The sequence below is a fragment of the Asterias rubens genome, chromosome 16 (genome assembly GCF_902459465.1).
Source record: "Asterias rubens chromosome 16, eAstRub1.3, whole genome shotgun sequence".
NCBI lineage: Eukaryota > Metazoa > Echinodermata > Asteroidea > Forcipulatida > Asteriidae > Asterias > Asterias rubens.
The window spans coordinates 9,391,765-9,496,997 of NC_047077.1; the positions used below are offsets into that span (position 1 = coordinate 9,391,765).

The 105,233-nt window shown below is 39.1% G+C and overlaps 7 protein-coding genes and 1 non-coding gene across 11 annotated transcripts; 4 read left to right on the forward strand and 4 right to left on the reverse strand.

Annotated features, from left to right (window-relative positions):
* Window positions 1–4,520: 4,520 nt before the first annotated feature.
* LOC117301095 (protein TsetseEP-like) lies at window positions 4,521–8,060 on the forward strand (the record flags this gene model as incomplete). Its single annotated transcript, XM_033784979.1, has 1 exon — window positions 4,521–8,060. A coding segment is annotated over one exon (504 nt), but the record flags the coding sequence as incomplete, so codon positions are not given.
* A 271-nt stretch (window positions 8,061–8,331) lies between these two features.
* On the reverse strand, window positions 8,332–25,463 carry LOC117300710 (transmembrane 9 superfamily member 1-like). The gene is made up of 14 exons (XM_033784463.1): window positions 25,368–25,463; window positions 23,709–23,798; window positions 23,175–23,256; window positions 21,340–21,444; window positions 20,449–20,567; window positions 18,760–18,936; window positions 17,447–17,518; window positions 16,143–16,290; window positions 15,577–15,702; window positions 15,321–15,413; window positions 12,629–12,739; window positions 11,115–11,277; window positions 9,794–9,985; window positions 8,332–9,086 (listed from the first exon to the last, which is right to left on the reverse strand). Exons 1-14 carry the CDS (start codon window positions 25,461–25,463, stop codon window positions 8,885–8,887), a joined length of 1,776 nt encoding a protein of 591 aa, XP_033640354.1. The 3' UTR covers window positions 8,332–8,884.
* Window positions 25,464–29,358: 3,895 nt separating this feature from the next.
* Window positions 29,359–41,216, forward strand: LOC117300995 (transcription elongation factor B polypeptide 3-like). Its single transcript, XM_033784868.1, has 12 exons — window positions 29,359–29,527; window positions 30,778–30,965; window positions 32,217–32,273; window positions 32,383–34,092; window positions 34,393–34,498; window positions 35,494–35,586; window positions 36,718–36,771; window positions 37,401–37,498; window positions 38,006–38,107; window positions 38,714–38,792; window positions 39,579–39,788; window positions 40,339–41,216. Exons 2-12 carry the CDS (start codon window positions 30,882–30,884, stop codon window positions 40,401–40,403), a joined length of 2,658 nt encoding a protein of 885 aa, XP_033640759.1. The 5' UTR covers window positions 29,359–29,527; window positions 30,778–30,881; the 3' UTR covers window positions 40,404–41,216.
* Trnan-auu lies at window positions 35,220–35,292 on the reverse strand. The gene has a single exon. It is a non-coding gene; the product is annotated as a tRNA-Asn (tRNA).
* Window positions 41,217–45,126: 3,910 nt separating the features above from the next.
* Window positions 45,127–81,612, reverse strand: LOC117301000 (trafficking protein particle complex subunit 9-like). 3 transcript variants are annotated; one of them, XM_033784874.1, is made up of 26 exons: window positions 81,455–81,612; window positions 79,570–79,674; window positions 71,994–72,226; window positions 69,912–70,288; window positions 69,436–69,581; window positions 68,129–68,260; window positions 67,098–67,216; window positions 66,570–66,638; window positions 64,718–64,738; window positions 62,396–62,596; window positions 61,642–61,711; window positions 60,579–60,672; window positions 59,400–59,576; window positions 57,864–58,018; window positions 57,325–57,410; window positions 56,016–56,142; window positions 55,147–55,360; window positions 53,690–53,769; window positions 53,067–53,210; window positions 52,127–52,269; window positions 50,186–50,328; window positions 49,341–49,451; window positions 48,619–48,880; window positions 47,857–48,049; window positions 46,306–46,430; window positions 45,127–45,445 (listed from the first exon to the last, which is right to left on the reverse strand). In XM_033784874.1, the coding sequence occupies exons 2-26, from the start codon at window positions 79,619–79,621 to the stop codon at window positions 45,221–45,223; spliced, it is 3,699 nt and encodes a 1,232-aa protein (XP_033640765.1). In that variant the 5' UTR covers window positions 79,622–79,674; window positions 81,455–81,612; the 3' UTR covers window positions 45,127–45,220. The 3 variants fall into 3 exon arrangements, with proteins under 3 accessions (XP_033640765.1, XP_033640767.1, XP_033640766.1); XM_033784876.1 differs by lacking the exon at window positions 79,570–79,674; XM_033784875.1 differs by lacking the exon at window positions 64,718–64,738.
* A 397-nt stretch (window positions 81,613–82,009) lies between these two features.
* Window positions 82,010–86,477, forward strand: LOC117300968 (chromatin accessibility complex protein 1-like). Its single transcript, XM_033784838.1, has 3 exons — window positions 82,010–82,139; window positions 85,046–85,166; window positions 85,700–86,477. The coding sequence occupies exons 1-3, from the start codon at window positions 82,017–82,019 to the stop codon at window positions 85,765–85,767; spliced, it is 312 nt and encodes a 103-aa protein (XP_033640729.1). The 5' UTR covers window positions 82,010–82,016; the 3' UTR covers window positions 85,768–86,477.
* Window positions 86,478–87,256: 779 nt separating this feature from the next.
* LOC117300969 (pyrroline-5-carboxylate reductase 3-like) lies at window positions 87,257–96,684 on the reverse strand. Of its 2 annotated transcripts, none has more exons than XM_033784840.1 (7): window positions 96,441–96,684; window positions 96,125–96,250; window positions 93,692–93,756; window positions 91,373–91,552; window positions 90,398–90,607; window positions 89,588–89,680; window positions 87,257–87,841 (listed from the first exon to the last, which is right to left on the reverse strand). In XM_033784840.1, the coding sequence occupies exons 2-7, from the start codon at window positions 96,219–96,221 to the stop codon at window positions 87,656–87,658; spliced, it is 831 nt and encodes a 276-aa protein (XP_033640731.1). In that variant the 5' UTR covers window positions 96,222–96,250; window positions 96,441–96,684; the 3' UTR covers window positions 87,257–87,655. The 2 variants fall into 2 exon arrangements, with proteins under 2 accessions (XP_033640731.1, XP_033640730.1); XM_033784839.1 differs by having other exon boundaries at window positions 96,125–96,237; window positions 96,441–96,681.
* A 2,985-nt stretch (window positions 96,685–99,669) lies between these two features.
* Window positions 99,670–103,053, forward strand: LOC117300586 (reactive oxygen species modulator 1-like). The gene is made up of 3 exons (XM_033784249.1): window positions 99,670–99,848; window positions 101,326–101,455; window positions 102,936–103,053. The coding sequence occupies exons 2-3, from the start codon at window positions 101,331–101,333 to the stop codon at window positions 103,042–103,044; spliced, it is 234 nt and encodes a 77-aa protein (XP_033640140.1). The 5' UTR covers window positions 99,670–99,848; window positions 101,326–101,330; the 3' UTR covers window positions 103,045–103,053.
* Window positions 103,054–105,233: the final 2,180 nt, after the last annotated feature.

A 105,233-nucleotide genomic window follows, 5' to 3' on the forward strand; every position in this document is an offset into this window, starting at 1 on the left:
GTCAAAAAGACAAATAAATGAAGCAAGTGACGTAGAATCTGGGTCAAAAGCCCATTATTTTTTTGTGCAATTTATGGGTCTACCCTGACCCAGATATGGGTCAAGTCTCCGGAATCCGGTCCAAGTCTCAGCCGTGAGTTTTAACTTAAAATTTCACGTGAAAAGATACAAGAAGATACATTAAACCAACATCAACCGCCCAGGCGGTCGGGTACACAAATTTACTGGTTGCCCAATTTTTTGACGGATGAGAACCTAAGAAAGAATTCAAGAGTGTGTGATATTATGAAGACCATTAAATCGAAGAAATTGAGACGGGCAGATCACCTTGCAAGGAGTTATGACAACAGGTGGGCATGCAAGACAACCAACTGGACTCCAACCAAACTGAACAAGAAAAAGAGGGCGACAAAACAGAAGATGGAGAGATGAACTAATATAAGTACGTATTGCTTGGCTACAGACAGCGCACACAGGATAGAGGGAGAATTTTGTGAGGAGACAGTGGAGAATAGGCTAGGGAGAAGAAGGTGCAAGAAGTGGCAAGTGCCGGGTTGGTCGGGTTATGGTGGATTGGGCAGGGTGGGCGAAATTGTTGTGTGGATTTGATGGGAGGGCTTTGTGGTGTGCATAAAGGTGGCTGGGGTGCGCATGTTGGTTGGGATGGGGTTTGGTGGCATGGGTTTTGGGTGAGTGCGGTGCATGGTGGTTGGCGTTGTGGTGTGGACAGGGTACGGGGCGTGGATGGGGGGGGTCAGTGATGGGGTGGTGAGGTGGGTTGTTTTGTAGGTGGCTACGGTGTAGGTGGCAGGCTGGTGGTGATCGGGGTGAAGGGAAGTGTAGGTTGGGTGATAAATAGTCAACTTTAATTCTATAAAACCTTTTTAAGGCACTACGCCCACTACGCCCATAGACTCAGTTCTTAACTGTGATTTCCTGTGCGAACAAAATTGTAACCATGCAGCAAAGTTGTATTTTGCCAACTCATCGCCGCCTCAGTCATACAAAACAATTTTTGTAAACACAAAAAGGGCCCATAAATATATTTATAAACGATAATTAAATAAGACCCGGCAAAGAAACGGAAGCAACAAAAGGAGGGGCGAAATAGAGAAAGGGGAAAGATTAAGAGTTGAAAACAGGAAACGCAATATGTTTGTACTGCAGCTTACAACGTTGAAATAAGAGATTTATTCATTGTGTGGATGGCACACACAGTGAAATGTGATCCACAGACTCTCTTGTCAGAAATAAATACTCAGACCATTGATGGCCAGCTAGGATTTCTGTTTAGTCTCTCTTCAAGGAACTAGTCTTCTTTCAAGATCTCTGCTCTGTATGGGCACTATTGGGGGCGCCCTTTATTAAACATAGTGAAATGTGATCCAGCAACTCTCCTGTCAGAAATAAATACTCTGACCATTGCGACTGCCAACTAGAGTTTCTGTTTAGTCTTTCTCAACTGAACGAGTATTCTTACGTGCTCTCTGCTCTGTGCGTGCCCAACTGGGGGCGCCCTTTAATAAACTTGTTAACTCGTGTCATGCCGATCGGTTTGGAAATTTTGTTTCTGCACTCCGAAATTGCCAACGGGGGATGATCCTTTAAAAAAAAAAACAGATGTTGTTGATGGCAATTCTAAACTGAAAGGGCAAAAAGCAAACGGTTTGGGGCATCGGATTCGAGTTATTGTGGTTGAGATATATCGGACTATCGATTCTCCAGAGTCCCGTTCATGACACTAATGTTGAAATGTGAAAGCACCCTCAGTATAACTGAGAATGATCTTGTAAAAAACAAAAAATATATATATTATTTTTTCGAGTTCAGATGTTTTGCTATTGAAGGGTTGTATACTGTCACCCGACGGAGAATATTCCGGATAGAGGTCGGGGTCCTACTGGGGGTCCTCAAATAATAGTAAAACAACGACATCAAGTCATCTTTAAGTCATTCCTAATATCGAGGTCTGAATTCATTGAAGGAAACGAGATTACTATTAGTTTCCTTTGAATTCGAAGTTTTCACATCGTCTGGTAAAACTGTCAACCTTTCTAGAAAAAATCGTATCACGTTAAAAAGTAACAAACAAGCACCCAACAGAGAAAGGCATGGGATAAAATACTCACTTGGAAAAAATTCCAAAACTTCTGGTTTAGGTTATTCAAATAAATCGTTGTTTTACAATGACTGATTCGCAAATCGTTTTTGTCAATTTCAAATCGCTGGAAAAGCTCCAAAAAGCACTGTTTTCACGTTAACCTGTGAGTGGTGTGTTTGTATTTCTGTGAGTGGGATGGTAGTTAGCATTAAGACCGCATGCACCATAGCAACAGTAGTCAACATTCTCACCGATGTGACGTCACAAACAACTGATTTCACTTTAGAACGCTCTGAATGAGCAGCCGCCATCGCTGATTGCCAATGACAATGCGTCCGTCTGATTGCGCGTCACAACCTATCAACCAATGGGAGTTCTTCTTCCACAGCGTCGCCTATGAAGCTACTGACGTCACAATCAGACGAGTATTATTTGTTGCTGAAGTTACTCTGAGTTCTCAGGACTTTCACGCTGATTAAATTTCTGGGTTTTCTAATAGGAGACTTTACAACGCTAGGCGGCAGCAGACATACCGGGTAAATTTCCATTGTTTACGTAGTTCTGAACATGCGCATAATTCTGAGAACAATGGATTTACCCGGTAAGTCTGCTGCCCTCTATCGTCCCAGAAAGTCTCCCATTGAGTTCCCAAAATATACATTGATACAATTTGAGAAAGAAAATGTTAAATCATGTAGACAAATGAAGGCATTGCAACTCTTTTGGCAGAAACGAGTGTTATTTTGTGACCCTATTATGGTGTAAAATAATGTTGATTTTTTTATTATTTTTTTTTGTAAAATCTAGGCCCTCATAATTTTTATGTGGCAACACCCATGCTGTCAATTTGAACACCCCCGTTTTTGCAGGTACATCCTAAAAGACGCAAATATCAGAAAAGATGTGGGAGGAAAACCCACACTCAAGGCTCCGGGTTCGAAAGGGGGATTTGAACCGGGTTCCACACAAGTGAAAGTTAGGTTAAAGTAAATTTTAACACCCCTGTTTTGCAGGTACAAGTAAAGAGAGGAAAAACTCTCAGATACAGATGCGGGGGGGGGGGAACCCACACACTCAAGGCTCCGGGTTCCTAAGGGGGATGTGAACCGGGTTCCGGACAAGTGAAAAATAGGGGAAGAAACCACTATTTAAAAACAATCCCCTGAGCATTTTGACACACATCAGACCTCAACACTCAAATATCCTCCACTCCTATGTCACTTCTAAACATCATAATTGAACTTGGCCGGATCTTTTAGAACGAACACTCCTGAAGACAATCAGATTATACCGATCGAAACGTTGGGTTGTTAATCACCGGTTCTTTTCAGAACTACTCAAAAGAGATTTACACATATGGTTCTACCGCAAACCACACCTAATTACCAACACACGATGCAAAGTTTCACATCCTTCTTAGCAAAGATCGGAATGCATTGGACTTCACTCCTTCTGAATCCTTCATTAATTTGGTAAAGACTCGAGCCAGGGATTTGAGATGGATTGGTAAGTGTAGTGTAGTCACTTTAAGTCGCGCCTGCCACTATAAGACTTGCGCACCCACTATTTCTGTCACGTCTGCCACTTTAAGACTTGCGCACACGCTACTCAGTTGTTACAACTTAGTCGCGTCTGCCACTCTAAGATTTGCACATGTGGTATTCAGTTGTTGTAACAACATGTAAGTCGCGTCTGCCACTTTAAGGATTGCGCAAGCGCTACTCAGTTGTTGTAACTTGTAACCAGTTTGGAGCAAAGAAGAAACGTACTATGATGCATGCGATGTCATTATTTAGGGATAGACCATTACAGTTACCAATCAGCTAACAAAGGTGCCTTAATTAGACAAGGTATTACTGACAGTTTCACTAAAAAAATACACAAACTTTTCCAAGAAAAGCAATAAAGATACCAAAGACTAGAGGTCTTAAACATGTTACTTTATTTCAAGCAAGGTTTTGTCTCCGTGTGCTTTTGTTTTAGCATGCAGGTCTCCTTCTCAAAAGTGTTACGAAGACTGTAGATGTGAAAGGAAAATATCCAATAAATACCTATTATTTAAAACACAGATTTTGTTACTATCTTGAGAAACATGATTGTTCACACATACTGCGAGAAGCAAGCTATGATGAAATCGCTTGATCAAAAAAAAAGCACAATGACATATCAATGTATCATAAACAAAAATTAAATAATTATAGTGCATCACACACAGGCATGTACCTGCACCATAGAATCGAATTCTGCTGTGGAAAGCAGTGTAGCACCCTAACTATGGCTCCTGCTCTTGCTCTGGGCTACCTGCGAAATTCACCCTGTTCCAAAGCTAAAGCCAGAGCCTTAGCTGGAGCCAGAGCCCAACCCAAAGTTGAAGCCAGAGCCAAAGCCCAAGACGAACCCAAGCCAGAGCCAAGCCTGACCCCCAAATCAGAGCCCAATCAGAGTCCAAGCCAAAGGCCAAGCCGAACCCAAGCCAGAGCCTGAGCTCAAGCCAGAGCCAAGCCCGACCCAAATCAGAGCCCAATCAGATTCCAAGCCCAAGCCAAAGCCCGACCCGAAACCAGAGCCCAGCCCAGAGTCGAAGCCCAAACCAGAGCCCAAGTTGGAGCCAGAGCCCAAGCTAGAGCCAGAGCCCAAACCAGAGCCAAAGCTGGAGCCAGAACCCAAGTTTGAGCCGGAGCCGGAGTCCAAGCCGGAGCCAGAGCAGAAGCCAGAGCCCAAGCTTAGTCAGAGCCAGAGTCCAAACCAGAGCACAAGCAGAAGCCAGAACCCAACCCAGAGCATGAGCCAGAGCCCAAGCCAGAGCATAAGCCAGAGCCCAAGCCAGAGCATAAGCCAGAACAAAAGCCAGAGCCCAAGCCAGGGCCCAATCATGATTTCAAGCCAGAGTCCAAGCTGGAGTCTGACCCAGAGCCCAGGCTGAAGCCAGAGCCAGAGCCTAAGCCAGAGCCTAAGCCAGAGCCCAAGCCGGAGCCTAGGTTTGGGAAAAAGCCCCTTGTGACGAACATTGAATGGCAAACTGGTGCAAGTAGTACAGCGATATTAGTAAAATAGGCCTACATGTGTGCAAAAAAAACATTTTTGTTATTACACTGTCGCATGTTGTATACCATGTGCCCTCCATGCACTTCGCATAATGCGCCATCCTTACACATCCGACAGATAACTCAGTACGTCATGTGCTTACAGGTCGTGTCCGAATTGGCGACTTCGGCTACAGCTACGCCTAGGGCGCACGCGTCTGCTATTCTTCAACACTGACAGACGCGCTGATCTAGCCGTAGCTGTAGCCAAAATCGCAAATTGGGACAAGGCCTTACATTTTAATGCATTGCACATCACCCATTACACAAACAGCATGTACACAAACATTTCTTCAAGAGTGCTTGAAGATCCAAGCCAGTAGACGAAGCCCTATACTTATTAAGTAGAAAAGCACATAGCTATAGCCCCATAAGAACACAGTATTATCATTTCTATAACGCCTACATTTTAATACCCTTAGATTGGTCACTGCTTTTCTGTACATTTTGTAATATTATAAATTGCTATTTGAATTAGATTTTTTATTTGTATCCCGGTGAAGCGCCTTGAGCCTCTTTTTAAGCAGACTTTGGCGCTTTGTAAGATTCAGCCATTTTTTTATACTAATTATTAACAATCATTTACAAAAATCACTGCGTCAGAACATAGAGTGTCCTTACTCTATGGTCAGAATTAACGCAAACACAAACGCAAACAAAATCAGACCACGAATTGTGTGTAGAAATATAATGTCACAATAAACCGAAACAGCACCTCTCATTGGCTGAGAGCAGAGCCATACATGTATATGGGGAGAGTAATGCGACTTGCGATTAGAAGCATAGAACGCACAGAAGCCAAAATTTACTGCTAACCCGTGAAATATGCTTGCTGTAAGCACATAATTCCCTGCTTTCAGAAGCGCCGATTCTGTTCTTACAGTAAGCACAGCCATGAAATTGGGCCAATGTAATTCCAGTAAAACCAGTCTGGTATATAATATTAACTTAAAAAATTAAAATCAGATTAACTAATACGAGAGAACAGATTTTGCCTTTAAAAATAAAAACAAATAAATACAACAGGTTAAACAAAATCAAAAATACATCTACTGTATGTATCTACATTAATCAGACCAGAGCGAAAAAAGAGAATAAAATAATGCTCTATATTTAATAGTTATCTAAATTGAGACACAATTTTTACACATCGTCGAGAACAAACAAAAAAGGAGGCTTCATCATTTTGACTTTGATAAATTTAAACATGATGAAAGAGGAATTTCATATTTCTTGTCGACTTCAAAATAAAGAGCTGTTAATTACCGGGGGAAAATTCCATAAAAATGATAAAATAAAATACATAAAGATTTTAATCTCTATTCCTCACTGATTATAAATTCACTACCAGTACCAGCTTTCCACAGAAATATTTACAATGTGATGTCTGAAAACAGTCAAAGTTGAGGAAATCGCAATTGAAGACTTGACAACAAACATTATGTAATAAAGAACATACTCATTTTGGGGGGCCAGTTTGAACACACGAGGACCAGTCAAAATTCATTTAGAGTGATCCGGCTGCCTAGCTCAGTGTAAAAAAAGATCCCCATTAAATATGAATTCAGTTAGTAATTGTCAGTCCTGCTTTCTTTGGACCTCTTTCTTGTAAAATTTATTTTTTAAATTTATTTCTTGTTTATATCTGAGGAATGGGTGTTTTTTTTTTTAAACTGAGGGGTGGGTGGTTTTTAAATTGAGAGGTGGTTATTAAGGGACATTCTTCGTTGTACGACAGCTTTGTAGAGGTGCTGGTCACCTGTTCCTCCTTGCCACTCACTGGCTTGGTATTTTAATCTATTTTGTTTCTTTGTATCGTTATTTATCTAGTTATTTACTTGTATGCCAGTGTAAAGCGTAATCAAACTAAGTACAGGTACAGTTGCCGACACGACGGAACAGTAAACTGACATATTTCTTGATCCTAAAAAAAAATTATGGGCAAACCCTGCCTCAATTTATGCAAACAAACTATTAAAAACTAAACCAAGAACCACAGCTGCATCTTTAAACAACTATCAATTCAGTTAACATTAACTCATAACACTATCTTAAATCAGGCATGTTTTAAAGTAAAAAATAACAAAATTAAACAAATTCTGCGGGAAATAAACTAACCAAAGAACTGCCACCCCCCCCCCAGGCCTACTACTTATAGGTGGCAATTGCAGTTATTGCTTCCATTGCCTATGTGCCCTTGAAAAGTTCCAATAGAAATTTACAATTTCCTCTAAAAGGTCCAATTACATGTACCAAGGAGAAAAGGCTTTGGTGCCCTTAATCTTTCAAAAACTGGGCATCAAGCCTGCCACAAAGTGTTAATTTGTGACCTACAATGTAGTAACAGTACATCATTCTTGCTAAAAAAAAGGTGGCTGAAATGTACCAACAATTTTGGCACAAGTTTGGAGTAAAAAAAACAATATTGTGTAAAAAAAGGCGAATTTCTGCAAGATCATCAATGAAGGTCAACACCCCCCCCCCTAAAAAAAATATAAAAAAAATAAAACAACAACAATAAAATAACAAAAATGAAAAATTTAAAAAAGATTAATAATCCATGCTGCCAATATCGCTAAATTGAGCCTCTACAGTTTAGCAAAATATCTCTGCCTACCTGATGCAGGACATTTTCAACAAAAGGAAAACAAAATAAAAATGGGTTTGTTTCATCTGCGTGAGCCACTGACCATGTCTGTAACTAAATCAGACGCGGCCCACAACTCCCACTTCTGTTTCCCAGATTCTTCATAATGCTAACAATAAACACATACAGAGGATATTTAATCCAGACACTTATAAAACTTTCACATGTGGCGTGTCATGGCCGAGCTGTTAAAAGCACCGGATTCAAGCTCTGCTCTTTGATCAGCAGAGTGTGGGTTCAAATCCCGGTCGTGACACTTGCTACATAAAATTGGGGAGGTAGTGCTTTCTGCTCTACCGGCCAGGCTTCGGACTGATGATACCCAAGCCTACATGTACATCCAAATGGACTGTAAAAGGGGGGAACCCTGTTTCAGCCCTAGGAGTAGGTGGCAATGGCCTCTGGACAAAAATAATTCCAGCCCACACCTTGAAGTGGCCTTCAGGCCTTGTGTGTCTGTCGACTTGCATAACAAAATAAATTTAAAAATAATAATAATAATAAAACAATAAAAAAATGAAAGCTCAATACATGTACTTATACATGTTCGAGTGATGTACATGTATGTACTTCAAACAAAGTACACAACTCACAGCATAATCCCATAAGAAAATATCTACATATGTGTACCACCACAAGAAACTGACACCATCTTTTGTTTGAAGTTTTTGATCTTGTTGCAGCCTGTTATAACACATCTGAAACTTCCAGTTTGATCTGAACCTTTAGCAGATCCATCATATAACTCTCACCAATAAACCTACCTTGAGGAATCCATAAGATTTCTTCATAAGTAAATCTTCAAAAAGCAATGTAAGTCTACAAAAAGCAATGGATTCCCGATTCAGATCAGTTATGCCTATAATTGCAAAACATGGTCGCTTCACCTATGGAGTACTGAATCCATCTTGATAAAGGCAAAACCAATATTTTAAACAGTTTTTTTAAATATTATTATCAGTTAATAAGTAAGGATTAATATCAGCTGGATTTACGTTCCCTTTTTCCACGGACGGAAGACACACCACGTGAGTCGTCCGTAGACGCAGAGTCCTAATCCATCTTAAGATTTCTGTAGATGTAGCGGATGAATTTCAGCGACGCGAAAAATGAGACCGTGCCAAGCATGAGAAAGAACACGTAGCACGCGAGAAACGTGAAGCCGAAAAACTCCACAGTCTGCAGAATGCCGGTCATGCTAGAGCGCTTCACAAAGTAGAAAATTGCGTAGATAAAGACAAATAAGCCCGTCGATCTACGGAACCGGAATAAAAACCAAAAATATAGATGGAAACGGATTAGTGATGAAGTCATGGATGATGTTGAACAAAAAATTAATAATGTTTTTAACCCCCTCCCCCACTTTAGCGAGTTGACCAACAAATGTTCAAAACCTTAAATCACACGCATTGTGTTTGGACAGGACTATCACTATGCATTCGTGTACTCAGTGTGTAGTATGCATTGACCACATGATATGCCTGCAGGCTGGCATGTTTTAGTGCATCAATTATTCAAAGACAATGAGACAAACATCAACTGGTCAAACAGAGAGAGGGTTAACATAGACGAGCAGAGTATACTGTTCGCAATGTCGTGACCAAACCGGCTCTTCTCAGAGCCAACACTCACACAAAAGAGATTTACACATGGTTGTACCCGCAAGTTTACTATTTATGTATAGTTTCTTCTTATTTCTCAACACCATGCAAAGCTTCAAACAATACTCAAGGTTGTCTATGTTTTGTACATAAATTGTTCAAACACCATGTGGAGAATATTGACTGGTCAAACAGTGGGAGGGTTCAGATGAGCAAAGGTACTTTTTGAGATAATGTTGTTTTTGCTGATATGATGAGTTCTTTCTTAAAGAGGTCAACACTATCCTCCAAATTCCAGAGGGTAGCTTGAACAACTTCTTGATGAAAAAAGGGGGGGGGGGGAGACAAACAAAAAACTCACCCAGCACTGAAGATAGATCGCCACCACCACCGATAGTCCTCATTGGACAACTGGAAGTATGTGAGGGCGACAGAGATGCACGCCGTCACACTGAGTAGGATGCCGAACACTACAAAGAGGATACCGTAGAGCGTGTACATCTCACGACCCCAGATGGTGGCAAAGATGTAGTAGAGCTCCACCGAGATGGCACTGTGGTAAAACCAGAGAGTAATCAATGATATGGTTTTACCCTGATATGTGTGTGAGCACTGTATAATCATTTATTTCTTTGTGTCCTTTGTGGTTGAGAAAATTACAATCCATTTTGTTAAGTGTTCTCATACCCTCACAATGACCCCTGTATGTGTTGACCATAGAGTTATATATAAGAACTAGAGGGCGCACTGATGATGCTGCTTGAACAAACGCGACGGGACTGCAAGGAGACAAGCGCCATTCCAAACGCGCATTGAATATGAAGTACACGTTGGAGTTTGTTTTTAATGAAAGCTACGCGATGCTGTTTTGTCAACTTACAAAATGGGCGCGCACACACACGCTGTGTGATTCTGTTTTGTCAACTTAGAAAATGGCCGCATGCGTGCCTGCCGGGCCGCGTACATAGGCCAGTGCACCCTCTAGTTCTTATATATAACTCGTGGTGTTGATTTACTACCAGTGTTTGAAAATCATGTTGTGTCGGGTCCGTTTGTAGCACGCTCATCCCATTCAAAGACAGACCCTCCTCATTATGGGAAATTAACTGACTAGGGTCACATTACAGACATTGTTCGGCCAAACTTATCCGTTCTTTCAAAAAAAGCCAGACCAAACTGTTCTGCGATTTTTTTTTTAAGATGGGTTCGGATGTTTTGAGAACTAGTTTAGGCAATGTTTGAGTGACCCAGCCTTTAGATAGATCTGTGGGTTTTTAAATCGGCCGTGGCATGGTTGGCTTGTGCGTAAAGCGCTCACTTCTCACCAAGGTGACCCTGATTCGATACCCGGCCAGGGCCATATGTGAGTTGAGTTGTGCATTGGTTCTCTGCTGTGCCACGAGGGTTTTCCAGACCATCCGGTTTTCCAGTCCATCCGGTTTTCCTCCCTCGGGAAAAATCAAACACTTTCGATATTTGGCTGTGCTCCGTGGTCCTAATGGGTTGATGTGGCTGGCAGCCAAAGGCGCCCTTGCTTGCCAACTTCTCAAACACGTTGTAGCCGCGTTTTGTCGCAATTCAGCTCTTAGCTGCGAGTAAGAAGGATTAGCCCCCAAATTATTACTATTATTATTAGTTAAGCAGTTTTATAAAATTCAGCCCTAGGGGCTTTTGAATCTTACCTGAAGGGAAGGAAGCCACCCACCATGCAGTGAATGAAGCCAGAGCGGAACCAAGGAACTGATGGGATCTCTCTGGAGATATTCTTGGTCCTGCAGGGGGCGTCGAAAGAGTCGGACATGTTTTTGCCCATAATGCCGCCGATCACCGTCAAAGGGTATCCAACTACAGATGAAAACAACAGATGGTAGATTTTGGTCATACTTTTTCTCCTTTGTCTAGTCATTTTTTTTATTTTACATTTAGACTTTTTTGCTTTTCAATGTTAATATGAAAGCCATTGGACACTTTCGGTACAGAAAAAAAAAAAACAAGTTCACAGATTTACAAACATTTTACAGGGTTTAGAGAAGGTAATGGTGAAAGACTTCTCTTGAAATATTATTCCATGAAATGCTTTACTTTTTGAGAAAACATTAAAACAATATCAATTCTCGATAGCGAGAATTACGGATTTATTTCTAACACATGTCATGACACGGCGAAACGTGCGGAAACAAGGGTGGGTTTTCCTGTTATTTTCTCCCGACTCCGATGACCGATGAGCCTAAATTTTCACAGGTTTGTTATTTGATATAGAAGTTGTGATACACGAAGTGTGGCCCTTGGACAACACTGTTTACCGAAAGTTTCCACTGGCTCTAATATAAAGCTCATCTCAAAAGCTTGAATTAGACAGTTGGCACACTAAGAGGGCGCACTTGGGTTCCCTACAGTAAGGGAACAAGAAGTTGACTTGATTTACATGCAGGGAACGATTTCGTCCAGCAATTTTGCATAGCAAAGAATTTAGACTGAACATATTTTGTGCACACTGAATGCCAATATTGAGTAGCATTAGCAAATGAAATGTTTGAGTAGCAAGTAATACATCATCAGACAGCATTTTGCTATGCTATTATATACAAGGCAAATCGTTCACCGTTTTGCTTCATTCAGCCATTTGCTTTAAAGGAACACGTTGCCTTGGATCGATCGAGTTGGTCGTTGAAAAGCGTTTGTAACCGTTTGTTATAAAATGCATATGGGTAGAAAGATGTTGTAAAAGTAGAATACAATGATCTACACAAGTATGCCTCGAAATTGCGTGGTTTTCTTTTCACCTCGTCGACTAACACAGTCGGCCATTTATGGGAGTCAAGTTTTTGACTCCCATAAATTAATATGCATTTTATAACAATTGGTTTCAAACGCTTTTTATAGACCAACTCGTCCGATCCAAGGTAAGTGCACTGGGTTCTTTTACATGCGTTTACACAACACATGGGACCAACGGCTTTACGTCCCATCCGAAGGATGAAGCAATGGTTAAGTGTCTTGCTTAAGGACACGAGTGTCACGGCTGGGGATTCGAACCCACACTCTGCTGCTCAGAAACACCAGAGTTTGAATTCGGTGCTCTTAACCGCTCGGCCACGACACTCTCAAGAGTGGGAAACCACCAAGACGAAAGAAGAGTTGAACTGTAGTATAACTTGAAATACATAGAACTATCTAAAGACGGACTGATACTTACTGAGTATCCAGATACACATGAGTAGGAGTATGGTGGTGAAGGGGAGAGCCTGGGTTGACTCATTGTACCAAGCCACTGAGTTCACCACGCTCCACACCAAAAAGAACGGCACTGTAAGAAAATAAAAGTAATAATAATAATAATAATAATGGATTTATAAAGTGCCTTAAATGTACGTACTGTAGGCCTCAAAGCGATTTAAGCATTACATTATGTAATTACATGAACTGAGTGAGTTTCCCACTCTTGTAAACAATCCTATTTCATTCATTCATTTATTTATTAATTTTATAACCTTATTATTTGAAAACTGCTACCTCTTAAACTGCCCAGTCAAAGCGCTTCACAGTAAGTGAAAGTATCATGTAATTACTGAGTGAGTTTCCCACTCTTGAAAACAATCTTATTTCATTTGTTAATTATTATTTATTAATTTATAATCTTGTCATTTGAAAACTGCCCTATTTTTTAAGTCAAAGCGCTTAATAAAATAGACATTATGTAATTACTGAGGGAATTTCCCACTCTTAAAAGAAATCTTATTTCATTCATTTATTTTTATAACCTTATTATTTGAAAACTGCTACCTTTAAAACTGCCCTGTTTTTAAAGTCAAAGCGCTTAACAGTAATTGAAAATATAATATAAAATAGACACTATGTAATTACTGAGTAGGTTTCTCACTCATGAGAAAATCTTATTTCATTAATTTATTTATTTGTAAATTTATAACCTTCTGTTTTGAAAACTACCCTTTTAAAAACTCCCCTATTTTTAAGTTTCAGAAAAGTGTTTACAAGAATTCCTAAGGATAAGCATAACATCAGTAAGGATGAAAATATAAAGATTCACAAGTTTGTACAGAACTTGTTTATAGATGGTATAAAGATACATGTAGTCATGGTGGAAGATTAACAATTGCTGTCTAAGAACATACAAAAATACATGCATCAACAAAATGGAGTAACAATTCATTGTTCAAATATCAAAATAAATTACATTAACAAATAATATGATAGCATTTTACAAACACAATTATGAGGAACAACTGAATGATATAAGTTAAGCCAAGTTAAATGATTTGGGTACTTTTTCAAAATTTCCATAGATTTACATTAAACTTACAGGGTTTGAAGATAATGATAGTGGAAAGCTTCCCTTCAAATATTACTTACTGAGGTGCTGTAGTTTTTGAGAAATGAGTAAAACAATGTCATGAAAATACGTTTGTAAAAGATTAAAATAATTTTCATCTCATGAGACGAAAATTATTTTCATGACATTGTTTTACTCATTCCCAAAAACTACAGCACCTCAGCACGTAGTATTTTCAGGGAAGCTTTCTACTATCATTATCTTCAAACTGTGTAAGTTTAGTGTCAATCTGTGGACATTGTGTTTTTTGTCCTACAAAAGTTACATACACCCTTTAACATAAGTACTGCAGTGAAGACATTTACATGAAACAATGGCAATGACAAGTTGAGCAATAGAAGTACATTTCATTGTAAATGGCACACAGGCAATCCAGAGAAGACAACAGGAAGAAATGCAAAACACAAAAAGCAAAACATGTTTTGTTAAAGGCAGTGGACACTATTGGTAATTACTCAAAATAATTATTAGCATAAAACTTTTATTGGTGACGAGTAATGGGGAGAGGTTGATGGTATAAAACATTGTGAGAAACGGCACCCTCTGAAATGCCATAGTTTTGGAGAAAGAAGTAATTTTCCACGAATTTGATTTCAAGACCTCAGATTTAGAACTTGAGGTCTCGAAATTAACCATCTAAACGCACACAACTTCGAGTGACAAGGGTGTTTTCTTCTTTCATTATTATCTCGTAAGTTTGTTGATCAATTGAGCTCAAATTTTCACAGGTTTGTTATTTTATGCATATGTTGAGATACACCAACTGTGAAGGCTAGTCTTTGACAATTACCAATAGTGTCCACTGCCTTTAATACATAATTGAACAATATTGATCAATTCAAATATAGAGCCAGACAAAAGATAAAAAGCACACAAATAAACAAATTACAATTTTGCAAACTCATTCAACCAGGTACATGTAATAATAAAATAAAATCATTTTTTATTTTATTTATACTTTGCCAATTCCAGGCAAACCTGTTTTAAAGGCGCATGACAATGAACAATAAAAATATTCAACCATTAAACCATCTAGGAAGTAAACAATAAAACATAACAAATACACAGCGGTTCAAATGCAGATAACCATAAAAATTAGAAAAAGAGACAACCAAAATTCAAGGCTCAAAAGTGAGGGAATGCAACACAGATCAAAGGCGCAATAAAAAGTAAACCATGTAGGGACTGCACAACTCAATCCTCATACAAGGCTCTAAGGTTCAAGGTGGGGTTTGAACCAGAGTCCACCGAGGGAAAGGCGGGGAAAGAAACCAAAGAGCCAACCTGATAATTGAGCCAAAAACAATATCCCCCAAGTCCTAAGACTCGCCCAGAATCCTATGAGCGCTGGCGGATCATTTCTTGGGGGCGTTTTGGCGGTCATAACCGATAACTGTTTCAGTTGAATTGCCCATTGGTTAATCACTGACCAATGACACCAAAACAGTTATTGGCTACGACTGCCTAAACCCCGGGTCAAGGGCATTGGGAAATGCATTTGGGCTGTTATAATTTGAATGAACTACTTTTATTTTACCTGAAAACATGCACGATGTCAGGATAATGTTCCAGACCCAGTTCTCTCCTCCTAGTTTCTTGTAGAAACTACTGGACACGTATCCCGACACACCTGTAGAGACAAGCAGAAACCGAATGATTGATTTTCAGTTAAAGACAGTATTTCAAACTTTGAATGATGGATAAAGTTTTCATGCAAGACCGAATTACTTGGAAAAGCCATACTCAAGCTGCCTGTGTGCGACCAGGTGAGTGGGCGAGTGAGCGATACTTACATGAGGTGAGAGCATAGAGTAAGATGGCAGCAGTATTCATGGAGCCGTGTCTGTGGACGTTGAACATACCCAGCAGGGCCATGATGATGATAGATGTAGCTAGGGCCAGGAACTGAGAACCAACACCTGCAATGGTAAAAACCATCAATTCACTTTAATTCAATTTGCTGAAAACATTAATTCCATTTCACAAATGTAGCCAGCCATGAAAAGCCCTGTACTGTGGTTACACAGCGCCACTCTTTTTGCTACAGTAATGGTTTGTGCTTGCGTGAAAACTTAATCACACGCCAAAATGCGTCCAGACAAAATTAACCTCTGTGGTAAACTACAATCTCAGGTTATCAGGTTATACTTTATCAGGGTTTTTTTAGGTTAAAAGTAATTTGTGTAGTAACTTTTGGCTAACTTTTGGATTTGGTAACTTTTGGATTTCACAAAGAGTTAAGACTAGTCTTATCCAGCGTTAGACGAGTTACTCGTCCTAACTTAGGACTAGCCATACGTCTAGGACACTTTTTTTGAAATCGACCCCAGGTCAATTGACAGACAGACAGCAATCTTACCAAGCATGGAGCATAGAAGACTTCTCTGTGGTGGAAAGCGGAAGACGTCGGTGTGGACAATCTTCCAGCCGTTCTCCTCTTGGTCTAGTTCATCAGACTCCTCATCGTCCAGATTGTAACGGGCAAAGTCATTCTTCAGAATGCGCATCTACGTAAAAAAAAAAAAAAATTAAACTCCCCAAGATAAAACCTTTTAGTATTTTAAAGGAGTAAAAAAACTTGGAACTCTCTGAAAGTCAAACCCATGAAGTAAAACTCCCTAGAGGTAAAATATTGAGGGACTCAAACCCACACTCTAATGATCAGAAACACCAGAGCTTGAGTCTGGTTGTCTTAGCCACTGGAATGATATTGATTAAACCAAAAAAGAATCAAGTTCAGCGCGGTTCAAACTGCAAATGCGATGCAAATGTTGACGTCACAAATTTGCAACAAACAACCCTCGAAAAGTTCAGCTGTGCTAAACTTCTAAGAAACATTTTCAGCGAAAACAAGAGCTGTGAAGTCAGAATCGCTTCACACAAAGCATTCACCAGGCTTCAAACCAAGATGATGAGACTGTAGTCGAGTGTCTTGAATACTAACAAACATTATAACACCCCTTACCAATATTCTGCCTTTTCATTGGTTTAGAGCGCGTCACATGATATGTCTTAGTTTTGCTAGACGACGGCCGTGTGATAGTGCATCGGTTTGCCGTGCGCTAGTCCGAAAGACTAGCACACGGCGTGCAGTACCCAGACGTCCGCTGCGTGTACGATGATGATAAATTAATAGGCTGTAACCATTTCGGATTACATGACACTACATGCAGAGCACTGTAAAAGTTTTCGCAATCTGTATTCGCGTCGTCCGTGGATTGTTGCATTCAGGTCTGTAACTTAATAATACAGTATTTATAAATTTTTGGGGTGTTATAAAACAAATAATTATTGACTCCTTTTACTCGTGCAATGGTTTAAACTATGACTGCAGTCAATATTTGTATACAAGAGTCTGGTGAACTGGGCCCAAATTCATAGATCTGCTAAGCACCAAAATTTGCTTCTAGCATGAAATTTTTGCCTTGATAAAAACAGGATTACCAACCAAGTTTCAACGTGATTTTCAGGATAAGCAAACAACAGCTGAATACCAGTAACCAGCAATATGCAATAAATGGAAATTTGGTTGGTAATCCTGTTTTTATCAGGGATGAAATTTCATGCTTAGCCAATTTGTTTGCTTAGCAGCTCTATGAAATTGGGCCATGGATAGCTTGGCACAACATGCTGATTATAATTAAAGAATTTGTTGGTACTAACCAAGATGATAAGGACAAAACCAAGTAGCAGGAACACCAGCACCATGGAGTTGATGATCGACAACCAGTGAACCTAGAAATTAAAATGTAACAACGAACATAATAAAACTCATTGCTTAGGAACTGTAAATTATTATTCAGGTTGTCTAATCATGGACGGTTTGCACGTTCAAATTTTATCATTAAACCAGGTAAGATTAATGTCAATCTGTGGACCCGTTGTATGAAAGATAAGTGCTGGCTCACAATTTTTGCATATTTTTAATATATAAATTATTCTTTCTACTTGTTTCTTGTTGTATACATGTTACATGCAGTCCTGCATTATACATTATGTTCCTTCAAGACCTAACCTACGGTCTAGCACCAACCCATTCCAGCTGACTGTCCCACGCACCCGTAACAAGGCTGGTGATAGAACATTTACAGTCACTGCAGCAAAGGAGTGGAACAGTCTAACATGGTTTATCCAAAATGTTAAATCAACTTACAAATTCAAGCAAATGATCAAAACATACCTATTTCAACATTAATTAACTTATTGCATTCAGTTGGCTTTCATTCAATTTAATTCAATTGATTTTTTATTTATTTATTTATTTTCCTGTACTAAATATATTTGTAAGCGCTGTGATTTAGTTTTCTAAGTAGAGCGTATTTTAAATGCCGTTTATTATTATAATTATTATTATTATTATTATTATTATTATATACATGTACATGGCCTGTCAGGGTACCCTTGTGCATTGTATCTTGTGCTATTTTTGTATTTGCCTGTTGTTACTTATTTATATTTGTAGTGCTTTTTAAAACCTGTGTGAGCAACGCAATTTCTCCTTTTGGAGATCAATAAAGTTTTATTATGTCTTCTTATGTCTTTTGTGTCATATAAAAAGTACCCAAACCCTTTGAAGGAACACGTTGCCTTAGATCGGACGAGTTGGTCTATAAAAAGCGTTTGTAACCGTTTTTTAATAAAATGCATTGGTTGGAAAGATGTTTTCAAAGTAGAACACCACTCGAAATTGCGTGGTTTTCATTTTACTGTGCGAACTAACACGGTCGGCCATTTACGGGAATCAAAAATTTGACTCCCATAAATGGCCGACTGTGTTAGTCGAAGAGGTAAAAGGAATACCGTGCAATTTCGAGGCATGTTTGTGTGGATCATTGTATTCTACTTTTACAACATCTTTCTACCATATGCATTTTACAACAAACGGTTACAAACGCTTTTCAAAAACCAACTCGACCAATCCAAGGCAACGTGTTCCTTTAACATAAACACAAGTGATTTTAAACAGGTCTCCTCACCTCCAGAGTTCTTGGGAAGAAGCTGCTACTCTTCAGGATCTTGACGTTGCGTTGATCATGGGTCATCTTGGTCTCCTTCCACACTACCGAGTAAGAGAACTGAACCTCAAGGGGTGCCACAACATCTTCCAGATTCAACGGCATCCTCTCCCTGGTCGTAATATTGGAATAGATAATCTGAAAACAAAAGAAGTAGATCACAATCAATTTCACGGAATGTTTTTATTAAGTACTTTATTTAAAGGCTTTGGCGATATTGGTAATTACTCAAAGCTGTTTCTATTATAAAACATTGCAAGAAACGGCTCCCTCTGAAGTAACATACATGTAGTTTTTTAAGAAAGAAATTATTTTCCACGAATTTGATTTTGAGACCTCAGAATTAGATTTTTAAGTGTTGAAACAAGGGTGTTTTTTCTTAGATTATTTTCTCTGATGACCAATTGAGCTCAAATTTTCACAGGTTTGTTATTTTGTGCATTTATATGTTGAGATACACCAAGTGAGAAGACTGGTCTTTGACAACTACCATAGGTGTCCAGTGTCTTTTTTGTACTTAAAAGTACAAAAATATGAACCAAAGATGCAAGAGTAAAATAAGTAAAGTCAAATAATTTCTTGTTGGTATTTAAGTCAGTGTCACAGGCACAAAGGCATCCGAAAGCCTGTGCCGAATTTTATAGAGCTGCTTAGACAGTAAATAGTGCTTTCAAATATCATGCTAATAATCCTTCAGATGGGACGTTAAGCCGTTGGTCCCATGTGTTATGTAACACATGTAAAAGAACCCAGTGCACTTATCGAGAAGAGAAGGAGTTCGCCCCTCCGATCGGCAGCAAATTGAGCCACAGCACCTTGTAAAACATTACATGGTGCTATCAGAATTAGGTCTCATAATTCAAACGTAGTCCCATATCTTGCAGGACCTACTGTATGTTACAGCTCCAGGAGTGTCACTGAGTGACTGACATGTGCGCCACATAAGAAGCCACAATTATTATTATTATTATTATTATTATATGGAATGCTACTATGGCTGGTAACCTTCATCTGGCTGTAGAATGTTGTAGTGCTTAACTTTTTTTTGTGCTCAGGAAAGTGTTGTGCTACACCAGAAAAAAAAATCCCTGCTAACCAACGAAATTGCTTGACCAAAGTGCAGACTTCCCTGCTTCCGTAAGCGCTGACTTTTGCTTTTAATAAGCAGAGACATGAAACTGGGCCATGATAGTTTAGCTGGTGAACTTATTCTGGTAAGGATAACTTTGTTATGCTTAGCTACTTTGGGGCGTAAGCAGCTCTATGAAACTTGGCCCAGACCTTGCTTTCTTGAACTTAAAAGATTTAATGTACTTTCTGTAACACAACACACTTTGTCCACAGCTTGACATTAAACTTAAAGAGTTTAAAGATAACGATAGTAGAAAGCTTCCCTTAACAAAAATTACTTCCTGAGGTGCTGTAGTTTTTGAGAGATAGGTAAAACAATGTCTTTGTTTTACATAGTAAAATAAAGCGATTAAACCTTAGTAAGAAATATTTTAAGGGAAGCTCTCTACCATCATTATCTTCAATCTGTGTAAGTTAATGTAAATCTGTGGATATTGTGTTTTGTGTCCTACAAAAAGTACCAAGACCCTTTCACAGTAAGTTCTGCAGACTATCTGTCTGCGGTGAATAGTTCAATACCTGATCGCCGTTGTACTCTATATGGAAGGTATGATGATGCCACAGGAAGAGCTTGTGGGTGTGAGGGATAAAGGCACCCTCCTCAAAATGGCCGACAAATCCTCTCAGGGGAATGTCATCTGCATTCAAGACAAAAATAAGTGATTAATGTAGGTGTCACTGTGGACGTTATTTGTGGGTAGGAATTGCAAGTTGGATTCGGGTTCAACTCATTAGACCTCCCACGCAATATTCAATTGGAATGTCAAAGTATTAATTATGCACATTGGATTGGACTCCACCAATCACTTTATCAGTGTATAAACAATAAAAAAAATCAATTATTTGAAACATTGAGTAATCTGGTGAACAGGACCGTTTTAAAAATAACTTGAGGTGAAAGAGTATTCATTGACGACCCGGGTTGATCTTAGGCTCATAGAGTGGGTGGGAACTATTACATAGTTTCAGGGGAAAATTATCTGAATCTACCCGAATTGCAAGTTGACACTTGTGTCCTTAAGCAAGACACTTAAACACGGCTTCGTCCTACGGATGGGACGTTAAACAGTTGGTCCCATGTGTTGTGTAGGGCATGTAAAAGAACCCAGTGCAATTATCGAAAAGAGAAGGGGTTTGCCCCGGTGTTCATGGCTAAGGCTGCTGTATGCGCCGTAGAACCTTGTTAACCCTTAAAAGGTGCTAAAAAATTGAGTCTCAGAATTCATCGCTGCAATAACCTTTCTTTCTAAAAGTTTGTATATACTCAGCGCCTTGATTACCTTGTTTGGTAGATACGTGCGCTATATAAGACTTGATATATTCATCATAATTGGTCTGGGGTGATAAGATGCAGTTACATACAGTTTCTGCTCTGCTTTGTACACTAAGGAACTAAACAGTTCACCTTACCCAGAACAAACTCAAAGTAGTACAGGTCCTCTATGGCTTCCTTCAATTGGTAGATGTCTTTCTCTTTTAACGTCACGATACAAAGTTGTTTATTCATTTCATTTTCTGGTGTTAAAGAGGAGAGAAAAACATTGGTTAAACCAATTTCTTTTTAGCAGCTGAAGCTTTACATTCTTAATCATGCTAATAAAGAATTACATTATTTTTTACCATTGAGAAAGTTAGCAGAGTTGCACACAACTTACATCAAGTACATGTTCCTAGTATAAAGATGGTCGTGGTGGAAAATTTTCCTTAAAATGCTATGCTACGTATTTTCTGAGAAATGAGTAAAACAATAAGTCGTCCCTTTGAGTTCAAAACTTGATGATTGAAAACGGTGAAAACATGAGTTTTTTCCCCACTACTTTCTCTGGACTTCAATGACTGATTGAGATTTTAGACTAACATGTAATTCCTCTAGATATTCTCAATGTAGTCCATTGTTAAATGAGTTACACTGGATACTGGTTCGACAAAGAATAGCATTTAAAGTTCTTTTATTAACTTATAAAGCCATTCATGGTTTAGCACCAACCCATTCATGGTTTAGCACCAACATACATCCAAGAACTGATAACCATGAAATCCCTCTCTCAGTCTCAATTGACCTACCGGCTCAGGAGTTCTCAAGATCCCACACTGTTATCTCACCCATCTAGGAAATCTAGGCCTACATTAGGTGATTGGGCATTTATATACGCCGCTCCAAATCTTTGGAACAATCTCCCACCTTGCATTAGACAGTCTTCTTCACTTAATTTATTCAAATCTACATGTAAGTTAAAAACCCATTTGTTTACTTCACCCATTTAATTCATTCTTGCTCTGTTTGTGTATTTGATTTTTCATTTTTTTCCCTGCATTTTTTGTATACCTTGTAATGCGCAGTAGAGTATATTTATATAGGTAACTGGGCAATATAAATGTCCGCTTTATTATTAATATTTTGCAGCATTTGTTATCTCATGTGCTGGCTTATAATATTAATCTATTAAGTTTGGATACTTGGCCCAATTTTGAAGCGCTAGTTAACGGCTAATGTTGCCATTTCACAGCTAAGCTAACCATAAGCACATGACAGGTCACGCTTAGCTAACTATGCGTACTGTATGAAAATGAATTAGTTTACAATGCAAATAGTGTAAGCTGGCTGCCTAAGTTTCTTGCGACCTGTGAAAAACTAACACGCTTAACGCTAATGAAAGTTTGTCTGCTACTGTTAAGCAGCACTAGGAAATTGGCCTCTGGAGTTGGACAACACCAATGGGAGACTTTTGAGACACTGGCGGCAGCAGACAAAGCGGCCCTTTTTTGTGGCTCCGAGTGTGCTAGCACATGCTCAGTGTTACGCGCACTACTGATGAGAACTGAAAAAGGACTGTCCGAAAGTCTCCCATTGTTGTCCATGAAGTTTTAAGAAAGTAATGTGTGTTCAGCACAAAAATCACACCCAAGTCAGCATTTGTATATGATTTTGAGAAAGACATTAAGCTTGGGCGGTTCCTTCGGTTCTACCCGGTTCCAAATTGAAAACCGGACCAGCGGTTCCACTCTTCTGTGGAACCGGGTACCCGCTTTTGTCGGTTCCGATTTCAAAAGACCGAAAACTTGGTTATTTTTAGTTAAAATAGATCGGCTCAATTGTGTGTGTGTAAGCTCGGTACGGGCGGCTTATGTTTTATATTGAATTGGAACCGGGTATGTCTCAGAACCGAGCTTTTTTTTCGAACCGGAACCGAGCCCAAAATTTCTGGAACCGCCCAAGCTTAAAAGACATGGACATATAACCATACCTTTAAATTTAATATCATACATTGAGATGGCCATGCGGTCTCCATCTAGAATCTCCCCCAGTGTTAGACTGCGTGTCTCCACCTGTGGATTGACAAGAAGTGAAAAGAAACGTCAAATGTGAAGTACAGAATTTGTCAGAGGAAGCCATTGAGGATAATCATGTTGGCAAGTCATTGTGTCACAGAGCACTTAACATAAAGAGAAAGGGTACAACTGGTGTTCCTGGTTTGATTGGCTTTATATTGTGCAAAGCACCTTGTAAACGATTACATGGTGCTATGTAAAAGGTTTCACCGTTTAAAAATGTGTAGTTCCACATACATGTACCTTGCAGGAAAAATACTACTCTAAAGGCCCGGTCACACAGGCCCCGATAACGAGAAACGAGAACGTTAAAAACACACGCACTCGATTGGTTTAATTGCTCCACGCAGAATATGCCCACGCTTATTCAACCAATCGAGGGCGTGCATTTTTTTCGTTCTCATTATCGTGGGCCTGTGTGACCGGACCTTAAGGTTTTGGGCACTTACCTTCTCTGGTCGACACACAGGGAGCTGATAATAATGGTACGTCTCATGTGGATTGAAGTACGGTCCGACTTTGTTCACAAATACTGTGACCTGTTATCGACACAAACATAAAAATACAGTTGGCTTGAAAAATGTTCTTTGAAAATTTGATGAACTAGTTCAACAATAAGAAAAATGCAATTTTAAGTTATCATAAATCACATACCAAAAAGACACAGGAGGCGTAGGCCAGAGAAAACGGCTTTAGAAGGTGCAAAGTGTCATGTAAGGGGGGGGGTATTCATTAAATTTTGGTGGCGTGACCCTGTACTGAATAGGTACGAAGTGTCTTGTAAGAAGGAACAGCGTGGAAACGGTGGGTACAAAAAGCCCCGAGGACACCGGTTATTTTGGAGAACACTGGTCATCTGGCCCCCTAGCAAGTCCCCCCCCCCCCCAACAAAATATCAATGATTCGAACCCACAATACACTGCACATCCGTGTACAGCAAAAAAACTGTTCTAGCTACATGACATGAAGAGGCTAGTTGGCAGTTTTGAAGGTAATTCATTTGGGTATTTCCGTCATTTTGGGGCATTTTTGGTGTGAAAATGTTCCCTTACCTCAGACTCAAAATATGATTTCGCTGGGGTGCTAGTAAGACAGCTTTTTATAATGTCAAAATTTCGAAAAAAGGAATACAGCGCCCCAGTTATGAGGTCTACAAAAAGGGATATATCTCACTGAGTGAATTAAATTTAGTATTTGATATCGAATGAAGTGGTGGGGTGTCAGGAAACTTGTCCATGCTTGGTTTAGTTGCCCTAACGTAACTCTCCTCCAGGTTTATATTTTGAACCTGTCGCATCGCTTTGCAAACGCTTGATTTTTTTAGTTGGACTAAACCATTCTGTGAAAGGGGTGTACAAGACAGTGCGTGCGCGCTGTCCGTACATGCATTGCCCGCCATTCACTCATCATAATCATATGAAGCGAGTCTGTCAAAATGGCAGTTATGTAGAAACGCATCTGTTTGTGTGTAAAAAGTAGCTGTAAATAACTTTTTATTTGTCAACGTTAACCTTGTCCAAATCAAACAAGGATTCAGTTTTCCAGAAGAATAAAGATTAATAAATCCATAGAAAACAAAATCTTGGAAAAAGCTGCAGCAAAATTGTGAAAAATTAAGTTTACTTTTGCGTTTTCGGGACCAGATAATGTCTTGTAATGACGTGTCTAAATTTCTTACAGCCATTTTGTCGACTGCCACAAGAACTTAAGAAGTATATTTTCAAGGACAAGAGTACTCAGTACTGGACTTGGAGGGAGCTCCTTCTTAAAGTTCTTTCATCAAAGAGAAACCAAAAAAGTACATGAATGTCAGCTTTCCAATTTTGAAATAATTCACGTAAATAAAAACGTAATTTTTGCACAGTTTTTCGAAAGGTAAGTTTTTGTCCTTTTTTCAAAAATATTTTCTCAAGCTGGCTAGGGGCGAGATGACCAGCCCCCATTTTGGATAGTGACTGCAGCAACATTGTGCAAAAAACAACACCGGCAGCCACCGTCACACGCAACGCAAGAAAAAAAGTCAACACTTTCACTACAAAAAAAACCCAGCTAACTTAAATCACAACTTCCTCAAAAATTGTACAAGATAAACAGATAAAGCGCACTACCTTGTCTCCGTCTTTATAATGGTTGCCAGAAGCTTTGCAAACTGCAATAAGTGCAAATGCAAAGACAAGATGAAATGCCAACTGTACCGTCGCCATCTTGATTATTAATAGACTGACACCCTTGTTCCCGAGTTCCAACTTCGATTATCAACCTGTGTTGTGTCACTGCGTATAGTTTTGCAAGCAGGCTCTATCACTGCGTGGGGACGAATGCATCGAGTAAATGTACCAAGGACGAGGTTGCAATCACTCGGCTGTGCTGCGCGCACAATCTTTACAAGTTTGTTCAATTTTGTCATTTTGCGCATTGTCGGCTGTGTAAACTGTGACCTTGCAAAATTAATGCAAAATGATGCAAATTCAGGAGCTAAGTCCACTGACAAGGCCTATAGCTAGAGCTTTACAGACAACCGCCATGGGTGTCGATCTAATCTTAGATAGAGATGACAACAAACGTGTGATCATTTTGTTTCAAAAGGTGATGGCCACTTAGTTAGCCGAACTTGTTTATCACAGGCGCCCAAAATGCCGGCGGCAGCCTTCAAGGCGCTCTGACTTTTGGCATTTCTCAAAAACGCGACCGTGAAGTTCAGTTAATAACACGTAATAGAAGTATATCTAAAAATAGTAGACTCTTTCAGAAACGTTTCTCTAATTAAAATCTTAGCTGCAAGCGCGCTGCTCGGCGAAGGTAAAGTTGCCTCGACGGTGTAATAGGTCGCCACAGGCTCCTATCCATCACATGTCAAAGAATTACAGGTCTCGAAGGTTAGTAAATAAATACTAATACTCTGAGACTTGGTAATTTTTATTTTTATTTTTTTTCCCCTGGAGGAGGAAATTTATTCAAGTTTCTTCAATGTACAAAGCTACACAAACTACTGGTAAAACCAACTACTTATAGAACGATACTAAAAGAGAAATGGCAAATTTAAAAAAAAACCAGGAAATTTGATTATTATGCAAGGCATTTAGTTGGTACATAGCAATACAAAATGCCCCATTTGGTATTGAACTTATCTAAGTTGTTATTCTTAACAAAGATCATTTTTTCCATTACAAAATAATGATTTAGTTCCTTTTTTATAAGAACAAACGAGGGCTTTCTGTCATTCATCTTCATCCCAAATATGAAAACGGCAAAGAATGAGAATTAAATTAAAGGCAGTGGACACTATTGGTAATTGTCAAAGACAAGTCTTCTCACTTGGTGGTTCTCAACATATACATAAAATAACCAACCTGTGAATATTTGAGCTCAATCGGTCGTCGAAGGTGCGAGATAATAATGAAAGAAAAAACTTCCTTGTCACACAAAGTTGTGTGCTTTCAGATGCTTGATTTCGAGACCTCAAATTCTAAACTTGAGGTCTCGAAATCAAATTCGTAGAAAATTACTTCTTTCTTGAAAACTACGTCACTTGAGAGGGGGCCGTTTCTCACAATGTTTTATACCATCAACCTCTCCCCATTACTCGTTACCAAGTAAGGTTTTATGCTAATAATTATCTTGAGTAATTACCAATAGTGTCCACTGCCTTTAAGAGCAGACCATTTTCTAATAAGGACACCAAACAGCTTGGTCGTGTTGTCAAAAATAATATCAATGTTCAGTGAATTAGTCAACCAGTGTTTTATCTGACGCCAAAAATACAGAGTCACCTTACAAAAATTAATGTCTAATAGAGTTCTGTTTTAAAGCATTATCACCATTGAAAAGCGCTACGACAGTGGCAATTTTGGTGTACAGAATTTTGTTGATGATGTTTTTAACCCCACCCCCCCCCAAAAAAAAAAAAAAACCTCAGAAAAAACAACAAAATCATTCCTTGAGTTATACATGTATATCCACAATCCATCACATTGTCAAAACTTAATTAACATGAAATCACACATGATTAATGTTTGTTCATGATTGAAAACGAATCTTCCGCTAAACAACGAGACTTTTAGACTCAAACAGTAATCAAACGTATGCGACAGAAAAAATGACGTCAAAGTATACATAACCAAATAATAATATGAAGTCGGATATGCAGGATCAATACAGTTTTATTGTATTGTTTTATGCACTGGACTTATTTCTGAACTTTTAAAACAAAATCAGAACGGGTAAAAATATAATGCAATGTTAATAGCCTTTTCGACAAGAAAACCCAAACAATTGTGGGCAACCTTTCTTATGAGATTGTACACATGCAGCCCTTCCATAAAACCCAATAATAACACAATCTCCGAACTTCTGAAGGCCCTGCAATAAATGCATTTTTTATGAAGAGCGATTGAATTTATTTTTTGTCAGTGCACAAAATGTAAACATTGGAAAGGTTTAGTGTCGATTGTTTTGGTCGACCAACACGCTGTCTTATAGTTGTATTTATAAAATAAATTAGATTTTGATGTTTTAAACATACTGTGCGTTTAGTATCTTCAATTTATCGTACAAAAAGAAAAATCAAGTAATCGATAAAGCTATAAACTTTGCAGCAATTAAAAGGTGTTGTGTGCACAAGGGATAGAGCCTAATATAAACAGCACCAGTATAAACCCCAAAAAGGTTAATTTTGTACAACCTACACATCAGCATTCCTGTGACAACGAAATGGTTATGGGATGCATTTCATGGCATCCAAAGTGAATGTCTTCAGTAAAATTGAAGAAAAGAAGGGTACACCAATTTGATGATCGTAAATTAATTTCTCGTGAACTGTTTTAATTTCTCAATGAATATCGCTCGTGACTGGTTCCCTGCTCAATTTTGCTTAGCAAATAAAATAGTTAAGAAGAATTCTGGTGTCTCCTTACCAGATACCATCAATAATTATTTCTTCAGCATTAACAACGTCGGTGTTTTTTTATTTATTTATCTTTCATCAAGTTCAACATTGTTGAGAAACGTTAATACGAAATTATAATATTCTGGCAAAATTTAACGGTTTGTGTCAATGTCAAGTTACTGTTGAGATAACTTCTTGTTTGCTTCTGCCGTGTTTCTCCTGAAAAGTTCCTTCAATCTTGCCACATCCTTCTGCAGCGAAGACGCTTCATGATGTAGCTGGATGTTCTGCTGCTCCCAGTAAGCCAAACGAGCCGCTCTGTAATCGATCAAGAGTCTCTTCGCATCTCGGCATTTCTTGGCAGCCTGGTTGTTGCGTCTTCACTTGTCCCAGTATTTCGTAAATGGTTGTTTACTGTGATCACGTGGTAAGCCTACCCAACTTTCGGCTCCCGAAAAGTATAAAGCTGCTCATTTTTTACAAGTTTAGGCTTATAGGTCAACCACGTGTGAAATTATCCTTATTCAAAGTCTAGTAATAGACGATGTGACCTTTGAGGTCACATATTTACAAAAAGGCCAACAGAGCCGGGTAAGTTCCTGCAGACACGATTTGTACACAGCTCAATGGAAGAAAACATAAAAACTTATATTTTATGGAGATTGCACTGTCTAATTCTGATCAACTTTTGAGATGATGAATCAGAGGGGCACATCTCAAAACTTGTCCAGCTTTTACTTTCATAACTCTTGGATTTATGTGGAAGTTGTGACACAAAATGTCAATGACCACAGTATCTTGCCTGCCACAATACCCAAATAATGTACAAGGGCACATGGTAGTGCATGTTGTGCAGACTACGTACTAGTCGTTGAGCTGGGCTCAATTTCATAGAGCTGCCAAGCACGAAAATTTGCTTAGCATGAAATTTCTTCCTCGATCAGGATTACCAACAAAATTTACATTTGTTGATTATTGCTTGGTACTTGTATTCAGCTGTTGTTTGATTATCCTGAAAATCACGTGAAAATTTGGTTGAGAAATCCTGTTTTTATTAAGACAAAATTTCATGCTAAGCAATTTTTTGTGCTTAGCAGCTCTATGAAATTGGGCCCTGGTTGAGGAAAATCAATCTCTAGATTGCGCAACACTTGATCGCGCAGCTCAAATCTGGAGATGTGTTGCACATTTTCGGTAGATCCATACTACACACACACCGCGGTCATTGGAGGAAAAGGACTGGGCTGTGAATATTGCACTGTGTCTTCAGTTGTTATTTTCCTCGTCGAGTAAATGCTGTGTAAACAAGAATAACCCAATGGCTTTTACAGGTATTTGATTGATCAAGGGATTGTGGATTATGTGTACACATCAAATGCGATGGTAAGTTAATAGTAATAAGACCATGGTAAGACTGAAGTGAGGCCGATCACACAATTTCCCCACAATTTGATTCACATTTTGACTAACCCAACGCAATGAGTGACGTTCGTTACGGAAGACTGCACCACACTGCACACAGCGTAAAGACCACAGTGAACAGCTGTTTTTATTAATCCATGTGTCGTGATATATCATAATTATATCATTATCATATCATGGAGGAAGGAATCATCGGTCACGGATCCATGATCATACTATGAATATCTTGCTGACCAGGGCTTTTCTTATTTTATATTTAGTAAATTGTTATGAACTTCACCTCACTTTCTATTTTTATTTGTTTATTGTTTTACTGTCTATCATGGAGGAATGGTGTTATAGTATTTCTCTATTATAGTCTGATATAATATTGTTGCTGTATGGTTTAGCTTTTTTTGCAATATATTTTGTATGTCTCATAAAACTAAAGGATAACTTTCCGTATGGCGCCACCACTTTTTCACTCATTTTTATAAAAAGGGATATATCAATCAGGTAAATTAGATACTATATTATTTTATTTCGAATGAAAAAGTGATGACGCCATACGGAAACTTTTCCAAACTAAAATATAGTCTCATTTTTAGTTGTGGTGATATTTTTTTTAAAGTAAAACCGTCCATATGGAATGATGTTAAAGTAATTGAAAGATAACATTTTAAAAAAGTGATTGAATTGTCTCACTCTTCCTTATGCTACAGACAGTCCCTTTTAGCTTTAGGGAGAATGGAGTGTTAGTGTTACGGTAAATCACAACTAAAACTAACATTCCAACAATCTTTATACAATTATACAGTGTTACTGTAATTCAATTGCAGTTCTAGGTATTCAATTGCTGTTGGTAACCCCCATCATGGTGCCAAATACTCCCTGAAGAAGAAGTAGAGAGGCACTATTTATTGGGCTACTTGTATCCATCAATTGGTACCTTTTGAACACCCATGTTTCCTCATGATTTTCCTGCCGGATAAACAATAAATAAATAAATAAATAGATAAATAAGCATATAAATAATACTCCTAGAATTATGATGAGGTTCGTTCGGCTATTGTGGAGACGATGGCCAAACAAACCTCATAGTTCTAGGAGTACGTTGTACAGTGCCCTCATTGACAAGTCTGAGTAACCTACAATTATGTTTTATGTACAAACCATTTTAACGATTTAATTTACTGTTTTTGTTATTACTTTTTTTTAATGATTTAATACAGAAATGACAGGTCTCTGCAGAAACTCTGTGATTCTTTCGAGATTACCTATGACCTTTGAACTGTAAGCACCATATCGTTGCATTCAACCCCTGATTGACCTCATCATGGCAGTGAATATAAGTACGCTGTCTCTAGTACGAACTCTTCGTAATAAGCTGACTGTGGACCCTCCTCCCCCACAAGAAAAGGTAAACTTTCCTTCAGGCCTGATACTTCACGGAGGCACTGGAGGCGATTGCCTCCATGCCCCCTGGTCATAGCCTTGGTGCCCTTGAAAATGAAATGTTCACAGTAGAAATTTACAATTTCCTCATACAGTCATAGGTCGCCTTTAAAGGCAGTGGACACTATTGGTAATTGTCAAAGACTAGCCTTCACAGTTGGTGTATCTCAACACATGCATAAAATAACAAACCTGTGAAAAATTGAGCTCAATCGGTCATCAAAGTTGCGAGATAATAATGAAAGAAAAATAACCCTTGTCACACGAAGTTGTGTGCATTTAGATGATTGATTTCGAGACCTCAAGTTCTAAATCTGAGGTCTCAAAATCAAATTCGTGGAAAATTACTTCTATCTCGAAAACTATGGCACTTCAGAGGGAGCCGTTTCTCACAATGTTTTATACCATCAACCTCTCCCCATTACTTGTCACCAAGAAAGGTTTTATGCCAATAATTATTTTGAGTAATTACCAATAGTGTCCACTGGCTTTAACTAAGGAGCCTTATAAAGTGCCCTTGCCCTTTTGAAAACGAAGCATACAGGGTAGGCCTACAGACCTGTTTCTTTGCTTTGAAAACATTTTTTTAAATCTATGTTTTTTGGTGTGTTTTCTTAAGTACCACCACTTAGTAACTTTTGCATGAAGCAATGGCATTATGCTAATTAAGTAAAAGGTCAACAAACTTTTTTATGTTCAGAACGCAAATCTAAATCATTGACTTTGATTGGTCAATTCTTAGCAACAAAACATGTAGGTGTTATAAATTTTCACTAGGCCCATAATACGCTGCTGATGCCCTGTTGTTGTTGTTCTAACTCTACGAATTGCACTATTTTTGCAAAACGTGCAGGTTTTCTAACTCTACAGTTGCGTTAATCAGCGCTTTAAGTTTGCTTGTTTGAAGATAAATTTGACATCACATTTGTGCTCAAGGAATACAGAAGAAACAGTGTGTCTGCATCTCTACGTGTGTATATCCAACCCGGCATTCGGCCTTGTTTGATAGGACCTTATGGAATGCAGAGAGGGCTACTTTTTACCTATCCCAGTTGTGCCTGTGTGATTGATAACTCATAAATTCCAGCAAATTTACAATTTTTAGAACCTGCCTTTACCATTTTTAAGCAGTTAAAGGGGGTTGTAACATGACTTTTAGAGATCCCACTTTTTTTATTATTGGAATCACGCTAATTTCTCTTTTGTTGTTTCACAGGTTCTGAGGATCCTTCAAAAACTGACTAGATTGCCCATCTCAATAGAGGTTCTCACTGTAAGTGATAATAATAATAATACTTGGGTTTTACATAATAGGGCTCTGAGAAGTAAAGAGTAAAAACCAAATAACATCTTAAATTTATCCTTTTTTCCCTTAATCTCAGGAGACAGGAATCGGCAAAGTCGTGAATGGATTCCGCAAACATGACGGCGAGATAGCACAAGCTGCCCGGGGTCTGGTACGCCACTGGAAATCCATGGTCCATGAAGCTATGGATGAAGAAGCCATGAAACACGAAGGTGCTCAAGAGCAACAGCGACAAGCCAGCAGCAGCGACTCGACGATACATCACAAGGCTGTGCAACGGGTTGAAGCCACAACATCGAGTCCATCCAGGAGCGTGACTAAGGCAAGGTCTTCGGAGAGTCTGCCAAAACCAAAACCACTTGGATCACCAGAGACTCAAGTACTCAAGTCACCGAAGCAATCGGCCAAATCCAGAGTTGAGCCAAAGTTGCTGGATGCCTCGCCGGGAAGCACGTCAACAAGGTTGGTTGATTCTCCCAAGCACAAGAAGCAACCCAGGGATGACAGCTTGAATGATGATAAATACACAAGCCTCAAAGAAAAACAGTCTTCTCCTTCCAGGGGGAGCCCAGTTAAAAAACTGAAAAGCCATCATCAACACCCTGAAAATGGAATGGCCAGTGGTCACTCTAAGCGAGAGAATGACATCTCGGCAAAGCCGACTGAGTCTCGTAGCTCACACGGGCAGAAGAAACCTGTTAAGGAGTCTGAATTGCACGTGAGATTGCATGACAAGTCACATGCTAAATCACATGACAAGTCACATGATGATAGATCACCCGACAAGTCAAATGCTAGATCACATGACAAGTCACGTGATAGATCAAACGACAAGTCACGTGATAGATCACATGAATCAAAAGCAACCACCAAAACATCTCAGGCCAAACCGCACTCAAGTGCTAGTTCCGCACCTCACGAACAACATTTGCCATCCAAGGTCTCAAAACCATCTCATCCAGACAAAGGTCTTCCTTCGCAGAGAACTGAACGGGAGAGCAAAAGTCTCAAACATGAAGGTTTGACAAGTATCTCCAAGGACAAATCTCCTAATAAGACAGCGTTGCCTAAACCAAAGTCCGAAGTTTCTCCTGAGAAAGCTGCAAAACAAGCCTCTGTAGAAAAGACAATTGGTAAAGACTCTCACAGCAAATCAGTTCAGCAAAGAGGCAAAACAGACTCGAAGAGTAAAAGTGTCAAAGTAACTTCTTCCCACGGGGCATCCTCTGATAACCCGTCGCCAAAAACGTCCAACCTGAAAAAGGGACATAGTTCCAAGTCTAAAGGCAGTAGTAGCGGAAAGAGGGAGAAGCCAGTTGACAACCATCTATCAGAGGAGCTCCAAGATGTCGTCGAACATGAAGACCTGGAGGGGCAGGACTTCAGGTCTACTGGTATGTCGTTTGGCGATTGCCTTCTAGTTCCTCCTGTTGTTTCAAAGGTGAAGAAAGTCGCCAAGAATAAACCGTCCACCTCTGTGAAACTGGGATCTTCAGCAGCCAAACCGAAGGACAAGTCTAAAACCACTCGCACAACGACTTTGGACAGCCAGTCCAAGGTCAAACGAAGCAGTGCCGACACGGTCAAAGGTGAAAGTTCAAGGTCAAGCCATAAAGAAACCGATCGAGTGAAGGATCGGAATAATGTTAAACCCAAGGAGAGGAAAGCTACAAGTTCATCTGAGGGTCAGAGTTCAGATGGAGGTCATGGGTCGGATGTTGGTAGGCGAAACAGGAAGAAGCGAAGTATCAGTCAAGAGGACGAGGAGGCTATGGCTGCCAAGAGGGTAAGAAGCTTGGTTGCTTGATTTTCTTCCAAGGCCTTTAAACCTAGCAGCATGTTTTGGGCAGAGTACAGTGTTTGGAGTTCATTAAATCTGTCCTATTATTTATAATGCATTTATATATTTATATAACGGAAAAAAACAAAACCCCCACTAGAACACTGTTATAACTCCTACCAGTTCAGGCAAATCTTAGCAACATTTATTTCATGGTGGAGGCTTTACTCAACTAATTTGGGTTGTCAAACCAAATCAATAAAAGAATTTAAAACTAATGCAACAATGATTTTATTTCGTTCACAGTTGAGACGAGAGTCTGCCGATGTAGCAATTAGCCTACCAGAAATCCAGCCGGACTACAAACCAATGCGTCTACCGGAGGTGGGAGGATCTCCTCTCAAGAAAAGAGGTTTGAAAAGTTTTACAAATCAACCCCTAAAAAGAAAAGGCTGCCACTTTCAAGCATGATCTGTCAGTGGTTTGAATAGGGTCTGGTACAATGACTTGCTTAATTCGCAAGTTACAACTTTTGCAAGTTACAACAGTTGCTAAACATGTCACTTAATTTTGCGCAAGATTTTGCGCAGTCTACATGTAATTGGGGGGGGGGGGGTCGTGTTGGCTAAGTGGTTTCTTTCCTCGCCTTCCAGACCCTAGTTTTGAATCACGCCGTTGGCTCCATGCGGACAAGGTTTGCAGTCCCTACCTGACTGCATGGGTTTCCCCCAGGAATATTTCTCTGGGGTTTTCCTCCCAGATCATGCTGCATACATGTAGTCGGTGATTTAGTTTAGTGTTTTTTCTGAGACTCTGTGGCTTCACAACCAGAATTATGAAATGAATACAGTTTTTGTATGATGTATGGATGTTGGTCAACAAAATTAGTACAGATCCCTCATTACATTGATTTCACACACAGTTACATGTACCGTCAACCCATGGTAATGCTATTTATTTTGAAGACAAATTGCATGTGAAGATATTTTCGTGCTGCAAAAACTGGCATAAACCAGGTTTTATTCTGGGTGTTGACATCGCATAAATTAGGTCAATTCCTTTAAACAAACATGTCCTTGATGATTTATTTTTTCTTTATTTTTTTTCCTTCGTTTTGGGGTTGAACAAAGAATTGACTAGAGTGGGATTCGAACCAACGACCTCCGGTTTAATGTGCCGGCGCTCTACCAACTGAGCTATCTTGCCCTATGTTGGTGGTGTCCCTATTTTGTCAATAACTTTGTTCGGGGGTGCCAGTCAGAAGCCATACAACCGTTAACTGCCGTGTAGCCAGGGATCACACCCAAATTACGATACAACCTGGGAAGCGGCAGCCAGATGATCACCTTAAGGGGATGCGACTTTTTGTTTCAGATATCAATATATTGATTTTTTTTTTCTTTGCAGTTATGACGTCTGAAGAGGAGAGGGCCTTTCTTGGCTCCAAGCAGGGAAAAACCAAAGTCTTCTCAGGGCGTGCCAGAGTTAATCGCCTCACAAGTAAGACTGAAAATGTCATTTGTGTTTCCAACTTCTTGTGGTCAAACCGGCCATACATTCTTGTATGCCACAGCATTAATACAAAAAGGGTAAAGGGACTTTAAAAGCATTATTTCCAGTACCCTTTGTCCCTCTTTGAGCGGTTGAAAAGAAGCATAGCATGGTAGGTGCATGCCTTTGAGCTTTACAGACTGGTATGTTTGGGTGACATGTGAGCCGTCTGACTGACTGCAAAATTGAGGGGGCTCTGAAGTTGTTTCAGTCATTAAAAAATGTCCACCGTAAGCCAGTCCAGAAAAATTTGGCTTGAAACACATCACCCAACAAGAATAGGTTGTAAAGATAGAGAGAGAATTTGTGAACAAATACATCAAACTCCTTTTTCAGCAGGAGTTTAGTACGTTTAAAGGAACGTTACAGAATTGGTAAGAAAAAAAAATCGTGAAAATCACAGATTTACATAAAACTTACACGGTCTACAGGCATGCAACTCTTCCGCGTTTCCGTGGAATTCCGTTTTTTGGGGTTTTTTTTTCTGATTTTTGTTTATAGCCTAATATATGCCTGGCATTAACAGTGTACAACTACAATCATGTAAAATAAGCCTAGCACATGCTAAAAATGCACCTTAGAGCATAATAAACCTCAACGTTTTCTAGGGTACCATTGTGGGTATCATGTCCTGTGGCGTTTCGGCTGTCTCGCTCCGCACTTGCGTTGTGCCTTTGAAAATTTTCCTCTTTTTTTTTCAACAGGCAGTTGCATGCCTGGGTCTAATGATGATGATAGTTGAAAACATCCCTTGAAATATATCTGTCTGAAATGTCATATTTGATGAGAATTTAATAATCTAAGTTCTTACTTTGCGTTTGGAGTTTATCGCTCGATGAACGTTTTATTCATTTCTATTTTGGCATCGATGCAATGCAAAAATTTTAATTGGTTTTTCACTATTCTCTCGTGACCCAGATGGACGAACGATCTCAAACTTCTACAGGTTTGTCAGTTTATGTATATGGTGGATTACATAAAGTGCTTACACTGCCAGCAACCAATTCTGTAATGTTCCTTTAAGGGCCTTCTGAAAATGTGTGTACAATTTGTTTTAATATTTTTATACTTCTTCCATAGGTGTGCCGAAACTCTACGACATGTGCATGGATATATTATGCAAAAACATTGACGGTGAGTGAAATATTTATAGCCCTAAGCACTAAACAAAATTAATGTCATACTTGCATCCTCCTGAATTGTCAAGGGAAAGCCAACAAAGTTTCTTATAATAAGCAATAGTATTTGATGTTTTTTAGAGAAACATCCATCTTTAAAACTAGCCATCTTTTGATTGCGAAGTAATTGATTTTATCTTTTGGGTAATTGCCAATCCTGTACTTAAAGACAGTGGACACTATTGGTAATTGTCAAAGACCAGTCTTCTCGCTTGGTGTATATCAACACATGCATAAAATAACAAACCTGTGAATGTTTGAGCTCGATTGGTCGTCGATGTTGCCAGATAACTATGAAAGAAAAAATACCCTTGTCACATGAAGTTGTGTGCTTTAAGATGCTTGATTTCGAGACCTCAAATTCTAAACTTGAGGTCTCGAAATCAAACTCATGGAAAATTACTTCTTTCTCGAAAACTACGTCACTTCAGAGAGAGCTGTTTCTCACAATGTTTTATACTATCAACCTCTCCCCATTCCTCTTTAACTAGTGTGGTTTTATGCTGATAATTATTTTGAGTAATTACCATTAGTGTCCACTGCCTTTAACATCGGAAACAAAATATTTTTGTTTAACTTCATCAGCTCTGGATGAGGTTGGTGGGGTGCCCTTTGACATACTGCATCCCGTCCTAGCAAGGTGTTCCCCTGCGCAGTTATTCCATCTTGAAGATTGCAACCCGGTAAGTATGTGGACATTATTTGTTATGCGTATAACATTCAAGCCATCATGCATTTTTTTTTTTAGATGATCTTCCCATCAAGGTAAAGCCCGAATGCGATACGAATGTTGACGTCACAAACTCGCAGCGAACAATTTGCAGCAGTTGAACACGACTCACTTGCGAATATCTCTGCGAAAGGAGGGTTGTGACGTTAAATTCGCTTCGCATTCGCATTCGCATGAAGTATGAACCGGGCTTAACTCTGCAAAGCTCGACAAGGGGATATGAACGCCAAGCTGGCAACAGCCAATCTCACTTACATTATACAAACATTGGTTTAAAATCTTGTGCCATGGTGGTACGCGGAGCCCTTTGTGGTGCCCTTTGTAAAGTTCCAATAAAAATTCCATTTATTCATAGAATGCCCTACCTCTTTACTAGAGGAAAATTGCTGTGCCTCTTAAAAAAATTGAAGTTCAAGGCCTGTTAAATTATTGTTACTAAACGTTTTTTAATTTTTAAAAGCATTTTCTGGAGGATAGTGATCCGCTTTGGCAGAAGCATGCTCAGCGAGACTTCAAGGGAGATTGGCCCAGTGAAATGGAATCCTGGAGGGAGCTCTACGTAGTAAGTTACTAGGATACCCGATTATAAGCAGAGAATTCTGCTTAGCAGGTGTGACTTGCTAAGCAATAATAGTAACAATATTAATTTTGGTTTTTACCCATACACCGATGTGTGTTAGCACTGTATAGGCCTACTCAGTATTAATAATAATAATAAAAAGATATCTATAAATGACAAATTGCCATAATGGCCTTAAAGCGCTTAATACAAAGATACAAAGCAATTACAGCATTACATTACAGGGAGCCACTCGCAATCAGTGCACTTTTTATGGCATTTTGACTGGTAATTTTATTCTGCTAAGCAATAATGTTGTTGTTATTGAATGGTCAGACAGTAGGAGGGGTGTCTGTGTACTGTGTAGATGCATTCATCACATGACATAATATTGATAACCACAGTGGGTGATATTGAATGGTCAGACAGTAGGAGGGTTGACTGTGTACTGTGTAGATGCATTCATCACATGACATAATATTGAGAACCACAGTGGGTGATATTGAATGGTCAGACAGTAGGAGGGTTGACTGTGTAGATGCATACACCACATGATATGATAATGCAGGCTTGCATAGTTTACCAATCATTCTATCCACCACTCAACAGAGGAAACACGATGAGCGAGAAGCCAGACTCAAGTCCATCACAGCCAATATCTCGAGACAAATGGCGGAAAAGGATCCAGGTAGGCAAAACATCAGTAAATCCATTATCCGTGTGAGGGCACTCTTAAAACACTGTTATCTTTTCCGGGGTATGTTCATTCAAATCCACACTAACTGTTAAATACTGGAACACATTACCACCACAGATAGATATCATGTTAAAGACAATAGACACTGTTGGTAATTGCATCTAACAACAAACCTGTGCAAATTTGAGCTCAATCGGTCGTCGAAGTTGCGAGATAATAATGAAAGAAAAAAACACCCTTGTCACACGAAGGTGTGTGCTTTCAGATGCTTGATTTCGAGACCTCAAGTTCTAAATATGAGGTCTCGAAATCAAATTCGTGGAAAATTACTCCTTTCTCGAAAAGTGCTCCACTTCAGAGGGAGCCGTTTCTCACAATGTTTTATACTACCAACCTCTCCCCATTACTCATTACCAAGTAAGGTTTTATTATAATAATTATTTTGAGTAATTACCAGTAGTGTCCACTGCCTTTAATCACAGACAAAGGACATTTTAAAGGAGCCGTTATAACCCACCTCAAATCAACTTAAACTACGGTGCACAGAAGTAAAAGAACGCCAATGATAAAACTGTGCAAACGAATCGCGTATACCCCGGAAGTCATACAAACCATTTAGTAAGGCAAGTCCGTTAAAGTCAACTGAAACAACCAACATTGCTTTGTTCTAGCATAAAGGTTCATGGAAGTGTCGTGGTCAAGCAGTTAAGAGCACCAAAGTTAATATGCACGAAAAAAAAAAAAACAATAAAATTAAACTGTGTTCTTTCTCCTAAGGTCGCCTCACAAAAATGGCATTCGTCGATCGACCGGCGAAACCTCCGCGGAGCGTGATGCGTCAGCAGCTTCGGCATGGTACGGCGTCCGGAGCGTTCATGCCGGAGAAGCGTACCCACAGCACCGTGCAACCAAACAAACTGTCCAGGGTTCTAATCAACTCTAGCGGGGCTGATGTTTCTTCGGTTCAGCATCAACGGCAGGCAAGAAGTAAGAAAGCAATAGTTTGGGTTTGAAGAGAGTAAAATTTACTGGAGCAGGATTTGAACCAATGCTCTCTGTATTGACATACACGTACTATGCACAGATGCTCTACCAATTGTAGGGGGCTCCCTTTGTTGGAGGTGCCAGTCGTAGTCATATCACCTTGAGCTGCCGTCAAGATATGACATGAACATTTTAAATGTTAACAGAAATTCACTCATCAATGAAACTACCAAATATATGTCACTTAGTATTCCATACACATAAGGGTATTAGTAAGTACCTTAGCTCAAAAAAAATGTTCACTTCAGGGGCCCTTTAAATTGTATCAAAACTATTATTACCCCCGTTAGTTGAGCCTTTAGCATTACAGAAACCATCTCATGTTCGGAGTACGCAGCAGTCAAGGACCCTTACTGTACACCAAATTGTTGTGTCTAAAAAGTAATACTTTTTTTTCTCTCTCCCTTTTGTTTTACCAAACCTGTATCAGTTCTTCAATTGGAATTTGATTATTTATATAATCTTTCTTTTTATTGTATTTTTTTTCTTATAGCAACAAAGATTGTGGCACCCATGATGATGAAGACACTGAGAATGATCAAGAAGCTTCGTAGATGATGAAAGACCTTTGAACTTTGACCTGAACTTTAACCCTCGACCTGTTGCACCAAACAGGGCTCAAATTTGGGAGGAATATCGACTCAAGATGACAGGGCTAGTAGCGCAAGTTTACTGGACCAGAATTAATTTTTCAAGATCAGAATTGAAATCAGGAAAATAAAAGCGCCTCTACTGGTACAGAGTTTCATATTTTACTGTTTTGATTTGAAAAGAACTAAGACGAGATTGATCTCATTTGTATTATATGGGTACGTAGTTCAATACTCAACAGAATTGAGGGAATTCATAATTATAGATTCACGATTTGAAGAAAAAAATGACCGGCTGCTGAATTTGTCTTGTCTTGAGTTTACTGGCCCGGAGTAATTTTGAGCCCTACTGAATGCTTTGTTAGATCGCTACTTCAGTTACATGAATGTGGGTCGTTGTTTAAATTACCTGTTGTGGCTTATATTGTACTGTGTACATGAATTGAGTCAATATATGGATGAATAATTCTCGGTATAACATCTTCCCATTTTCATACTTGCTTTTTGAATAGAATTTATAATATTATTAAAAAGAAATAACGTATTTATAAAATTAGACTTGATATTATTTGCAGAGACAGTTGAGCTTGTCTTTGATGTATTGAGGTTGTGGAACTTCTTGCAATCTTTACTCCCGCCTGAAATCAATTCTGTTGCAATTGAATGTGAGTGCAAAGAAACAGAGATATTTCATTATTTATGAAAGACTTTTAAAGACACTGGACACTATTGGTAATTGTCAAAGACCATTCTTCTCACTTGGTGTATCTCACATGCACAAAATAACAATCCAGCTACTGGGCAATCTTGGTAGTCTAGTTGGTAAGACACTGCTCTAGAATTGCAAGGGTCGTGGGTTCAAATCCCACCCGAGAAATATGCCTGTGATATTTTTTCACAGGATTTGGGGGAAAGTACTGAGTATACAGTGCTAACACACATCGGTGTATGGGTAAAAACCCAAATTAATAATCAGCATCACGTTGACAAACATTACTTTATGATTTGATCAGCAGCTTAAACAAATTGGGCCCCTCTGACCTCTTAGTTTGATGGAATCAGTACTGCTCAGAAAAAAACACTTACACGTACCATTACAAATTTGTCCTCAAAGTGATTGGTAATCATTACAAATAATATGGACTTTTATAAAGACTCCTTTTACATGTTTTAAGATTTAGAAATTGGGTTTCTCGTAATGATTATAAGTATTATGCAATCAATGTGGGATTTAAAGCTCTGTACAGTGAGGTATCAATGTATATTTGGTTTCAAAAGCACCATGTGTATGTATAACTACGCCACAAGTTGAATTATTACTGTATTTTGTGGGTATTTCTGACCCTCCATATTTTGTTTTTAGCTTTCAGCTTGCCCGGGGAAGTGTCCAATTACTTATTTGTTGAGTTTTATGAAATGCTTAATGAATTTCAAAGCTTATTTTCTTGGGTTTTTATTTGGCTCCTTTCAGTTTTATTCACAATAACGCCAAATTTGATTTTGATTGACGTGTTGCCTTGCATTGATTAAGTAAATTTCAGAAACGTCTGTCCAATAAAGCAAAACTGCCCTGTACTATATAAACACAATTGAATTAATTAAAACTGTAACATTTGTTACTTAATTTGCAACTGTGCTGCCTACATTCCTTTTCATATTTCTGTTATAATTGGTGTAGTGAAAGACAGTGGACACTATTGGTAATTGTCAAAAGACCAGTCTTCTCACTTGGTGTATCTCAACATATGCACAAAATAACAAACCTGTGGAAATTTAAGCTCAATTGGTTGTCAAAGTTGCGAGATAATAATGAAGATAAATGAGACCCAATTATTTAGCACATTAAAAGGGTTTACAAGGTGCTACGGCGCATACAGCAGCCACAGCGAGGAACACCGAGGTGAACCTCTTCTCTTTAAGAAAAGTGCACTGGGTTCTTTTACATGCGTTACACAACACATGGGACCAACGGCTTTATGTCCCATCCGAAGGACGAAGCAATGGTTGGACTGTCACGGCTGGGGATTCGAACCCACTCTGCTGATCAGACACACCAGAGTTTGAATTTGGTGCTCTTAACCACTCGGCCACGACACTTCCGCTAGACTAGAGCTACCTAATGTGCATGTAAAGGGATAATGGTGCCATGGAACAAAAAACACACTATAATTGCGATTGTACATTTATGGGATAAACCCATCAAATTTTATTCTTCAATCAGTTATATAATGATTTCTCAGCTTGTCCTGGGAAAACAACTTTGAAATGATTGAATTCGTCGTCATGATTTTAAATACTAAGCAGTTCCTTTTGGATCTGGACTGATTTGTTAACGATATTCTATTCATACTTCTTGCCAATGTGATACAAATTTTTACTTTAAAAAAAACGCAACAAATAATTCACATCATTTGAAATGTGCTCAACTCCTGCGAAACATTTGCAGCAAAGACAGGGCGTATTGCATTCACAGGAAGTACGAATCAAGCTTAATAAAAGGTTTAACACGTAACTGAACAAGTTGATAACTGAGTTAAAACTTTAAATGGTAGGGGAAAATAAAAGAGAAAGTAATAAATTGAAAGTTCTTGATATAACCGAAAATGCCATACCCTCTTCCTAAAATGTATCTGCAACATGCTGCATTCATTTTGGAGTATATCATTACAATTTCAATATTGAACTTGGACTAATTAAGTCATAATTTGGGGTTGAACAAAGTAAGTTTCATCAATATCTTCTTATTAAGTCATGTCAGTATAAAACAAAGATGGTTTAAAACATAACAGAAAACAACTTAGAAAATCACTATTTCATAAAAGGTTTGGCTTATCATCCACATGTATACAAATAAAAACAACTGGAATTGTTTATAAATATAATATTCACTAATCATGCAAAACAGTAATGAACCTGTTTCAATATAAATTAGATGTATATTTTGATTTAATTGTGCTGAGCTCCTGTTTTTGCCGTTTTGAACATGTTGAATATAGTCTTCTCACTTGGTGTATCTCAACATATGTATAAAATAACAAACCTGTGAAAATTTGAGCTCAATCGGTCCTCAAAGTTGGGAGATAATAATGAAAGAAAAAACATCCTTGTCACACGAAGGTGTGTGCTTTCAGATGCTTGATTTTAAGACCTCAAATTCTAAATCTGAGATCTCGAAATCAAATTCGTGGAATTTTACTTCTTTTCCAAAACAACTCAGCTTCAGAGGGAGCCGTTTCTCACAATGTTTTATACTGCCAACCTCTCCCCATTACTTGTACCAAGTAAGGTTTTATGTTAATAAATATTTTGAGTAAATACCAATGGTGTCCACTGCCTTTAAACCATCTCAGCTCCCTGGGGAGTAACAAGTGTACAAGCTGAAATCATTTCATACTGGAAAGTCTCTCAGATTGAAATGTTTTTCAATCCCTCCCTCTAAAGACATGTCCTTTAGACATGTTAGAAGGAATCGCTCTAACGTTACAACAGCTGCAGGGCTTGTTACCAATGTTTTTTGTGGTCATTCATTTTTAGAATAATTACCTTCAAGTTGCTGTCATAAAGACGCCATGATAGCAATTAGAAGGACAAAGCATTTTCTCTGACAACACATTTCATTAAATAATGATAATAATAACAATAGTTGTGGCTTCATATATATAGCGCACATGTCCGTCACTCAGTGACGCTCCTGGCGCTGTGAAATAATTTGATATAAATTAAAAAAATGGAACGGGGTGGGTGGGGTGAAAAAGACAAATTAAATTAATTATTATTACCCAGGGCATGCGCATACAGTACATGTATATTTCTTATAATATGAAAAAACCTCTTACATGTACATGTAGGAACAAAAAAAACACTTGAACCCCAAAATGATTGTATTTTAATTTAATATAATAACAACTACGACCTTTGATGCCGTAAATATAAATATGACACAATTGTATATCATCTGCAATACTTTTTACAATTCCGAGATAAAACTGTCAAATACGCCGACTTTAAGAATGAAAGTTTTCAAAAAATGTCCAAAGTGGTAAGACTCGACGCTATCAGTATTTATTTACTTGTTTATTAAGTATAATCGTTTATTTATTTGTTTTCTTTTTAATTTTCCTTTTTACAACATACATACATTTCAATGTTTTTTTTTTTTACACTCAATCAAATATTATTATATGGACGTGGTGAATATTAGGCCGGATCAGCACATAATTTTATACATTTCATTTTTTGGCTGGTTTTTTTTTCTTCACGTGGTTCGTTTTCTGTTTTCTTCATTTTAACCACTTCACATCGAGCAACAAACTAACACCACGCACAGGCATGGATAAAACAATTTTTTAACATCGATGTGAAGTGGTTAAAGGCACTGGACACTATTGCTAATTGTCAAAGACCAGTCTTCTCACTAATTGTATCTCAACATTTAAGCATAAATAACAAACCTGTAAAAATTTGAACTCAATTGGTAGTCGAGATTGCGAGATAACAATGAAAGAAAGAAAACACCCTGGTTGCAAAAATTGTGGGCTTTCAGATGCTAGATTTTGAGACCTCAAAATCTAATTGAGGTATTGAAAGCAAATTCAAATATTTTAGTGAGAAATTACTTCTTGCTCAAAAACTACGTTACACTCAGAGGGAGCTGTTTCTCACAATGTTTTATCCTATCAACAGCTCTCCATTGCTCATTACCAAGTAAGGTTTTATGATTAGAATTATTTTGAGTAACTACCAATAGTGTCCACTGCCTTTAAAACTCAATCCAGATATTTCAGATTATGTGATCATCACCTCCAGGGCTGGACGGTACTTCCACGACTGGCCTACCCTCTTGGTGAAAATGTTATCTTCCTGGATGACAATGGGTCCTATAGCTGGACCCTGATCTACATGATCTAGCTGGGAAGGTTCCATTTCTGTGCAGGTGATGTTGAACTTGACTAGGCCGGGGTAGAGGAAGATAAACGTAGACGTGTGCTGAAGACACTGCTCAGCTTCCAGCTGCAATTTTTTAATTTCAGATGAAAAGATAACATTATCAAAATTGTTTTCTTTTCTGAATCGTCAAAATTACAGAATTATGGTTTTACACTAGGGCTAGACTGGTCTCCCTTATCTGCAAGGATACAGACAGGCACTTCTCAATACAGGCCCAAAAATAACCAGAGTCGAACTACAAAGCCCAGAGGCACTCTACCATGACCAAGTTTGCACTAAAGTTAACATGATCCTGTCTGACCCATCCCATCCCATGTACCCTAAATTTTGGTTAAGTCGTCGACGGGAGGATCGCCTTTTACACCGTCGAATTAGGACACAACTCTACAACTCCTCCTCTGTCCCTACTGCAATTTGTTTTTACAATGGCTCTTAAGTCTGCTTCGTTTTATACGTTGTAGGTTTTAAGGACCTCTTTTGTGTACATTTTACCTTGTTTATAAATCTTGCTGTGCATAATTTTTAATCCATGCAAGATACATATTTTTATACCTGATATTCTTAATTAATATTTGTATCTCTCTGTTTATTGTTATACAATTTTTAGTGTTTTTGTCTGTACTGTTTGAATCATGGCCAGTTTTAATTTACCCAGTGTGTGATGATAAAGTTCTTATCTTATCTTATCTTATCTTATCTTATGAGTTCCTGAAATAAACATAATGTGATGTAAGCTTTCCATATCTGTGCTATGATTGCTAAGAGGTGATGTAGTGTCGACTTATACTTTCAACAGTCTGCATTCAGCATACTTGTCAAAATGCTGTGTACATTATGTAGTGTTGTTTTATTCACTATGTTTTAATTCATTATGTCAAAGGAAGTCTGAGTCAGCATCACCCTTGAGATGGAATGGAACGTACCTTGTCACTGTTAATACTGCAGCTACCGGAACAGACCACTTTATCCATGGGGTTGATATCGCGATTTCCATTTTGATGGTCGATGTACGGCTCTACTAACAACTGTATTCTACCAAGAGTTTCATCTGAAAACAAAAATAAAAAGAGTGGGAAAAAAGAAAGGAAAAAAAAAAAAAAAAATATTATTAAATAAACGTTTTAAAAAGTCTCTTGAAAGATTTCACGATAACTGCACAGTTCAATTTTGATTTATATTAACAACAACATCATTTATAAAGAGCATTTTGAATTACATATTCCTCAATGCGCTTAACAAAAGGAAAACAAACCTGAAACATGAACACAGATAATAAATTAATAGGCCTACATTACATTAACATATTACAAATTATCCTACAAAAATGTCAGTTTTTTTTGGTGCAAAATATCCTTCAGTTAAGCTTCTACAATAAACACACAAACAGAATAGAATAGCAATTTATTTGCAACCTTAGTAAACAAATGGTTGGATTAAAATACACTTGAAAACAATGGTAAAAATTACTTAAAACTATAATACAAAAAATTAAAGAGTACAAATTTTAGAAGCATTGAAAAAAGAAACCAGGCAGGGCAAAAAGCAACAAGACAAATAAAATGTTAAAAAAACATCAAAAAGCGACTCAAAAATTGTTTAAAAAAACATAAAGTCAATGGGCACGGAATTAACAACAAGACATATAATAATAAACAAGTGAAAATGGAAAAAATAATCTCTAAATAATATTAATTTATTGACATTAGACATCAGACGAGCTACGACCGTTCAAAAGGCTAATAAAAATCACAGGAACAGGTGCCCTGTAAACTGGAAATACAAAGAAAAAAGTACATCCAAATGATTACGTACACAAAGCCACATGCAAGGATAGAGGGAGGTTTGCCGTAGCACCATGTGTAAACAGTTCTAAGGCTATAGACCATGTGACCTCTGACGTCACTCGAAAACAATAACATGATTCGCGCACACACCGTCGACGCGCATACAGCCAGCTAGACAGTGTATGCAGTCTTACCACAACTACGTGACGTAACATGACGTAAACAGTGTTTGGTCAACAGAGGGCGGTTTGAATGTAAACATAGGTCACATCGTCTGTATACAATTACAAGAAAAACCACTAAAAACCACTAAAAGTATCTGATGTACAAAAAGAAAATACCTGGTGACAGGCTGATTCAATTTATAATTAAGGGAATAAAAGGGTAGAGAAGAGTTCTTAAAGACAGGGTCGTTGCCATGTGATAAAGGCCCGAGCCGTTAGAAGGTGAGATTGTGGTGTGTTATTGCACAAGGGATAAATGAGGATGGGTAGAGGTTTGTCGCACAATATGGCACTCGCATACGACCAGACCTTGGGAACAGCTGGCTGGCAAGCACATCATGAAGCCGAAGTCCTTGGCTAAAGAAAACTCACCTATGAGATTGGTTACTGCTAAAGAAACTCACCCATGAGATTGCGACTGCTAAAGAAACTCACACATGAGATTGCGACTGCTAAAGAAACTCACCCATGAGATTGGTGACCGATACCTGGATGCAGAGTGGCTCTCCAACAGGGAATGTGGCCGGTCCATCATTGTGTATCGATCTCTCGTTCAGCTGCACCTCCCACTGGATAGGGCAGATCTTAATGTGATCCAACATGGCCGACGTCAGCTCCAGATGGTCCAACATTGCTACGCCCGACTTCTTCAACGCTGGGTGTGGAAGGTTAAGGGAAGCTTTTCTGTTTCAGATTGGTAAACAAACTCATTTGGTGGCAACAGCTACGGCTATGGCTAGAATTACGCATCATCGTGCGTTGTAGTATACCCTTAGCAACAGTCTAAGTGGCCAACAAATCGGATGCAGCCTGACAATCCCAAAGTAGGATTTACACTACAGACTCTGTTTTCAATATCCTATTATTGTTTTATTCTTGTAAAACTAACGACCTGTCTGTACCCTAACATGCCTAATGAAGCACTGAAGAGTGGGTAGGTACATGTATCTGTATATATCTTTAACGGTAGCGTAAACTACATAATCATCATTCGGCAAAGACCTGCGTCCGTGGCCCCCTCGTCCTCAAATATTAACTAAGCGGATAAGAGCACCAGACTCAAACTCTTGTATTTCTGATCAGCAGAACCCAGGTTTGAGTCCCGGTCATGGCACTTGTGTTCGTGTTATAATTATACTCTTTATTCCCAAAGCAAAATCTGTGAAAAATATTTTGAAATGAGCAATAAAAATCCTGCCCAACGAACCCGGTGTATTTGAAAGGATATGCAGGTCCATCTGATGTCAACCATGGTGGCAAGTTGCTCTGCATACAGTATCTCCAGACTCCTTCCACTGACGGGCTGGAGACCCACGCTGAGGAGATCGCTGCTATGCGAGGAGTGCACCTCACCGTTCCTCCACGTCGGATTGCCGATGTTGCTGTTGCTGTTGTAGAGGTTGATGCCTTGCATGGTGCTGTCTATAGAACTGCTCTGCGTGGGTGGCCGGGGTTGGGCGACGGTGTAACGGTTCACCATCACTGCTAACCTGGGGAATTGGGTTCGAAAATAAGGGTGTATTGGTGTTAAATGAGTATGGGTACTCTTTGTACGACACACAACAGAAATGTCCACAGATTTACAAATAGAGTGTCTTTTATTTTATTTATTTTTATTTAGTATAATTGTTTAGATTAACCAAACACAAGGAATAACAGACATGTGAAAAGTTGGGCTTAACCCGTCTTGTGAGTGAGTAAAATTAGTGAACATTTTTTGGTCAGTGTTAAGACACTGTCCTAAGTTTTGGTTGTAACAACGGAAGTGAGCTGTTGCATTTTCCTAGGTTTTCAGATGCAGTTTATGACTTCATTTCAGACAGAAGTATTCCACACAAAAAATGTTACAGTATGAACTCCATAGTTCAGTGAAAAAATTGGACCAAAGATTATTTTCAACATTACTACCTTTGTACAATACCTTTAAGTCAGAGACGCTCAAATATTTACCGTTTGCTCTGTTGACTGCCGAGTATTAGCGAGGTCTGGTCTCCATATTGCACTGCTAATTCCTGACTCGTTGCATTCAACGTATCAAGCACCAGGTGGAACTCCTTGGGACTGGTAAACAAAATACGCAACAAGGTTTTACAAATTTGCAACAACACAGAAACTGAATCCTTACATTTGTTTTTGATAGAATTTCAGTATTCACTTTTAAAAGCCATTGGACACTTTCGGTACAGAAAAAAAATTCACAGATTTACAAATAAGTTACAGGGTTTACAGAAGGTAATGGTGAAAGACTTCTCTTGAAATATTATTCCATGAAATGCTTTACTTTGCCGACTCCGATGACCAATTGAGCCTAAATTTTCATAGGTTTGTTTTTTTTGTATACAAATTGTGATACACATAGTGTGGGCCTTGGACAATACTGTTTACTGAAAGTGTCCAATGGCTTTAAATTCAAGTGTTATTCTTAATTATTTTGTCACTCTGTCCTGTCAGGAAAACTGTGTAAATCATTGAGGAAGACACTTTACTTTGCATCAAAAGTAAAACATTTTTCCTTGGTACAAAAACTTGTGCTGTCCGCTTCAAAGCAATAGCCCTTTATCATGGTGCAGCCATCTTGAATTTCTCCCATAGGTATCAATGTTACCAAACCGAGGCTTGAAGAACAAACTAGTCTGGTTCCTATTTGCAAAACGATTATTAGCATTCACTATTGTTATTCGATACGAGGAACATGACCAAGATGTAGGCAGCACGATAAACGTCTAAAGCGGCGCAGCCAGCAGACCCTGAGTGTGCGACCCAAAATAGAACGGTCGATAGTAGTAAGCACTTACTCAGTGGCAGGTATAGCACTCCACTGGGTGAATATAATGGATGGTTTAATACCAATCCTTAGCAAGATACTGGCTTCTCTATGGTAGTCTTCCTCCATGCCTGGACCACCAGAGTACGATAACTTCAACATGGCTTCAATCGTCTGTACAAATCAACAACAATTATTCATCAATTCATCTTAATCATCTTAAGTGCTCATGGCGCTAAATAAAAAACAATAACAAACCCAGTAGTACTGTACAATAACAAAAAAATGGAAAAGTAAGCCTAAGCTAAAATGGTACAGAAATACAATACACATGCAATATCTTCCAAAACATTAACGTTAAAAAAAATATCAATTCATCAACAATAATAAATGAAATGAAAACTTATAAAAGCGCACAAATTCATAAAAGTTGTCATGGCGCTAAATACAAACAATACCATACACAGTAGGCCCTAGTCCTGTACAATAACAACAGAATTGAAATGTAAGCCTAAGCTAAAATGGTAAAGAAATACAACACAAATGCAATAAGGTAACAAAACGTCAACGGTAAAAAAAAAATACTTGAATTATATTTAGCAACCTGATATACAGTAGGTAATAATATATAAAAAACATGATTTATACAAATAATCTTTTGAAACTATAGCATTTTTATAAAATACATACAATTCAAACATGTTTAACAGGTAAGGCCTAAGAAAGTAAAAGAATACAACATGATGATGAAAAGTTACAGTTGAAGTTAAAGAGCATATAAATATCGAAATGATCAATCTTATTGTGCACAGAACAAAAGAAGAAAATGGGGGTTGAACCTTCAGCTAAAAACTTCAGGCACACACATTTTAAATGTTAAAATTAACAACAGAAATAATAATCCAGAGGCCTAAACAAGTCAATACAGCTTGATATGGGAGTAAATATATTCAAAGTTAGCGTGGTTCTGTGGTTAGACTGTGGAGCCCAATTTCATGGCTCTGCTTACCGTCGAATTCTGCGCTTACGATCACGATTCCCCGCTTACGTGCAAGCGCCACATTTCTGCGCTAGCCTTGTAAGCCTAGAATGCCTAGTAACGGGGAGTACGCACGCGCTGAAGCCCAAATTCGCCGCTAACCCGTGAAATACGCTTGCCGTAAGCACAGAATTCCCTGCTTCCGTAAGCACCGGTTCTGTGCTTACGGTAAGCAGAGCCATGAAATTGGGCCCAGGTCTTGCAATCACAAGGCTGTGGGTTCAAATTCTTCCAAGGTAGCCGCTGATTTCACATCTGACTAGAATAAGTATTGTCATTTATTTACTGAATCACAATTTCTTGATTTGTGCAAGGTCATACAGTTGAAACATGTAGTCACGTTAATAAAGTAAAAGCAAAAAATATGAAGATGAAAAAGAGGTACTATTAATATAAATATGAATATTAAACTTGCGGGTACAACCATACTGTGTGTAAAATCTCTTTTGAGGGAGTGTTGAGCCGCTGTGGTCTTGACGTTGCAAACAGTATACACTGCTCGTTACTCCTGAAGACGAGTAGAGTATACTGTTCGAAACGTTGAGACCCAACCGGCTCTTTTTAGAGCCAACACTCACCCTAAGAGATTTACACATGGTTGTACCGGCAAGTTTACTATTCATATTTATATTTAGAGTTACTACCATGCAAAGCTTCAAACACCATCTATGAAGATGAAAAGTTATAGTTGAAGTTACAGAGCACATACAAATAACAAAACGAACAAATAGTACTGTGCACACAAAAATCGAAAATCAAAATCATAAAAAGAAAATGGATTTATTGAGGGTGACACCAATGTCTGTATGAGCCAAATTGGCTGCTGCTGCCAGCTTGGTGTTTATATCCCGTTGAGGGGGTTTGTCAAGCTCCCTTGATAGAAAGATCATCTAATTAAACAAACAGGCAGATACAAAATGGGTGCCACCTTACCCTTTGTAAACTGTCTAGTTCCACCGCCTCCCCGCTGTCTGTTTTACATGTCTCTAGAAAGGAAGAGGATGCTGACCGTTTGGGTGTACTTTTAGGAGTACTGTAATCCATCGCTCTGCTTGGGGTGGGTGTGACTGGAATGTCTGGGGCAAAAAAACAAAAACGGGTTATGGATGTCAATAACAATAATATAAATAACTAATTCTTATATAGCGCATTTTACAATTATATCAAAATTCTTATAAAGCGCACGTATCTACCAACAAGGTACTCAAGGCGCAGAGTATATTACAAACATTAAAAAGATAGGTTATTGAAGTGATGGATTCTGAGAACCAATTATTTAGCACCTTGTACGGGTTTACAAGTTGAAAACCGAAGGAGGAAGCAATGGTTAAGTGTCTTGCTTAAGGACACAAGCATGACAAGTGTCACGGCTGGGGATTCGAACCCACATCCTGCCCTCCGATCATCTTGCCCTCTGATCAAGCTGATCAGAAACACAAGAGTTATAGTGCCCTAGTCATTGGGCCAATAACATCTCTTTAATCTTTCTCAGCTCCCTGGGGAGTATATAGCCATGAGCTACCGTTATCTAAAGGTTTTTTTATACACAATATCAACCTCTTCCCTAAAAGGTACCCATTTTTACCCCTGGATGAAAAAAAGCAAATTTTGACACCCTTTTCAATACAAAATCATTGCTAACACCTTGGCTACAACATAGCCAAACCTAATCCCCTCGACAGATCGTTAACAAATCAGGCCTGGAATTTTATCTTGGTGGGGGCAAGGCCATTATAACTTTGAATAGGGCATTTCCATTGGAAATTCTTGAAGTCTATGGGAACTTTTTGAAGGGGCACCAAGGCCAATACAAGGGGCAATGGAGAGCATGGCCTCCATCTAATTCCAGGCCTGAGAAATGCCTATGACTCACCGTTGAGGTTGTTTTTCTGTTTGTTAATGAATGTCCCTATTGCCTTGATGTAGAGAGTGAACATCATTTGGCTTCCTGGCTGTAGAGGGAGCTGTGTCTGAATGTTCTCTTCACTCCAACTGAACACTTTATCCGTTAGCACACCTGTAGACATTGGAAGGCAAACAGGTTCATCGACAGCTGCACATTTATTAATAATAATAATAATACATGTACATAGTATGGATTTATAATGCGCACTTCTCCAGAAAACTGATCAAGGCGCCTACACAAAAAGAAAACATTATACAAAAGGAAATGAAGAATAAACATAATTGAACTCAATGGAACCCAATGGAAGTCTAAGTGAACAAGTGTGTTTTTAGTTCCCTCTTGAAGTTGTTGAGTGATGTGGTTTGGCCAAGTGAGACAGGGAGCTTATTCCAAAGGGCAGGAGCAGCTTTGGCGAAAGCACGGTCTCCCTAACAAATTGTTCTAGACCTTGGCTCTACGACTAGCTTGCTCTAGTCATCGTCAGGAGACTGAAGAGGTAAGAGATAAGTGGGCTTAGTGGGCTACAGTATGTGTAACATTACTGCTGTTTAGTGGAGCCACAATATTATTGATAAATAAGAGATGCTTACCTGATTCTGATGTCAGTTTTAATGAGAGTGATTCAACAGGAATTTTCCCGCCATTTGTTAACGTCACAGCACATTCAAAACTGCAAACAAAACAAAAACATAAATTGGGTAAAATATCATATCTCAGGAAAACAGCTTCTTCCTATGAATTTGCCCCCCCAAAAAACAGTTCGTGGCGTGATGTTTACGACCCTAGTGGAAGCTAGCAGAGACTTAATAGCAAGACAAGTTTGCAATGAACAAAATCTAAACAGCAAAATAGATCTACACATGGTTTTGCCACCTCACTATGCAATGCCTAAAAACTTAATAATAATATCGAAGTCTTACATGTACACGTACACAGCGCACGTGTCTACAATGTACCAACAAGGTACTGAAGGCGCTGAGTATATACAAACTTTCAGAAAGATACATAGGTTGTTGAAGTGAAGAAATTTAAAACCCAATTATGTAGCACCGTATAAAGGGTTTACAAGGTGCTAAGGCGCATTTAGCAGCCACAAACAGGAACACCGGGGCGAACTTCTTCTCTTTTCGATAAGTGCACTGGGTTCTTTAACATGCGTTACGCAACACATGGGACCAACGGCTTTACGTCCCATCCGAAGGACAAAGCAATGGTTTAAAAGTGTCTTGCTTAAGGACACAAGTCAAATCCACACTCTGCTGATCAGAAACACCAGAGTTTGAACTTACGTATCCACAATGATTTACCCTGGACAGTATTATAGGCAAAGATTATGCTCTTTTCAAATAAATAACTTTTTTTATAAATGACCTGGGTTAACCAGGACATTTAGCTTAATCGCATCATTTCGCTTAATCGCATCACAAAATGATGTTCTTGCATTTTGCCAATGAACCAGTGAGTTTCTTAATCTTTAATTCCTCAAATGTAATATTTTGTATATACATGTAGCAGTTTTTAAATTTTGTACGTGTTACACTTTATTGCCTTTTAATACACATGTATGTGATTGTTCATATTTTTAGATTTACTTTGACCCTTTCAGCTTCTGCTGCTGGTCATTTTGTTTGTATACAGATGATGTGACCTGTGACATCACATGTTTACAAAAGAGCAACCATCCTGGACTTCCTGCAGGCACAATTTGTACACAGCCTAATAGAAGAAAACATAAAATCCTATATTTTATGGAGATTGCACTGTCCAATTCTTATCGGCTTTTGATATGATGAAAGGGGGCACATCTCAAAACTTCTACATAACTCTCGGATTTATGTAGAAATTATGACACAAAATGTCAACTTCCTCATATGACCAGTGCAGTATCTTGCCTGCCAGACTAGCCAAAGAATGTACAAGGTCACACTTATTGTAAACAAAGTTCACATGGTCTATAGGCCTACTGATAATCCCTGGCGCCTCGCTGTCAATGCGAATAGCCTACGTCAACAAGTACCATTAAATAAAATAAAAATCAACAACTCACCTTTCACCTGTATATAAACTAAGAGCTGCGCTGGTGTTGGTCTTACTGTCCGAGGGGTCCAAGCTGAGGGTACTCACAGCCTGCGGGAGGGAGGTCTTCACCCTTAGGAGGGGTAGGGCGGGGACCACTTCCACCTCGTAGAAGTTCTGCGGGATTGTTTTGATGTGTTTGAAGCGGCAGTGGCTTTCCACTCCAAGGACGTTTGTGGTGTAACCTGCCGCAGAAATAGTGATTAGCTCGTTTAGATATCGACACTATTTTGTAGTATACATGTGTAGCCCATCATGTCAGTGAAAAAAAGCTGTTTGTATGTTGATTTTGCGAAAAAGCTGTATCTCTCATGAAAGAAATCTTTAAAAAACCTTATATCTCGGCGTGTACTTGCTGCGTGTGTACCAAACCAAACGCTTCATGCAACAATGTTGTATTTCTGCATGTATTTGTTTATGTGCACACTCAAGCTATTTTAGGTGAGATATAACATTTTCACATTTTCAAACTCGCGTGTAAAGTGACATTTTCGGAGATACGCTTTGACATGAGGAGTTGACTGTGGTACAGTCATGGACAAAGTGTTACTGAACAGTGTTCAAAATGTAAAAAGACTTGCTTGCAAGAATGAGAGTTGACGGATTTGAAAATGGCTCAGAGGCCTAAGTTCCACCATATTCTAGACCCAGAACCCTAAACATGCTAAAGAGGTTATTTTGTTTGGATTCCACTTTGAGCCACTCCAATTCTACACTTGATTACAAGAAACCCGTACAAAATGCACTAAAAGACGGGTTTCTTTGAGAATATGGACTTGCCTTCCACTAATTTTTTGCAGGTAAACATTCAAATTGCACAGCTTCATTCCAATCTCTTACCTACTATAGTCAGGACCCCCGTCCCCTTGGGTGTTCCCATAATGGAGACACTGTGGGGACCAGACTCTGCTGGTAAGGTCACTGTGGCTGGGATGGGGTCAAAGTTCAACCCTTCAGTTAGAAAGCCCTGCAGTGAAAAATCAAAATACAAAAAAAATAAAAATTTGTACAAATCCATAAACTTTCTCAGCCCAACAAATACAACACTGTCTCACAGCTCCAATATCACATTCATAAATACCTCAGACAGTTTCGCTATTCCTATTGGTGGAGAGCGCGTCACGTGGGGTGTATAAACCTCTGATAATGACCAGTAAAAGTGTTGAAACATGGGCCTGACACGCGAGCTTGCACCTGTGATAATAAGATAGTTTCTTCATTCCTATTGGTCGAGAGCAACGGCTGAAACAGTTGTGCCACATCACGCGATACGCGCGACGCGCACAGCATCTCTTTATAAGAGGGCCTTACCATTTCATAGCTGGAGGGGTGTTGTGTTGAAAGAAATTATTAAACAATTATAATTTTTGCATTTGTTTTACCTTTTGACCAAAAAGTTCTGATGTTTTTTGACCGAAAAGGTATTTATGAATGGGAATCAAAGTGTGTTGAATCGGTTTTCAACAAGTGGTTTAAACCCGCCAAGGCTTGATTCTTGATAATTTCACTCAACTTCGTCTCGGTAAAATTATCAAGTCCAGGCCTCGTCGCGGGTTTAAACCACTTGTTGAAAACCTCTTCACCACACATTGATTCCCTTATTTATGCACCTGGTGCCTGAGTGGAACCCACATTCTGCTAATTTAGCCATCCATCAAACCATCCAAGACCATAGAGTTACATATCAGAACTAAAGGGCGCACTGGCCTATACACGCGCACCCAGCATGCGCGCAGGCGGCCATTTCTAAGTTGAACAAACAGGCATTGCTTAGCGTGTGTTTGTGCGGCCATTTTGTAAGTTGACAAAACAGCATCGCGTCAGCGTTCAATAAACCCAAACTCCAACGTGTACTTCGCATTCAACTAGCGTACATAATGGCGCACGTGTCTCATCGCGTGTCTAGAGTGCGTCCTCTAGTTCTCAAATATAACTCTATGTCCAAGACCAACATGCTATATGTACATCTCTCGGCCACAACATGCCAAGAAACACTTCAATCAATAGTGAGAAATTACTAAACAAGTGAAATAATTGTCAGAAAATTGCCTCAACATACGTGTCAAAGGGTCAAAACATTTTGTAAAAGTAAACGTGTAAAAAAAAAAAACTTCATTCTTCCACACACAGATTCTGGTTTGGTTCTTACCAAGTTTGAGACTCTGAGTTCAAACTGTAAAGGGTTGTAAAAGCTGAGAGACATCTCACAAACGTCTTCTGCCACCCACTTGAAATCTGCAAATAAAAAAAAAAAACAACCATGAACCATTACTTATTGAACATAATGCTGAAAAGGCTTTGACAAGTAGCTGGATAAATGAAGATGTAGATGAACCAGTGCTTTATCAACTGAGCTACATGTATCTCGCCATAATGTTGGCAGACTCCTAGCCTGAACATCTGACGCTGCACTTCAAGGCTCGTGAATTATGCTAGAGATTTGCCTCAAGTCTACATGTAGGTCTATTCCTATCCATAATCATCTTTCTTCACCTACATCCATTTCACATTAGTTAGAAAATTTGTTTGATTTATTTCTTATAAAATATAACATTTCAGACAGAAATATTTCAAGGGATGTTTTCTACTATGATCGTCATTGGACCATGTAGGTTTTATGTACATCTATGATCTTAGACAAGTTTTTTCTTATCAATTCTGTAATGTTAAGACAAATTTTAGACTTACCAACTCTTGGCTTGAGTTTCTTCTCTTTGCCAATGCGGTTCTGTATCGGTGAGTAGATGAACGGACCGAGCGATTCACTCGACGGACTTGTGCTAAGACTGGATTTGTGAATAAGCGGCATCAGTTGCCGTGACAACGCTATCAGCTTGAAGGCTCTGTGTCAGGTAGATGAGAGAAGATTGGGTGAAAATCGAATAATGTGTTATCTTTTTACATAATCACATTACTTTGAAGTGAAATAGTTTTTTACATGTATTTTATACTATCAAAAGCTGCTGTAGACTTCTTACCAAAACTATTTAATTTAAATTAATTTTAAGAGTGATTACCAAATGTACATGTATACCTTCCCTAAAAGGTGATACTTTTGCTTTGTGAAGTGAGCCCTGTGCCCGATATCGTAGTGCTGCTTACGTAAGTAAAATAATTGCTAACTGTAACAGACAAATTTGCTTAAAGGGTCTATGTACTTTTTCCTAACACAAAACCCAATGTCCACAGATTTACATTAAACTTACACAGTTTGAAGATTATGATAGTAGAAAGCTTCCCTTGAAATTTTACTTACTGAGGTGCTGTAGTTTTTGAGAAATGAGTAAAACAAATATATTTCGTCTCAGTTTTAGCATGTAAAAACGTATTAACCAGTTATGCTCTGGTTTTGGTATAATATCATAACTGGTTAATCGGAATTTTACATGCTAAACTAATTTTCGTCTTCCTGAGACGAAAATTATTTGTGACTTGTTTTACTCATTTCTAAAAAAAAAAACACAACCTCAGTTAGTAATATTTGAAGGAAAGCTTTCCACTATCATTATCTTCAAACTCTGTAAGTTTAATGTAAATCTGTGGACATTTTGAAAAAGTACCCGAAACCTTTAAGCAGAAACGTATTTCACAAGTAAGCAAGAAATATGTAGGCGGCCATCTTGCGTGTTCATCATTGATTTGTATTGATACGTCATTCATTTTCATACAGTAAGCACTGGAAGGTTAGCATGGACCTTTTAATGTAATTACAGTTAGCAGCGCTGTGAAATGGAAACCGGACATCAGTAAGCACAACATTGGTTGTTAAAGCCAGTGGACACTATTGGTAATAATTGTCAAAGACCAGTCTTCTCACTTGCTGTGTCTCAACATATGCATAAAATAACAAACCTATGAAAATTTGGACTCAATTGGTCATCGAAGTTGCAAGATAATAATGGAATAAAAATAAACATTGTCAAAAATCACACAAAGTTGTGTGCTTTCAGATGCTTTGATTTCATCCAGGACCTCAAAATCTAATTTTTAGGTCTCAAAACCAAATTTATATATTTAGGTGAAAAGTTACTTCTTTCTCAAAAACTACGCTACTTCAGAGGGAGCCGTTTCTCATGATGTTTTATACTATCAAAAGCTCTCCATTGATCATTAACAAGTAAGTTTTTATGCTAAAACTTTTTTGAGTGATTACCAATGGTCCCCAGTGCCTTTAAGCATATCTATGAAATTGGGCCCAAATAAATAAACATACATGTAACTTACTTTACTGTTGGGAATCTTGTGAATGGAACAGCAGGGATGATGGCACCATTGTCTCTGGCTATGGGGTGCGGCACACCGGCCACCTTGGTGGTCAGTGTACCCAGTGAGATGGCTATCTCTCTCTTCTCAGGGCCGGACAGCATGTCATGCAGAACGTGCATCATGAAAGATAAAACCCTGAGGAAATAGACACACACAAATAATATCACTAATACACAGAAAAGATCCGTGAACGCCGCCTCAAGCTTGCTGGGCATTGTGTCTGCCACTCGGAGCTTGCCGCTTGCCCAACCGTCCTATGGGAGCCCACCGAAGGTACGGCTTCGCATGGGAGAAGATGTCTCTCCTTCCTAGACACCCTGAAACAAGACAGCGGCTTGCCCAGCGTTGAGAAACTACACTCCTGCATGCTGGACCGAAACATCTGGAGAAAAATCACTGGGCAGGCTTGAGCTTCTAGATGGCGCTCGACTTGATGATGGTACACAATACCGTTCCAGGACCCTAAATATCTATTGGAAAATGAATGCATCACAGACTCGTGCCGGACAGCATGTCATGCAGAATGTGCATCATGAAAGATAACACCCCGAGGAAAAATACGCACAAATCATAATCAATAATACAAAGAATTTATTTAGCCGGTGGTTTCCTGTACATAAAAAAAATTCTTTGTTCAACCCCAAAAATCATTTCAAAATTTACCCAGTCAGTTTCCCTTGAGGTTTATATTGATATCTGAAAAAAAGTTGCATCCCTTAAGGTGATCCCCTGGCTGCCGCTTCCCAGGTTGTATCGTAATTTGGGTGTGATCCCTGGCTTTACGGCAGTTAATGGTTGTATGGCTTCTGACTGGCACCCCCGAACAAAGATATTGACAAAATAGGGACACCACCCACATAGGGCTAGATAGCTGTTGGTAGAGCGCCGGCACGTTAATCCGAAGGTCGTTGGTTCGAATCCCACTCAAGTCAATTCTTTGTTCAACCCCAAAAATCATTTCAAAATTTACCCATTTCAAAATTTACCCAGTTTCCCTTGTGGTTTATATTGATAAAAAAAAAGCTTTCAAAACTGGTTAGTTAAGTTTGCTCTTATGAGAGACTTGGCTTCACAACCAGAATAATTTGAATTGGTGCAGGGCTAACCCCTAACACAGAGTATAGTTTACTACATTACCTTATAGCCAGTCCGTACTCTCCCATCCTCCTTGCGGAGAAAACTAACTCATGTAGTATTCTTGTCTGTAGAATCGGCCATCCACACGGACGATCTACAACAGCAAATCATGCAGTCAGTGGATATACATAATTAAGTCTAGTTTAGACTTTACCCCTTTAGGGACCAAAGTCGCTTCAAGCGGCTGGTACCAAAATGCCCATAGCGACCACAAACCACCCCAAAGTTTGACACTCTTACGTTGCGTAAGGAGGTCAAAGTAAAGGTCAATTCTAGATGTCTTTCCAATGAAGTTTTTTAACATTATACAATTGTTGCACGCTGTGACGGGGTCCATGGCGATTTGTACACCCGAGGGGGGAAATAGCACCCGAGGAGAAGCCGAGGGTGCCATTTTCCCCCCGAGGGTGTACAAAACCCATGGACCCCAATCACAGCGTGCAACAATTGTTTTGTTATACCTTGGTAATATTAATATTCCTCTTCTCGAAATTCTGTTGTTATCTTTAAACATTAATACGACAGAGTTTTCATTGTTTAATAAGCAGACGAACAAGAAACAATTCCTGACTGTTCCCTCGAACCCACGAGTGTTTCGTACGCAGCGCTGGAAATCGACCAACACTGGGAACGATCAAGGTGATGCAAACGTACATCACTTTTCATGTTACCCAACGCCCGAGCCATGTACTGCAACATGCGTGTTTGTTGCACATCACGTAATTGGTTCTCGACCGATCAAACTTCACAGTTTGTTACCGAGGTATAACAAACGTGTATGTAGTATCACAATTTTGAAGCACAAAAATAAATTTAGTTTGCATGTTATTTCTGTTGACATTAATACTGACAAAATTTGGTTAAATATCAGCAATGTCTGGGTGTTTTGTGAACATTATACAGAAATGAATGGTCTCTAAAGGATTAACACGCGTCTACCTATCTACTGAGTTTCCTGTAAAACACACAAACGCTGTTAGCGCCCGACTACAGGAAAACCTGTACAACAAGCAGTTAGTGTCTTTGTTTATGCTCTCACTACCACAAATAAAGGTGTCCTTACCTGTAGGATAATCCCTAGGGTCAAGGGTCAGCTTGTAACCATTCAATGCCTCCATCAGTAACTGGTTGCACTAAAGTGGGGAAAAGATATTAAGGATTATGGAAAAATGCAGAATGATACCGTCAGATACTCGGAAATTCCCCCTAAAAATAACACTCGGCAGTGGATAATATGAGGGGGAATACTGACTCCAAGTGACCACTATCAGTGGTTAGAAGGGCACCACGGCAAAGACTAATCGCTTCTATTGTCGTCATTCAAGGGTTTCAATACGTTTTGTAGATAACGTTTTTGGCCATGACATGCATCTTGACTCACTGTAACTGAAAATTATGTGCATTTAATATAATTTAGAAGTTTAAGCTTCATAAGAGGTCACGTTTTTGAGAAAAAAAAAATGAAAATCACAGACCAATGTTTTCAGGAGAGATGCATAAATACATTGTACATGCTAAGATCATTTTCATCTCCGAGACAGAAATTTTGTTTAAAAAAATACATCACCTCAGCCTGCAATATTTTAAGGGAAGCTTATTTTATAGGGAAGCATCATTATCTTCAAACCGAGTAAGTTTAATGTAAGCCTCTGGACATTGAGTTTTGTGTCGTACAAAAAGTAGCCAGACCCTTCAAGTGTCAGTTTAGATCAAAACCTGTCTTTATCCTTGATGTAGTCAGACAGGGTACCGATTTTTTGGAGTGGTTCCCATTTCCAAGCCCCACACCCGTTTGATGTCACAAACCAGGCACTCACCATTGTCCACGCAGGGTGTTGGTTCTGTGGGGTGACACACTGCATAGCTGCTACCCTCTTGAAGAAGGCAGCCTTGCGGTGGAAGCCGATGAGTGAAAACAACCTAGAGAGGGCGCTGTAGCGTTCCACTTTCTCCTGATCGCTCAGATTCACGTTGATGTAGATCACGTTTTGAAGAAATTCTGCAGCCTCCAGAGTTTTCTTTAGAAAATAACATGAAAGAAAAAGTCATCGATTCGTTCGCTTATAGATGCCTCTTGACATCACCAAAATGGAAAACTAGTGGTTTTAAAGCCAATGGACACTTTCTGAACAGAACAAAAGTTAAAAGATTTACACATAACTTACAGGGTTTACAGAAGTTAATGGTGAAAGACTTCCCTTAAAATATTATTCCATGAAATGCTTTACTTTTTGAGAAAACATTAAAACAATTATCAATTCTCGATATCGAGAATAACAGATTTATTTTCAACACATGTCATGACACGGCTAAACATGCGGATTCAAGGGTTGGTTTTCACGTTTATTTTCTCCCGACTCCGATGACCGATTGAGCTTAAATTTTCACAGGTTTGTTATTTTACATATACATTAAGTTGTGATACACGGAGTGTGGGCCTTTGGACAATACTGTTTACCGATGTTGTGCGATTGCTTTAAAACAATACACAATTCAAAGAAATTCTGCAGCCTCCAAAGTCACCCAGGGGTAAATGCCTGTGAGGGCAGAGATGGCTCTAGTGATTAATTTAGCTTGGTGCTTTACAAATGTGTGTGTGTCTACATGAAATTGGTAGCACAGGCTGCACACACCCCAGGGAGCTGAGATGGTTTGAAGACTACAATGAAATTCCCATTGACCAGGGTAATGTTCATACACGCATCAAAATTTGCTGATACCAGTGCTTTAGCCAAGTGCATTATTATTATTATGACTATCAATGTTCACGAAACAACATCACTTTGATATCAAGTTTTGATTGATTTAAAAAATTAATATCATTAAAAATGAAATACCACAAAGGTGAAAATGACCCCAAAAGAAAGCCAGACAACTATGCACAGTCCTCGCAGAACCATCTAAAAATAAAACATCATTCACAAATTAAACACCACTGCTGTGACTGAGATTGCATCAAAGACCATCTAAGACAACAGAAAAAAAAACCCAATGAAAACCATGCCATACACGCTGAACTGAAAACCTACAGCTACAAACATTGCACATAAGTAATTGGGGTGGGGGGGGGGGGGGGGGTCGAAGGGGCCGGAGGATAGAGGTTAAGATTGGGATCAGGAGAGTTGGGGAACAACCCATCCCTTCCTTAAATACATGTAAACCCACAACTCTGATGCCCTGGGCCTGATTGCATCAAAGATCATCTAAGACAACACAAGAAAATAATAATGAAAACATGCCATACATCAACTTTAAAACCTAATAGCTTACAGACTTATTTTGCGTTTGGGATTAGGGGTTGGGGTCAGGGGATAGGGGTAAAGATTGGGGGCAGGGATCGGGATGGTTGGGGAAGCGACCCCTCCAATGTAAATCCACAACTCTGAAGCCCCCTTTAACCACAACCACATCGTCGGGGTGTATCGGCCTGATACCAATGTATGTGGATACGCTAGCACGGACATGGGTTGAACCCTACCTCGTGTTTAACTAGACAGCAATTTGACATGTTTGAAGGCAATGGGGTACATGTAATAGGGACACGAATCCTAACTGTATCATAGCCCTGCAATAGCTACATGTACAAATACTTGCATCGTTCACGGCCACATTGAACACAACGACCATTGAAAATAAAAACAGACAATTTTTTTTCCTTTTTTTTTTCGAGTAATTTAAAGAGTTTTTTTTATTACTCAATAGAACTGAAAAGTATGTATTAGACTTAAGACAACATTTGAGCATAATTTGTTTCTGCAGTCTGCAGTGACAGTGAGTTATTATTCTTGAATGGGAGACTTTTGGGACGCTTAGTGGCAGCAGACTTACCAGGTAATATCCATTGTTCTCGGTTATGTGCGCACGCTCAGAACTATGTAAACAGTGGAAATTTACCTGGTTAGTCTGCTGCCACCTGGCGTCCCAAAGTCTCCCATTGAAAAAAAAAACAAGACTGCAAGACTTTAGGCATCACAAATTTACCGGCTCGATGTTCCAATGTAAAAAGTGCGCTCCAATTTAAAAACTCAAGCCAAATTCAAATTCAAGACACTACTATGTAAAATAAAAATCTACACAATGCAGACATGCTCACACATCATTCATAGTTCATTATAAGAAGAGATTCTGATTATGTATACCTTGTGATTGCAGTAACAAGCCTGTGGGGGTTTGGGTATAATGGACCAAGTGGTTAGTAAAACATAAACGATTATCAAACAATACAGGGAGCCCGCCGACATCAGGGCTACAATCTCGGCCAAAATGCTTAGGCCACACCATAGAGTTGTATTAAAGAACTAGAGGGCGCACTGGCCTATGTATATACGCGACTCTGCATGCGCCCAGGCAGCCATTTTGTAAGTTGACAAAACTGGCATCGCACAGCGTGTGTTTGTGCGGCCATTTTGTAAGTTAACAAAACAGCATCGCGTAGCATTCAATAAACACAAACTCAAACATGTGTTTCATATTCAACGCGCGTACAGAATGGCGCGCGCGTGTCTCCTTGCCGTCCCGTCGTGTTTGTGCAAGAAGCATCACCAGTCACCCTTTAGTTCTTATATATAACTCTATGGGCCACACATGGTCCATGTGACACTTAAACATACCCTCCCCTGCTCAATGTTGATAACCCAAGCTGGAGCGCACATCGCACAATAAGAGCCAACATTGAACGGGGGCCAGAGCCGGGGCCCAACAAGATATGGTTAGGATTGTAGATAGATCAGTTTACATGGTTGATTGAACCGGTGTCTTCAGGAAATATTTCCTCCAGAGATTATGTCCCCAAATATGGGAAATTAACATGGGCTGAATGAGGTCGATTCAAAAGAGGGTGCTATCATAAGAAACTAGTACACAGTTTGCTGTATGGGGGGGGGCACAACATATCTGAGGGGAACAGAATCTCCTGCCACACCGGCACATAAAGCTGTAGGTCGCAGGTTCATGTCCCGCGCTAGTCAATTTTTCTTTTTCTTTGTTCAACCCGAAATTATTACATGATTTATTTAAAAACATCAACGCATGAGATAAATGTACAGAATCAAAAAATCGTCTCCTGGGATGTTTCAAAATAATTTAAAATTTCCAATGAAGGCCTCGTAAAGGCCCGGTCCCACTGCAGCGATAACGAGAACGATACAGAGAACGATGCAAAGAGAACGCATTCTATTGGTTGAATGAGCGTGAGCGTATTATGCGTGGAGCAATTCAACCAAAAGAATGCGTTCTCTTTTCGTCGTGATCGTTATCGTTTTCGTTATCGCTGCAGTGTGACTCGGCCTTAAAGGAAAGGTACACGTTTGGTAATTACTCAAAACAAATATTGACTTAAAAACTGACTCGGTAACGAGCATTGGAGAGCTGTTGATAATATAAAACAATGTGGGAAACGTAGTTTTTGAGATAGATGTAATTTCTCACAAAAATATTAAAAGACTTCTTTCATCATTTTCTCGCAACCAATTGAGCCCAAATTTTCACAGGTTTGTTATTTTATGCTTATGATGGGATACACCAAGTGTGAACACTGGTCTTTGACAATTACCAAACGTGTACAGTGCCTATAACAGGCAGTCACAGACTTACAGTACTGTACCTATCTAGCTGTAGGAAAAAAAGTAGGAAAAAATAGTGCAAAGGATAGCCTGTACATATGATACAGGCTTCCATGTATTTTATTGGTTTTTTTAATAACCCCTTTGCTGACCTTTCTGAGGGTACACCAGAAAGAGAAAAAAAAGTGAGAACAATTATCATGCCTGTATAAGTTAATGGCACTGGACACTATTGGTAATTACTCAAAATAGTTGATAGCATAAAAACTCACTTGGTAATGTGCAATGGAGAGCTGTTGATATAGTATAAAGCATTGTGAGAAACGGGTCCCTCTGTTATAAGTTATACATGACAGCCCATCACATAAAAAAGTATGATTGCTTTTCACATCCCCCAGAGACAGATTTGAGATAAGAGAGACGTACTGACCTTTTGTTGGACGAGCACCTGAGTTGCCTTGATGCAAGCTTCCATCTCCACAATACCCGCATTGGTGTACTGTAAATAAACACAAAACAAAACTCAATGTTTATCATGTCCGTTGAGTAAGCCTGGGCAACTAGTGCGACCAGTGTTGAAGTCGCGACTATTGATTGCTTGGTTGAGTCGCAACTACCGTTTTTTAATTACTCAGTCAATCATGTTGCAATGACTACTATAAAAATAGTTGCGACTACCTGTTTGGTGAACCAATTGTGTCGTTCACGACTATTCACAAAAACATAATTTGTTTACAAAACACAATCAGACATGGCTGACACAATCCTTCAATCCTTTCAGCAAGAATATTACTATATTGCGCCTGCACAAAACAATATGTTGCAATGCATCCTGTGAATTAAAAATTAGTCGCGACTAGTGTCGAAGCTACGACTACTGTCGAAGTCGGGACTATTTGAGGCGCGACTAGTCGAGTGCTAAAATTCAGCGGTCACTTCATCTCTCTGTGAATCTCACCTTACTGTAGTGACTGATGGCCTCTTTGTATTTATCGATGATGTCATCTGAGGACAGGCAATTCCGGGGTCGCTCCTCCGAGACAAAGTCAGGGAGACCGTTGGCAACATCAAAGGAGTCTGATGAGAGACAAAATCAACTTGTAATACTGGACATTAAGACTGCAGGGAACAAGAATGCCATCCCTAAACCCTAGACTTTAAACTTTTAATCTGTCCAACTTTTCCTGTGTTGAACTTGATTAGCCATTTAAGCTATAAAGAAATCAACTAAGCTTGGGCGATATCACGATATTATCGAATATCGCGATATTAATTTGGAAACGATTTCGATATCGGATGAATTTGGTTTTAATCGAAATATCGATATATCGCGATAATCGCGATATATCGCGATATCGAATAAATATTGCGATGTATTTGCTAGCTGAGACATCTTGCACCCCATAGGTTTGGAGTAAAACCAGAAGAATAGGTCATTAGAACACCTCTCTTATGTTATGACTGTCTCTTCTACAACTTTCACTTGGAGTTTGAAGACTGATGATGTCAAATTTAATTAATCACGATTATATCGAATATCGCGATATATTGTCGGCGATATATCGTGAATAAAATAAATCGATATCGCCCAAGCTTAAAATCAACATTTATAATTACCTTGTGCACACGATGTGACTGAGTGCATTGTGCCCAAGTAAGTAATACAATCAATAGACTCTTCCAATCAAATATGTAAATTACACATAGCATGTGCACACTAACAATTTGGAAGGCAAAATGAGGGAACATCGTGCTGGCTAACGGTTGATAACGCAGACGCGATTGAGGTTCTGCTTAGTGCACATCTCTATGGCGTTTGCCAACCAACAGGGTCTGAATGCATGTGTGAATGTAATAAGCATATTTGATGGGAAGGGTCTATTTAACCATAATGCATCACTACATCCTGAGCAAGAAATGGGCCGAGCTCATCAGCCCATACCAGGGGCCTTGGATGAGACAGGAGGGGGTGGCAGCAACTATTCTTACCTGATCTGTGTTTCCTCTCTCCACCAATGAGGGCGTTGCCACCGCTGAACGAAGCATTCCGGGGGATGCCACTCTTAGGTTTGGGCGGGTACATTTGAATGATAGATGCAGCACACATACCCTCCCAACATGCTGAGGGTAGGATACAAAAATAGCAAAGAGTTTTCAGTTAAAAAGTATTAAAATCTTAAGTTGTAAAGTTGTATACAGTATTAACACCAAGTAATAACCACACTTGGAAAATGACTGTGTGAATTGTTAAGAATTTGTAGCCGAACCCTAAAAAACTTACAAGAATACAATAAAAGTCATAAGTCTGCCCTTAAAGTTTCTGCTGAATACAGTACTTGATGAGACAAAGGGAAAAACTGTCATTTCATTTTCATCAAGAACGTCGACTCCATCCGTCCTGTCTAGCGATAGGACAATAATAACACAATAATAACACAGCATTTGTAAAGGCGCGCTAAATCTGGTGAAAAACCATTCAAAGGTGCCGGTCAAGATGGAAAGAGGGAAAATTCTCAAGTGTTGGGGAAAGCAAGTGTGAACAGGTGTGTCTTAAGTTGATGCTGAAAGATGGAGATGTCATGGATTTCCCTGAGGTTTTCAGAGAGTGAATTCCAGAGCCTGGGTGCTGTAATGGAAAACCCTCTAGGGATAGAGGGTACCAACCGCATCTTAGGCCGCAGCACTCACAAATGAACACCAGGAATATTTGAATCTCCAAAAGTCGCCTTTTAGGGATCTTTGGAGACCCAAATTTATTGACCCACATATAGGCCTACTTTTCTTGATTTCTAATCAACAGGGTCACTATACAGACAAAAGAAACTCCAGACCTATCAGCTTGTGGTTAACATTTCACAATCTTTTTTCAGAGCTGTCACAAAAGTACAGTGTTTGACCCCGCAACTTTAAAGGCACTGTACACTATTGGTAATTACTCAAAATAATTGTAAGCATAAAACCTTACTTGGTAACAAGCAATGGAGAGCTGTTGTTAGTATAAAACTTTGTGAGAAACGGCTCCCTCTAACGTAGTTTTTGAGAAAGAACTAATTTTCTACTTAAATATTTGAATTAAATTTTGAGGTCCCGAAATTAAGCTTCATGTGACAAGGGTGTTTTTCTTCCATTATTATCTCGCACATTTGACAACCAACTGAGTTCAAGTTTTCACAGGTTTATTATTTTGTGCATATATGTTGAGATACACGTGGGAAGACTGATCTATGACAATTACCCAAGGTGTCCAGTGTCTTTAAGGACAATATAAAAAGAGTAGAGTTTTACATTGTACGTACCTCCCATCCACAGCCAGTCATTTGCGCCTCGTAATATTTCCAGCGCCGACTGGTAGTGACCGTAGGCCTCCTGGGTCAGCCCAGCCAAGAGGTGCAGGTCAGCCAAGTGTTTGCGCATTCTTCCCTGGACTTTACGTTTGAAAGTTCTGGCCAATCAAAACAGATTTGAAGAGTGATTTAAAACGAGATGCAAGATATTATAGAGGACTGTTAAATTTTGGCGGGTGTGATATTGTACAAGGTAGTACATAAAAACTGTACGAAAATGTGTCAACAAAATGGCTCAAAGCTTGTAAATTTGTTTACAGCTTTGAATGTGCCAAGCAGTATTTTCTGCTCTAACAGCTTTATGAAATTGGGACCAGGTGTTTTTGTTAATGACCTGTATGTCCTACTCATCCTGTTGGTTGCGCTTTTGTGCTGTTGAATGTGAACGAAATAAATGAAATAAATAAATAAATGAATGTTCTACCTACCGTGTTTCTGTATCGATTCCAACCATGTCTTTCCTCTCAAAGGGTGCCATCAGTAACGGCAACTTGTCGCTCTTGTCGTTTTTCCGATCGAGCCTCTTAGATTCCAGCACCCAGAACAGCGATGAAGCAAAGTCCTTCACATGATCCTCCAACTGCTCGCAGTTGTCGAACCCCGAGTAGTAGATGACGTCGGGCCGGCTACCAGAGGCGGTCTTCTCCGCGTCTGCTTGGGTCATCCCGAAAAGGAAGCAGCGAGCGTCAAAGAGCGTGTAGCGGTACGTCTGTTTAAGGGTTTCAAAGTTGGAATATATGGTGGCGAGCTCAATGTCGCATGATGCCTTGCCGAGGCAGATGACCCCTGCCACTCTCCTATGGGCCTAATGAGGGAAAACAAATTTCCTTAGTCCAGTAATAATAATAGTAATAATATGGAATTCTTGTATAGCGCATGTATCTACCAAACAAGGTACTTAAGGCGCTGAGTATTATATACATGTACAAACTTTCAGAAAGATATGTTTATTGCAGTGATGAATTTTGAGACCCAATTATTTAGCACCTTCTAAGGGTTTACAAGATCCTATGGCGCATACAGCAGCCAAAGCAAGGGACACCGGACTCCACAGCATTTCAAGGGAAACTTTTGAAGGGGCACTAAGGTCGAGACCAACGGGCATCAGAGGCCCTAGCCTCCATGTTACTCCAGGCTAACTTTAGGGATAACATGCTCCTTCATCGGTAGTATTTGTCCGAGACATCACTATCTCATACGTAACGTAACATGATATCCCGACAGAGAACACACTTTTCTTCTTACTTTTGAAAACTGTCTGTAGTAAGCTGGAAATCGAACCACGAACCAAGAATACCAAAAGCTAGCGGGCGATACTGCGCCCTGCCCATGGTAGCGAGAATATACTTACAAAAAGCTGTAGCAGGCGATAAACATGATAAAGCGCGGTGCACATGGCAACAAGAAAAGACTTTTTCAAATCTAACGGGCGATACTGCGCACTGCCCATGGTAAACGTAAAGCTAGCGGGCGATTCTGCGCAATGCTCATGGTAACTAGAATAGACTTACACAACGCTAGCGGGCAATACTGCGCAATGCTCATGGTAACTAGAATAGACTTACACAACGCTAGCGGGCAATACTGCGCAATGCTCATGGTAACTAGAATAGACTTACACAACGCTAGCGGGCAATACTGCGCAATGCTCATGGTAACTATAATAGACTTACACAACGCTAGCGGGCAATACTGCGCAATGCTCATGGTAACTAGAATAGACTTACACAACGCTAGCGGGCAATACTGCGCACTGCCCATGGTAAACATAAAGCTAGCGGGCAATACTGCGCAATGCTCATGGTAACTAGAATAGACTTACACAACGCTAGCGGGCAATACTGCGCAATGCTCATGGTAACTAGAATAGACTTACACAACGCTAGCGGGCAATACTGCGCAATGCTCATGGTAACTAGAATAGACTTACACAACGCTAGCGGGCAATACTACGCAATGCTCATGGTAACTAGAATAGACTTACACAACGCTAGCGGGCAATACTGCGCAATGCTCATGGTAACTAGAATAGACTTACACAACGCTAGCGGGCAATACTGCGCAATGCTCATGGTAACTAGAATAGACTTGCACAACGCTAGCGGGCAATACTGCGCAATGCTCATGGTAACTAAAATAGACTTACACAACGCTAGCGGGCAATACTGCTCCCTGCCCAGGGTTATAAGAGAACAGACTCGATCCCGGTTCATACTCCCTGCGAATGCGAATGCGATGCAAATTTGACGTGAATTTGACGTCACAACCCTCCTTTCGCACCAATATTCGCAAGTGAGTTGAACAGAGTCGAACTGCTGCAAATTAATCGTTGCGAATTTGTGACGTCAACATTCGTATCGCATAGCATTCGCAGGAAGTATGAACCCGCTTAACGCAAAGCTAGCGGGCGTTTTGGCGCGCTGCCCATGGTTATTGAGGCTGGACAATAATCCGTGCATATGCCTTGATTCCAAGATTACTTCGTCGGGGGAGGAGCTACATGTACCTACCTGAAACTCTCCCCAATCATTATTCTCCAGGTGCATGTGTTGCTTGTATCTGAGCCACAGACTTCGCTTGGAGTCCGGTAGCTGGATGTACGTCACACTCGTTGCGCGGTCGATGATGCGCGAGTATAACTTTGTCTTGAGTTGGATGATCGGCTTGACGAGTACCAGCAGGCATTGGTGGTCCTCAGCCCTCTGGTTGTAGTCGGCGATACTCATGGCTTTACTGGATATTCCTGGAGGGTGATGTGGAAAATAGACTTTGTTAAGATGACTCAAGAATATAGCACGATCATCACAACAAACCCTCGACTATAGTTTTCATTGCATTCAACTGGCTTAAAGACAGTGGACACTATTGGTAATTGTCAAAGACCAGTCTTCTCACTTGGCGTATCTCAACATATATACATAAAATAACAAACCTGTGAACATTTGAGCTCAATCGGTCGTCGAAGTTGCGAGATAATGATGAAAGAAAAAACACCCTTGTCACACGAAGTTCTGTGCTTTCAGATGCTTGATTTTGAGACTTCAAATTCTAAACTTGAGGTCTTGAAATCAAATTCGTGGAAAATTACTTCTTTCTCGAAAACTACGTCACTTCAGAGGGAGCCGTTTCTCACAATGTTTTTTACCATCAACCCTCTCCCCAATGTAAGGTTTCATGCTAATAATTGTTCTGAGTAATTAAAAATAGTGTCCACTGCCTTTTCGCCGGGTTTCCCCCAGCGTGTAGATTCAAAAACACGTCCTACAAAGTTGCAAACAATGTTTGTACCACAATCAAAATATCATGCCTGATGCCATGCAATTTACTAATACTATTAGTAGTGTTGCTGACCTTTGAGGGGACTAACTCCTAACTTGGAAATCTTCAGTCAACTAGACAAGCGGTTTGTCAACGGACAAAAACACAGTGAGGCTTTGGCCGAATAGAGAGCTACAGCTTTGGCTACGGCTAGATTTCTGCATCATCATGTGTTGTCCGAGTATACATGTGTGACATCCTTAACAACCCTGAGCAACAGTCCGTAGCTGTACATGTAGCTGTAATGTACATGTAGCTGCCAATTCGGATACGACCTGGCATGCAGGAGGAACGATTGTTATTGAAAAGACAACAACAAAGTGTCCAATAATTATCCATCAAATTATAAACCACAAGGGAAACTGACTGGATAAATTGGTTCACGCTACCTCACTAGAGAAAAGTTTACTAAGAGCAGGACTTCAACTTGTAGAGTGCCGGCACTGAAATCCAGAGGTTGCAGGTTAAAGCCCCACTCTAGTCTGGTTTTTCTGTGTTCTGTGTTCAAAATCATTGTATATCAACAGCATCAGTTGCTTTGAAACATTACAGAAGCGTACCATGAAAAAAGCTAAATGGATATAAATGCCTTGATTGCAACTTTCAAAAGAGTATCAATGTATGCTGCGGCAAATGGCTTATTTATGATGGAATGGTAGGTCCAAAGAAAAATTCCTCAGATCAGTGCTATAGGCCTACATTGTATTTAAGGTTATTAGGTGAAATTTCATAGGGGCCTACTCATTTTAAAGAGAGTGTATCAATTTGAGAACAAAACGAATCAAAATCAACAAATAACCGTTTTAATAAGTAAATGAATGTTTCTTTTTGCCAAACAAATGCTTCGAAGACCACACTTGTTTCAATAAATTCCATTTTAGCAGGTGCTCAAAAATATGCACATTTTCTTGTAAGCAATTTGATGAAATTCATACAAATTGCACAATAACCCCATGCAGTTCTGAGCAGACAGGTTGCCAGAGTGAACATACACGCCTATACACAATGTAATCATGTATTGTCATCATGGACATTTTGTGAATTACCGTACATGTACAACTACTTACATTGTAATCTTACATTGTAATCATGAACATTGTGTTCACACACATAGTGCATAGTGTATGTGAACTTCAGACGCTTACAACATACAAGTGTACGTATACTATAGGTATGTTTGTGTGCGCACTTTAAATGCTGATGACACTCAGCTGTGTTGTATCTTTTAGACCTGACCTGATATGAATTGTAAATGTAATGGAAAATTGCATCGGGTAAACCCGGCAATGGATGTTGCAAACGACAAGCATGATTTATGATTACAGACATGACCAGATAACAGAGAATGATTTGTCAATCAATGTTAATCACTAGATCAAAGCAGCAGTTGAAGAAAAATTAAATGTTTTCACAAACAAACACATTATGTACATTTTACATGTATTGTCATGATTGTAGGGCACTACCATGACTGCTATAGTTTTTTCCTAAATCATCTCATACAGTGCATGTGTTTGCAATTTTGGGGTCATGCAATCATGGTTTGATTCTGAGCTTGCAATGAACACCAAAATCAACACGGCTTGTTGTACAGTTTCTTTTTCATCTTCACAATATCAAATGCTTTATACTTTTATTTGTACTTTTGATATTTTTGCTTTAAAGACACTGGACACTATTATACACATATTGACTGGCAACGAGGTAACTAGTATACGTCTATTCCCACAAGGGACTTTGAGTGACCAGAAGAGCGACCTATTTCCCGAGGCCGAAGCCCGAGGGAAATAGACCCCTCTTCTGGTCACTCACAGGCCCGAGGGGGAATAGACGTATACTAGTTACCGAATTATGCCAGTAAATGTGTTTTACAACACAACTCGATCTTAAAATGTCAAATAAGAACAGAAAAAGGAGTTTTGTAGTTGTTGTTCACGGTTCAAGTCAAGAGAGGGCGCTGTTACCGCTGGCACTATTCAAAGACTATTTCCCGCTCTGGTACTATTCCCGCAAAGCACGCACGCACGATCACTAGCCTATATACCGTGTTTTAGCCAACCAGAATACAAAACAAGTAAGAGGTGTGTTATAATGGTAAATGTCAAAGACCAGTCTTCTCACTTGGTGTATCTCTCAACATATGCACGAAATAACAAACCTGTGAAAATTGGTCGTTGTGAGACAACTATGAAAGAAAAAACACCCTTGTCAGACGAAGTTGTGTGCTTTCAGATTGCTTGATTTCGAGACCTCAAAATCTAATTCTGTGGTCTGAAAATCAAACTCATGGAAAATACTTCTTTCTCGAAAACTGTCACTTCAGAGGGAGCCGTTTCTCACAATGTTTAATACTATTCACCTCTCCCCATTACTTGTGACCAAGTGAGATTTTGAGCTAATAACTATTTTGAGTAATTACCAATAGTGTCCACTGCCTTTAACACAAGAAACAAAAATGTTAACACAAAAGTCAGGATCAATCAACCACAAGAGGGCGCTAGACTGAACTAGCACTCTGCTTCCCTCATTCATTTAAAAACATACCAGTTAACAGCCCACACCAAAGATTTTATATTCATAAAAACTGCAAACAACATTGAGGGTGAATGAACAATTGACCGAATTCACCAGAAGTCATCACACAATAAATTAAATTTAACAGAGTTACCAGGGCCCAATTTCATAAAGCCTGTAAGCACAAAGTTTTGCTTAGCAAGAAATTCCTTCCTTGATAATAACAGGATTACCAACAAAATTTTCATTTGTTGCATATTGCTTGATACTGGTATTCAAATGTTGTTTGCTTAATCCTGAAAATCACATGGAAATTTGGTTGGTAATCCTGTTTTTATCAATGAAGAAATTTCATGCTAAGCAAATGTGTGTGCTTACAGGCTTTATGAAATTGGGCCCAGAGTATACAGCTACAACCATGTACAAATAGGGCTGGAAATTGGCACTGGACCACAGGCCTAGGGCCAGTGATTTCAGTGTTGGGCCAGTAAACCGACGAATACAAAAGTCCAGCGGTCTTGTGTTTTTCAATTGAATAATAAAACCTCAATGTTGCCGTAATATTTCAAACGAAAATAAGTGAAGTTTTAAAAAAAAATTTGTAACTTTGAGTCTGATAAAAATCCTTTAATTCTATTGAGTAATGAACTACATCCCCATACATGCCACAAAGCAGACGAGATCTTCAGTTACAGGCAGTGGACACTATTGGTAATTACTCAAAATAATCATTAGCATAATTGGTAACGAGTAATGAAGAGCTGTTGATAGTATAAAACATTGTGAGAAACGGCTCCCTCTGAAGTAACGTAGTGTCTAGCAAGAAGTAATTTTCCACGAATTTGATTTTTAGACCTCAGAATTAGATTTTGAGGTCCTGAAATCAAGCATCTGAAAGCACACAACTTCATGTTACAAGGGTGTTTGTTCAATCATGTTCAAATTTTCATATAAATGGGTTTGTTATTTTGTGCATATTGTTGAGATACACCAAGAGAGAAGACTGGTGTTTGACAATTACAAAAAGTGTCCAGTGTCTTTAAGGCGTAGGCCTATGTCTTAGTGCTTGTTAAAAGTAAAAACAGTGTGCACTTTAATTTGTTCTGGGATCGATTTCACAAAGACAGTCCTACATGTAACTTAGGACCAGTCCTGGGACTCATAAGGAGTTAAGACTTAAGACTGGCCCTAACTAATGTTAGGATCTGTTCCTTGCTCTATGGGTAAGTAACCTTCATGTCTTGTCATGTACAGTGTACAGTGTCTGTCACATATTATAGCCAATGCATCAGATCTTCGTGTGACAAGGGTGTTTTTTCTTTCATTATTATCTCACAACTTTCATGACCAATTGAGCTCAAATTTCCACAGGTTTGTTATTTTATGCTTATATGTTGAAATACACCAAGTGAGAAGACTGGTCTCTGACAATTACCAATAGTGTCCAATGTGTTTAAGGCGTTGACCTATGTCTTAGTGCTTGTTCAAGTAAAGCATGTTAATTTGTTCTGGGGTAAATTTCACAAAGATAGTCCTTGAACTTAGGACTAGTCCTTTGACTCTTTAGGATTTATTAAAAACTTAAAGGAACACGTTGCCTTGGATCGGTCGAGTTGGTCTTTGAAAAGCGTTTGTAACCGTTTGTTATAAAATGCATATTATGGGTAGAAAGATGTTTTAAAAGTAGAATACAATGATCCACACAAACATGCCTCGAAATTGCACGGTTTTCCTTTTACCTCGTTGACTAACACGGTCGGCCATTTATAAATGGCCGATCATGTTAGTTCGCAAAGTAAAAGGAAAACCACGCAATTTCGAGGCAAACTTGTGTGGATCATTGTATTCTACTTTTAAAACATCTTTCCAACCATTTGTATGCATTTTACATAAAAAAACCGGTCACAAGCGCTTTTTATAGACGAACTCGTCCGATCCAAGGCAACGTGTTCCTTTAAGATTGGCCCTACTGTAACTTGTTAGGATCTCTTCCTTGCTCTGTCATGTACAGTGTACATTGTACACATTAGCTACATGTACCGGTACATGCGTACAACAACCAATACACTATGCATACCAGATCACAGTATTCTGAGCATTCGCTGAGCTTGACTAGATGGGAAACAAGTTTACCACTTTACTGGGCTAAAACATAGCCTGCAATTTCCCACTGCGGGACTTGGGAATATTTTTGGCAGTCTAGCCCAGTTCTTGTGATGTTTATGAACAAAAAATACCAGCAAGTGTTTGGGGAAGACATCTATTAAGATTATATATGTATAAGGTGTCTGAGATGAAGAGAGTGGGTGACTCATGTCATATTAGACTAGCCAATCAGTCACCTCTGCATTATCTTAACCTGGACTGCATGCAAGGTACACTGTACATATGTACATTTGTAGTCACTAGCTGACTAGAGGTCTAGAGACAAATAAATAACAATACGAGTGCTGTCAAATGAAACTGTTTGGCCGCATGCGCCTGTTTTTAGTGTCCCTTGGTGAACAACAGATTCAAAGCATGGACTGAACATTGTCTTGAATGATTCTAGTCAATTGTCTACACAATCTCTACAGTACAGTGATCTACAATCAGATGTAAAACTACAGTGTTGTAGTAATAATGAATGTTGTCAAGAAGTTTTGGCGTCACTGCCACAGAAAAATCTATTGTGCATCCTTTTTATGCTGATGCACATGAATATGTACAGTTGTGCACAGTATACATTGTACACAATATTACAGTACTATTTTCTGTAAGTAACTAACAGTTTGTTGATGTTAATGTTATGATTATGTACAAGGCGACTGAAAAGCCAAATCTGCACTTAATCAATAAAGATTAATGAAGCATTCAAAATTCAAAAATTCACAATTTGCGAGGCTATTTTAACACACACTTCTCATGTTAGTTAGAATCACTCAATGTTATTGTTGCCGTTAGTCACATTTCTTGAAAAATACAACCCAGACAGTAGGGATGTGAGTAAACTAAGCACCCTTCCCTAAAACAATGATTATCCACTCTAGATACATTGGCCCGATGCATCAGATGACATCCTAGACTTGTGGACAAGTCGTTAAATCGGCCCCACGCGCTGAGCTAGTGCTCTCGCGAGATCACTGCTCTCGCGCGAACTGGTGGCTCCCCGATTTCTCTCGAGAAAACTGCTCTCGCGCCAACTGATGGCTCCCCGATTTCGGATGTCAGACACTTCGTACCTTTGCCACTTCGTACCCTGGAAACTTCGTACCTTCGGGACACTTCGTACTGTAACCTAATTGGTCACTATGTACTGGGTGAACGCTCGGCCGAGTCACTTTGTACCTTTATTAAAATGTGTATCCCTCAATAATTTAATGTTCGTTGAGATAAAAATTAATAATACTTAATGAATTATAATTTTTGTTTGAATATGTGAATGTCATTTTTAATGTGAAATTAATATTTTGTATAAGTTAATTACCGCCAAGGACAACATCTTCCGCCAATATTTTTTACAAATATGTTAAAGTCTAACAATCACGCAATCGTCAAAATGGCTTCTTGATCCCAACAAAATAGTAACAGTTGGTTTGATTTGCTTTTATTTCATAATAATCCGATCACAAAGCACAAAATAATCATAAACGATGCAGAAGCCCCGAATTAGTACGAAGGTATGAAGTGTCTTGTGAGAAGGTACGAAGTGACTCGTGAGAAGGTACAAAGTGTCTTGTAAGAAGGTACGAAGTGTCCAAGGTATGAAGTGTCCAAAGTCCCCTCGTACCTTGAAAGGTACGAAGTGTCCAGGGTACGAAGTGGCAAAGGTACGAAGTGTCGGGGAGCCATCAGTTCGCGCGAGAGCAGTGATCTCGCGAGAGCACTATCTCAGCACGTGGGGCCGATTTAACGACTTGTCCACAAGTCTAATGACATCCCAAACTGTGCCATTTTGGGAGCTGCCTTGTTGCCTTTGAAATGCTCTACAGTAAAAATGTACAATTTCCTCATGGGGTGCTCTTTACCCCCCAAAAATGCCTCGGTGCCCTTGCCATTCCAAAAAGAACAACGCTTACAGACCCGCAGTAGCTGTGTCAATTAAGGGGTCAATATAAACTATGACTATGGTAGTGAAAAGATGGAATGATTTTGTTAGAATGGTTTATTAAAGTTGATTGATGACAAGCATGGATTGTTGGAGATAGTGGAAACAACCAACTGATCAACCAAGCTCTACACATAAAAAGAGAGTTTTAGCTGGTACCCACTCGCCTTTTATTATACCAGGAGTCCTTTTATTTTGGGACTGGTTAACAGCAGCCATGAAGAGTTTATCTAGAGCTAAACTGCACTGGCTAGCCGTCCGGAGTTCTGTGGCTGAGAAACACATTTCAGATCAAGAGATTTTTATGATAAAAATTAAATTAGTGGGTAATAGGCTTACTTTTAATCTAAACAAGAAACCTTAAGCACTGATTACTTGTGTGTATGTTTATGACGTTAGGGGTACATGTACATGTTCCTTGGTCGGACGGCCTTTGAGGTTCAACAAAGGAGTCATTCAGAATACAGTTTGATAAATAACATTTTCAAATTTGTTTAAACATTGTTATGACCCAAACCCCAAATGAATGCCTAGGCTATTAAAAAAACAGTTGTTTAGCATGGCCTTCAATTTCTGCAGGGCTGGTGTTGGTTTTCTTTCTCTTTTGCCCTAGTCTTGGCCTTGGTGGCGCTTCAAAAAATATATTTTCCAAAGTAATTGCCCTTTGCAAAATGAAAATGACCTTGCCCTCTCAAAGATCATACTCCTGGCCTGAAATAAAAACATTTAGGTCAGCAGGCCAGGCATTTCATCTTTGAGAGGGCAAGGCCATTTTCATTTTAAAGGGCACCATTGGAAAACCTTAGTCTATAGGAAACTTTTGAAGGGGCGCCAAGTCCAAGACCAGGGGCAACAGAGGCTATGGCCTTCGAGGTCTACATGTACATGAAATTCCAGACCTGGTAAGAGTGTTTTTTTTTATGATTGGTTTGGGCAAGGATGCTTGAAACAACTGTTTTCAGTGTTGTTACTTATGGCCGTACTGATCCAACATGCCAAAATGAAACCATGAGTTTATGTACATGTATGATGATCACGAGTGTTCCTACCCTCATACCACCAAGGCAACGGAAAAGCAAAATACTCGGTACTTTCTTGAGTTAGGCCCAAGAAGTGTGCAAAAAGCACAGGCAAATCATTCATGTTTGTTCACACAACTCTGGAGAGTAACGAGTACATTGTGTATGCAGTACATTACTCATAATCATATGACTTTTATGTTAAACACAGTACATAATGCTTTTCGTTTCGTACAGAGGTGTAACCAGGGTTAAACAAAAATATATGTATTTATACTCTTTGCAAAACCATAGAGTAACTCTATGGCAAAACTAACATCACAATTAAGTACAATTAGTAGGCCTATAGGTAATGTAGTTTAAATTTTAAGAAATTTATGGTAGCCAAGACCAAAATGAATTAAATAACTAGGTACCTCATTTTAAAAATTTCATGGAAAAGTATAGTGGCACTGCTGGCGGATAACTTTCCGTATGGCGCCACCACTTTTTCACTCATTTTTACAAAAAGGGATATATCAATCAGGTAAATTAGATACTATATTATTTTATTTCGAATGAAAAAGTGGTGGCGCCATACGGAAACTTTTCCCTGCTGGCACTTATTCGTTGACATTGTGCATGAGGCAGAAGATTTAACGGATAATTGTTTCTAATTCTGTCAGTGTCAGGGAAATCATTTAACCATGTAAACAAACAAACAAAACAAGAGACAGTACTGGGATAACTTAGTTTCCGTATCATCATGGCCACCACTTTTTCACTCAGTTTTACGAAAAGGGACCCGGACATAAAATGTATAAAATCATGATAATTGAGTTGAGGTAAACTATTTACAGAATGAAAAAGTGGTGGCATGATACAGACACTGAAAATAGCAAATCATAATACTGAATGGCACACACCATCACAAAATGTACAGACCATGCATAAAAACTGAATTTTAAAATTACACACAACAACATAATAAATCCTCAGATTCAGAAGTAATCCTCAGATCCTCAGATTCAGAAGTAAAATAAAACATACAAACCTCAAAGTTTCTCACACATGGATATCACGAGTAGAATATGTAGTTGCAGACATTCTGTGATCTAACTGCAGATGTTCTGGGATTAAAGGGAACGCCTACATTCTTAGGAGTCCAAAAACAGCCAATTATTTTAGTGCAGATTTAGTCCCTAATTTCTGTAGTTTACGTTCTCGACCTCAATTCACCTCGCTTTGATCAATTCGCTCGTCCCCGTGTTTGGATTTAACACTTTATTCCACGTTGTCTACGTCGAGGTAACGATTGCTAATCAGCGGAGAAAGAGGTTGCCAAAAATTATTTACCGTGTCCGTTCTTGAAAAACTTAATAAAATCCACTTTTAGATAAGAGCCAACATTTCCCTTATGATAAATTCTGAAAGAAATTACTCATGCTTTCATTTTGGGGTTCAAATAATCAGTAATTCTTCAGTTTTAGACAATTTAGAAAAAACATAATTAGGTTTCAAATAGTCGGGTACACTTCCCAGGTTGTGTAGAAAACATAGTAGTTTTTACGTGGCTGGTAAAACTAAAGAAGTCTGGTATCGTCAAGACTGAAAAAATGGCGGATAAATCAACGAAACTTACGCTCTTGCCTGTAGCAAGAATACGAACTATCATGAAAAGTTCACCAGATGTGACAGTTATTGGACAGGAGTCATTATTTATGATAACCAAGGCAACGGTATGTATACAAATTTATGAAATTAAGTCTGTGATGTTGACAATTACAACAAAAATTACCAAACTGAATTATGAAACTCAAGAATGTTCTTTCGTGCTGATTGATGTTGCGCGCAATCTTTGAAGTTGTCCTTTTTTCAATGTCGCGCGGTGTGTGCCATTCTGTGACGGCGCAAACTTTGTTTCCTTTGATGAAAATGTTTTCAATTTTAAAGATTGCGCCCAACACACAGGCACACTGAATTGAAGCCACTGTTCGTATCCTTTGATACACAACTACTAGTATTACTAAATAATACTATCACTCAGTGACTATTTATTAATTAAACTTAAAATTAAAGGCACTGTATCCTCTGCTTACCAGTTTTCACGCTATTTATGCCTTTTTCTTTGAGTTTGAATTGGGAAAAAAATAATGATGCCATATGATATATTATTATTATTATATCAATCAACCGATGCCCAAATTATCTTCATTTGTTAATATGAAGTATGCAAACATGTAGGCCTATTAAAACTTGATGGACATTGAAATGTTCACACCACACACCGATTGGATAACTTTCCGTATGGCGCCACCACTTTTTCACTCATTTTTACAAAAAGGGATATATCAATCAGGTAAATTAGATACTATCTATATTATTTTATTTCGAATTAAAAAGTGGTGGCGCCATACGGAAACTTTTCCCACCGATCTTCGATGACTTCAACTGGCCCCATTTGTTTTGAGTTTTTCCTGTTTTCACGGCAAACGAGAAAGTATGGTTTCCCGGTGAAGCCATACATGGAAGAAACATCTGCAGTGACTACAAGTGTTCTTTGAGACTCTGTGTATGACTGTATAGCCAGCAGTTGCCTTCATTTTATTCAAAATATTTTTTTATTAATTTTTTTAAATTACCATTCATGCAAAAATTTTTAAAAAGTGTGAATAATTACTGGCTTCCAAATCTGATTTATTTTTTTTTCTTAATATTTATAATAAAGCGTATAAATAAACAGTGATTATTAAATCAACAAGCTGATGTTTAAATTTTAATATTAATAATAGTATTGATACGAGGGTTACAAAATAAAAATCTCCAAAAATATTAGAAAATGATATAAGGCACATGGCTTCTTTAAGCCTCGGTATTTTTCAAGATTGTCAGCAAAACATTCAGTCACATGATTTTGATCATCATGAATTGTGAATTAATATAGCGTTTGATGAAACTTTTTCGGCGGGCAAATATTTTTATATGGCCTCAACATTATGACATATTTTTGTACCTTGTAGAAATGCCTAAAATACCAAACTTGTTGCATTTACAAGTGCAAATGACCAGTGAAGCCTTACGTGTTTCTAAGTTTTGGTCAAGGGAGAGGAGACTCTTTGCTTGGCAAACAAAACCACACAATTTTTATCTAGGGACTGTTTACATCGCACACAGAGAGGTAAAAGATTTGCCACGATTTTAGGGACACCTCGAAAACAGGACCTCCTACGATACACGTTTGGTAATTAATTGTCAACGACTAGCCCCACTTGTGTGGCCAAGGCTAGCTGAATCTAGACCAGTGTTCTCACTTCTTGGTAAGTTCAGTTGGTGTATCCCAAAGTTCAGTTGAGTTGGTATAAGCATAAAATCCATCACAAGCCTGTGAAAATTTTGGGCTAAATTGGTCATTATTGAAGTTGCGAGAAAATTATGAAAGAAAAAACACCCTCGTAACCTTGTTGGATGAATTTGTGTGCTTTCAGATAGGAAAGACTTCTAGCTAGAAGTCTTTTATTATATTTTTTTAGAGAGAAATTACCTCTTTCTCAAAAACAATGTTACTTCAGTCAGATGGAGTCACTTCCCACAATGTTTTATACTAATTAGTATCAGCAGCTCTCTACTCGTTACCAAGTCAGTTTTTAAGTTAATATTTTTTTTGAGTTAATACCAAACGTGTACCTTCCTTCCCTTTAAAGTGCTGCTTTTATAGGGAATGTACCGCAGTGCCAGTGCCAGTTAGTAAGTAGTGCCATAAATGTTTTCCCAATTTTTTGTTTACCCAAAAAGGACTAAATAAAAATGACTAACTTTTGTTTGAGTAGCGGTAATTTTGTTTTACTAATTTAAACATTTAATTATGCTAGCCTAATATTAATGAAAATCAGAATTGGATCCGATTTTTGTTTTCATACATGTTGTAAAATATAAATGAAAATGTGGTGGCAGCAGTTGCAGGAGGATGCAGTTCTGTAACTCTACCACACTAAACTACAGTTCTATAACTCTACCACACTGAACGTAGTACTACTACGTGTAGTCACCCTACTGTAGTTTAATGTGGTAGAGTTACAGAACTGCATCTAGTAGTACTAATGTACTATTTACACTAGTATTGTACTATTAGGACACTAGTACTACTAGTACTACACTACTCTAGTACTAGTAGTACTACCTGCTAGGTAACTAGTCTAGATTCCTAGCCACTAGAATGATGCAGTTTTTGTAACAAAATACTAATTAAAAGTAGGTGGTCATGCCCAGACTAGTGCCATAAGTTTGGTCAATAAATCAGGACAGTAAGTAATTAGATTCTAAATCGACATGCGTCGATTAGCTTAGATTGGTAATTATGACAAAATCTAACTAAGACTTGGTGAAAGACAATGGCAAAGTCATTTTCATTCTTAAAGTCGAAGGGAAACTTCTGAAGGGCACCAAGGCCAACACTACTAGAACTATGCGGTTCAGTTTGCTATCGTCTGCATTCTCGGGGAACAAATGTCATTATAGTTCTACATGTAGGTGAGGAGTAGGCCAACACCAGGGGCAACACTACAGAGGCCATGGCCTGCGTGTCATTCCAGGCCTGCTCTACTGTATGCTTTATTCTTTATTCTTTCCTCTGTCTTCCTCTTTCAAGGAGTTGTTTGTGGAACACATTGCCCAGCAGTCATACCAACGGAGTCAAAATAAGACAAGTGTAGTGTACGGCAACCTAGCCCAGACTGTCGAAGAAGATATCGCATTCCAATTCCTTGCAGGCAAGTACATAAACCAAGACTGAAGACAGTTAACACCCCCAGAGGCTGGGGTCAATTTCATAGAGCTGCTTTTAAGCACAAAAGAAGCTAAGCTAAGCATAACAAAATTGTGCTTACCAGAATAGGGTTACCAGCCAAACCCTTGTTACATGCACCATTTGTGACTGGTATCCTGCTCTTTTCTGCTAAGCAGGCACTGGACACCTTTGGTAATTGTCAAAGACCAATATCCTCACTTGGTGTACATACCTGTACATCCCAACATACATGTAATGTATAAATAACGCGAGATGGGAGCCGTTTCTCACAATGTTTTATTCTATCAACAGCTCTCCATTGTTGTCTACCAAATAAGTTTTTATGCTAACAATCATTTTGAGTACATACCAAAAGTGCCCAGTGCCTTTAAGCAGCTCTATGAAATTGGGCCCAGGAAAGAGCCTGTAGACGCTTTCCCTAAATCTTTCTTCCTGGCACACAATGACACGTTCCTCTCATGTAACATTACCATCCTTATGTTTTTGACTCCTCAGATGTTCTGCCCCAGAAGGTTCTTGCAAGAGACTACCTCAAGTCATTAGAGAATAACGACAGCAGATAGCTTCTTCCTTTGGACTAACTTGTGATTCCAAGAACTTGTACTCTTTCCTTTCGTTAGGCTGTGATGAGGAGTGCGTTTTGGCGACCCTATAAACCAGAAACATGTTTGAGCGTTGGTCATTGGTTGAGTGTTTTCACGAGGTTCGGTGATGAACAGCGGTGACGAGGCGTTGGCTCGGTTAGGCTTGGTTTTAAGATGGCAAACTCTAAAACCTTTAGAAAACTTTCAATGGCATTCTTTTGAAAGTGAAATAACACTTATAACAATGTTGATAAAATTTCAAGAACATGAATTTCAAAGAGATGTACCTATGTCATAAAACTGTTTCTAGTTATGGCCGGTTTTTGTGTAGCTCAGTCTGTAAACTTTACGTTAGAAACTTGTTTCCAGTCATGGTCCTCAAAACACACCCTAGAAGTAAAGACTACTGGCAGTTTTTTCAAATGGATTGTAGCACCTTGAATCCATGGGTACCAGCCTGAAGGATAGGCTGCCTCACTCCGGACATTATTCATCTGCAGCTGACATCCAACGATAGAGTCAAGCCGGCCTTTTGTGTCAACAATACATCCAATGGAGTTGAAAATGGTCTCATAAGGCCTACATGTAGTTTGTGGTCACATTGCAGCAATATCGAAAACGATAACGATCACAATGCAAAGAGAACAAATTCTATTGGTTGAAATGCTCCAGGCAGAATACACCCACGCTCATTCAATCAATCAAGGGTGTGTATTGTTAACATTCTCGTTGTCGTTCTGGTTATCGAGGCCTGTGTGACCAGGCCTTCAGACCACAGTATGTGGGAGAGGGCCGAGTGTGATTTGTTCTGCTCGCTAAACCTATGCCAGCATGTGTGTAAACTAAAGCCTATGATTGCGAAACAAAATCCAACACAAATGCAACGCTTCCAGCATGAAGATAAAAGGGTTATCTGTGTCTGTGTTTATACGCTTGCTTTAGTCCTCTCTATAATGTCAATCTTTACAAACTGATATTACAATGTTTTTCATTTGATAATCACAGAATTACCCAAATAGACCACTAAAAAAGAATAAAAATGTGTACAGATAAATTATTTGTTGCAAAGTTCTCTTTATTGATAAATAACGAAGGCTTTGAAAGTGTATTCACAAATACCTCAGTTAGTTTAAGCCGGTAAAGATAGAACTGAAGCTGTCATTGCGCATTGAATGCCACTATCATTATCGCAATCAATACATACTGGTTCTTAATATAAAATCTATTAAAGGCACTAGTCACCTTTGGTAATTGTTGACGGCCAGTCTTCTCACTTTGTACACCTCAACATCTTATGCATAAAATAACAGGTACATGTGAAAATTTAAACTCAACTGGTCGTTGAAGTTGTGAGAGAATAATGGAAGAAAAAACACCCTTGTCGCACAAGTTGTGTGCTTTCAGATGCTTGAATTCGGGACCTTAGCTGAGGTCTCGAATTCAATTCTAATATTTGAGTGAGAAATGACTTCTTCTTTTACTTAAGTTTTTATGCTAACTATTATTTTGAGTAATGCCCCAAAGTATCCAGTGCCTTTAACGAGTGTGTACATACAAATAGTGACGCAAATTTACGAGTAATGCAATCTACATATAGGGCGGGGGGGGGGGGAAATACTGGGTAAATCCACCGGAAATGTCTAAGCAAGTTCGTTACCTAGAGGTTGGTTAATGACAGCGCTTGAAGTGCGATACAGACAATTCCTAAAAGGAATTTGGGAAATTTGGGCCTGTTTAAGTTTAGAATGCACAAAATAATGCTCTACACAGACAGGACAAAATGGTTTCAAAAATAGCTCAGGTATAGAATCATTTTATGATTCAAAATTATATTTTCATTCTTAAAAGTTAGCCATTTCACTACGTTTCATTTGTTCTTGCTGATTTCTCTGGCTTTGAGAACAGCGCCCTCCATGGCATCCATCATTGCGCCCCTTACGCCCCTCTGCTCCATGACGTGTACTCCGCATATTGTCGTTCCTCCTGGTGAGGTGACATTGTCCTTGATTTGTGCCGGGTGCACTCCGGTCTCGATGATCAGTTTCGCTGTGCCCTGGATAAAATATTTATAATAATAGTAGTCAGTTCTTAAAGCCATTATACACTTTCGGTAAACAGTTTAGTCCAAGTCCCACACTTCGTGTATCACAACTTATATATAAAACAACAAACCTGTGAAAATTTAGGCTCAATCGGTCATCGGAGTCAGGAGAAAATAACGGGAAAACCCACTCTTGTTTCCGCGCGTTTCGCCGTGTCATGACATGTGTTTAAAATAAATCCGTAATTCTCGCTAACAAGAATTTATATTGTTTTACTGTTTTCTCAAAAAGTAAAGCATTTCATGGACTAATATTTCAAGAGAAGTCTTTCACCATTACCTTCTATAAAACCCTGTAAATTATTTGTAAATCTGTGAACTTTTTTTTTTTTTTTCTGTACCGAAAGGGTCCAATGGCTTTAAAGGCAGGATACCCTTTTGGTAACTGTCAAAGATCAGTATCCTCACTTGGTGTGCCCAAAAATAATCATAAATAACAAACCTGTGAAAAGTTGGGCTCAATTGGTCAGCAATTTAAGCAATCGTACAGTTTTTTAAAAAACCTAGTTTCCCTTAAAAGCAATTTTTTTTACATATGATTTTGTTAACAGTTGGGACCTGGTATTTTGGCTGCTGTTGACCCATTATTGCGAAGTAAATTTGTTTGCAGAAGATTAACGAAATGGGTTGACTTTTCTCGTTGGAACAAAGTCCTGGAATTTCATCTTTGAGAGGGCAAGGCCTTATACATTATGGAAATATTTGGAAGGGACACAAAAACCAAGACCTGGGCACTAGAGGCCATTGCCTCAGCAGTGACCTATAGATTCATACATACAACTAAATATTTGTAAAGCGCCTTTACATCAAGATCAATGAGCAAAACCAAGGAACTATAGACGATGTGACCTTTGTTTACTTTCAAACCGCCCTCTGTAAAAATACGCGTAGTCATGGTAAGATTGCATACACTTTCTAGCTGGCTGCCAAAACACAAAGGTTTAGCCCGGCGGTATGCGCGCGAATCATGTTATGGTTTTCGAGTGACGTCAGATGTCACATCGTCTATAACTACAACATTTTTACATCTGATACAAGTGAGTTTTGAGAGATTTGTTGAACAATGTCAAAGAGTTCCAATTTCTGATGTGTAAGGGAAGGTTGTTCCATATTCGCGGAGCAATAAAGGAGAAAGTCCGGTTGTGAGCAGATGAGAGTGTCCTGATGGTTGGGTGTTCGGTAGGCGTGTGTTGTCAGAAGCTGATCGCAACAGAAGCTGATCGCAAGCTTGAGCGTGGTGGTTAGTGGACCTTTGTGGTATTTCAGGCCAGGGAATGTCAGATATAAGATTTGAGGCATTGCATGGTGTGGTATCAATCAGATTTGGTTCGCGATAATACCATGTGTAATTGCTGGGTAAGTTATGTTCTTTTGAGAACTTGTCTTGCTTTATATTCAACAAGATTTTTTCGGAATTCAGGGGGGCTTCTTTATTACCACAGAGTAGATTTTTGGTATTCAGGAGACTTCTCAGTTCTGAGAAGAACTGTCCTGCTTATTTAACTACTACCTTGGCGGAAGGTAGAAAATCGGCAAGGACTGCAACTTTTGCTTTAGAGGATCAAGGGAACTTCACTACTGCAGAGCAAGTTCTCAATAGACCCCTTGTATGTGACGTCACATGCTCAAAGGAGGCAAATGATTGGACAATAGCTGTTCTTTCTGCGTTAAAACTAGACAAGAAAGTCCAATACTTACCAATAGTGAGTACGGAGCGAGTTTGTTGGCTAGAACGCGGGGCAATCCCATCTTGACTGCACCATCTGCAAGGGCCTCGATGATAATAGAATTCTGTCAAAATACAAGATACAACATTTTATAACCAACATGTGGACTGATACATGTAGGTGAGGTCTGTCTTTTTTATGAACCCTTACCAATTAATAGTCAGTGCAAGGGTACAATTTAAACATTGTGAGCAGATACGGGTATCTGTGCCCGTGAGTCATTGAGAACATACTTGGCATGGGTCACCTTACTTTTTTAGAAAGCCATGACCAAAACAGTCTAGTCTTAAAATTAAAAAAATCATAACAATAATTTATCTGTTTTTATGTTTTTTATTTTTAGCCCAACTAAACAATTTCCTTGAATAATGAATACTACAATAACTTTGCATTGGTAGGCCCTATAGACTCCTTGCACCACCTGGAATTTTTCTTACAATTTATAGGCTCAAATGTGTGCGTATGTTACGCAACTCACGCTGATCAGCCCAATACACCAGCTTGTGCATGTGGGAACCCAGAGTGTTGGTAGGTCCTCAGAGGAGGGAAAATTTCAAAACAGAAACAAAGTTGAAGGGAACTTTCATTGTAAATGTGGAGTCACCTAAAATCTGACAGATTAATTATTACATATTTCTGGCAGTGAAACCAAGCCTCATACGTATAGGTGAACTTAATCTCTGTAGCCCCCCCCCCCCCCCCCCGGCCTGAGGAAACCAGAAACATTGGGGTTGTAAAATTATAGTGTTTTTAGGTGGACTAAAATACTCTAAAAACCTACCCATGCACAAGCAGCCCCTCCCAGCTGGGCTGTTACATCTAGTAGGTTCTCCTGCACCGGCTCACAGCAACCCAGAGGTTTGAAGAGAGCCTCCACGATGTCGACGTCCTTGGCGGTGGCACGGATTGACTTTGTGTGCATGGCTATACCAGCTGCAACTTCATTGGGAAGGCTTGGCATGACTCTTATAATGTGACACGAAGGTAGCCCCTGCGAGAGAGAGAGAGAGAGGGCGAGATATTGCAGTAAATCCTGGAGGCTTTTTTGCCTGAACAGTATATCCATTAATTTTGGTTTTACCCTTAAAGCCAAGTCACACTGAGCGATAACAAAAACAATACCGATAACTGTGCAAAGAGAATACTTTCTATTGCTTGAATATCTCCTCGCAGAATACGCCCATTCAACCAATCTAGGGTGTGCATTTTTAACGTTCTCATATTCATTCTTGTTACACAACGATGTGTGTAAGCACTCGGCTGTATATACTCAGTAATTTATCCGTAAAGTATTTACTCTTAACATGTTTGTATATACTGAATGCTAACATTGAGAAGTTAATTCTGATTTTTGAGTAGCAAATAATACAATTTGTGTAGCATTTTGCTTTACTATATTGTACAAGGGAAATGATTTATTGTAATATATCTATTAATAAGGGAATAAAAGGGTAGCGACGAGTTCAGTCACGGCCGTTTAAAACAGGCAGGGTCGTTGCCGTGTGATAAAGGCCCAAGCAGATTAGTCCAAACCATGCCTTTAATGCCCGCTAGTCCAGCAAGAAAGGGTACAAAACGCAGTTCAACATTGGACATGGTCACCAGTCAGACGAAGCTCCTAGCTTAGGAGTGAAATGTGAACTAACTAAAAATAACATGTGAGTATCTACATAACTTTGGAATGAATCTTTTGAGCCTAATTCATGATTATCAACAATCCCGATGAACCTATTTAATGATCTGTCACAAGTTTTACCTGTTCAAATAGCTCCACCTTTGTGCCAACGCTTATCGGAACAACCAGCTGCTCATCTTCAACGCTCTCCCTAATTTCCTCCATCACTGCCACCATATGGTATGGTTTACAAGCAAGGAACAAAACGTTGCTTTTCGTGGCAACATCCCGATTATTGTTCGTCACTTTGATTCCCAATTCCTGCGAGAAAAATTAAAAGCTTCTATAAACTAAAATACAATTTACCTGGGTTAGCTTTCCTTGTGGTTTATTATTTGATATTTAAAACAAAAAGTTGCATTCCCTGGAGGTGATCCCTTGGCTGCCGCTTCCCAGGTTGTATAGTAAACTTGGGTGTGATCCATGAGTACATATATTGCAGATACAGGTTGAAAGGCTTATATTATGCTCATTGTCCACAAAGCACTTAATGGCAAGGCTCCCCAATATATTTCCGAACTACCTCAAGTTTACACTCCATCAAGGAATCTTTGATCAAGTTCCTTGCTTCTTCTCATTGAACCCAAGTCTTGACACTCATGGGGAGACAGGTCTTTCTCTTTGGCTGCACCACGCATGTGGAACTCTCTACCACTTAATCTTAGATCGTGCCTTTGTACCACAACATTCAAATCTCTTCTTAAAACTTATCTTATGTCACAGGTTTTCAAGGACTAATTTTGTTGGGTCTGTTTTTGTTTTTTCTGCGCCTTGAACACCCAGCATGGTGGATACATGTGCATTACAGATCTTATTATTATTAACTGACACCACAAAGAAAGACATTGAGCGATTAGGGAGACAGCCAACATAAGAACTAGATCTAGCTCAGTTGCTGGAGCGCCGGCACAATGATCTGGAAGTCTTGTCACTCAAGGCAACTTTTACGGGCAACTTGGAGGCAACCAACCATGCCAACTGCAGTGCAGAACACGGGACCACTTTGGTAGCACATGAGTAATTTTTCAAACAATGTCTTACGATCCCCAAGAGAACCTTTGGAACATTCAAATGTGGATGCCCTTTCATCTTTGAGATTGCCTGGAATTTGTTGCCTGTAAATTGACTCATGTAACATGGTCCTTAGGCTCAAATCCTTTTCTTGTTTGCTTTATTATGTTCAGCTGGCCAAAATGGAATGAAATTTCCCCTGTTATATTTTATTCATAAATACCTCAGACAGTTTCGCTATTCCTATTGGTGAAGAGCGCGTCACGTGGGTGTGTATAAACCTTTGTTTATGACCGGTCAAAAGTGTTAATTCATGGGCGTGACACGCGACCTTGCACCTGTTCTTATAAGACAGTTTCTTCATTCCTATTGGTCGAGAGCAACGGCTGAAACAGTTGTGCCACATCACGCGATACACGTGACGCGCACAGTATTCTCTTATAAGGAGTTTTTTACCCGAGGGCGGCGGAGGGCTTTACCATTTCATACATGTAGCTGGAGGGGTGTTGTGTTGAAAGAAACCATTTAACAATTATAATTTTTGCATTTATTTTACTATTTGACCAAAAAGTGATGATGTTTTTGACCGAAAAGGTATTTGTGAATGGGAAACAAAGTGTGTTGAATCGGTTTTCAACTAGTGGTTTAAACCCGCCGAGGCCTGGTTCTTTATAATTTACCTCAACTTCGTCTCGGTAAAATTATCAAGAACCAGGCCTCGTTGGGATTAAACCACTAGTTGAAAACCTCTTTACCACACATTGATTCCCTTATTAAAGGAACGTTACAGAATTGGTAAGAAACAAAAATCATGAAGATAACAGATTTACATCAAACCATGATCAAACCTACACGGTCTAATGATGATGATGGTAGAAAAGTTCCCTTGAAATATTTCTGCCTGAAATGTCGTATTTGATGAGAAGTAAATAATTTAACTTTGCTCAGTGAGCGTTTTATTCAATTTTTGTTTGCATCAATGTCATGCAAAATGTGTAATCTGTTTTTCACTACTTTCTCGTGACCCAGATGGCCGATTGATCTCAAACTTCTACAGGTTTGTCGGATTATGTATATGGTGGATTACATAAAGTGCTTACACTGCCAGCAACTGTTTTGTTTGCAGAACCAATTCTGTAATACTCCTTTAACTAAAAAATTAATGGGTGTTCTGCTCAAGAACTTAAGTTTCATGACTAGGATTTGAACCGGTTCGATCATAACTTTGCCATTTACTCCTGGGTGTAGAGAAGCAATTATAGTTACACAGCTTGCTCATGTATTGTGACCAGGATTCGAACCACCATCCTATTGACTTCGCCACCAGACTATGTGTCTGGTGTACTAGACCACTCACTCATTAATTGGACATTTTTATTTTACTCGTACCTTAATTTTGTTGAGGTTTCTGTCACTTGGTGCACTGACATAAAACTGTTCAGGTTTCAAAACATCTGTGAAATGTGGAGACAAGATTGACAAAGGTGATGAAAGGTTGGGTCATCATTCAGTTTGTTGTAAATGCAACGCTGATGAGTCCGCAAAATTATCACAAATTACAACAAAATGTATGAATAATAATATTTAAAAAATAACACAATAACGTCTTATATAGCGCACGTATCTACCAAACAAGGTACTCAAGGCGCTGAGTATTATACAAACATTCAGAAAGATAGGTTATTGCAGTGATGAATTCTGAGACCCAATTATTTAGCACCTTCTAAGGGTTTACAAGGTGCTAAGGTGCATACAGCAGCCACAGCCAGGAACACCATGGCGAACCCCTTCTCTTTCGAATAAGTGCACTGGGTTCTTTTACATGCGCGACACAACACATAGTGTAGGAACAATGGCTTTACGTCCCATCCGAAGGACGAAGCAATAGGTTTTTAAAAGTGTCTTGCTTAAGGATTCGAACCCACACTGCGGATCAGAAACACCAGAGTTTGAATTCCCTGCAAGCCAGTCAATTTCTCGACATTTGACCCACGGTGGTCTAAAAATAGAAGGCTTCTGTATCCCAATCTACACCAATCTACACACCAGTTCAAAAAACCAAGTCCTTTTAAAGTTATCACAGAACAAATTTGTTTTGTTCTTAGACATAAAATAATTGTATTTTAGCCATAATAACACTGACTCTACGTTTTGGGAGTTGAAATGACAAGTCCTTGGCGAGGTATTGCTCAGAAAAGGTTTCTTTAGTTCTAGTCACAATGTTACCTTGAGACACTATTGAGTGGAGGGTGGCAAAACGAGGTTAGGTAGTCGACGAAAAGATTTGATTTTACTTAAAAGTTTGTCACAACTTAATGAGAGTGAGTGAACTTATTGTTGGACATTATGCAACTTTTGACTTGACTTTTTTTATTTTTATTTTATTTTTTTTATGCAAGTAGTCGCCAGACACACAAGGCCTGAAGGCCACTTCAAAATGTGGGCTACAATTACTTTTTTCCAGAGGCCGTTGCCACCTACTCCTAGGGCTGAAACAGGGTTACCCCCTAATTGCAGTCCATACGCCAGAGTTATTTTTCAGGGTCATTACCAAGGTACACATGTATGACCCTACCTTCAGACACATCCAGAACCATGCAGTCAAGAAAACCTCATAGTATTAGAAGTAGTCAATGGATGGCTTTTCAGCCGAATGAATAGACCTTATGCACATGACGTCATTTCAGTACGGCACCCCCGCATTGAGGTCAAAAGGAGGTTTTTCATTGGCCAATCTATGTGCGTTTCGATTGTTTCGTCACCGTTTGACCTCAAAGATGGCGGCTGGATGACATCAATGCATAAGGTCTATTTTGCCAGTTCTAATAGTTTAGTTTTAAAAACAAAAATCACTAAACTTGACCTGGTCCTCCAGGAGTCACACACAGTACACATTGACAGGGTACCGGTCAACTCGATCCCAAGTCAACTCGGTCCCAGTCAACTCGGTCCAAAGTCAAGTCGGTCCCAAGTCAACTCGGTCCCAAGTCATCTCGGTCCCAAGTCATCTCGGTCCCAGGTCAACTCGGTCCCAAGTCAACTCGGTCCTTCGGCCAAATTTAACTTTTTTGAATTATTTTTTTTGTTAATAATATTTATTATGTTAAGAATTTTTCCCAAACACATGAACAATCTACTCCGCGGTAGTGGTATTAAGCAAGACAGTTCTCTAAGAACAAAATCTACCTGGCAAGTAGATACACACATGGTGTTACCGCAAACCAAATAGATATCGATACCTCACCATGCAATGCCTCAAATCATGCTCAAATCCTATATTTATTATGTTCTTGTAAAAGTTTACTTACTTTTTGAATGTGAGTGTTTTCAACCAACCTTATTTTTATTTATTTTTTTTTTTCTTTAATTGGTAGGCCTATGTGTTTTGATTTTTATTACGTGTAAGTTAACTGGAAAGTTATTATTTTTTTTAACCAAACATCAATTTTCTCATGTTTTAATTCTCAGAAATCGTACTTTTTTATATTATTATTTTTAAAATTTGTTGATAAAATAAACATCTCAAAGAGGATTAAATTGTTACTGTTTGTCAATTAATGTTAATTGTTGAGAGCCATACAAAAAACAATACTCTGGTTGAAATCAAAGAAACATTTGAACTCATTGTTTTTCGCCCAGAAAGAACTTCCCGTCAACCATACGGACCGAGTTGACTTGGGACCGAGTTGACTTGAGACCGAGTTGACTTGGGACCGAGTTGACTTTGGACCGAGTTGACTTGGGACCGAGTTGACTGGGACCGAGTTGACTTGGGACCGAGTTGACTCATAAGCAGTGATAAGGGATAAGCCATTGACATACCTTCTCTGAGAAGTCCTTTGATGATTGACTGCGCCATGTTACCTCCACCTATGAAACCAACCATCACGGATGGACTCATTGCTTGGGACTTGCTCATGTCTAGTGTAAGTTATCTGTCAACGCAAACTTGTAAATAATAATTAATGTGAGCTTGAAGAATTGAAAGTTGAAACCCACACACAGTCAGTCACACAACGTGGAGTCTCATGGTTGTGGCACGTGTGGCGGATGGTTTAGATCTCACGTTACTGTAACTCTTAAAACAATTCAAACAGTGAAACTCAATTTTGCACAAAATGTCTTCTAATTCACTTACCTTCCCACATAAACCACAAACTTTACACAAACGGACTAAATCTTTAAGCTGCAGCAATCAGCGGGTGGACGTGTGTGTAGGTAGGTAGAAGTGGTCTTGTATGCCGCCCTCCATTGACCATTATAGGACTTGACCATGCACATTATTATAGGCCAGTACTTCTCGCTCGGCCCGGGCCCGTGCCCCTCGTCGTCGCGTCGTCCCCAGCGGAGGCGCCTTTCTTTGAAACCAATCCCAGCGCCTTTGATGGCGACACTTTCTGAAAGGCAATGGCCCGCCGTCCGCCAGCATAGGTAAATATGGGCAAATAAAGCAAAACCTGCTTTTCAATCTGGTGAACACAATTCAACCCTAAGGCCGTGTCCGAAACGGCGACTTCGGCTACAGCTACGGCTAGATCGCGCGCGTCTGCCTATTCTTCAACACTGGTAGACGCGCTGATCTAGGCGTAGCTGTAGCCGAAGTCGCCGTTTCGGACACGGCCTAATACTCCCTAGATTGTGCAAGCTGATTACCCCATCCCAGCGGTCCTGGATAGACTAGACTGGCCGCCGCTGTGGGGCCGAGATAGCTCAGCCCATCCCCAGTGCATCAGCGGCCTGATCGAGTCTTTATCCCAGGACCGCCGGGTTGGATTAGCTTTTCAATGCCTCTACTTTTCTACTTTTCTGCTACCTGAAAAGCAGATTGGACGTTTTATGAAAATGCATTTTCTACTGCTCTACATTTCTGTTACCAAATTGAAAAGCAGGTTTTACATTATCTACCTATGCTGGCGGACGGCGGGCCATTGCCTTTCAGAAGAGATTGGTAGAGCGGCAGATGAATAACAAAATTTAATTATTAAACGTTTTGTGAAAATGCAATGCCTAAAGCAGATTTTTCTCTCCTCTGCGAAAAGTGGCCGTCTCCTTTTCTCCTTTCAAACCCCGGGAAATCGTGACAATTTGAGTTTTCTTTGCTTCCAAAGGACCGCCCGTGAAGGTTTTAGTTTCGTTTATTGAACCGCGTCCAAACTTCGTAACCCGTTTCACCACACTGATCGTGTTTTTTTTTTTTTTTTTTTTTGGTAAATAAAACATCCTGCTTGTCTAAATCAGATCCGATCACTCCTTGTTGCAAAACTTTCATAAAAAGGATAAAAGCAAACAAAATGGTGACTGATGAAGTGCAACTCAAAAGCACTGGAAATAATGTTCTTATCCATAAAAGGTAAACTTACATCACCGGATACACTTCTTTTCACTACAGCCCCCTTACACCCTCCAGAGTATCCCTTTTTCTCCGCCCCCGCCCACTCTTTCTTCCGTTTTGATGCATTGCAACATCAAACATAAGGTCTGTTCTAACCATTGCTTTGATTATTTTTATTTTGAAAAATCACAAAACAACATCAAACATTAATTTTTAGAAACGGCTCCCTCTGAAGTGATGTATTTTTTCGAGAAAGGAGAAAATAATTATCTACGAATTTGATTTCGAGACCTCAGATTTAGATTTTGAGGTATCGAAATCAAGCATCAGAAAGCACACAGCTTTGTGTGACAAGGGTGTTTTTTCTTTCATTATTATCTCGCATCTTCGATGACCGATCGAGCTCAAATTTTCACAGGTTTGTTATTTCATACATAATATGATGAAATACAGCAAGTGAGAAGACTGGTCTTTGACAATATTTACCAATAGTGTCTGTCCACTGTCTTTAAATTCCAACCTGAGAGGGGGACACATTTTTTGCTATCATGGTTATTGTACCTAAAAAAACACCTCAGTATAAATTATAATTATTATTTCTGCACAATGCTCAGACGGCGTTTCATCCCTATCATCACCAGCATTGTCATGGGTGGATCAAGACATGACATGTTGGGGGGGTTCGGGTTGGGGGTTGGTGGGTGGGGATTGGGGCAAACTATTAAAGATGGAGTATAAAGCGGAACACGAAGCCTTTTACGTCCTGGGGTCCTGGCCCGCCTAAGGAGAGGCGAAAACTTTGCATTATTATGCTTTTTTCTTGTTTTGCACTGACGCCCTAAATAAGACATTTATACGTCAATATTTTATGTGTAAAAGACGTCTTACACGTCATGTGCCCACTGGGGGCAGTATTTAGAACCATCCAAATTAATCCAGTATGCAACACCAAGCTGATGAACAAGACTGTTTTTATACGAGGTTCGGTTGCGGGAAACAAAAATGTTTTTTATTTGGAAGTGCTTCGAGTTTTGTACGAATGAATGCTTTAGAAGTTAGAGCAAAGAATGTGAGTGGTAATGCATTACTGATCGTATACATAAAATTGTTGGCCATCACATAACTTATCCACAACCTACACAAAGGTTTTGAAATGCCTGAAAACCATCATCACTGATTGAAAGTAGACCAACGATTGCGGAGGAAGACATCACAGATTGCTAACGTTATCACCGATTGCTAAAGTTAATTGACCACCGATTTTATAGGACAATCACCGTTGCTAAAGTTGACCATGACGTAAGACCATCACCGATGACAACATCACCAGGTTGCAAAAGACCATCAACGATTATTTATAATACCTCAGACAGTTTCGCTATTCCTGTGGAGAGCGCGCCACGTGGGTGGGTATAAACCTTTGTTTATGACCAGTAAAAAGTATTGAAACATGGGCGTGACACGCGAACTTGCAGATGTTCTTATAAGACAGTTTCTTCATTCCTATTGGTCGAGAGCAACAGTTGTGCCACATCACGCGATACGCGCGACGCGCACAGCATTCACTTATAAGGAGTTGTTTACCCGATCGAGGGCGGCGGAGGGCTTTACCATTTTATAGCTGGAGGGGTGTTGTGCTGAAAGAAATCATTGAACAATTATATTGTTTGCATTTATTTTACTTTTTGACTAAAAAGTGTTGATGTTTTTGACCGAAAAGGTATTTATGAATGGGAATCAAAGTGTGTTGAATCGGTTTTCAACTAGTGGTTTAAACCCGCCGAGGCCTGGTTCTTGATAATATTTACCTCGACTTCGTCTCGATCTCGGTAAAATTATCAAGAACCTGGGGTCGATTTCACAACTTAGGACTAGTCTTAGGAGATATGAAAGTTAGGTCAAGTAACGCGTCCTAACTAGAGATAAGACTAGTCTTGACTCTTTGTGAAATCCACCCCAGGCCTCGTTGGACCGGGATTAAACCACGAGTTGAAAACCTCTTCACCACACATTGATTCCCTTATTAAATGCCTCTTTGGCGTTCCATACTTCTGAAAACTTGAACCAAAGATGGCTGCTCTCATGGTATGGTGACGGCGTTGAATTCAGTTTCAGTTTTAGCGGCTACCGGTTGTAATTGTCAACGATAGATCTAGTTTTAAAAGTTCGCCTTGTATTTGTGGATTTTTCACGTGGTGCAATTTCTCCAATTTAGTAAGTATGCCACATTCCCCTAAAAAAGGCCACACTAATTAAAAAACACAACTTTTGTTGAGTTCGACTGGTTGGGCGCAATCTGTGAAGATGGCCTTATTTTTAAATTCGCGCAGGCTGCCCCTTTTCACGGTGTAAACTTTGGCCGCGTCCGAACGGCGACTTCGGCTCTATAGAGCTACGGGTAGTTCAGCGCGTCTTGCCAGTGTTGAAGAATAGGCAGCCGTGCACGATCTAGCCGTAGCTAGCCGAAGTCGCCGTTGTGGACACGGCCAAAACTTTGTTTCCTTGCATGATTTTCGAATTTGCGCAAGGGTAGCTCGGGAGCGCAAACTTTGAACACCGTGCATTCCTTGTCGTTTTTTTTTACCGATCTTCGCACTTGTTGTGAAATAAAAGCTACGAAGAAAATTACCTGAATAAATAGTATGGAAACGGAAAGTTATCCAATAGTATGAAAGGGTGAACTCAAGTAGCATATAAATGATGATGGACTTTAGTTGCGATAAAGTAACCCTCCTGCCGACGGCGGAGCCAGTTGCGATAATGTAACCCTCCTGCCTAGACCCTAAACCGCATTAGAACCTAAACCGCAGATGGCAAGAAAGGGCAACGACAATCAGTTCAAAACACCCAGCATCTCATCTACCATCTACGAACAATTTTTGTTTCCAAGAACACTGAAACTATGGAATAATCGGATAACTTTCCGTATGGCGCCACCACTTTTTCACTCATTTTTACAAAAAGGGATATATCAATCAGGTAAATTAGATACTATATTATTTTATTGCGAATGAAAAAGTGGTGGCGCCATACGGAAACTTTTCCGAATAATCTTCCACAATCCCTCATAGATTCCAAATCCCACCAAATCTTCAAAAGTAATTACATTCACAATCTGGGCCTAAGCGACACCAACAACAAAACGAATTAGACGATGCTCTCCTGACCTCCATGTTAAGTTCCCCAGCGGAAGCTTCAGGAGGAAAACCTACCAAGTACCAAGTGCCGACGGCGGAGCCTCTGCTCCGCCTCCGATAAGGTTTATCGCGAATAGCAAAATATCAAGTGTGAAACTCCTGTGTGGCATACAATCATTGACAAAATCAATGCTTATCATTATATTCAAGTTACATAAAAAGTACTTGGTTAATTTAAAGAACTAGAATAGAAAGTAGAAGCTTCAGATACTACTATTACTAAAAAGTACTAGACCCAGTCAAAAATTGTCATTCCTATCTGTAGTACGACCGATATTGACAACTTTAGGAAAAAAGGGAGTAAATGTAGAAAAAAAAGGGAGACAGCCAGTGCCCCAGTTGCACTCACAATGTGCATGCAGAGTGCAATAGAAGAATTGGGAGTAGGTTTGGCTTATTATCACACTACATTTGGTTTGAGGATTTGCCCGTAATGGAAGATAAATATTTTTAAATACATTTAATTAACACATTATAACTGGTTTTGTTGACAGTAATAATGCCGGTATCAATGGCACCCACTGGTGGTCCAAGCTGCTTTGACAGAGTCAAGATGGGTTTCATGATTGGCTTTTGTGTGGGCATGGGTTCTGGCGCCCTCTTTGGTGGATTTTCAGCACTCAGGTACGTATTGAAGGGACACTTTTCCTTGGATGTTAAATTTGCATCTATCATTGCGGTACCCTCAGTCAAAACATAGGTTTCGAACTGCCTCTAGCTACCTTGCTCGGTAGTCTAGTTGGATAAAGACACTGCTCTAGAGCTGCAAGGGTCGTGGGTTCGAATCCCACCCGAGTAATATGCCTGTGGTATTTTTTCACAGGACTCGGGAAAGTACTGAGTATACAGTGCTTACACACTTCGGTGTATGGATAAAAAAACAAAAATTATATATGTTGGGATACACTAATAGAGAATACTGGGCTCAATTTTCAGCAGAGTGTGGGTTCGAATCCCGGTCGTGACACTTGTGTCCCTGAGTAAGACACTTTACTATAATTGCTTCTCTCCACCCAGGGGTAAATGGGTACCTGTGAGGGCAGAGATGGTTCTTGTGATTGATTTAGCCGAGTAGCGCATATTAATATTGCACAGGCTGCATACTCCCCACCAGGGAGCTAAGATGGTTTAAGGAGTGAATTAAGGACCAGTGACCAGGGGTAATAATGTGAAGCGCTTTGGGACGCCCTCAGGGTGTGAAAAGCCCTATATAAAAACTGGCTATTATTATTATTATTATTATTATTATTATTATTATTATTATTATTATTATTATTATTATTATTATTATTATTATTATTATTATTATTATTATTATTATTATTATTATTATTATTATTATTATTATTATTATTATTATTATTATGATTATTATTATTATTATTATTATTATTATTATTATTATTATTATTATTATTATTATTATTATTATTATTATTATTATTATTATTATTATTATTATTATTATTATTATTATTATTATTATTATTATTATTATTATTATTATTATTATTATTATTATTATTATTATTATTATTATTATTATTTCATTTTATCACAGCATGCAAAAGAAAGATCTCATTTTCCTTTGTGCCGGTAACTCCTCGAGCCGGGCTACGTCCCGTAGCCTTAGATCTCAAGGGTCTTTCTCAGGATCCTCGCTGTTCCCAAAAGCGCTGCCTTTTGTAATAGATCTACCCTCACATTTGTCCCTATTTCATCATGATTAATTTTATTATTATTATTATTATTATTATTATTATTATTATTATTATTATTATTATTATTATTATTATTATTATTATTATTATTATTATTATATTATTATTATTATTATTATTATTATTATTATTATTATTATTATTATTATTATTATTATTATTATTGTTTGTTACTGGTATTCAGCTGTCGTTTGCTTATTTCCTGAAAATCATGTGGAAATTTAGTTGGTAATCTTGTTTTTATCCAGGAAAAAATGTCATGCTGAGCAAATTTATGTGCTTAGCCGCTCTATGAAATTGGGCCCTTGTCTTTGACATTCAGTAGTGCACTATACCACTCGGCAACAACTTTCATAATTTTGTTATCAATTTTGACCCAACAGATACGGACTGAGGGGGAGGGAGCTCATGTCCACAGTGGGGAAGACCATGGTGCAAGGTGGTGGGACATTCGGCTTATTCATGAGTGTAGGAACTGGTATCCGGTGCTAACGAAAATTTTAACAAGAACCTTCAGAAATTATGCATCCTAAGAGAGGAAAACACCTTTTGAAAAGGGACAAGTCGAGTGAGAGTACTTCGGGTCTGAAAAAAGAAATTATGTTTTCAGTCGGAGGCCATTCATGAGCATGTCACCATCTGGATGGATTGGTATAATTTGATTGATGTACATTTGTAGGAGGCCCTCGTGTGGTGCTAATTGGTCAGACGACAGGTGGTTGGCAGAAAGAAAGTGCCGGCAAGGACAACTGATTTTGATTTTGAGTGTAGTTTTAAAACTTTATCAATAGACCGATCCAGTAGGCTCCGCCCATCCACGCACGTGTGAGCAAGAACACATGGGGCTCTCCAATGCCTTTCTGCACAACTCTTCCGCGCGCGCCAAGATACGCGCACCCATGTCGGACCTTATTTGTTGGACCTTCGTTGCGTTGTGATTGGTCAATACGCAATGGGGCGGAGCTTAATGGATCGGTCAATTGGACTTGCATGGAACAATTTGGGATTTTGATTACATACGCCCCATGGGATGTAAACTTGAAGGATAAATCGAAATGGTTAAGAAATATACCTGTATTGAGGGAACCTTGACGTTGATGAACATTAAAAAAAAATACTGACAAGTCCTTATAAAAAAAAAAAAATATTAAACCATGTTCATTGCAAAAGTAAGCAATATTTTAAAGATGTTATTCACTCTCTTGACTGTCACCTAAACAATTTGTGTAGATCAAGTTATCGCAAACTCTATGTTGAAATCCCAAATTGTGTATGATAAGAAACTTCCAGACGTGCTTAAATGTATGGCAAGAGTGATTGGAGTCTAGTCACCTCTGATCGGTTGTGGGACAATCTTTGTTTGCGGACAGAATGATAATTTAGTGATTTTTATTACATTCAACACAGACTGCTTCAACAATAACGATTGTGCGTCTGCTTAGTGCCCATCTCTATGGCATTTGCCTACCAATAGTGTATGTACGCATGCGTGAACGTAATTGGCATTTCATGGGATAGGTCAATTGAAGCAGCCACTGCACATTTCAGATTGTACATTGGGGTATAATAGCTAAGTAGCTTACATTTTAATGAACACATGATAAAATCAACCAATGTATGACAAATTTGTAAAAGCTTTAACAAATAAAACAAACAAATTAAACTTTGTTGAGTTAATTTTGTGGCATTGTATTTTGCCTATTTTATTATTGATACTACTTTTCTAGAGTATTTTATTAGAGAATTTTAAAAAGACCAAGTATTTACACCCGATGGAATACCCTTTTATTAAGTAGCATCTGAATAACTACATGTGCGCAATGTAGGTTCCCTTCCTCATGGCGTCCCCGGAGCAGAGCCCAATTTCATAGAGTTGCAAAAGCTGTGGACCCTATTGGTAATTACTCGAAATAATCATTAGCATAAAAACTTATTTTGGTAACAAGCAATGGGGATCTGTTGATAGTATAAACCACTGTTAGAATAGTCTCCCTCTGAAGTAACATATTTTTTTGAGAAAGAAGTAATTTTCTACAAATTTGATTTTGAGACCTCAGACTTAGAATTTGAGGTCTCGAAATCAAGCATCTGAAAGCGCACACACGACTACGAGTGACAAGGGTGTTTTTTTCTTTCATTATTATCTCGCAACTTTGACGACCGATTGAGCTCAAATTTTCACACGTTTGTTATTGTACATGTATGTATATGTCGAGATACACCAAGTTAAAGACTGGTCTTCGACAGTTACCAATAGTGTCCACTGTCTTTAAGCAGAAAATATTGCTTACCAATTGTCTTCTAAGTAAAAACTAGCAGGATTCCGGTCCCAAATTGTAGCCCAGTTTGAGTGAATTCAACACATTTTCACATACTGGGAAACCTTGCTGGGCAATTTGATTGAACTCAACAAGTTTTCCCAGACTTGCAGTATTTTATGCTTTAAAAACAGCTTTATAAAATATGGCAAAGGTCTCATCTTCAGAGTCAAAATGCAGGTGCTGTTTGATGCTGTTGACATTTTGATCAGAGTGTCCAAGCATTTCATATACAATGTACATAATGCAAAATTGTTCACAATCCTTACAAACAATGATGAAAAACAGACATGTTAAATATTGTACCGAAAATAATTATTATGTCTCACAAAAAAGATTAATATTTCAAAGAATGATACGGAA

Excerpts from the sequence above, each read along its gene's own strand:
- LOC117300710 (XM_033784463.1), bottom strand. The coding sequence starts at position 25,463 with ATGGCGACGGTACAGTTGGCATTTCATCTTGTCTTTGCATTTGCACTT. Across the intron at positions 20,568-21,339 it reads CTACTTTGAGTTTGTTCTGG|ATGACATTCCCCTGAGAGGA; the intron begins GTAAGGTGAACT and ends TCTTGAATGCAG. Across the intron at positions 9,986-11,114 it reads GGTGGCTTCCTTCCCTTCAG|TGCCATCTCGGTGGAGCTCT; the intron begins GTAAGATTCAAA and ends GTTTTACCACAG.
- LOC117300995 (XM_033784868.1), top strand. The coding sequence starts at position 30,882 with ATGGCAGTGAATATAAGTACGCTGTCTCTAGTACGAACTCTTCGTAAT. Across the intron at positions 34,093-34,392 it reads AGGCTATGGCTGCCAAGAGG|TTGAGACGAGAGTCTGCCGA; the intron begins GTAAGAAGCTTG and ends TTTCGTTCACAG. Across the intron at positions 35,587-36,717 it reads CAGAGTTAATCGCCTCACAA|GTGTGCCGAAACTCTACGAC; the intron begins GTAAGACTGAAA and ends CTTCTTCCATAG.
- LOC117301000 (XM_033784874.1), bottom strand. The coding sequence starts at position 79,621 with ATGGCTGCTGTTAACCAGTCCCAAAATAAAAGGACTCCTGGTATAATA. Across the intron at positions 69,582-69,911 it reads GGAATCGATACAGAAACACG|AACTTTCAAACGTAAAGTCC; the intron begins GTAGGTAGAACA and ends TTGATTGGCCAG. Across the intron at positions 56,143-57,324 it reads AACTCAGAGTCTCAAACTTG|GGCTTTCTAACTGAAGGGTT; the intron begins GTAAGAACCAAA and ends TTTTCACTGCAG.
- LOC117300968 (XM_033784838.1), top strand. The coding sequence starts at position 82,017 with ATGGCGGATAAATCAACGAAACTTACGCTCTTGCCTGTAGCAAGAATA. Across the intron at positions 82,140-85,045 it reads TTATGATAACCAAGGCAACG|GAGTTGTTTGTGGAACACAT; the intron begins GTATGTATACAA and ends TCCTCTTTCAAG. Across the intron at positions 85,167-85,699 it reads CGCATTCCAATTCCTTGCAG|ATGTTCTGCCCCAGAAGGTT; the intron begins GCAAGTACATAA and ends TTGACTCCTCAG.
- LOC117300969 (XM_033784840.1), bottom strand. The coding sequence starts at position 96,221 with ATGAGCAAGTCCCAAGCAATGAGTCCATCCGTGATGGTTGGTTTCATA. Across the intron at positions 90,608-91,372 it reads AGGTGGAGCTATTTGAACAG|GGGCTACCTTCGTGTCACAT; the intron begins GTAAAACTTGTG and ends TCTCTCTCGCAG. Across the intron at positions 87,842-89,587 it reads TCGCTCCGTACTCACTATTG|GGCACAGCGAAACTGATCAT; the intron begins GTAAGTATTGGA and ends TATTTTATCCAG.
- LOC117300586 (XM_033784249.1), top strand. The coding sequence starts at position 101,331 with ATGCCGGTATCAATGGCACCCACTGGTGGTCCAAGCTGCTTTGACAGA. Across the intron at positions 101,456-102,935 it reads GGTGGATTTTCAGCACTCAG|ATACGGACTGAGGGGGAGGG; the intron begins GTACGTATTGAA and ends TTGACCCAACAG.